The sequence below is a fragment of the Chiloscyllium punctatum genome, chromosome 19, assembly GCF_047496795.1.
Source record: "Chiloscyllium punctatum isolate Juve2018m chromosome 19, sChiPun1.3, whole genome shotgun sequence".
Taxonomy (NCBI): domain Eukaryota; kingdom Metazoa; phylum Chordata; class Chondrichthyes; order Orectolobiformes; family Hemiscylliidae; genus Chiloscyllium; species Chiloscyllium punctatum.
Genome location: NC_092757.1, coordinates 15,560,385 through 15,702,931, shown reverse-complemented (window position 1 = coordinate 15,702,931; position 142,547 = coordinate 15,560,385).

Below are 142,547 nucleotides of genomic sequence, written 5' to 3'. Positions count from 1 at the left end.
GAGAGGGGGGACAGAGAGAGAGCGGGACAGAGAGGGGGGACAGAGAGAGGGGGGAACAGATAGAGTAGGGGGACAGTGAGAGCGGAGTCTGAGAGACGGTGACAGAGAGGGGGCAGAGAGAGGGAGACAGTGGGAGGGGTGACAGGGAGATGTGGACAGAGGGAGGGGGGAACAGAGAGATGGTGACAGACGGGGGCAAAGAGAGGGCGACAGAGTAAGGGGGGACAGAGAGAGGGGGAACAGAGAGTGGGGGGAGGGAGGGGTTTGAGAGAGAGGGAGGATATAGATAGTGGGGATAGAGAGACGGGGACAGAGAGTGGGGGAGAGATGGAGGGGGGACAGAGAGACGATGACAGAGAGGGGGGAGAGAGAGGGGGACAGAGAGAAGGGGACAGAGAGAGGGGGACAGATTGAGGGGGCAGAGTGAGGGGACAGGGAGTGGGGGAGATAGAGGGGGACAGAGAGAGAGGGGGACAGAGAGAGGGGGACAGAGAGAGAGCGGGACAGGGAGGGGGTAAAGAGAGAGAGGGGGACAGAGAGAGGGAACAGATAAAGGGGCGGACAGTGAGAGGGGGGGACTGAGAGACGGTGACAGAGAGGGGGCAAAGACAGGGGCGACAGAGAGAGGGGGGACAGAAGGAGGGGGGACAGAGAGATGTGGACAGAGGGAGGGGGGAACAGAGAGATGGTGACAGACAGGGGGGCAGAGAGAGGGCGACAGAGTAAGGGGGGGCAGAGAGAGGGGGACAGAGTGAGTGGGGAGAGAGGGGGCAGAGAGAGAGGGGGGGGAGAGAGAGAGGGAGGACAGAGAGAAGGGGACAGAGAGAGGGGGGACAGAGAGAGGGGGCAGAGAGAGGGGGACAGAGATAGAGAGACAGACAGAGGGGGGTCAGACAGTGGATGTCAGAGAGAGGGGTGACAGAGAGTGGGGGAAAGAAAGAGGGATGATTGAGGGCGAAGGAGAGAGAGGGGGCAGAGAGAGAGGGGGACAGAGAGGGGGAGACAGAGAGAGTGGGGTACAGAGATGGGGAGACAGAGAGAGGGGGGGATGGAGGGTCAAGGGGGGACAGAGATAGGTGAGACAGAGAGAGGGGGGACAGAGAGAGAGGGGGACAGAGAGAGAGGGGACAGAAAGTGGGTGAGATAGAGGGGGGCAGAGAGAGAGGGACAGAGACAGGACGACAGACGGGTGGGCAGAGAACGGGGATGAGAGAGAGGCGGGTGGGAGAGAGAGAGAGGTTCGGAGAGAGAGGGTGACAGAGAGAGAGAGGGGTGACAGAGAGAGTGGGACAGAGAGTGGGTCAGATCGAGACGAGACAGAGATGGAGGGCGGCAGATAGAGGGGGACAGATAGAGGGGGACAGAGAGAGGGGGGACAGAGAGAGCGGTGTCAGCGAGAGGGGGGACAGAGAGAGAGGGGTTCAGAGAGAGAGGGCGTCAGAGATAGAGGGGGTCAGAGAGAGCGCGACAGAGAGTGGAACAGAGAGTCAGTCAGATAGAGGGGGTCAGAGATAGAGGTACAGAGAGAGGGGGAAGAGAGAGGGTGTCAGAGAGAGGGTGTCAGAGAGACGGGTGACAGAGAGTGGGGGACAGAAAGAGGGGGACAGAGAGAGAGGGGGAACAGAGAGTGAGGGGGGTCAGAGAGATGGGGACAGAGGGAGCAAAGAGAGAGGGCGGGACAGAGAGAGCGGGGGAAGGGGGGACAGAGGGGAGGACAGAGAGAAGGGGGACAGAAAGAGGGGGGACAGAGAGAGGGGGCAGAAAGAGAGGGGACAGAGAGTGGGGGAGATAGAGCGGGTCAGAGAGAGACGGACAGAGAGAGAGGGGACAAAGAGGTGGGATAGAGTGAGGCGGTTGGGAGAGAGAGGGGGCAGAGAGATGGGGACAGAGAGAGGGGGACAGAGAGAGAGGGGCAGAGAGAGATGGGGGACAGAGAGTGGGGATCCGAGAGAGGGGGACAATCAGAGGGGGTCAGACAGTGGATGTCAGAGAGAGGGGTGTCAGAGATTGGGGGTCAGAAAGAGGGATGATAGAGGGGGACAGAGAGAGAGGGGGGGCAGAGAGAGGGGGAACAGAGAGAGAGTGGGTCAGAGAGAGGGGATCAGAGAGAGGGGGGTTACGAGATGGGGGGACAGAGAGAGGTGGGATAGAGGGGGGCAGGGGGGGACAGTGAGAGTGGGGAAAGAGGGGGGGAGAGAGAGGGGGACAGAGAGAGAGAGGACAGAGACAGAGTGGACAGATAGAGGTGGTCAGAGAGAGGTGGACAGAGAGAGAGGGGCAGAGAGAGAGGGACACAGAGAGAGGGGGAACAGTCGGAGGGGGTCAGACAGTGGATGTCAGAGAGAGGGGTGTCAGAGAGTGGGGGACAGAAAGAGGGATGATAGAGGGGGACAGAGAGAGAGGGGGCAGAGAGAGGGCGGGAACAGAGAGAGAGAGGGGGTCAGAGAGACGAGGTCAGAGAGAGGGGTGTACAGAGGTGGGGGACAGAGAGCGGGAGGATAGAGGGGGAAGGGGGGGACAGAGAGAATGGGGAACGAGAGGCGGGGGGCAGAGAGAGGGGTCAGAGAGAGAGGGGAAAGAGAGTGGGGGGGAAGGAGGGGTTCTGAGAGAGGGGGGCAGAGAGAGATGGGGACAGAGAGTGGGGTACAGAGAGAGCGGGACAGAGAGGGGGGTCAGAGAGAGAGGGGGAACAGATAGAGTAGGGGGACAGAGAGAGAGAGGAGTCTGAGAGACGGTGACAGAGAGGGGGCAGAGAGAGGGTGACAGTGGGAAAGGTGACAGGGAGATGTGGACAGATGTAGGGGGAACAGAGTGATGGTGACAGACGGGGGCAGAGAGAGGGCGACAGAGTAAGGGGGCACAGAGAGAGGGGGGACAGAGAGTGGGGGGAGAGCAGGGTTTGAGAGAAAGGGAGGATAGAGATAGGGGGGGAATAGAGAGGCGGGGACAGAGATAGGGGGAGAGATGGAGGGGGGACAGAGAGACGATGACAGAGAGGGGGGGAGAGAGAGAGGGGGACAGAGAGATGGGGGACAGAAAGAGGGGGGCAGAGAGAGGGGGACAGATTGAGGGGGCAGAGAGAGGGGACAGGGAGTGGGGGAGATAGAGGGGGACAGAGAGAGGGGAGACAGAGAGAGGGGGACAGAGAGAGGGGGACAGAGAGAGAGAGCGGGGACAGAGAGGGGGGACAGAGAGAGAGGGGGACAGCTAGAGAGGGAACAGATAGGGGGGACAGTGAGGGGGGGACTGATAGTCGGTGACAGAGAGGAGGCAAAGAGAGGGCGATAGAGAGGGGGGCAGAGAGAGGGGGACAGAGGGAAGGGGGACAGAGAGATGGTGACAGACAGGGGGCAACGAGAGGGCGACAGAGTAAGGAAGGACAGAGAGGGGGGCACAGAGTGAGGGGGAAGAGAAAGGGGGGAGAGAGAGGGGGGGAGAGACCGAGGGAGGACAGAGAGAGGGGGGACAGAGAGACGGGGGACAGAGAGTGGGGGAGAGATGGAGGGGGGAACAGAGAGACGATGACAGAGCGGGGGGAGAGATAGGGGGACAGAGAGAAGGGGACAGAGAGGGGGGCAGAGAGAGGGGGCAGAGAGAGGGGGACAGAGAGAGAGACAGACAGAGAGGGTCAGACAGTGGATATCAGAGAGAGGGGTGACAGAAAGTGGGGGACAGAAAGAGGAATGATTGAGGGGGCAGAGAGAGATGGGGGGCAGAGAGAGAGGGGGAACAGAGAGAGGGGGGACAGAGAGGCGGGACAGAGAGAGGGGGTACAGAGATGGGGACAAAGAGAGGGGGGATGGGGGGGTCAAGGGGAGAACAGAGAGAGGTGGAACAGAGAGAGGGGGGACAGAGAGAGAGGGGGGACAGAGAGAGAGGGGACAGAGAGTGGGGAGATAGAGGGGTTCAGAGAGAGGGGGACAGAGAGAGAAGGGGGCAGAGAGTGAGGGGGACAGAGAGAGAGAGGGGGCCAGAGAGAGGGGGGAAGAGGGAGGGGGGGCAGATTGTCGGTGACAGAGAGGGGGCAGAGAGAGGGGGAACAGAGAGAGGGGACAGAGAGAGGGAGGACAGAGAGAGCGGGTCAGAGAGAGGGGGAACAGAGATGGGGGGTACAGAGAGGGAGGGGACAGGGAGGGGGGGGTCAGAGAAAGGGTGGTCAGAGAGTGGGTGGGCAGAGAGAAGGCGGACAGAGAGGGAGGGACAGAGATACTGTAAACAGAGAGAGGGGGACAGAGGGAGGGGGACAGAAAGATTGCGACAGAGAGGGGGCAGAGAAAGGAGGACAGAAACAGAGAGGGGGCAGAGAGAGGGCGGCAGAGAGAGGGTGACAGAGAGAGGGGGTCAGAGAGGGGGGTGTGAGAGATGGCGACAGAGAGAGTGGGACAAAAGAGAGGGGGGCAGAGAGAGGGCAACAGAGAGAATGGGGACAGAGAGTGAAGGGGGCAGAGAGTGAGGGGGACAGACAGAGAGAGAGGGGGCCAGAGAGAGAGGGGCAGAGAGAGGGGGACAGAGAGAGGGCACTGAGAGTGGGGGAGACAGAGGGGGTCAGAGAGAGGCGGAAATAGAGAGGGGGATATAGAGGGGTACAGAGAGAGAGCAGGACAGAGAGATGGAGTCAGAGAGAGGGGACAGAGAGGGGGACAGAGAGAGCTGGACAGTGAGAGGCGGACAGAGCGGGAGGGGGTCAGAGAGAGAGAGGGGAACAGAGAGATGGCGAAAGAGAAAGGGTGACTGAGAATGAGCGGGACAGATAGAGAGGCGGGCAGAGAGGGGGGGGGCAGAGAGAGAGGGGGCAGAGAGAGCGGGGGTCAGAGAGAGGGGGGGGACAGAGAGAGGGGGGACAGAGGGGGCGGGCAGTGGGCCGGCGCAGAGAGGGATGACAGAGCGAGCGGGACAGAGGGGAGGGGGCAGAAATAGACGTCAGATAGAGGAGGTAAGAGAGAGAGGAGGACAGAGAAAGAGGGGGACAGAGAGAGAGGGGGACAGAGAGAAAAGGGAAGAGAGAGATCGGGGCAGACAGAGGGGCAGAGAGTGAGGGGGGCAGAGAGAGGGCGACAGAGAAAGGGTGACAGAGAGTGAGCGGGACAGACAGAGAGGCGGGCAAAGAGAGAGGGGGGCAGAATGAGAGGGGGGCAGAGAGAGAGGGGGTCAGAGAGAGGGGGGACAGAGAGAGGGGAGACAGAGAGGGGGGCGGACAGTGGGGGGGCGCAGAGAGGGATGACAGAGAGAGCGGGACAGAGAGAGAGGGGGACAGAAAGAGACGTCAGATAGAGGGGGTCAGAGAGAGAGGAGGACAGAGAAACAGGGGAACAGAGAGAGAGGGGGACAGGGAGAGAGGAGAAGAGAGAGATCGGGGCAGACAAAATGGCAGAGTGAGGATGGCAGTGAGTGAGGGGGGCAGAGAGAGGGCGACAGAGAGAGGGGCACAGAGAGTAGGGAATACAGAGGGGGTCAGGGAGAGGGGGACAGAGAGAGGCGGTCAGAGAGAGGGGAATATAAAGGGGGACAGAGAGAGGGGTACAGAGAGAGAGGGACAGAGTGGGGGAGAGAGAGGGAGTCAGAGAGAGGGGTCAGAGAGGGGGACAGAGAGAGAAAATGGCAGATAGTGAGGGGGACAGAGAGAATGTGACAGAGAGAGGGGGACAGAGTGGGGGAGAGAGAGGGAGACCGAGAGACGGGGACAGAGAGAAAGGCACAGAGAGTGGGGGAGATTGAGGGGGTCAGAGAGAGATGGACAGAGAGAGAGGGACAGAGGGATGGCGAGTGACAGGGCGAAAGAGAGAGAGGGGAACAGAGAGAGGGTGGGACTGTGAGATAGGGGGACAGAGAAAGAGGTGGACAGAGAGATGGCGACAGAGGAAGCGTGACAGAGAGTGAGCGGGAAAGAGAGAGAGGGGGTCAGAGACAGAGGGGGCAGAGAGAGTGGGACAGACTGACAGGGGCAGAGAGAGGGGGGACAGAGTGTGGGGGAGAGAGAGGGGCACTGAGAGAGGGGCACAGAGAGAGGGGGACAGAGAGAGGGGGGGAATGAGAGAAGGCGAGAGAGAGAGAGGGGCAGAGAGAGGGTGGCACAGAGAGTGGGGGAGAGAGAGAGGCACAGAGAGAGTGGGGGACAGAGAGAGCGGGACAGAGAGAGAGCGGGAAAGAGAGAGAGGGGCAGAGAGAGATGGGGGCAGAGTGAGGTGGGCAGAGAGAGAGGGGGCAGAGAGAGAGAGAGGGGAAAGAGAGTGGGGGCAGAGAGAGGGCGACAGAGAGCAGGGCACAGAGAGGGGGAGATAGAGGGGGTCAGAGAGAGAGGGCGTCAGAGAGAGTAGGGGACAGAGAGATGGGGGGAGAGAGAGAGCGGGCAGAGAGACAGAGAGAGGGACAGAGAGGGGCGGCAGAGAGGTGGGGGACAGAAGGGGGGCAGAGAGATTGCGACAGAGAGAGAAGGACAGAGTGAGAGAGGTGCAGAGAGTGAGAGGGGGCAGAAAGAGGCGTCAGAGAAGGGGGCAGAGAGTGAGGGGGACAGTGAGAGAGAGTGGGGGCCAGAGAGAGAGGGGAAGAGAGAGATGGGGCAGACAGAGGGGGACAGAGTTAGGGGGGCAGAGAGAGAGGGGGGCAGAGAGAGAGGGCGACCGAGAGAGGGCCACTGAGAGTGGGAGGGATAGAGGGGGTCAGAGAGAGGGGGACAAAGAGGGGGACAGAGAGAGATGGACAGCGAGAGGCGGACAGAGAGAGAGGGGGTCAGAGAGAGAGAGGGGGACAGAGAGATGGCGACAGAGAAAGGGTGACAGAGAGTGAGCGGGGCAGAGAGAGAGGGGGGCAGAGAGAGAGGGGGCAGAGAGAGAGGGGGACTGAGACGGAGTGGGACAGAGAGAGAAGGGGACAGAGGGAGTGGGACAGTGAGAGGGGGTCTCAGAGAAAAGGGGGCAGAGAGTGAGGGGGACAGACAGAGGGGGACAGAGAGGGGGCAGAGAGAAGGAGGACAGAGGGAAGGGGGACAGAGAAATGGGAAAGAGGTAGGGGAGGCAGAGAGAGGAGGGACAGAGAGAGAGGTAGAGAGTGATGGGCGACAGAGAGACGGTGGCAGAGAGGGGGCGACAGAGAGGGGGCAGAAAGAGTGCGACAGAGAGAGGGGGACAGAGAAAGGGGAAACAAAGAGAGGGGGGAGAGAGAAGAGGAAGTGAGAGAGGGGAGACAGAGAGAGGAAATACAGAGAGAGTGGGAGAGGGAGAGGGGTAGAGACGGAGTGGGGACAGAGAGATGTTGACAGAGAGGGAGGAGAGAGGGGGGACAGAGAGAGGGGTACAGAGAGAGGGGGGAGAGAGAGAGGGGGCACAAAGAGCGGGGGGACAGAGAGCGGGGACAGCGAGTGGGGGAGATAGAGGGAGTCAGAGAGAGAGGGTCAGAGAGAGAGGGGACAGAGAGGGTGGACAGATAGAGGTGGGACAGAGGGGGGAAGAGAGAGGAAGGCAGAGAGACGGTGACAGAGAGAGAGGACAGAGAGTGGGGGAGACAGAGGTAGTCAGAGAGAGGGGGACAGAGAGAGAGGGACAGAGAGAGAGGAGGAGAGTGAGAGATGGGGACAGAGAGTGGGGCAGATAGATGGGGGACAGAGAGAGGGGGAACAGAGAGGTCGGGACAGAGAGAAGAGGGACAGAGAGAAGGGGGATAAAGAGAGAGGGGACAGGGAAGGGACACAAAGAGAGGGCTGCAGAGAGAGGGTACAGAGAGAGAGGGGGCAGAGAGAGAGAGGGCAGACAGATTGCGGGGGTTCAGAGGGAGGGGAGACAGAGGGAGGGGAGACAGAGAGAGGGTAGACAGAGAGAGGGGTGACAGAGGGAGGGGAGACAGAGAGAGGAGAGACAGAGAGAGGGGGGACAGAGAGAGGGGGTACAGAGAGAGTGGGGACAGAGAGCAGGGTAGAGAGAGGAGGCAGAGGGGGGGCAGAGAGAGGGGGGAACAGAGAAAGGGGTAGAGAGGGAGGGGGGACAGAGAGACGGTGACAGAGAGAGGGGGGCAGAGAGATGGGGGCAGAGAGAGGAGGGACAGAGAGAGGGGTACTGAGAGCGGGAGAGAGAGAGGGTGCAGACTGAAGGCGTCAGAGAGGGGGGGACAGAGGGGGAAAAGAGAGAGGTGGCAGAGACAGGGCGACAGAGAGGGGGCAGAGAGAGGGTTAGAGAGAGGGGGACAGAGAGAGAGGGGGTCAGAGAGAGGGGGGCAGAGAGATGGCGACAGAGATTGAGGGACAGAGAGACAGGAGGGCAGAGAGAGGGCGACAGAGAGAGGGGAACAGAGAGAGAAGGGGCAGAGAGTGAGGGGGACAGATAGAGAGGGGGACAGAGAGCGAGGGGAAGAGAGAGATCGGAGCAGACTGAAGGGGACAGAGTGAGGTCGCAGATAGTGAGGGGGGCAGAGAGAGGGCGACAGAGAGAGGGGCACAGTGGGTAGGGGAGATAGAGGTGGTCAGAGAGTGGGGAAAAGAGAGAGGGGGTCAGAGAGGGGGGAAATAGAGGGGGACAGAGAGAGGGGACAGAGAGAGGGGGACAGCGAGAGCGAGGACAGAGAGAGGTGGACAGAGTGGGAGAGAGAGAGGGAGTCAGAGAGAGAGGGACAGAGAGAGGGGTCAGAGAGAGGGGGACAGAGAGAGAGGGGGACAGAGAGAGAGGGGGACAGTGAGAGAGGGGGACAGAGAGAGGGGGACAGAGAGATGGCGACAGAGAAAGGGTGACAGAGAGTGAGCGGGACAGAGAGAGAGGGGGGAAGAGAGAGAGGGGGCAGAGAGAGAGAGGGGGACAGAGAGACAGAGGGACAGAGAAAGGGGGGCAGAGAGGGGGACAGAGAGAGAGGCACAGAGAGTGGGTCAGATAGAGTGGGTCAGAGAGAGGGGGGCAGAGAAAGGGGGGCAGAGAAAGGGGGGCAGAGAAAGGGGGGCAGAGTGGGGGAGAGACAGGGAGTCAGAGAGAGGGGGACAGAAAGGGGGGACAGAGAGAGAAGGGAGAAGAGAGTGAGGGGGACAGAGAGAGGGTGACAGAGAGAGAGGCGTCAGTGAGAGAGGGAGACAGAGAGAGATGGGGGCAGACAGAGGGGGACAAACTGAGGGGGGCAGAGAGAGGGGGGCAGAGTGAGGTGGAAAGAGAGAGGGACACAGAGAGTGGGGGAGATTGAGGGAGTCAGAGAGATGGGTACAGAGAGAGGGGGACAGAGAGATGGCGACAGAGAAAGGGTGACAGTGAGTGGGGCAGTGAGAGAGGGGGGCAGCGAAAGAGAGGGGGACAGAAAGAGAAGGGGACAGAGAGAGAGGGGACAGAGAGAGGGGGGACAGAGAGAGGCGGGGACAGAGTGTTGGGGAGAGAGAGGAGCACAGAGAGAGAGCGGGACAGAGAGAGCGCGGGACAGAGAGAGAGGAGGTCAGAGAGAGAGGGGAAAGAGAGTGGGGTCAGAGAGAGAGCGACAGAGAGCAGGGCACAGAGAGGGGGAGATTGAGGGGGTCACAGAGAGAGGGTCTCAGAGAGAGAAGGGGACAGAGAGATGGGGGACAGAGAGAGGGGGAAGAGAGAGAAGGTGGCATAGTGTAAGGGGGCCAGAGAGAGAGGGGAAGAGAGAGATTGGGGCAGACAGAGGGGTCAGAGAGAGGGGGGCAGAGAGAGGGCTACAGAGAGAGGGGCACTGAGAGTGGGGGAGATAGAGGGGGTAAGAGAGGGGGGGGAAGAGAGAGGGGGACAGAGTGAGGGGCATATAGAGGGGAACAGAGAGTGGGGGATAGGGAGAGGCGGACTGAGAGAGAGGGTGTCAGAGAGAGAGAGGGGAGGAGAGTGAGAGGGGGACAGAGAGTGAGTGGGACAGAGAGAGGGGGGCAGAGAGAGGGGTGGGCAGAGAGAGAGGGGGACATAGAGAGGGGGGCAGAGAGAGAGGGGGACAGAGAGAGAGGTGGACAGAGAGAAAGGGGGACAGAGAGAAGGGCAGAGAGAGAGGGACAGAGAGAGAGGAGGACAGAGAGAGAGGGGGACAGGGGGGCAGAGAGAGAGGGAGATAGAGAGACGGGCACAGAGACTGGGGGAGATAGAGGGGGTCAGAGAGAGGGGGACAGAGAGGGGGGGACAGAGAGAGGGGCCAAAGAGAGGGGGACAGAGTGGGTGAGAGAGAGGGACAGAGAGGGGGACAGAGAGAGAAGGGAGCAGAGAGGGAGGGGTACAGAGAGAGGGGGACAGAGAGAGAGGGGGACAGAGAGAGGGGGGTAGAGTGAGAGAGGGGCACAAAGAGAGATGGGGCAGACAGAGGGGGACAGACTGAGTGGGGCAGAGAGAGGGGGCAGAGTGAGGGCGAAAGAGAGAGGGGCACAGAGCGTGGGAGAGATTGAGGGGATCGGGGGGGGACAGAGAGAGTTTGACAGACGGATGGCGACAGAGAAAGGGTGACCGAGAGAGAGAGGGGGGGGGACAGAGAGAGAAGGGGACAGAGACAGGGGGGACAGAGAGATGGGGGGACAGAGAGAGAGGGGACAGAGTGTGGGGGAGAGAGAGGAGCACAGAGCGAGAGGGGGACAGAGAGATAGGGGGGCAGAGAGAGGGGACACAGAGTGGGGGAGAGAAAGGGGCACAGAGAGAGTAGGGGACAAAGAGAGAGTGGGACAGAGAGAGAGCGGGACTGAGAGCGAGGGGCAGAGAGAGTTGGGGCAGAGTGAGGGGGCAGAGAGAGGAGGGCAGAGAGGGGGCGACAGAGAGCAGGGCAGAGAGAGGGGGATATTGAGGGGGTCAGTGAGAGAGGGTCTCAGAGAGAGAAGGGGTCAGAGAGATGGGGGGACAGAGAGAGGGGGCAGAGAGAGAGGGACAGAGAGGGGAGGACAGAGAGAGGAGGGGAACAGAGAGAGGGGGGCAGAGAGATGGCGACAGAGAAGGACAGAGAGAGAGGGGGGCAGAGAGAGAGGGGGCAGAAAGAGGCGTCAGAGAGAGGGGGACAGAGAGAGGAGGATAGAGACAGATGGGGCAGAGAGAGGGCGACATAGAAAGGGGGACAGAGAGAGAGGGGGGCAGAGAGTGAGGGGAAGAGAGAGATGGGCGAAGGCAGAGGGCGACAGAGTGAGAAGTGCAGAGAGAGGGGATCAGAGAGAGGGCGACAGAGAAAGGGGCACTGAGAGTGGGGGAGATAGAGGGGGAAAAGAGAGGGGAATGAGAGAGGGGGACAGCGAGAGGGTGATATAGAGGGGGACAGAGAGAGCGGGACAGAGAGAGGGAGTCAGAGAGAGGAGGACAGAGAGGGGAACAGCGAGAGGTGGAAAGAGAGAGACGGGGTCAGAGACAGAGGGGGCAGAGTGAGAGGGGGACAGAGAGAGGCGGGCCAGAGTGTGGGGATGAGAGTGGGGCACAGAGAGAGGGGGCAGAGAGAGAGAGTGGGACAGAGAGAGAGGTGGACAGAGAGAGGGGGGCCAGAGTGTGGGGATGAGAGTGGGGCACAGAGAGAGGGGGCAGAGAGAGAGAGATTGGGACAGAAAGAGAGGTGGACAAAGAGAGAGGGGGACAGAGAGTGGGGTGATGGGGGGGTCAGAGAGAGGGGGGCAGAGAGAGGGGTTCAGAGAGACAGCCACAGGGAGAGGGGGATATAGAGGGGACAGAGAGAGGGGTACAGAGTGGGGGAGAGAGACGGGGTCAGAGAGAGGGGGGCAGAGAGAGACGGAGCAGAGAGAGGGGGACAGAGAGAGGGTACAGAGAGAGGGGGACTGAGTGGGGGAGAGAGAGGGAGTCAGAGACAGAGGGACAGAGAGGGGGACAGAGAGAGAAGGGGGCAGGGAGTGAGGGGTACAGAGAGAGGGGGACAGAGAGAGGGGGTCAGTGAGAGAGGGGGACAGAGAGAGATGGGGCAGACAGAGGTGGACAGACTGAGGGGGAACAGAGAGAGGGGGGCAGAGTGAAGGCGACAGAGAGAGGGGCACGGAGTGTGGGGGAGATAGAGGGGGTCAGAGAGAGGGGGACAGAGAGATGGCGACAGAAAAAGGGTGACAGAGAGTGAGGGGGGCAGAGAGAGAGGGGCAGAGAGAGAGGGCGACACAGAGAGGGGGGCAGAGAGAGGGGGACATAGAGGGGGACAGAGAGAGGGTTACCGTTTGGGGGAGAGAGAGGGTGTCAGAGAGAGAGGGACAGGGAGGGGGGCAGAGAGAGACGGAGCAGAGAGAGGGCGGCAGAGAGTGGGGGGCAGAGAGCGGGGAAGAGATAGAGGGGACAGAGAGAGCGGGACAGAGAGAGACGGGTGGGAGAGAGAGGTGGTTCGAAAGAGGCGGGTGGGAGAGAGGGGGGGACAGAGCTGGGGGGAACAGAGAGAGAGGGACAGAGAGAGAGGGGGACAGAGAGAGAGAGGGGGACAAAGAGGGGGATAGAGAGGCGGTTGGGAGAGAGAGGGGGACCGAGAGGGGGGACAGAGAGAGGGGAGATAGAGGTGGTAAAATGGAGGGGGACAGAGAGAGATGCACAGAGAGTGGGGGAGATAGAGGGGGTCAGAGAGTGGGGGTCAGAAAGAGGCGGGTGGGAGCAATAGGGGGACTGAGAGAGGGGTCAGAGAGATGGCGACAGACAGAGGGGGACAGAGAGTCGGGGTCAGAGAGAGGGGACAGAGAGAGACCGGGACAGATAGAGAGGGACAGAGAGAGAGGGGGCAGAGATAGAGAGGGCAGAGAGAGAGGGGGCAAAGATTAAGGGACAGAGAGAGCGGGAACAGAGAGAGGGAGCAATGAGAGGGGGACAGAGAGAGGGGGGACAGAGAGAGGGGGGACAGAGAGAGGGGGGACAGAGAGAGGGGGACAGAGGGAGGGGGGTCAGAGAGACGGTGACAGAGAGGAGGCAGAGAGAAGGGAACAGAGAAAGGGGGGGATAGAGAGTGGGGGAGAGAGAATGAGTGTGGGCGGGAGAAGCAGACAGAGGGGGACAGACGGAGGGGGACAGAGCGACGGTGACAGAGGGGGGCAGAGAGAGGGCGACAAAGAGAGGTGGGACAGAGATAGGGGGAGACAGAGAGGGAGGCAGAGAGAGGGGGAACAGAGACGGGGGTGCAGAGAGAGAGGGGAGAGTGAGAGGGGGGACAGAGAGAGGGAGGGGACAGAGAGAGGTGGCCAGAGGGAAGGGGGACAGAGAGAGAGGACAGAGAGTGAGGGGAGATAGAGGGGGACAGAGAGAGGGGGACAGAGAGAGAGGGACAGAGAGAGAGGAGGACAGTGAGAGAGGGGGGACAGAGAGTGGGTAGATAGATGGGGGACAGAGAGAGGGGGGACAGAGAGGTGGGGGCAGAGAGAAGGGGACAGAGAAAAGGGGGATACAGAGAGAGGGGACAGTGAGAGGGCGACAGAGAGAGGGCTGCAGAGAGTGGGTACAGAGAGAGGGGGGGCAGAGAGGGGGGCAGAGAGCAGGGGAGATAGAGGTGGCAGAGAGAGAGAGGGGTGACAGAGAGAGGGGGGACAGAGAGAGGGGGACTGAGTGAAGGAGGACAGAGAGACGGTGACAGAGAGGGGTCAGAGAGATGCCGGTCAGAGAGAGAGGGGCAGAGACAAGGGGGACATAGACAGGGGGGACAGAGAGAGGGGACAGAGAGAGAGAGGGGGACAGAGAGATGGGACAGAGAGAGAGGGGGACACAGAGAGAGGGGACAGACAGTGGTTGAGATAGATGGGGTCAGAGAGAGAGGGGATCTGAGAGAGGGGGACAGAGAGAGGGGGACAGAGAGAGGGGACAAAGAGAGCGGGACAGAGTGGGTGAGAGAGAGGGAGTTAGAGAGTGAGAGGGACAGAGAGGGGGACAGAGAGAGAGAAGGGAGCAAAGAGTGAGGGGTACAGAGAGAGGGGGAAAGAGAGAGAGGGGGACAGTGAGAGAGGGGGAAAGAGAGAGAAGGGGGCAGAGAGAGGGGGACAGACTGAGTGGGGCAGAGAGAGGGTGCAGAGTGAGGGCGAAAGAGAGAGGGGCACAGGGAGTGGGGGAGATTGAGGGGGTCAGAGAGGGGGGAAAAGAGAGAGGGGGTCAGAGAGGGGGGAAATAGAGGGGGACAGAGAGAGGGGACAGAGAGAGGGGGACAGCGAGAGCGAGGACAGAGAGAGGTGGACAGAGTGGGAGAGAGAGAGGGAGTCAGAGAGAGAGGGACAGAGAGAGGGGTCAGAGAGAGGGGGACAGAGAGAGAGGGGGACAGAGAGAGAGGGGGACAGTGAGAGAGGGGGACAGAGAGAGGGGGACAGAGAGATGGCGACAGAGAAAGGGTGACAGAGAGTGAGCGGGACAGAGAGAGAGGGGGGAAGAGAGAGAGGGGGCAGAGAGAGAGAGGGGGACAGAGAGACAGAGGGACAGAGAAAGGGGGGCAGAGAGGGGGACAGAGAGAGAGGCACAGAGAGTGGGTCAGATAGAGTGGGTCAGAGAGAGGGGGGCAGAGAAAGGGGGGCAGAGAAAGGGGGGCAGAGAAAGGGGGGCAGAGTGGGGGAGAGACAGGGAGTCAGAGAGAGGGGGACAGAAAGGGGGGACAGAGAGAGAAGGGAGAAGAGAGTGAGGGGGACAGAGAGAGGGTGACAGAGAGAGAGGCGTCAGTGAGAGAGGGAGACAGAGAGAGATGGGGGCAGACAGAGGGGGACAAACTGAGGGGGGCAGAGAGAGGGGGGCAGAGTGAGGTGGAAAGAGAGAGGGACACAGAGAGTGGGGGAGATTGAGGGAGTCAGAGAGATGGGTACAGAGAGAGGGGGACAGAGAGATGGCGACAGAGAAAGGGTGACAGTGAGTGGGGCAGTGAGAGAGGGGGGCAGCGAAAGAGAGGGGGACAGAAAGAGAAGGGGACAGAGAGAGAGGGGACAGAGAGAGGGGGGACAGAGAGAGGCGGGGACAGAGTGTTGGGGAGAGAGAGGAGCACAGAGAGAGAGCGGGACAGAGAGAGCGCGGGACAGAGAGAGAGGAGGTCAGAGAGAGAGGGGAAAGAGAGTGGGGTCAGAGAGAGAGCGACAGAGAGCAGGGCACAGAGAGGGGGAGATTGAGGGGGTCACAGAGAGAGGGTCTCAGAGAGAGAAGGGGACAGAGAGATGGGGGACAGAGAGAGGGGGAAGAGAGAGAAGGTGGCATAGTGTAAGGGGGCCAGAGAGAGAGGGGAAGAGAGAGATTGGGGCAGACAGAGGGGTCAGAGAGAGGGGGGCAGAGAGAGGGCTACAGAGAGAGGGGCACTGAGAGTGGGGGAGATAGAGGGGGTAAGAGAGGGGGGGGAAGAGAGAGGGGGACAGAGTGAGGGGCATATAGAGGGGAACAGAGAGTGGGGGATAGGGAGAGGCGGACTGAGAGAGAGGGTGTCAGAGAGAGAGAGGGGAGGAGAGTGAGAGGGGGACAGAGAGTGAGTGGGACAGAGAGAGGGGGGCAGAGAGAGGGGTGGGCAGAGAGAGAGGGGGACATAGAGAGGGGGGCAGAGAGAGAGGGGGACAGAGAGAGAGGTGGACAGAGAGAAAGGGGGACAGAGAGAAGGGCAGAGAGAGAGGGACAGAGAGAGAGGAGGACAGAGAGAGAGGGGGACAGGGGGGCAGAGAGAGAGGGAGATAGAGAGACGGGCACAGAGACTGGGGGAGATAGAGGGGGTCAGAGAGAGGGGGACAGAGAGGGGGGGACAGAGAGAGGGGCCAAAGAGAGGGGGACAGAGTGGGTGAGAGAGAGGGACAGAGAGGGGGACAGAGAGAGAAGGGAGCAGAGAGGGAGGGGTACAGAGAGAGGGGGACAGAGAGAGAGGGGGACAGAGAGAGGGGGGTAGAGTGAGAGAGGGGCACAAAGAGAGATGGGGCAGACAGAGGGGGACAGACTGAGTGGGGCAGAGAGAGGGGGCAGAGTGAGGGCGAAAGAGAGAGGGGCACAGAGCGTGGGAGAGATTGAGGGGATCGGGGGGGGGACAGAGAGAGTTTGACAGACGGATGGCGACAGAGAAAGGGTGACCGAGAGAGAGAGGGGGGGGGACAGAGAGAGAAGGGGACAGAGACAGGGGGGACAGAGAGATGGGGGGACAGAGAGAGAGGGGACAGAGTGTGGGGGAGAGAGAGGAGCACAGAGCGAGAGGGGGACAGAGAGATAGGGGGGCAGAGAGAGGGGACACAGAGTGGGGGAGAGAAAGGGGCACAGAGAGAGTAGGGGACAAAGAGAGAGTGGGACAGAGAGAGAGCGGGACTGAGAGCGAGGGGCAGAGAGAGTTGGGGCAGAGTGAGGGGGCAGAGAGAGGAGGGCAGAGAGGGGGCGACAGAGAGCAGGGCAGAGAGAGGGGGATATTGAGGGGGTCAGTGAGAGAGGGTCTCAGAGAGAGAAGGGGTCAGAGAGATGGGGGGACAGAGAGAGGGGGCAGAGAGAGAGGGACAGAGAGGGGAGGACAGAGAGAGGAGGGGAACAGAGAGAGGGGGGCAGAGAGATGGCGACAGAGAAGGACAGAGAGAGAGGGGGGCAGAGAGAGAGGGGGCAGAAAGAGGCGTCAGAGAGAGGGGGACAGAGAGAGGAGGATAGAGACAGATGGGGCAGAGAGAGGGCGACATAGAAAGGGGGACAGAGAGAGAGGGGGGCAGAGAGTGAGGGGAAGAGAGAGATGGGCGAAGGCAGAGGGCGACAGAGTGAGAAGTGCAGAGAGAGGGGATCAGAGAGAGGGCGACAGAGAAAGGGGCACTGAGAGTGGGGGAGATAGAGGGGGAAAAGAGAGGGGAATGAGAGAGGGGGACAGCGAGAGGGTGATATAGAGGGGGACAGAGAGAGCGGGACAGAGAGAGGGAGTCAGAGAGAGGAGGACAGAGAGGGGAACAGCGAGAGGTGGAAAGAGAGAGACGGGGTCAGAGACAGAGGGGGCAGAGTGAGAGGGGGACAGAGAGAGGCGGGCCAGAGTGTGGGGATGAGAGTGGGGCACAGAGAGAGGGGGCAGAGAGAGAGAGTGGGACAGAGAGAGAGGTGGACAGAGAGAGGGGGGCCAGAGTGTGGGGATGAGAGTGGGGCACAGAGAGAGGGGGCAGAGAGAGAGAGATTGGGACAGAAAGAGAGGTGGACAAAGAGAGAGGGGGACAGAGAGTGGGGTGATGGGGGGGTCAGAGAGAGGGGGGCAGAGAGAGGGGTTCAGAGAGACAGCCACAGGGAGAGGGGGATATAGAGGGGACAGAGAGAGGGGTACAGAGTGGGGGAGAGAGACGGGGTCAGAGAGAGGGGGGCAGAGAGAGACGGAGCAGAGAGAGGGGGACAGAGAGAGGGTACAGAGAGAGGGGGACTGAGTGGGGGAGAGAGAGGGAGTCAGAGACAGAGGGACAGAGAGGGGGACAGAGAGAGAAGGGGGCAGGGAGTGAGGGGTACAGAGAGAGGGGGACAGAGAGAGGGGGTCAGTGAGAGAGGGGGACAGAGAGAGATGGGGCAGACAGAGGTGGACAGACTGAGGGGGAACAGAGAGAGGGGGGCAGAGTGAAGGCGACAGAGAGAGGGGCACGGAGTGTGGGGGAGATAGAGGGGGTCAGAGAGAGGGGGACAGAGAGATGGCGACAGAAAAAGGGTGACAGAGAGTGAGGGGGGCAGAGAGAGAGGGGCAGAGAGAGAGGGCGACACAGAGAGGGGGGCAGAGAGAGGGGGACATAGAGGGGGACAGAGAGAGGGTTACCGTTTGGGGGAGAGAGAGGGTGTCAGAGAGAGAGGGACAGGGAGGGGGGCAGAGAGAGACGGAGCAGAGAGAGGGCGGCAGAGAGTGGGGGGCAGAGAGCGGGGAAGAGATAGAGGGGACAGAGAGAGCGGGACAGAGAGAGACGGGTGGGAGAGAGAGGTGGTTCGAAAGAGGCGGGTGGGAGAGAGGGGGGGACAGAGCTGGGGGGAACAGAGAGAGAGGGACAGAGAGAGAGGGGGACAGAGAGAGAGAGGGGGACAAAGAGGGGGATAGAGAGGCGGTTGGGAGAGAGAGGGGGACCGAGAGGGGGGACAGAGAGAGGGGAGATAGAGGTGGTAAAATGGAGGGGGACAGAGAGAGATGCACAGAGAGTGGGGGAGATAGAGGGGGTCAGAGAGTGGGGGTCAGAAAGAGGCGGGTGGGAGCAATAGGGGGACTGAGAGAGGGGTCAGAGAGATGGCGACAGACAGAGGGGGACAGAGAGTCGGGGTCAGAGAGAGGGGACAGAGAGAGACCGGGACAGATAGAGAGGGACAGAGAGAGAGGGGGCAGAGATAGAGAGGGCAGAGAGAGAGGGGGCAAAGATTAAGGGACAGAGAGAGCGGGAACAGAGAGAGGGAGCAATGAGAGGGGGACAGAGAGAGGGGGGACAGAGAGAGGGGGGACAGAGAGAGGGGGGACAGAGAGAGGGGGACAGAGGGAGGGGGGTCAGAGAGACGGTGACAGAGAGGAGGCAGAGAGAAGGGAACAGAGAAAGGGGGGGATAGAGAGTGGGGGAGAGAGAATGAGTGTGGGCGGGAGAAGCAGACAGAGGGGGACAGACGGAGGGGGACAGAGCGACGGTGACAGAGGGGGGCAGAGAGAGGGCGACAAAGAGAGGTGGGACAGAGATAGGGGGAGACAGAGAGGGAGGCAGAGAGAGGGGGAACAGAGACGGGGGTGCAGAGAGAGAGGGGAGAGTGAGAGGGGGGACAGAGAGAGGGAGGGGACAGAGAGAGGTGGCCAGAGGGAAGGGGGACAGAGAGAGAGGACAGAGAGTGAGGGGAGATAGAGGGGGACAGAGAGAGGGGGACAGAGAGAGAGGGACAGAGAGAGAGGAGGACAGTGAGAGAGGGGGGACAGAGAGTGGGTAGATAGATGGGGGACAGAGAGAGGGGGGACAGAGAGGTGGGGGCAGAGAGAAGGGGACAGAGAAAAGGGGGATACAGAGAGAGGGGACAGTGAGAGGGCGACAGAGAGAGGGCTGCAGAGAGTGGGTACAGAGAGAGGGGGGGCAGAGAGGGGGGCAGAGAGCAGGGGAGATAGAGGTGGCAGAGAGAGAGAGGGGTGACAGAGAGAGGGGGGACAGAGAGAGGGGGACTGAGTGAAGGAGGACAGAGAGACGGTGACAGAGAGGGGTCAGAGAGATGCCGGTCAGAGAGAGAGGGGCAGAGACAAGGGGGACATAGACAGGGGGGACAGAGAGAGGGGACAGAGAGAGAGAGGGGGACAGAGAGATGGGACAGAGAGAGAGGGGGACACAGAGAGAGGGGACAGACAGTGGTTGAGATAGATGGGGTCAGAGAGAGAGGGGATCTGAGAGAGGGGGACAGAGAGAGGGGGACAGAGAGAGGGGACAAAGAGAGCGGGACAGAGTGGGTGAGAGAGAGGGAGTTAGAGAGTGAGAGGGACAGAGAGGGGGACAGAGAGAGAGAAGGGAGCAAAGAGTGAGGGGTACAGAGAGAGGGGGAAAGAGAGAGAGGGGGACAGTGAGAGAGGGGGAAAGAGAGAGAAGGGGGCAGAGAGAGGGGGACAGACTGAGTGGGGCAGAGAGAGGGTGCAGAGTGAGGGCGAAAGAGAGAGGGGCACAGGGAGTGGGGGAGATTGAGGGGGTCAGAGAGGGGGGGACAGAGAGAGGGGGACAGAGGGATGGCGACAGAGAAAGGGTGACAGAGAGTGAGTGGGGCAGTGGGAGTGGGGGGGCAGAGAGAGAGAGGGCGACAGAGAGAGAAGGGGACAGAGAGAGAGGTGGACAGAGAGATGGGGACACAGTGTGGGGGAGATAGAGGGGCACCGAGAGAGAGGGGGACAGATAAAAGGGGGGCAGAGAGAGGTGGGCACAGAGAGTGGGGGAGAGAAAGGGGCACAGAGAGAGTTGGGGACAGAGAGAGAGCGGGACAGAGATAGAGCGGGACAGAGACCGAGGGGCAGAGAGAGTTGCGGACAGAGTGAGAGGGCAGAGAGAGGGGGCAGAGAGAGAGGGGAAAGAGAGTGGGGGGCAGAGAGAGGGCGACGGAGTGCAGGGCACAGAGAGGGGGATATAGAGGGGGTCAGAGAGAGAGAGTGTCAGAGAGAGAAGGGGACAGAGAGATGGGGGGACAGAGAGAGTGGGCAGAGAGAGGGACAGAGAGAGGGGCGGACAGAGAGAGGGGGAACAGAGAGAGGGGGCAGAGAGATGGCAACAGAGAAGGACAGAGAGAGAAGGGGGCAGAGAGAGAGGGGGGCAAAACGAGGCGTCAGAGAGAGGGGGACAGAGAGAGAGGAGGACAGAGACAGAGAGGGGGCAGAGGGAGGGCGACAGAGAGAGGGGACAGAGAGAGAGAGGGGCCAGAGAGCGAGGGGAAGAGAGAGATGGGGGAAGGCAGAGAGGGACAGAGTGAGGGGGGCATAGAGAGGACAACGGAGAGAGGGGCACTGAGAGTGGGGGAGATAGAGGGGGTCAGAGAGAGGGGGAAAGAGAGAGGGGGACAGAGAGAGGGTGATATAGAGGGACACAGAGAGACAATACAGAGAGATGGAGTCAGAAAGAGAGGGACAGAGAGGGGGACAGCGAGAGCGTAAAGAGAGAGAGGGGGTCAGAGAGGGGGGGCAGAGTAGAGGGGGACAGAGAGAGAGGGGGACAGAGAGATGGCGCCAGCGAAAGGGTGACAGAGAGTGAGCGGGACAGAGAGAGGGAGCAGTGAGAAGGGGGGAGGGCAGAGAGAGAGAGGGGCACAGAGCGTGGGGGACAGAGAGAGAGGTGGACAGAGAGAGGTGGACAGAGAGAGAGGGGCCGAGAGAGATGGAGACAGAGAGAGGGGCACAGAGAGTGGGGAGATAGAGGGGGTCAGAGAGAGGGTTTAAGAGAGAGTGGGACAGGGCGAGGGGGACAGAGTGGGGGAGAGAGAGGGAGTCAGAGAGAGAGGGACAGCGAGGGGGACATAGAGAGAAGGGGGCGGAGAGTGAGGGTACAGAGAGGGGGGACACTGAGAGAGGGGGGCAAAGAGAGATGGGGGCAGACAGAGGGGGACAGACTCAGGGGGGAGAGACAGAGGGGGCAGAGTGAGGGCGACAGAGAGAGGGGCACAGAGAGAGGGGGAGATAGAGGGGCTCAGAGAGAGGGGGACAGAAAGAGCGGGACAGAGAAAGGGGACAGAGTGGGGGGGAGAAACGTAGTCAGAGAGAGGGGGACAGAGAGTGAGCGGGGCAGAGAGAGAGGGGGGCAGAGAGAGAGGGCGACACAGAGAGAGGGGGACAGGGAGAGGGGGACAGAGAGAGAGGGGACAGACTGTTGGGGTGAGAGTGGGGCACAGAGAGGGGGGCAGAGAGAGAGAGGGACAGAGAGAGAGGTGGACAGAGAGAAGGGAATATGGAGGGGGACAGAGAGAGGGGTACAGAGTAGGGGAGAGAGACGGGGTCAGAGAGAGGGGGACAGAGAGAGACGGAGCAGAGAGAGGGCGACAGAGAGTGGGGGGCAGAGAGCGGGGGACAGGAGAGGGGACAGAGAGAGGGGGACAGAGAGAGAGGGATGGGTGGGAGAGGGAGGTGGTTCGAGTGAGGCGGGTGGGAGAGAGACGGTGACAGGGAGAGGGGGAACAGAGAGAGAGGGACTGAGAGAGAGGGGAACAGAGAGAGAGGGGAAAGAGAGCGAGGGGGGACAATGAGGGTGATAGAGAGGCGGGTGGGAGAGATAGGGGGACAGAGAGGGGGGACAGAGAGAGGGGGAGATAGAGGTGGTCAAAGGGATGAGGACAGAGAGAGGAGCACAGAGAGTGGGGGAGATAGAGGGGGTCAGATAGAGCGGGTCAGAGAGATGGCGACAGAGAAAGGGGGACAGAGAGTGAGCGGGACAGAGAGAGAGGGGGGCAGAGAGAGAGAGGGACAGAGAGAGAGTGGTGGACAGAGAGAGGGGGGACAGAGGGAAGGGGGCAGATAGAGAGAAGGACAGAGAGAGAGGTGGACAGAGAGAGAGGGGTACAGAGAGATGACGACAGAGAAAGGGTGACAGAGAGTGCGCGGGACAGAGAGAGGGGGGCAGAGAGAGAGGGTGCAGAGAGAGAGGGGGACAGAGAGGGGGGCAGAGAGAGAGAGGGACAGAGAGAGAGGTGGACAGAGAGAGGGGACAGAGAGTTGGGCTGAGAGAGACGGAGACAGAGAGAGGGGCACATAGAGTGGGGTAGATAGAGGGGATCAGAGATGAGGGAAAGAGAGGGGGGACAGAGAAAGGGTGACAGAGAGTGAGCGGGACAGAGAGACAGTGGCAGAGAGAGGAGGTGCAGAGAGAGAGGTGGACAGAGAAAGAGGGACAGAGAGAGGGGGACAGAGAGAGAGGTGGACAGAGAGAGGGGGCCAGAGAGAGGGGAACAGAGAGAGGGGGTCAGGCAGTGAAAGGGACAGACAGAGAGGGGCAGAGAGAGGGGGTGCAGAGAGAGGGGGGCACAGAGAGAGGGGGCAGAGAGAGAGGGGGACAGAAAGAGTGGTGGACAGAGAGGGGGGGCCGAGAGTGGGGGAGACAGAGAGGGAGACAGAGAGAGGGGCACAGAGAGTGGAGGTGATAGAGGGGGTCAGAGAGAGGGGGCAGAGAGAGTTGGACAGAGAGAGGGGACAGAGAGAGGGGGACAAAGTGGGGGAGAGAGAGGGAGTCAGAGAGAGAGGGACAGAGAGGGTGACAGAGAGAGAGAAGGGGGCAGAGAGTGACGGGTATAGAGAGAGGGGGACAGAGAGAAAGGGGGACAGTGAGAGAGGGGGACAGTGAGAGAGGGGGACAGTGAGAGATGGGGCAGACAGAGGGGGACAGACTGAGGGGGGACAGAGAGAGTGGGGCAGAGAGAGAGGGGGACAGAAAGAGAGGTGGACAGAGAGAGGGGACAGAGAGTGGGGGAGACAGAGAGGGAGACACAGAGAGGGGCACAGAGAGTGGAGGGGATAGAGGGGTTCAGAGAGAGGGGGCAGAGAGAGGGGGACAGAGAGAGCGGGACAGAGAAAGGGGGACAAATTGGGGGAGAGAGACGTAGTCAGAGAGAGGGGGACAGAGAGGGAGGGGGTCAGAGAGAGAGGGGGACAGAGAGATGGCGACAGAGAAAGGGTGACAGAGATTGAGCGGGGCAGGGAGAGAGGGGGGACAGAGAGAGAGGGGGACAGAGTGTGGGGGTGAGAGAGGGGCACAGAGAGAGGGGGACAGAGGGAGAGGTGGACAGAGAGAGAGGGGGACAGAGAGAGGGGGCAGAGAGAGAGGGAGACAGAGAGAGGGGCACAGAGAGTGGAGAGATAGAGGGGGATCAGAGAGAGGGGGGCAGAGAGAGAGGGTCAGATAGAGAGCCATAGAGAGAGGGGGATATAGAGGGGGACAGAGAGAGGGGTACAGAGTGGGGGAGAGAGACGGGGTCAGAGAAAGGGGGACAGAGTGAGACGGAGCAGAGAGAGGTCGACAGAAAGTGGGGGACAGAGTGCGGGGGAGGTATAGAGGGGATAGAGAGAGTTGGACAGAGAGAGTGACGGGTGGGAGAGATAGGTGGTTCGAGAGACGCGGATGGGAGAGAGAGGGGGACAGAGATAGGGGGAACAGAAAGAGAGGGACTGAGAGAGACGGGAACAGAGAGAGAGGGGGACAGAGAGAGAGGTGGACAAAGAGGGGGATAGAGAGGCGGCTGGGAGAGAGAGGCGGACAGAGAGGGGGGGACAGATGGAGGGGGAGATAGAGGTGGTGAAATAGAGGGGGACAGAGAGAGAGGGGCACAGAGAGTGGGGGAGATAGAGGGGTTCAGAGAGAGGGGGTCAGAGAGAGGCGGCTGGGAGCAATAGGGGGACTGAGAGAGGGGGTCAGAGAGAGGGAGTCAGACAGAGGGGGACAGAGAGTCGGGGTCAGAGAGAGGGGGAAAGATAGAGAGGGGGACAGATAGAGGGGGCAGAGAGAGGGGGCAGAGAGAGCGGGCATAGAAAGAGGGAGCAAAGATTAAGAGACAGAGAGAGGGGGAACAGAGAGAGGGAGCAATGAGGGGGGACAGAGAGAGATGGAACAGAGGGAGGGGGGACAGAGACAGGGGGACAGAGACAGGGGCACAGAGGGAGGGGGGACAGAGACGGTGACAGAGAGGGGCTGCAGAGAGGGGGTGACAGAGAGTGTGGGTGACAGAGAGAGGGGGCAGAGAGAGAGTCAAAGAGAGAGCGGGACAGATGGAGGGGGGTCAGAGAGACGGTGACAGAGAGGAGGCAGAGAGAGATGGGACAGAGAAAGGGGGGAATGAGAATGGGGAGAGAGAATAAGGAGCAGACAGAGGGGGACAGACGGAAGAGGGCAGAGCGACGGTGACAGAGAGGGGGCAGAGTGAGGGCGACAAAGAGAGGGGGGCAGAGAGAGGGCGGGACAGAGAGAGGGGGGACAGAGAGAGGGGGGACAGAGACGGGGGTGCAGAGAGAGAGGGGACAGTGAGAGGGGGGACAGAGAGAGGGAGGGGACAGAGAGAAGGGGGACAGAGACAGGGGGACAGAGAGAGAGGGGGACAGAGAGAGACAGGGGGACAGAGACAGAGCTATAGAGAGAGGATGACAGAGAGAGGAGGAGGGGGGTCAGAGAGAGGGGGGACAGAGAGAGGGGGGCAGAGAGAGGGGGAACAGATGGAGGGGGACAGAGAGAGAGAGGGGGACTGAGTGACGGTGACGGAGATGGGGCAGAGAGAGTGCGACAGAGAGGGGGCAGAGAGAAAGGGGACAAAGGGAAGGGGTCAGAGAGATGGGAAAGAGGTAGGGGAGACAGAGAGAGGGGGGACAGAGAGAGGCGTGACAGAGAGCGGGCGGACAGAGAGAGGGGGAGAGAGGGATGGGGGACAGACGAGACGGTGGCAGAGTGGGGGGAGAGAGAGGGCGACAGTGAGGGGGCAGAGAGAAGGCGACAGAGAGAGGGCGACAGAGAAAGGGGAAAGAGAGAGAGGGGGAGAGAGAAGGGGAAGTCAGAGAGGGGGACAGAGAGAGGAAGTACAGAGAGAGTGGGAGAGAGAGAGGGGTAGAGATGGAGTGGGGCCAGAGAGATGTTGACAGAGAGGGGGGAGAGAGGGGGGACAGAGAGAGCGTGTCCAGAGAGCGGGGGGACAGAGAGGGAGGGGACAGAGAGAGGGGGGACAGAGAGCGGGGGGACAGAGAGTGGGGGGACAGAGAGCGGGGACAGCGAGTGGGGGAGATAGAGGGGGTCAGAGCAGAGGGTGGACAGATAGAAATGGGACCGAGAGGGGGGGCAGAGAGAGATGGGCAGAGAGAGAGTGACAAAGATAGAGAGGACGGAGAGTGGGGGAGATAGAGGTGGTCAGAGAGAGGGGGACAGAGAGAGCGGGACAGAGAGAGAGGAGGACAGTGAGAGAGGGAGACAGAGAGTGGGGCAGATAGATGGGGGACAGAGAGAGGGGACAGAGAGAAGGAGGACAGAGAGAAGGGGATAAAGAGAGAGGGGACAGAGAGAGGGCGACAGAGAGAGTGCTGCAGAGAGAGGTACAAGAGAGAGAGGGGGCAGACAGAGAGGGCAGACAGAGAGAGGGCAGACAGAGAGGGCAGACAGAGAGAGGGCAGACAGAGAGAGGGAAGACAGAGGGAGTGGAGACAGAGAGAGTGGGGACAGAGAGAGGGGGACAGAGGGAGGGGGACAGAGAGACAGTGACAGAGAGGGGGACCGAGAGAGGGGGACAGACTGGGGGAGAGAGAGGGAGTCAGAGAGAGGGAGACAGAGAGAGGGGGACAGAGTGGGGGAGAGAGAGGGAGTCAGAGAGAGGAAGACAGAGAGAGAGGGACAGAGAGAGGGGAACAGAGAGAGGGGGGACAGAGAGAGTGGGACAGAGAGAGGGGGACAGACTGGGGGAGAGAGAGGGAGTCAGAGAGAGGGAGACAGAGAGAGGTGGACAGAGAGAGGGGAACAGAGAGAGATGGGAACAGTGAGAGAGGGGAACAGAGAGAGAGGGGGCCCTTGAGATGGCGACAGAGAAAGGGTAACAGAGAGTGAGCGGGACAGAGAGAGAGGAGGGAAGAGAGAGAGGGGGAAGAGAGAGAGGGGGACAGAGAGAGAGGGGGACAGAGAGAGAGGGGGACAGAGAGAGGGGTGACATGGGGGGGCAGAGAGAGGGGGTACAGAGTGTGGGGGAAAGAGAGGGGAACAGAGAGGGGGGGCAGAGAGAGGGGGGACAGAGAGAGTGGCACAGAGAGTGGGTCAGATAGAGGGTGTCAGAGAGAGGGGACAGAGAGAGTGGATCAGAGAGAGGGGGACAGAGTGATGGAGAGACAGGGAGTCAGAGAGAGGCGGACAGAGAGAGAAGGTGGCAGAGAGTGAGGGGGACAGAGAGAGGGTCACAGAGAGAGAGGGGTCAGTGAGAGAGGGAGACAGAGAGAGATGGGTCAGACAGAGGGGGAGAGACTGAGGGGGGCAGAGAGAGGGGGGCAGAGTGAGGGCGAAAGAGAGAGGGGCACAGAGTGTGGGGGAGATTGAGGGGGTCAGAGAGAGGGTTACAGACAGAGGGGGACAGAGAGAGGGGGACAGAGAGAGGTGGACAGATTGGGGGAGAGAGAGGGAGTCAGAGAGAGAGAGGGACAGCGAGGGGGACAGAGAGAGAAGGGGGCAGAGAGTGAGGGGTCAGATAGAGGAGTACAGAGAGAGCGGGACAGAGGGATGGCGACAGAGAAAGGGTGACAGACATTGAGTGGGGCAGTGAGAGAGCGGGGCAGCGAGAGAGAGGGGGACAGAAAGAGAAGGGGACAGAGAGAAAGGAGGACAGAGATAGGGGGACAGAGAGAGGGGGAAAGAGAGAGGGGGGCAGAGAGAGGGTGCACAGAGAGTGGGGGAGAGAGAGGTGCACAGAGAGAGTCGGGCAGAGAGAGCGCGGGACAGAGAGAGAGGGGCAGAGAGAGATGGAGGCAGAGTGAAGGGGCAGAGAGAGAGCGGGGCAGAGAGAGAGTGGAAATAGAGTGGGGGCAGAGAGAGAGCGACAGAGAGCAGGGCACAGAGAGGGGGAGATAGAGGGGGTCAGAGAGAGAGGGTCTCAGAGAGAGATGGGGACAGAGAGATGGGGGGACAGAGAGAGCGGGCAGAGAGACAGAGAGAGGGACAGAGGGGGGGCTGAGACAGACAGGGCAGAGGGAGAGGTGGACAGAGAGAGAGGGGGACAGAGGGGGGTGGCAGAGAGAGAGGGAGACAGAGAGAGAGGCACAGAGAGTGGGGGAGATAGAGGGTGTCAGAGAGAGAGAGAGACAGAGAGGGGGACAGAGAGACAAGGGAGCATAGAGATCGGGGGACAGAGAGAGGGGGCTGATAGAGAAGGTGGCAGAGAGTGAGGGGGACAGGGAGAGAGAGGGCGCCAGAGCAAGAGGGGAAGGGAGAGATGGGGGCAGACAGAGAGGGACAGAGTGATGGGGGGCAGAGAGAGGGTGACAGAGAGAGCGCGACAGAGAGAGCGGCACTGAGAGTGGGGGAGATAGAGGAGGTCAGAGAGAGGGGGACAGAGAGAGGGGGACAGATAGAGGGGGACAGAGAGAGGGGACAAAGGAAGGGGTAGAGTGGGTGAGACAGAGGGAGTCAGAGAGAGGGACAGAGAGGGGGACGGAGAGAGAAGGGGGCAGAGAGTGAGGGGTACAGAGAGAGATGGGGGCACAGAGCGTGGGAGAGATTGAGGGGGTCAGAGAGGGGGGGACAGAGAGAGGTGGACAGAGGGATGGCGACAAAGAAAGGGTGACCGAGAGTGAGTGGGGCAGTGAGAGAGGGGGGCAGAGAGAGACAGGGGGACAGATAGAGAAGGGGTCAGAGAGAGGGGGGGACAGAGAGATGGGGGGACAGAGAGAGGGCGGACAGAGCGTGGGGGAGAGAGAGGGGCACAGAGAGAGAGGGGGACAGAGAGAGAGGGGGACAGAGCGAGGGGGGCACAGAGAGTGGGGGAGAGAAAGGGGCACAGAGAGAGTGGGGGACAGAGAGAGTGGGGACAGAGAGAAAGCGGGAGACAGAGCGAGGGGCAGAGAGAGTTGGGGGCAGAGTGAGGGGGGCAGAGAGAGAGAGGGCAGAGAGAGAGGGGAAAGAGATTGGGGGCAGAGAGAGGGCGACAGAGAACAGGGCACAGAGAGGGGGGTATAGAGGGGATTAGAGAGAGAGGGTCTCAGAGAGAGAATTGGACAGAGAGAGGGGGGGACAGAGAGAGGGGGTACAGAGAGAGGGGAAGCAGAGAGATGGAGACAGAGAGAGAAGGACAGAGAGAGGAGGGGGCAGAGAGAAAGGGGGCAGAAAGAGTCGTCAGAGAGAGGGGGACAGAGAGAGTGGAGGACAGAGACAGAGAGGGGGCAGAGAGAGGGCGACAGAGAGAGGAGGACAGAGAGAGAGGGGGGCAGAGATTGAGCGGGACAGAGGGAGGGGGGAAAGAGAGAGGGGAGACAGAGAGGGGGGAAGGCAGAGGGGGACAGAATGAGGTGCGCAGAGTGAGGGGGTCAGAGAGAGGTCGACAGAGAGAGGGGCACTGAGAGTGGGGGAGATAGAGGGGGTCAGAGAGAGGGGGAAAGAGACAGGGGGACAGAGAGAGGGTGACATAGAGGGGGACAGAGAGAGAGGGACAGCGAGAGGCGGAAAGAGAGAGGGGGGCAAAGTGAGAGAGGGACAGAGAGAGAGGAGAACAGAGAGATGGCGACAGAGAAAGGGTGACAGAGAGTGAGCGGGACAGAGAGAGGGGGGCAGAGAGAAGGGGTGGCAGAGAGAGAAGGGGACAGAGAGAGAGGGCAGAGAGAGAGGTGGACAGAGAGAGAGGGGAACAGAGAGAGGGGCAGAGAGAGAGGGAGACAGAGAGAGGGGCACAGCGAGTGGGGAGATTGAGGGGGTCAGAGAGAGGGTTACAGCGAGAGGGGGACAGAGAGAGGGGGACAGAGAGAGGGGGACGGATTGGATGAGAGAGAGGGAGTCAGAGAGAGAGGGACAGCGAGGGTACAGAGAGAGAAGGGGGCAGAGAGAGGGGGACAGATTGGGGGTGAGAGAGGGAGTCAGAGAGAGCGGGACAGCGAGGGGGACAGAGAGAGAAGGGGGCAGACATTGAGGGGTACAGAGAGAGGGAGACAGACAGAGAGGGGGACAGTTTGGGGGAGAGAGAGGGAGTCAGAGAGAGAGGGACAGCGAGGGGGACAGAGAGAGAAGGGGACAGAGAGTGAGGGGTACAGAGAGAGGGAGACAAAGAGAGAGGGGGACAGTGAGAGAGGGGGACAGAGAGAGATGGGGGCAGACAGAGGGCGAGAAAAAACAGTTTAGCAGACCCAGAAGCAGAACCATAGAGAGACAGAGAGAGAGAGAGAGAGAGAGAGGCTGAAGCAAAACCCAGGGGCATAGGAGAGAGGGAATGTGAAAATCCATTGAGAGAGGGAGTTGGAACCAAATGGAATTACAAGTGTCACCCCTTCAGTCTGTCCATGTTTTAACTCCTCAGTCTTAGTCTGACTTCCCCTTCTCTCCCTCTCTCTGTCCCCTCTCTCTCTGTCCTTCTGTCTGTCTGTCTCTCTCTCTCTCTCACAGACACGCTTTCTCTCACTCTCTCCCTCTCCCTGTCTCTCTCTGCCCATCTTTCTCCCATCCCCCTTCTCCATCCCCAATCTCTCCATCTCTGTCTCTTTTGATCACCCTCCCTTTCTGTTTTCGCTATTTCAGACCTGAAAGATCTCACCCAATTTTGTACCCCCTCGAAAATACTATGCCCTTCATTTTCACTGTCCTCCCAAATTTATCCCCTTTCCCAAATATCTTCCCTCCCAAATAATTGCCTCACCAAATTATCCCACCTCAAATATTTTGCTGCCCCCAACATTGCTGTGAGCCCCAGTCCCCAGGGCAGAGGGAGTTGAGCGGAAAAGTGTGGAGCTGGAAAAGCCCAGCAGGTCAGGCCTGAACCATCGACTCTCCTGGCTGACCCGCTGTGCTTCCCCAGCTCCACACTTTGTAACTCTGACTTTCCAGCATCTGCAGTCCTCACTTTCTCACACAGGTAAATGAGTCTGGGTTGACTGACTGGCCTGTGGCTGTTTTAATGCACAGGAAGATCCCATTCCCAGAATTATAGAGGGCTTATACCACAGATGGAGTCCTTTCTGCCCATTCCCCCCTCCCCCATTAAATGATCCTGGTCCTGTTCAGGATCCTCAGGATTGTCCCCTGAATGGCCTCACTGACTCTCCTTTCAGTGGAAACTTCTTCTCCGTGTTATGGTTCTGTTCTCCGAGCTGGGAATTTGTGTTACAGACGTTTCGTCCCCTGTCTAGGTGACATCCTCAGTGCGTGGGACCCTCCTGTGAGGCGCTTCTGTGCTGTTACCTCCGGCATTTATAGTGGCCTGTCTCAGCCGCTTCCGGTTGTCAGTTCCAGCTGTCCGCTGCAGTGGCCAGTATATTGCGTCCAGGTCGATGTGTTTGTTAAACACACCAACCTGGACCCAATATACAGGCCACTGCAGCGGACAGCTGGAACTGACATCCGGAGGCAGTAGAGACAAATCATGATAAACGCCGGAGGAAAGATCACAGAAACGCTTCACTGGAGACTCCCAAGTACTAAGGATGTCACCTAGACAGGGGACGAAACGTCTGCAACACAAATTCCCAGCTCAGCGAACAGAACCACTACAACGAGCACCCGAGCTACAAATCTTCTCACAAACTTTGAAAACCTCTTCTCCATCCTGTCTCAGAATTTGCGTGTCATGCTGTCCCTCCCTCAATCTCTCTTTCTCTCACAGCAGCCTCTCCTTTCTCCACCAACCCCAAAACCCCATGAAACAGTCCCCCATCTCTGGCTGTCCCACTCCCCCCTTGTCTCCCAATCTCCCCCTTCCCATGTCGACACACAGCTCCTGGGCTGGAAGACATGGTGCAGAGACGAACACACCTTTTGACTGACTGCTGTCATGCACAGAAAGATCCCACTCTGCAGCCATTCCCCAGCCACACACACTGTTCTACTCCCTCTTTATGTGTCTTTCTTCCTCTCCCTGTTTCTCACTGCCCATCTCTCTCTCTCCTCAATTTCTCCATCCCCACTCTCTCCATGTCTTTCTCTTTTTGCCACCATCCCGGTCTCTTTTGCTTGATTTCAGACTCGACGAGAAAAAAACTTTTATGTCCCTTACTCTCACCCCCTCCCCACAATCGGGGTAACTTTCGGGAGAGACCAGGAAAAGGTTGATCCCCCGCATTAACTGTACAGCATCCAGCGACACAGAGACAAACTCTTCCCATGTCCCTTCCCCAGTCACTGGGACAGGGGTCTAGGGAGACAGATGGAGAGAAACTACAAGAGAGATAGAGAGATGGGTAGACAGACAGTGAGAGGGAGGGAGAGAATAAGAGAAAGACGGGCAGGCAGAGGGTGGGAGAGAAAGTGAGAAGAACTGAAAAAGAGCAGGAGAGAGGCAGAGAGAGAAAGGGAGAGAGAACGAGTAAAACCCCAGGAAGAGAAATACAATGACAGACAGATACAAGAGGGAAAAGGGGAGGCAAAGACAGGGAGTGAAGGTCAGATAGACAGCAAGAGAGAAATCCCAGCGAGAGATATAGGACAGAGAGAGAGGGAGGAGTTGCAGCAGCAGCATAGAGCTGAGAGAGTGGGGGGCGTGGGGGTGGGGCTGCTGCGATGCAACGAGGATGATATACAGACAAGAAAGGCAAGATCCCACAGAGCTGAGAGAAAGATACAGAGACAGATGAGCAAGTTGTTGGTTTTGTGGAAGATTGAATGATTAAGCATTCCTGAAAAACATGATGGGGTGTGAAAGGGGCAGAGTGTTGTAGGAAGGGAATCTGCAGGGAAATGTCAACAGGGCAGAGATATGAAGGATGTTGTGAGATAGGGATTGAAGGAAAAATGTGGGAGAGACAGCTGGGATCACAGAAATATACATAAGAGCTCTCATGGGAGTGGGGATCAGACTGTGCAGCTGCCCTCTCTCTAGCATTTTGCACCTTTGTCTCTCCTCAGTGTAGAGCTCGCATCTTGTGGTAAAATTCCAACAGACAGCCTGAATCCCACAATGTGTGTGTGTGTGTGTGTGTGTGTGTGTGTGTGTGTTCACTCCCTCTAATTCCAGCTCCTGTCTGATGATTAGTCATAGCAGAATAATTTGATTCTCTGTCTTTCTACTGTCCGGGTTTCAGCTCCCAAATCAAATGCTAAATCATCCACGATCCGATTGAATAGTAGACCAGGCTCGAGGGGCTGAATGGTCTCCTCCTGTTCCTATTTCGGATGGTCTTATGTTCTTAACACTACCTCCCAGCTCTTGGCCCCCACACTGGAGGTTATGACTCCACAAGGCCCTGAGCTGAAGAGTGCTGCACTCTTCCGTGAGTCTCGGAGGGAACCAGCCTGATTTGGATTGGAGTTGCAGCCTCTCAGTGTGAAGTGAAATCTCCTCGAGATTCCCCTCAGTCTCTCACAGTAAGGTGGAGCAGGCCAGTCCCGGGAAAGCAAACAACAGGCCAGGTCTGCCTTGTCCTCCAGCTCCATTTCAGAAGGTCACATGGGAGGGGCTTGGTTCCTTCATCAGCTTCCCGTGCTCTCCCTTCTGGGTTAGAGTGGGGGACGAATGGCCTTGCTCCTGGCTCCTATTGAGGTTCAGGCTGGCTATGATTGGGTTATACAAGGCATGCTCCTGGAGTGAAATCAGTTAGCTCAGTTGGCTGGACAGTTGATTTATAATGCAGAGTCAAAACAATAGCGTGTGTTTAATTCCCACACCAGCTGGGGTTACCCTGAAGGACTCTACTTCCCAACCTCTCCCCTCAGCTGGGCCATGATGACCCTCTGATTAATACACCACCAGACCCCACTCTCTAATGAGGAGCTGCCCCATGCTCTGGTAAGACTATGGCGACATTACATTTGTTTGTACCTGGAGCACTGTGTGCAGGACTAGTCACTGCATTGCCAGAGGGATGTTAGTGTGTGGGGAGGGTTTACTGGATGAATGCCAACTGGAATGAACAGCACTCTCTTTCCCCCAGTTAATTCACTCTTGCTACCTTTGTGTCTTTGGAGACACAGGGACCATTTCACCTGAAACAGCAGCTGGATTTTATATTCATGAGCACCCAATAAGATTGGCTATTTACATGCACACACACACGTGCACACACACAGACACACGCTCCCTCAAACACACATAGACACTCTTACACAAACATACACAAAGGACTCCCCCCACACATAGACAGACGCTCCCTCAAACACAAACATAGACACACTCTCGCACACACATACAAACACAAGCACACACTATCTCTCTCACACACATACACGCACAGACATACGCTCCCTCAAATACACACACGGAAACACTCTCTCACACATACATGCAGACACATTCTCTCACACACAGACACACTCTCTCTCTCTCACACACAGGCACTCTCTCTCAAGCACACACAGACACACACTCTCTCTCACACGGACACACTCTTTCACACACACACAGACACACTCTCTCACACACATATACACACACTCTCTCTCATTTACAAACACACTCTATCACACACCCACTCACTCTCACGCACACAGACACTCTCTCTCACACACACAGACATTCTCTCTCACACGCATAAACACAGACAGACACAGACACACGATCCCTCAAACACACACAGACATACTCTCTCACACACACACATAAACACACAGTTACTCTCTCTCTCACATACATACACACGCAGACACACGCTCCCTCAAACACACATAGACACACTCTCTCTTGCACACACACTGACACACACTCTCTCTCACACACAGACACATTCACTCTCACACACACATGCACACAGACACACTCTCTCACACATGCACAGATACTCTCTCTCACGCACACACAGACACACACTCTCTCACACGGAAACACTCTCACACAGCCACACTCTCTCAAAAACAAATACACACACTCACTCTCATTTACACACACACTCTCTCACACACACTCTCATTCTCTCACACGCCCACTCACTGTCGCGCACACAGACACTCTCTCTTTCACACACACTCTCTCTGTCTCTCACAAACACAGACAATTTCTCTCACACACATACACACAGGCAGACACACAGAATCACGATCTCACACACACACATAAACACACAGTTACACTCTCTCACACACATACACAGGCAGACACACGCCCCGTCAAACATACATAGACACTCTTACACACACATACACAAAGGACTCCCCCCACAAATAGACAGACGCTCCCTCAAACACAAACACAGACACACTCTCGCACACACATACACACACAAGCACACACTATCTCTCTCACACACATACACGCACAGACATATGCTCCCTCATATACACACACGGAAACACTCTCTCACACATACATGCAGACACATTCTCTCACACAAAGTCACACTCTCTCTCACACACACAGGCACTCTCTCTCAAGCACACACAGACACACACTCTCTCTCACACGGACACATTTTTTCTCACACACAGACACACTCTCACACACACATACACACACTCTCTCTCATTTACAAACACACTCTATCAAACACACACTCTCATTCTCTCACACACCCACTCACTCACGCACACAGACACTCTCTCTCTCTCACACACACAGACATTCTCTCTCACACACATACACACAGAAAGACACACAGACACACGATCCCTCAAACACACACAGACATACTCTCACATACACATATAAACACAGTTACTCTCTCTCTCACATACATACACACCAGGACACACGCTCCCTCAAACACACATAGACACACTCTCTCTTGCACACACACTGACACACACTCTCTCTCACACACAGACACATTCACTCTCACACACACATGCACACAGACACACTCTCTCACACATGCACAGATACTCTCTCTCACGCACACACAGACACACACTCTCTCACATGGAAACACTCTCACACAGCCACACTCTCTCAAAAACAAATACACACACTCACTCTCATTTACACACACACTCTCTCACACACACTCTCATTCTCTCACACGCCCACTCACTGTCACGCACACAGACACTCTCTCTTTCACACACACTCTCTCTGTCTCTCACAAACACAGACAATTTCTCTCACACACATACACACAGACAGACACACAGAATCACGATCTCACACACACACATAAACACACAGTTACACTCTCTCACACACATACACAGGCAGACACACGCCCCGTCAAACATACATAGACACTCTTACACACACATACACAAAGGACTCCCCCCACAAATAGACAGACGCTCCCTCAAACACAAACACAGACACACTCTCGCACACACATACACACACAAGCACACACTATCTCTCTCACACACATACACGCACAGACATATGCTCCCTCATATACACACACGGAAACACTCTCTCACACATACATGCAGACACATTCTCTCACACAAAGTCACACTCTCTCTCACACACACAGGCACTCTCTCTCAAGCACACACAGACACACACTCTCTCTCACACGGACACATTTTTTCTCACACACAGACACACTCTCACACACACATACACACACTCTCTCTCATTTACAAACACACTCTATCAAACACACACTCTCATTCTCTCACACACACAGACATTCTCTCTCACACACATACACACAGAAAGACACACAGACACACGATCCCTCAAACACACACAGACATACTCTCACATACACATATAAACACAGTTACTCTCTCTCTCACATACATACACACCAGGACACACGCTCCCTCAAACACACATAGACACACTCTCTCTTGCACACACACTGACACACACTCTCTCTCGCACACAGACACATTCACTCTCACACACACATGCACATAGACACACTCTCTCACACAAACACGCACAAACACTCTCTCACGCACACACAGACACACACTCTCTCACATGGAAACACTCTCACACAGCCACACTCTCTCACAAACAAATACACACACTCACTCACATTTACGCACACACTCTCACACACATTCTCATTCTCTCACACGCCCACTCACTGTCACGCACACAGACACTCTCTCTTTCACACACACACTCTCTGTCTCTCACACACACAGACAATTTCTCTCACACACATACACACAGACAGACACACAGATTCACGATCTCTCACACACACAAAAACACACAGTTACACTCTCTCACACACATACACAGGCAGACACACGCCCCCTCAAACACACTTAGACACACTCTCTCTCACACACACAGACACACACTCTCTCACACGCAGACAATCTCTCTCTCCCACACATAAACATACAGGTACACTCTCTCTCACCTCTCACACACACATACACACGCAGACACACGCTCCCTCAAACATACATAGACACACTCTCTCTCACACACAGACACATTCACTCTCACACACACATACACGCTCTCTCTAACACAAGACACACTGTCATACACACACATAGACACACAGACACATGCACACATAGACATACAGACACACAGAAATTCTCTCACACACAGACACACACTCTCACACACAGACACACACACACATACACACAGACACACTCTCTCACACACACATACACACTCTCTCACACACACCCTCACTCACACACATGCACACAGAGACACGAACCCCCTCCAGCATACACACAGCCACACACTCTCACATGAACATGCACTTTCTCTCTCACGCAAACACATACAGGCACACAGAGATACACATGCATCCACACTCTCGCACGCACAAACACGGGCAGTCTCTGTCACACACACACTCTCTCTCTCTCTCTCTCTGTCTCTCTCACATACACACACACACACACACACACATACACACACACAGCTGTCAAGGCATGGTTGAGGTTTAGATGGAGAAATGATTTCTCTGAGGACTGAACCCTGATCTCACATGATGACTGCTCCAGGGGGACAGACAGCAGCTACAGATGACTTGTTGGATCTTCCTGTGCACCACGTCTTGCATCGACAGCGTTAGTCTGATTGGGTGCCTGCTTTTCTAAATCGTCTCCAAGCAACAAGTGACAATAGATTGATGAAAGTTTTCCCCAAAACCATCTTTCAGACACATGCAGCTGTTATTTTTCAATGATTGTTTAAAATGATCTGAATCTTCCGAAATGGCGAGTGGCTTCCATTTCAAATTACGACACCAGAGTTCCCTGGCGGACCCTGAGGAAATGATCAGGGAATTACATCTGTTCCTTTCTATCCTCTGCACTCTGTCCCACCAGATAGTGCTCCCTCAGTACCTCAGATAGTTGTCCCTGAATACCTCAGATAGTTCTCCCTCAGTACCTCATATAGAGCTCCCTCAGTACCTCAGAAAGTGCTCTATCAATACCTCATATAGTTTTCCCTCAATACCTCAGAAAGTGCTCCCGCAATGCCTTTGAAAGTGCTCTCTCAATAGCTCAGATCGTTCTTCCTCAGTAAATGCTCCCTCAATTCCTCAGATAGTGCGCCCTCAACACCTCAGAAAGTGCTTCCTCAATATTACAGATAGTTCTCCCTCAGTACCATAGATAGTGCTCCCTCAGTACCTCTGAAAATGCTCCCTCAATACCTCATATAATTCTCCCTCAATACCTCAGAAAGTGCTCCATCAATACCTTAAATAGTTCTCCCTCAATACCTCAGAAAGTGCTCCCTCAATACGTCAGAAAGTGCTTCATCAATACCTCAGATAGTGCTCCCTCAATGTCGAAGAAAGCGTCACTTTGTTCTGTTTAACCCCCAAAGCACCTCAGACAGTACCTCCAAAAAACTTTCACACCCTCAACACTTCAGGGCTCAGCCCAGCTCCCCCCTCAGATTGCGTTCCAACCCCTTCAGACTCTCAGGACCCACATCCAACCCTGAACAAGATTGGAGCCCAGGTCCCCAGAACATTACTTGTCTCTCTGGATTAATTTTAGAATTCCTACAGTGTAGAACCAAGCCATTCCGTCCATTGGCACCACACTGACTGTCTGAATATCATCACACCCAGACTCACATTCTCTACTCTATCCCTGTAATGCTGTATTTCCCATGGCATCTTTGGGCGGGGGGAGGAAACTGGATCACCTGGAGGGAACCCGCACAGATACAGAGAGAATGTATAAACTCCACACAGACAGTCACGGGGAGTTAGAATCAAACCACTGAGGCACTGGGCTGTTTTCTCTCCCGGGAGGACATCTCATCTAACCTTTTCCTAAGCAACCTCCCATGTGAAACCTTCTCATCTTTCTCCTTGGTCATCCCTTCAAAAGCTCTATCAAGTTGGACACAGCATTTCCACAAACAAAGCCAAGCTGACTATCCCTAATCAATTGTTGCTTTTCCAAATGCATGTAACTTGTCTCTCAGAATGCCCTCGAACTGCTTACCCACCACTGACCTCAGGCTCACAGCTCCATAGTTCAATGGCTGTTCCTTGCAACATTACTTCAATAATGGTACATGATTAATCACCCTCCAGTCTTCAGGCACCTCACCCGTTGCCACTGATCGGTCCATCTGACAAGGCCATCTCCATCCTTCTCTAATCTAAGGCTATCATCCTCAGTATTTATCACCCAACCAATCTTCATATCATTCATGAACCCAATGATTAACCCTCCACCTTTCAAATCTAAATCTTTTCTATCAACCACACCAGCAAGACCCCAACAGTGAGACATGAACCGACAGAGATTTCTAATGGGGCCATCACTGTCTGCTTCCTGCCACTCAGCATTCTGTGCCAAATTCCTTGTATTTTGAGTTTTTATGTTCACTATCAGTTTCCAATATGTGTCCTGATAAAAAGCCTTACTCACCTCCAAGCAGACGACACGAAAGTATTGCCCTTATTTACATACCTGGTCACCTCCTTAAAAAGTGCAATCCCATTGGTCAGACCCGAGCTCCCCTTAACACAACCATTCTGACTGTTCTTCATGAACTCCAGTCTCTTTAAATGCTGATTAATTCTCTCTCCAAAAATTGCTTCCAACAGACGTCCCACCCATGATATTAGCCTGACTGGCCTGTAGCTGCCTGGTATATCCAATGTTCCTTCTTGAATAACAGTACCACATGATCATTCCGACGACACCTCTCCTGTGGCCAGAGGGGAGTTGAAAATGTTTGCAAGTGTACCTGCTACTTCCTCCATCACCTCATTCGGTAAACTGAGATACATTTCCACCATCTTTGGAGATTTATTGGGTTGTAAGAAGGCCAGACAACTCACAACCATCTCTCTCTCTATATATGCTAATTCATTTAATTGTATCACAGAGCATCTCCACGATTTCATATCCAACCTGTCCCAATGAGCATTGACAAAATGAATCCATTCACTATAGCCTCTGGGTCCATGCACAAATTCTCACTGTGTTTCTCTCATGATCAATTCACCCTTAATGTCACTGAAAAGTCCTTACAGATTTTTATTTCCTCTGTTAGCACTCCTCTCTCCCAGGCAATTTGCCTGTGATACGATTTGGAGGGGTCTGGGATATCATTCTGGATGTGGAGTAGCATTGGGAAGCTCAGAAATAAGGAACACACGACTGTGCTGAGTGTGGGGCAGTGGGATTCATTTGGGATGAGCACATGGAAGCTGAGGAATAAACCTCAGCCCTGCAGCACGAAAATATCCCTTTGAGCTGGCAGGTCAGTCACAGGAAACAAAAACTTGATCCCTGGGAAAAGAGGGTGGAACATCTTCAGGTTCAATATCCAATTAAAGATGGTCTGTTTGAACACAGTCTCTGGAATCTGGGCGTGGGAATCATTACTGAGCAGAGTATGTAGGATGCAGAGGCAGAAATATACAGAACAATTTCAGATATTCCTCTTAGACCACAAAACATGGGAGCAAAAATTAGGCCATTCAGACCATCTGCTAGTATGGCACTCAATCAGTACTGACTCTCTTACAACGCAGGTATCCCCCAGACTGATGCTTTGACAGTGCAGCACTCCCTCAGTACTGACCTTCTGACAATGCAGCGCTCCCTCAGTGCTGACCCTCTGACAGTGCAGCACTCCCTCAGTACTGACCATCTGACAGTGCAGCACTCCCTCAGTACTGATCCTCTGACAGTGCAGCACTCCCTCAGTACTGACCATCTGACAATGTCGCGCTCCCTCAGTGCTGACCCTCTGACAGTGCAGCACTCCCTCAGTACTGACCCTCTGACAGTGCAGCACTCCCTCAGTACTGACCCTCTGACAGTGCAGAACTCCCTTTGTATTGGCCCTCTGACAGTGCGTCTCTCCCTCAGTACTGTTCCTATAACACTGCAGCACTCCCTCTGTACTGACCCTCTGACAGTGAGGCATTGCACGTATACTGACCCTCCCACAGTGTGGCACACTTTCATACTGACTTTAAGACTGTGCAGCCCATCCTCTGATCATTCAATACTCTCTCAGAACTGACCCTCTGACACTGCAACAGCCTCAGCACTGCTTCAATCCCTCAGTACTGACCCTCTGACAGTGCGACACTCCCTCAGTACTGACCCTCTGACAGTGCAGCACTCCCTCAGTACTGACCCTCTGACAGTGCAGCACTCCCTCAGTACTGATCCTCTGACAGTGCAGCGCTCCCTCAGTACTGACGTTCTCACAGTGCAGCACTGCCCCCAGATTGACCCTCTGACATTGTGGCAATTCCCCATTAGTAACCCCCTGATAGCGCAGCACTCCCTCAGTAGTGACCCTCCGACAGTGCAGCATTTCCACAGTACTGACCCTCCGACAGTGTGGCACACCCGCATTGCTGACTCTCTGACTGTGCAGCCCTCCCTCAAACTGACCCTCTGACAGTCCGGCCCTCTCTCAGAACTGACCTTCTGACAGTGCAGCACTCCCTCAGTACTGACCCTCTGACAGTGCAGCCCTCCCTCAGAACTGACCTTCTGACAGTGCAGCACTTCCTCAGTACTGACCATCTGACAGTGCAGCCCTCCCTCAGTACTGACCATCAGACAGTGCGGCACTCTCTCAGTACTGACCGTCTGACGATGCAGCACTCCCTCCATGCTGACAATGTGGCAGTGCAGCATTTCCTTGGTGCTGCACCCCTGATAGTGCAGCAATCTCTCTGTACTGACCCCCCAACAGTGCAGCACTCCCTCAGCACTGATCCTTTCACACTGCAGCACTCCCTCAGAAGTGAGCCGCTAATGCCACAGCATTCCCTCAATACTGACCCTCTGACTCTGCAGCACTCTCTTTGTATTAACATTTCTACAGTGCAGTACTCCCTCCGTACTGACCCTCTGACAGTGCGGCACTCCCTCAGTACTGACCCTCTGACAGTGCAGCACTGCCTCAGTCCTGACCCTCTGACAGTGCAGCACTCCCTCAGTACTGTTCCTATGACACTGCAGCACTCCCTCTGTACTGACCCTCTGACAGTGAGGCATTGCACGTATCCTGACCCTCCCACAGTGTGGCGCACCTTCATACTGACTTTAAGACAGTGCAGTGCATCCTCTGATCATTCAATACTCCCTCAGAACTGACCCTCTGACACTGCAACAGCCTCAGCACTGCTGCAATCCCTCAGTACTGACCCTCTGACAGTGCTGCAATCCCTCAGCACTGCTCCTTTGACACTGCAGCACACCCTCAGAAATGATATTCTGACACAATAGTATTCCCTCAGCACTGTCATTTTAGTGTGGCATTCCCTCGGTACTGACCCTCCGTAACACGGCATTCCCTCAGTATTGACCCTACGACAGTGCAGACTCCCTCAGTCCTGACACTCTGACAGTGCGGCACTCCCTCAGTACTGACCCTCTGTCTGTGCAGCACTCCCTCAGTACTGACACTCTGACAGTGCGGCACTGCCTCATTCCTGCACTTCTGATAGTCCAGCACTCCCTCGGTACTGACCCTTTGGCAGTGCAGCACTCCCTCTGTACTGACCCTTTGGCAGTGCAGCTCTCCCTCAGTACTGACTCTCTGAAACAACACTCCCTCAGAACTGACACACTGACCGTGTAGCGCTCCCTCAGTAATGACTCTTTGAGTGTGCATCACTCGTTCCGCACTTACCCTCTGGCAATGCAGCAATCACTCAGCACCGACTGTCTGACACATAGTGTGGTGCTCCCTCTGTACTAACACCCTCAGAGTGCGGTGATCCCTCATTACTAATCCCTTCAGAGTGTGGTGATCCCTCAGTACTAATCCCATCAGAGTGTGGTGATCCCTCAGTACTAATCCACTCACAGCGTGGTGCTCCCTCAGTACTGAACCCCTCACAGCGCAGTGATCCCTCTGTACTAACACCCTCAGAGTGTGGTGATCCCTCAGTACTAACCCCCTCACAGCGCGGTGATCCCTCAGTACTAACCCCCTCAGAGTGTGGTGATCCCTCAGTACTAATCCCCTCAGAGTGTGGTGATCCCTCAGTACTAATCCCCTCAGAGTGTGGTGCCCCCTCAGTTCTAACCCTTTCACAGTGCAGCGCTCCCTCAGTAGTAACCCTCTCACAGTGCGACACTCTGACAGCATGGCCATCCATTAGTACTGACCGTCAGAGAGTGTGCACTTCATCATTACTGACCCTCTCATTGAACAGCAATCCCTCCGTCCTGACTCTCTGACAATGCAGCACTCCCTCCACACTGACCCTCGGATAATGCTGCACTCCCTCCACACTGATCCTCTGATAGTGATGCACTCCTTCAGTACTGACTCTCTGACAGTGTGGAAGTGGCCCTATACTGACCCTCCGACCGTGTGGCCCAATCTCAGGACAAAACCTCTGACAGTTTAGCACTCCCTCAGTACTGACTCATTGACAATGCAGCACTCCCTCAGTACTGACCAATTGACAGTGTAGCACTCCCTCAGGACTGACCCATTGACAGTGTAGCACACCCTCAGTACTGACCCTCTGACAATGTAGCACTCCCTCAGTACTGACCCTCTGACAGTGCAGCACTCCCTCAGTACTGACCCTTTGACAGTGCAGCACTCCCTTGGTATTGGCCCTCTGACAGTGCGTCTCTCCCTCAGTACTCTTCCTATGATACTGCAGCACTCCCTCTGCACTGAACCTCTGACAGTGAGGCATTGCACGTATACTGACTCTCCCACAGTGTGGCACACCTTCATGCTGACTTTAAGACAGTGCTGCCCATCCTCTGATCATTCAATACTCCCTCAGAACTGACACTCTGACACTGCAACAGCATCAGCACTGCTGCAATCCCTCAGTACTGACCCTCTGACAGTGCGACACTCCCTCAGTACTGACCCTCTGACAGTGCAGCACTCCCTCAGTACTGACCCTCTGACAGTGCAGCACTCCCTCAGTACTGACCCTCTGACAGTGTGACACTCCCTCAGTACTGACCCTCTGACCGTGCAGGACTCCCTCAGTACTAATCCACTGACAGTGCTTCACTCCGTCAGTACTGATCCTCTGACAGTGCAGCACTCCCTCAGTACTTACCCTCTGACAGTGCAGAATTCCCTCAGTACAGACCATCTGACAGTGCAGCTCTCCCACAGTAAAGACCCTCTGACAGTGCAGCACTCCCTCAGTACTGACCCTCTGACAGTGCAGCACTCCCTCAGTACTGACCCTCTGACAGTCCGGCCCTCCCTCAGAACTGACCTTCTGACAGTGCGACACTCCCTCAGTACTGACCCTCTAACAGTGCAGCACTCCCTTGTATTGGCCCTCTGACAGTGCGTCTCTCCCTCAGTACTGTTCCTATGACACTGCAGCACTCCCTCTGTACTGACCCTCTGACAGTGAGGCATTGCACGGATACTGACCCTCCCACAGATGGCGCACCTTCATACTGACTTTAAGACAGTGCAGCCCATCTTCTCATCATTCAATACTCCCTCAGAACTGACACTCTGACACTGCAACAGCCTCAGCACTGCTGCAATCCCTCAGTACTGACCCTCTGACAGTGCGACACTCCCTCAGTACTGACCCTCTGACGGTGCAGCATTCCATCAGTACTAACCCTCTGACAGTGCAGCACTCCATCAGTACTGACCCTCTGACAGTGCTGCAATCCCTCAGCACTGCTCCTTTGACACTGCAGCACAACCTCAGAAATGACATTCTGACACAATAGTATTCCCTCAGCACTGACATTTCTACAGTGTGGCATTCCCTCGGTACTGACCCTCCGTAACACGGCATTCCCTCAGTACTGACCGTCCGACAGAGCAGAACTCCCTCAGTACTGACACTCTGACAGTGCGGCACTCCCTCAGTACTGACACTCTGACAGTGCTGCACTCCCTCAGTACTGACACTCTGACAGTGCGGCACTCCCTCAGTACTGACCCTCTGACTGTGCAGCACTCCCTCAGTACTGACCCTCTGACAGTCCGGCACTCCCTCATTTCTGTAGTTCTGATAGTCCAGCAATGCCTCACTACTGACCCTTTTTATTGAGCCAACAATGTTGGCCTCACCAACCTCTTAGCTGTGGTAACTGACCCTTCTTTATGTCAGAGGGATTCAATCCCTTGAACAGAGCAAGCTTGAGAATTCAACACTAAAATCAATCAGTACGGACACGCTGGAGACCTGATACATCAATACAGAGATTGCTGAAGAAGCTCAGCATGTCCGACAGCATCTCTGAGGGGAGAGGGAGAAAGAGACAGAGAGAGAGTTCACCTTTCAATCCAGTGATTTCTGCGGGAAAGTTCCTTCAGAACAGACCGTTTTGAGGGTTGTCAGAGGGTCAGTGTGGAGGGAGTGCAGCATTGTCAGAGGGTCAGTGTGGAGGGAGTGCTGCATTGTCAGAGAGTCAGGATGGAGGTATTGCTGTGCAGTGAGAGAGTCAGTAATGATTAAGTGCGCACTCTCTGTGGTTCAGTACTAATGGATTGCCATGCTGTCAGAGTGTCGCACTGTGAGAGGGTTACTACTGAGGGAGTGCTGCACTGTGAAAGGGTTAGAACTGTGGGAGCACCGCACTCTGAGGGGATTAGTACTGAGTGATCACAGCACTCTGAGGGGATTAGTACTGAGGGATCACCGCGCTGTGAGGGGATTAGTACTGGGGGATCACCGCACTCTGAGGGTGTCAGTACTGAGGAAGCACCACACTATGTGTCAGACAGTCAGTACTGAGTAATTGCTGCATTGCCAGAGGGTCAGTACTGAGAGAGTGATGAACACTCAAACAGTCATTACTGAGGGAGCGCTACACGGTCAGTGTGTCAGTTCTGAGGGAGTGTTGTTTCAGAGGGTCAGTACTGAGGGAGTGCTGCACTGCCAAAGGGTCAGTACGGAGGGAGTGCTGCACTGTGAGAGGGTCATTACTGAGGGAGAGCTGCACTGTCAGAGGGTCTGTACTGTTGAGAGCTGCATTGTCGGAGGGACTGTACTGTGGGAGAGATGAACTGTTGGAGGGTCAGTGCTGAGGGAGTGCTGCACTATCAGAGGGTCTGTACTTAGGGAGAGCTGCATTGTTGGAGGGTCAGTACTGATGGAGCACCGCGCTGTAAGAGGGTCAGTACTGAGGGAGTGCTGCACTGTCAGAGGGTCAGTACTGAGGGAGGGCTGCACTGTCAGAGAATCAGTACTGAGGGAGGGCTGCATGTCAGAGGGTCAGAGGGTCAGTACTGAAGGAGCACTGCACTGTCAGAGGGTCAGTACTGAGGGAGTGTCCCACTGTCAGAGTTTCAGTTCTGAGTGAGTGCTGGGCTATCAGATGGTCTGTCTGAGGGAGGGCTGCACTGTCAGAGAGTCAGCACTGCGGGAATGCCGTACTGTCGGAGAGTCAGTCCTGTGGAAATGCTGCACTGTCACAGGGTCATTACTGAGGGAGTGCTGCGCTATCAGCGGGTCAGTAATGGGAGATTGCCGCAATGTCAGAGAGTCTATCTGGGGGCAGTGCTGCACTGTGAGAAGGTCAGTACTGAGGGAGTGCCACACTGTCAGAGGATAATGACTGAGGGAGTGCTGCACTGTCAGCGCATCAGTGTGGGGGATACCTGCATTGTAAGAGAGTCAGTACTGAGTGAGTGCCACACTATCAGATGGGCTGAATGGCCAAATGTCTGCTCCCATGTCCTGTGGTCTACGAGGAATATCTGAAATTGTTCAGTATATTTCTGCCTCTGCTTCCTTCATACCCTTGCTCAGCAATGATTCCCACGTCCAGATTCCAGAGACAGTGTTCAAACAGACCGTCTTCATTTGGTTAACACCCTATATACGCAGGGATCAAGTTTTTGTTTCGTGTGACTGACCTGCCAGCTCACAGGGATATTTTCATGCTGCAGGGCTAAGGTTTATTCCTCAGCTTCTGTGTGCTCATCCCAAATGAATCCCACTGTCCCACACTCAGCACAGTCGTGTGTTCCTTATTTCTGAGCTGCCCAATGCTAATCCACATCCAGAATGACATCCCACACTCCTCCAAATCATATCGTAGGCTAATTGCCTGGGAGAGAGGAGTGCTAAGAGAGGAAATAAAAACCTGAAAGTATTTTACAGTGACATTAAGGGTGAATTGATAATGAGAGAAAGAGTAGGTTGTGGAACACAGTGAGAATTTGTGCATGGACCCAGAGGCTACAGTAAATAAATTCATTTTGTCCATGCTCATTGGGACAGGGTTGATATGAAATCGTGGAGATGCTCTGTGATACACTTAAATGAATGAGCGTATATATATATATATATATATATATATATATAGCGAGAGATGGTTGTGAGTTGTCTGGCCTTCTTACAACACAATAAATCTCCAAGGATGGTGGAAATGTATCTCAGTTTACCGAATGAGGTGATAGAGGAAGTAGCAGGTACACTTGCAAACATTTTCAAATCCCCTCTGGCCACAGGAGAGGTGTCGTCGGAATGATCATGTGGTACTGTTATTCAAGAAGGAACATTGGATATACCAGGCAGCTACAGGCCAGTCAGGCTAATATCATGGGTGGGACGTCTGTTGGAAGCAATTTTGGGAGATAGAATTAATCAGCATTTAAAGAGACTGGAGTTCATGAAGAACAGTCAGAATGGTTGTGTTAAGGGGAGGACAGGTCTGACCAATGGGATTGCACTTTTTAAGGAGGTGACCAGGTATGTAAATAAGGGCAATACTTTCGTGTCGTCTGCTTGGAGGTGAGTCAGGCTTTTTATCAGGACCAAGTAGGAAACTAATAGTGAACATAAAAACTCAAGATCCAAGGAATTTGGCGCAGAATGCTGAGTGGCAGGAAGCAGACAGTGATGGCCCCATTAGAAATCTCTGTCTGTTCATGTCTCACTATTGGGGTATTGCTGATGTGGTTGATAGAAAAGATTTCGATTTGAATGGTGGAGGGTTAATCATTGGGTTCATGAATGGTATGAAGATTGGTTGGGTGATAAATACTGAGGATGATAGCCTTAGATTACAGAAGGATGGAGATGGCCTTGTCAGATGGACCGATCAGTGGCAACGGGTGAGGTGCCTGAAGACTGGAGGGTGATTAATGATGGGCCATTATTGAAGTAAGGCTGCAAGGAACAGCCATTGAACTATGGAGCTGTGAGCCTGAGGTCAGTGGTGGGTAAGCTTTTGGAGGGCATTCTGTGAGACAACTTACATGCATTTGGAAAAGCAAGAATTGATTAGGGATGGTCAGCTTGGCTTTGTTTGTGGAAGTGCTGTGTCCAACTTGATAGAGCTTTTGAAGGGATGACCAAGGAGAAAGATGAGAAGGTTTCACATGGGAGGATGCTTAGTAAAAGGTTAGATGAGATGTCATCCAAGGAGAGAGAACAGCACGATGCCTCAGTGGTTCGATTCTAACTCCCGGTGACTGTCTGTGTGGAGTTTACACATTCTCTCTGCATCTGTGCGGGTTCCCTCCAGGTGATCCAGTTTCCTCCCAACGCCTAAAGATGCCATGGGAAATACAGCATTACAGGGATAGAGTAGAGGATGTGAGTCTGGGTCTGATGATGTTCAGACAGTCAGTGTGGTGCCAATGGACGGAATGGCTTGCTTCTGCACTGTAGGAATTCTAAAATTAATCCAGAGAGACAAGTAATGTTCTGGGGACCTGGGCTCCAATCTTGTTCAGGGGTGGATGTGGGTCCTTACAGTCTGAAGGGGTTGGAACGCAATCTGAGGGGGGAGCTGGGCTGAGATCTGAAGTGTTGAGGATGTGAATGTTTTGTGGAGCTACTGTCTAAGGGGATTTGGGGGATAAACACAATAAAGTGATGCTTGCTTCGGTATTGAGGGAGCACTATCTGAGGTATTGAAGAAGCACTTTCTGAAGTATTGAGGAAGAACTTTCTGAGGTATTGAGGGAGAACTATCTGAGGTATTGATTGAGCACTATCTGAAGTACTGAGGGAGCACTATCTGAGGTATTGAGGGAGCACTATCTGAGGTACTGTGGGAGCACTTTCTTAGATATTGAGTGAGCACTACCTGAGGAATTGAGGGAGCATTATCTGAGGTACTGAGGGAGAACTATCTGAGGTATTGTGGAAGCACTTTTTGTGGTACTGGGGAGCACTATCTGAGGTATTGAGGGAGCACTTGCTGAGGTATTGAGGGAGCACTATGTGAGGTACTGAGAGAGCACTATCTGAGGTATTGAGGGAGAACTATCTGAGGTATTGTGGAAGCACTTTCTGTTGTACTGAGAGAGAACTATCTGAGATCGTGAGGGAGCACGATCTGATGGTACAGAGTGCAGAGGATAGAAAGGAACAGATGCAATTCCCTGATCATTTCCTCAGGGTCCCCGAGGCACTCTGGTGTCGTAATTTGAAATGGAAGCCACTCCCCATTTCAGAAGATTCAGAGCATTTTAAACAATCAGTGAAAAATAACAGCAGCATGTGTCTGAAACATGGTTTGGGGGAAAACTTCCATCAATCTATTTTCACTTGTTGCTTGGAGACGATTTAGAAAAGCAGGCACCCAAACAGACTAACGCTGTCGATGCAAGAGGTGGTGCACAGGAAGATCCAACAAGTCATCTGTTGCTGCTGTCTGTCTCCCTGGAGCAGTCATCATGTGAGTTCAGCGTTCAGTCCTCGGAGGAATCATTTCTCCAGCAATACCTCAACCACGTCTTTACAGCTGTGTGTGTGTGTGTGTGTGTGTGTGAGAGAGAGAGAGAGAGAGAGAGAGAGAGAGAGAGAGAGAGAGAGAGAGAGAGAGAGAGAGAGAGAGAGAGAGAGAGAGAGAGACTGCCCGTGTTTGTGTGTGTGAAAGAGTGGATGCATGTGTATCTCTCTGTGTCTGTATATGTGTGCGTGAGTGACAAAGTGCATGTTCATGTGAGAGTGTGTGGCTGTGTGTGTATTTGAGGGGGTGTGTTTCTCTGTGTGCATGTGTGTGAGTAAGGGTGTGTGTGAGAGAGTGTGTATGTGTGAGAGATAGTGTGTCAGTGTGTATGTGTGTGAGAGAGTGCGTCTGTGTGTATGAGAGAATGTGTCTGTGTGTGTGTGTTTGAGTATCTATGTGTGTATGTGTCTGTGTGTCTGTATGTGTGTATGGCAGTGTGTCTTATGTGAGAAATAGTGTGTATGTGTGTGTGAGAGAGTGTGTCTGTGTGCATGTGTGTGTGAGAGTGAGTGTGTCTGTGTCTGAGAGAGAGTGCGTGTGTCAGTGTGTGTGAGAGAGAGTGTGGGTATCCGTGTGTGAGAGTGTGTCTATGCATATTTGAGGGAGCGTGTGTCTGCGTGTGTATGTATGTGCGAGAGAGAGTGTAACTGTGTGTTTATGTGTGTGTTAGAGAGAGCGTCTGTGTGTGTGAGAGAGAGTGTGTCAGTGTGTGAGAGAGAATGTGTGTGTCCATGTGTGTGAGAGAGTGTGTCTATGTGTGTTTGAGGGAGCGTGTGTCTGCGTGTATATGTGTGTGTGAGAGAGTAACTGTGCGTTTATGTGTGTGTGAGCGAGTGTGTCTATGTATGTTTGAGGGAGCGTGTGTATGTGTGTGTGTGAGAGAGTAACTGTGCGTTTATGTGTGTGTGAGAGAGTGTATGTGTGTGTGAGAGAGAGTAACTGTGCGTTTATGTGTGTGTGAGAGAGGGTGTCTGTGTGTGTGAGAGAGAGTAACTGTGCGTTTATGTGTTTGTGAGAGAGGGTGTCTGTGCGTGCTTGAGGGAGCGTGTGTATGTGTGTGAGAGAGAGAGTAACTGTGTGTTTATGTGTGTGTGTGAGAGTGTGTCTGTGTGTGTTTGAGGGATCGTGTGTCTGTGTGTATGTGTGTAAGGGAGAATGTCTGTGTGTGAGAGAGACAGAGTGTGTGTGTGAGAGAGAGAGTGTCTGTGTGCGTGAGAGTATGTGTGTGTGTGTGAGATTGTGTGTGTAAATGAGAGAGAGTGTGTGTATGTGTGTGTGTGAGAGAGTGCGTCTGTGTGTGTTTGAGGGATCGTGTGTCTGTGTGTCTGTGTGTATGTGTGTGAGAGAGAATGTCTGTGTGTGAGTGAGACAGAGTGTGTGTGAGAGAGAGTGTGAGTGTGTGAGAGACAGTGAGTGTGTATGTGTGTGAGAGAGTGTGTGTGAGAGAGAGTGTCTGTGCATGAGAGTGAGTGGTTGTGTGAGAGAATTTTGAGTGTGTGTGAGAGAGAGTGTGTGCGTAAATGAGAGAGAGTGTGTGTATGTGTGTGTGAGAGAGAGTGTCTGTGTGTGTGTGAGAGAGAATGTGTCTGTGTGAGAGAGAGTGTGTCTGCGTGTATGTGTGAGAGAGTGTGTCCGTGTGTGTATTTGAGGCAGCATATGTCTGTGCGTGTATGTGTGTAAGAGATATAGTGTGTGCTTGTGTGTGTATGTGTGTTAGAGAGTTGTGCCTGTGTGTATGTGTGTGTGAGAGTGTGTCTGTGTGTTTGAGTGAGTGTGCGTGTGTGTGTGTGTGCGTGTGTGTGTGCAGGTAAACTAGCCAATCTTATTGGGTGCTCATGAATATAAAATCCAGCTGCCGTTTCAGGTGAAATGGTCCTTGTGTCTCCAAAGACACAAAGGCCGCAAGAGTGAATTAACTGGGGGAAAGAGAGTGCTGTTCATTCCAGTGGGGATTCATCCAGTAAACCTTCCCCACACACTAACATCCCTCTGGCAATGCAGTGACTAGTCGTGCACACAGTGCTCCAGGTACAAACCAATGTAATGTCACCATAGTCTTACCAGAGCATGGGACAGCTCCACAGTACAGAGCGGTCTCTGGTGGTGTTTTAATCAGAGGGTCACTGTGCCCCAGCTGAGGGGAGAGGTTGGGAAGGAGAGCCCTTCAGGGTAACCCCAGCTGGTGTGGGAATTGAGCACATGCTATTGGATTTACTCTGCATTATAAATCAACTGTCCAGCCAACTGAGCGAACTGACTTCACTCCAGGGACATGCCCTGTATAACCCAATCATAGCCAGCCTGCACCTCAATAGGAGCCAGGAGCAAGGCCATTCGGCCCCCACTCTAACCCAGAAGGAAGAGCACGGGAAGCTGATGAAGGAAACAAGCCCCTCCCATGTGGCCTTCTGAAGTGGAGTTGGAGGACATGGCCGATCTGGCCTGCTGTCTGCTTCCCGGTGACTGGCCTGCTCCACCTTACAGTGAGAGACTGAGGGGAATCTCGAGGAGATTTCACTTCTCACTGAGAGGCTGCAACTCCAATCCAAATCAGGCTGGTTCCCTCCGAGACTCACGGAAGAGTGCAGCACTCTTCACATCAGTCCCTTGTGGAGTCATAACCTCCAGTGTAGGGACCAAGAGCTGGGAGGTAGTGTTAAGAACATAACACTATCCGAAATAGGCACAGGAGGAGACCATTCAGCCCCTCGAGCCTGCTGTACTATTCAATAGGATCATGAATGATTTAGCATTTGATTTGGGAGCTGAAACCCAGACAGGACAGAGACAGAGAATCAAATTATTCTGCGATATTTAATCATCAGACAGGAGCTGAAACCAGAGAGAGTGAACGCACACACACACACACACACACACACATATTGTGGGATTCAGGCTGTCTCTGGGAGTTTTACCACAAGATGCGAGCTCTACACTGAGGAGGGACAAAGGCGCAAAATGCTAGAGAGGGGGCAGCTGCACAGTCTGATCCCATTGATCTCACTGCTTCCCACTCCCATGAGAGCTCTTACGTATATTTCTGTGTTCCCAGCTGTCTCTCCCACATTTTCCCTTCAATCCCTATCTCACAACATCCTTCATATCTCTGCCCTGTTGACATTTCCCTGCAGATTCCCTTCCTACAACACTCTGCCCCTTTGTCACCCCATCATGTTTTTCAGGAATGTGTAATCATTCAATCTTCCACAAAACCAACAACTTGCTCATCTGTCTCTGTATCTTTCTCTCAGCTCTGTGGGATCTTGCCTTTCTTGTCTGTATATCATCCTCGTTGCATCGCAGCAGCCCCCCCCACGCCCCCCACTCTCTCAGCTCTATGCTGCTGCTGCAACTCCTCTCTCTCTCTCTCTCTCTCTCTCTCTCTCTCTCTCTCTCTCTCTCTCTCTCTCTCTCTCTCTCTCTCTCTCTATCTCCTATATCTCTCCCTGGGATTTCTCTCTTGCTGTCTATCTGACCTTATCTCCCTCTTTTGCCTCCCCTTTTTCACCTTGTATCTGTCTGACATTGCATTTCTCTTCCTAGGGTTTTACTCTCTCTCCTTTTCTCTCTCTGCCTCTCTCCTGCTCTTTTTCAGTTCTTCTCACTTTCTTTCCCACCCTCTGCCTGCCGTCTTTCTCTTATTCTCTCCCTCCCTCTCACTGTCTGTCTACCCATCTCTTTTTCTCTCTTGTCGTTTCTCTCCCTCTGTCTCCCTCGACCCCTGTCCCAGTGACTGGGGAAGGGACATGGGAAGAGTTTGTCTCTGTGTCGCTGGTTGCTGTACAGTTAATGCGGGGGATCAACCTTTTCCTGGTCTCTCCCGACTGTTACCCCGACTGTGGGGAGGGGGTTAGTGTAAGGGACATAAAAGTACTTTTCTCATTGAGTCTAACATGAAGAAAAAGAAAAGGGGAGAATGACAAAAAGAGAAAGAGAGACATGGAGAGAGTGGTGATGGAGAAATTGAAGAGAGAGAGAGATGGGCAGTGAGAAACAGGGAGAGGAAGAAGGACACATATGGAGGGAGAAGTGTGTGTGGCTGGGGATTGGTCGCAGAGTGGGATCTTTCTGTGCATGACAATTGTCAGTCAAAAGGTGTGTTAGTCTCTGCACCATGTCCTCCAGCCCAGGAGCTGTGGGTCTATTTGGGAAGGGGGAGATTGGGAGACAAGGGGGGAGTGGGACTTCCGGAGATGGGGGACTGTTTGATGGGGTTTTGGGGTTGGTGGAGAAAGGAGAGGCTGCTGTGAGAGACAGAGAGATTGAGGGAGGGACAGCATGAGACACAACGTCTGAGACAGGATGGAGAAGAGGTGTTCCAAGTTTGTGAGAAGATGTGTAGCTCGGGTGCTCGTTGTTGTGGTTCTCTTCGCCGAGCTGGGAATTTGTGTTGCAGACGGTTCGTCCCCTGTCACATCGACCTGGACCCAATATACCGGCCACTGCAGCGGACAGCTGGAACTGACAACCGGAAACAGCAGAGATAAACCACTCCAAATGTTGGAAGAAACATCACAGAAACGCTTCAAAGGAGGCTCCCAAACACTGAGGATGTCACCTAGATAGGGGACGAAACGTCTGTAACACAACTTCCCAGCTCGGCGAACAGAACCAAAACATGGAGAAGAGGTCTCCACAGAAAGGATAGTCAGTGAGGCCATTCAGGGGACAATCCTGAGGATCCTGAACAGGACCAAGATCATTTAATGGGGGAGGGGGTAATGGGCAGAAAGGACTCCATCTGTGATACAAGCCTTCTATAATTCTGGGACTGGGATCTTCCTGTGCATTAAAACAGCCACAGGCCAGTCAGTCAACCCAGACTCATTTACCTGCATGAGAAAGTGAGGACTGCAGATGCTGGAAAGTCAGAGTTACAAAGTGTGGAGCTGGGGAAGCACAGCGGGTCAGCCAGGAGAGTCGATGGTTCTGGCCTGACCTGCTGGGCTTTTCCAGCTCCACACTTTTCCACTCAACTCCCTCTGCCCTGGGGACTGAGGCTTACAGCAATGTTGGGGGCAGCAAAATATTTGAGGGGGGATAATTTGGTGAGGCAATTATTTGGGAGGGAAGATATTTGGGAAAGGGTATAAATTTGGGAGGACAGTGAAAATGAAGGGCACAGTATTTTCGAGGGGGTACAAAATTGGGTGAGATCTTTCAGGTCGGAAATAGCGAAAAACAGAAAGGGAGGGTGAGAAAAAGAGAAAGAGATGGAGAGAATGGGGATGGAGAAGGAGGATGGGAGAAAGATGGGCAGAGAGAGACAGGGAGAGGGAGAGTGTGAGAGAAAAAGTGTGTATGTGAGAGAGAGACAGACAGAAGGACAGAGAGAGGGGACAGACAGAGGGAGAGAAGGGGAAGTCAGACTTAGACTGAGGAGTTAAAACATGGACAGACTCAAGGGGTGACACTTGTTATTCCAGTTGGTTCCAACTCGCTCTCTCAATGGATTTTCACATTTTTCTCTCCCATGCCCCTGGGTTTTGTTTCAGCCTCTCTCTCTCTCTCTCTCTCTGGTTCTACTTCTGGTTCTGCGAAACTGTTTTCTCTCGCCCTCTCTCTCTCTCTGGATGGTCAGATGGTCTCTGTCTCTTGCCATCCTGGTCTCCTCAGAAGGCCTCCAGAGATCCAGGCAATCAGTCTGCAGATAAACTCTGTTTTTGTTCATTTCTGGATGGTTTTCCGGAACTTTCTATCGTTGTGGCCAATTAGGAGAATCCGTTAATAGTTTGAAGCATTGCCAATCATTTGGATGGCTTGTTGCTGTTAGTTTCATTGTTATGAGGACCCGGTGCCTTACTGTCTGGGCCCTCATTTGTTTGGTAGATACGTCTGTCCAGAATAACTGTTGTCTTTTACATTATGCTGTGTTTGCGCTGTGCCTGGTGTGCGTGTTTTGTGATTTGGGAGATTTCCTTGGCCAATACACCTTGGCTGTCTGTCTGTGTTTTAGCCAGGAGTTTGTGACATCTCCCCCAACTCATCCACTTGAATGGAAAGAAAAGAAGTTTATGCAATAAATTACAAACCTAATTTTATTAGCTGGTTATGCTTGTTGTCAGAGTAGCCAGCTGTCTGTGCAAAAGCCATTGTGTACGTTTTCCAAACCGATTGTCTTATAGCTTCACTTGGAGGTCGCCACTGATGATGCTACCCAGCCAGGTAACGAAACGTCTGGATATCCAACCTACACCCTAAGTCTTATAGCTGATAAGTGACATCATAAAATCTTGACAGAACAGAATCAGACCGTTCGGCCCATTGAGTCCACAATGACCCTCTGAAGAGAATCCAAATCAGACCCATTCCCCCAATGATATCCCTGAAACTCTGCACTTCCTAGGGCTATTCCAGCTCGCCCGAATATCCCTTGACACAATGGGAAATTTAATATGGCCAATCTGTCGTCATGGCAACTATGGGCAGGAAATCAATACTGGCCCAGCCAAGAACACTCAAACACTGCAAATGAATGAAACTAAGGTGATCACCCGGGGAGTTCCATCTACCTTCCAGCCCCTGATCGTACCCATCTGCTGCAGCCTGCAAACCTAACCACCGGTATCCCGACATATATATAGGTGAGTACGGTTAGGACCACAGCCGATGTGAGAGGAGCCGAATTCTTGGATAACAGGCTATAAGAATGTCATGGTATGATTTGGTCCTTCACATTTACGTAAGTATGGTCCCTGTCAATGTTCCCTCTATCTCCACAGGAAGTGGGAGGTAATCATGGTAGCCCATCCAAATACCTTTTTAATACAACTCCGATAATTTGGACTTCACCCTAAATTTGGTCATTTGGGTTAAGTGGAATCCCTCATACCAAGCCCAGGTGTCCCACCGAGAGTGTCCTTACAGCTGTCATTAACCCAGTCCTTGGTGAGCTGCTGTCACTGACAGTGAGAGACGTTGGTGTGGGTGTTCTCCTGGAACAAATATTTGTGCTGTTTGTCATTAATCCGGGATGGGAATTTCCCTTGGCTGGCCTGCCTGAGCTCCTCCCTCAGCTGCTCCATCATCACGTTACCATAGATACTGCACAGGGTGTAGTTTTACTGCTCACCGTCATCTCTGCTTGGGCCGTGGATGATCTGTTTAATCGTGTTGGCCTGACCCTCCCGTTTGATCACTAAGTGATGGTTAGCCTGATTCTCCACGAGTTGTCCCATGGTCTCCTCTGGGTTTTCTGTATTCAGTCTTTCTCAGGATCATTAGAGAGTTGTTGGGTCGGGATCCTGAGTTTATTCTCCAAATTAGGCAAGTCAGCGAACTGACCGGTAACACTCCTGCCCTGGGGGTGGATTCATATACTGTGGTTCAAACATTAAGGAGTTCCCTTTTCTTTCATCTGCTCATTGCTGTTCTGGGTTCTGTGTTTTCCCTCAAATTTCCCTGTCCCTTGTCCCATTATCCTGTGGGTCAGTTCGGAACATGATTATTTTAATGGGGAAGCACCCAACTCTGATTACTGTATCCCTGATACATTCATTATGATTAGTGTCAGTTTGTGATAAATGTTCGTGAACAAGGAATTCCCTGCGAGTTTAATGCCTTGTCCATTGTGAGAGTCTGGTATGTGTGGGACAAGCTAGGGGAGGAGCCTTCCCTCCTGGTCACAGCACGTTTTTAATTTTGTTTCTGAGGAATTCTCCCTGGTGGGCTTCCTGGGATCTCACTGTCCAAAAATGACCTCTAGTCCAGGCAGGGTGCTTGATATCCTACTACCATGCACCCATTCTCGGGGAAACCCTACCAATAGCTTCTGATCCCTGAGCTCCTGTCACACAATGTGGAAATCCCTAAAGTCTATTTCGTATTCAGCAATTAATTAGCAGAGAGCCCAAGCCTCATTACGGGCACGATTGAGGGGTCGAATCCCAGGTGTCCCTCCTCCTTTCTGAGACATGGGAGACAAAGGGTTGGGCCCAGTTTCTCATCGCTAAGAGAGGTGCAGGTCATATCCCCAAAAATCCAGACAAATTGGACACAGAGTCTCCGGGTGAAGCTGACGGGGGGAGGGGAGGGACATTCCCCTGGTTGTTTTTCGGCAGTTATGTAGAGCTTCTGCAAGATATGTCTTATCCTGCCCTCGAGCAGTGAGGATCGCTGCCTTCAGCTCAACATGGATGCCCCTCCCTAGCTGTTGGCCTTCAGGGAGGGCTGAATGGCCTGCTCGATTAAGGCACATGGCGATTCATTTGGTTTGCTCCTCAGCGTCCACTCTGTGTTTGACAGACTGTCAGTCAATCTCATCCAAACATGTATCTGGGACAGAGACGGGATCTTTTTGGTGCTGCCCACCAGCTGGGTGCCTGGAATGGCTGTTGTGTACGGAGTGCTTTACACTGGGTAACCACATGATTCATGGATTCTGAGTTCGGCTGTGGCTCAGGGCTGGGGGCAAAAGGTGCAGTTACCTGGGAGACAGGCAGTGGTAGTCCACATCTGTGAGCGGGTGCGGATGTGTCAGTGTGGAGCCTGTCATTATCTCCCTGGGGAGGTAGAACACCAAAGGCACACATTATCCCATTCTGGGAGGAGCCCTAGATCCCTAGGGAATTTATTTGCTCCTGGCACCTCCTACTAGGGCCTGATGTGTGTTGCTCCATGTTGTAGATGTACAGGACCCATGCAGCTGCTTGGAGCTCATACACTGTCCTTCCAGATTGTCAATGGAACCTGAGGCTGCCTCCCCGTACCCAGAGATCCTCCTTTCACTGGATTGGGCTCTTCCCAATTGTAACTGGAGTAGTCCCATGTGTGTGAGATTTTCCTGCAACCTTCTGTCCTGCTCATTGTGTCAGAGACCTAGCTCTGTCACAGCCTGTAGGTTTCCCTGGGGTCACCGGATCCCAGCTGCCTCATCCCAGCCGGGGGTCCTCCAGGCTATCGGCAGTGGAGTGAGCTTTCCAGCTTCCTTCCCCAGTTCTCTATGGGCTTCGCACCACAGCTCCTGTACCAGGAATCCTTTGCTGCAAGGCCAGGCTGGCTTCCTGCCAAATTCTGCAGGACTGTTTCACATTTGTACCGGCTCGTGTTCGTGTTGCTTTGGCTGTTTCTGTATTATGGGACACCTGGATATATTCATAGAGTCATAGAGTTCTACAGCATGGAGACAGGCTCCTTGGCCCAAACTGGTCCATCCACACTAACCGCGTTTCCCTGCACTTGGCCCATATTCTTCCAATACGTTCCTCTCCATGTATTTGTCCAAGTGCATTTTAAATTTTATGAAGTGTATCCTCCTTGACCACTTGCACTGGTAGTTCATTCCGTATGTGTAACACCCTCTGGATAAAAGTGTTGTCCCTCAGGTTCCCTTTTAAACTTCCCCTTTCACCTTAAACTGATGCCCTTTCGTCCTCGATTCCCCAAGCCTTGGATAAAGACTGAGTGCATTCACCCTATCCATGCCTCCCATGAATTTATACACCTCTATAAGGACACCCTTCAGTCTCCTATACAATAAAGAAAATGTCCTTGCTTGTCCAACCTCTCTCTAGATCTGTCTCGTTGAGTTCTGGCAACATCCTTGTAAATTTCTTCTGTCCTCTTTCTAGTACAATAACATCCTTCTAATACCAAGGTGGGCAAAACTGAACACAATATTCCAAGTGCGGCCTCACCAACATCCTGCACAACTACAACAGAAATTCCCAACTTCGATATTCCATGCCCTGACTGATGAAGGGCCCAGTGTGCCAAAAGCCTTCTTCACTGCCCTGTCTCCTTGAGTTCCGAGAGCTATGCTCCTGGAATCCAATGTCCCTCTGTTCCACGACACTCCTTCAGGCCCTACCATTCACCATGAAACCCCTGTCTTGATGTGACTTTCCAAAATGCAAGATCTTGCCTTTGTCTGTATTAAACTCCATTTTCCATTTCTCAGCCCAATTCGCCAGCTGATCAAGGCCATGTTGCAATTGCTGAGAACCTTTCCTCACTTATATTAATGTAATCTAAAAACTTACTAATCATGCCTTAAACATCCTCATCTAAATCGTTGATATAGATAACAAACAGTAGTGGGCCTAGCACTGACCAGCTCAGTGGCACAATCGATCAGTTGTTAGCACTGCTGCCTTACAGCACTGTCGATCTGTGTTCAATTCCATTCTCACAAGATGCTCTGTGTGGGTTAGATCCTGTTGGGGTTAGATTTCCTACAGTATGGAAACAGCCCATTTGGCCCAACAAGCCACACCAACCTGCTGAAGAGTAACCCACCCAGAGCCATTCTCCTTACCAATGTTTACACTTGACGAAAGCACCGAGCACTATGGGCAATTTAGCCTGGCCAATTCATCTGACCTGCACATTTTTGGAATGGAGAGGAAACCAGAGCACCCAAAGGAAACCCACGCAGACACAGGGAGAATGTGCAAACTCCACACAGTCACCCGAGGCTGGGGTCGAAGCCGGGTCCCTGGCGCTGTGAGGTAGCAGTATCAACCACTGAGCCACCATGCTACACCAACTGAGTTTGTACGTTCTCCTCATGTCTGCGTGGGTTTCGTCTGGGTGCACCAGTTTCCTCCCACAATCCAAAGATCTGCAGGTCAAGTAAATTGGCAATGCTCAATTCCCGAAAATGTTCATGGATGTGTAAGTAAGTTGCATTCGTCAGGGGTAAATGTAGAGTAATAAAGTAGGGGAATGGGCTTTAGTGAAATAATCTTCAAAGGGCCAGTAGACTTGTTGGGCCGAAGGGTCTGTTTCCACAGAGGAGGGATTCTATGATTCTATGACCGCTGAGGCACACCACCAATCACAGGCCTCCAGTCTGACTGTTACCCTCTGCTTCCTAACATCAAGCCAATTGTGTACTCAGCTTGCCAACACCTCCTGGATTCCATGTGATCTAACCTTCCAGAGCAAGGTACCATGTGGAACCTTATCAAAGACCTTTCTGAAATCTGTAGAGTCTACATGTCCTGGCCTGCCCTCGTCAAACTTCCTGATCACTTCAATAAAGAACGCTGACAAATTTGTGAGGCATGGTCTCCCTTGCACAAGACTTTGCTGACTACTCCCAATCAAATGTTGTATTTCCAAATGCATGTCTATCTAATCTCTCAGCATCTTCTCAAGTAACTTACTTACCACGGATGTTAGGTTTACTGATCTATAGTTCCCAGGTTTATCTTTGCAGCCATTCTTGTATTAGGGCGGAATATATGCTGTCCTTCAGTCTTCCAGGACCTCACCCGTGGCTAATGGTGAGGCAAAAAGATCAGCAGGGACCCCCCAAGTACTTCCCTCGCCTCTTGAGGTGCTGTTGGATATGTTTGGTCAGGTACAGGAAATTTATCCACCATCATACATTCTCATGCATTCAACACATCCTCTCCTGTGATGTGGTCTGACCCCAAGAGATCATCACGAACATTCCCAAGTTCCCAAGCCTTCATGTCCTTCTCCAAGGTCAACACAGAGGAGAAATACCTCCTGCGATTCTGCACACACATGTCCACTCTGGTCCTTGAAGGGTCCTATTTTCTCTCGAGTTATTCGTTTTTCCTTGGGAGGGGGAGATTGCAGTGTTGCGTAGGGATCAGTCAGGAAGGGGGTGATTGCAGTATTGGTCGGGATCTTTTAGGGAGGGGGTGATTGCAGTGTTGGGTCTGGATCAATCAGGAAGGGGTGAGTGCAGTGTTGTGTATGGATCAGTCGGGGAGGGGGTCATTGCAGTGTTGGGTAGGGATCAGTCAGGGAGGGGGAGATTACAGTGTTGGGTAGTGATCAGTCAGGGAGGGGGAGATTGCAGTGTTGGGCAGGGATCAGTCAGGGGGAGGGGTGACTGCAGTGTTGGTGAATCTGTTTTTTTGGTGACAGTACAGATGGATGTACAGTCTATATCTGGAACTGTAACCAACGAATCCACACTGTTCCAAAGCTAATAGAGTGTATGTTGGCTGCAAGATAGAAAGTTCTTTTTGAATTTAAGCACAGCAACACCTGCTATTTGAGAGATGAGCTGTTCCAAAATGGATACCTGTTCCAATTACTTGAGGTTTGGCTGCTGTTTTGGCCAAAATTCCAATTTACCCAATTAGTTTAAGTTGTGCCCAGGATACCAGAAACCAATGGCATATGGTTTGATTATTTTGACACCTTGAAACTGATTATAAGAGTTTATTGAGTCGTGGGTGTTATATAAACCCGGTATTTTGAAAGTATGAGGGAGAGCAACTGCCTTCGAATAGCGAGCAACTGCTGCCGAGCCTGAGAGCGAAATGAACATCTCACATCTTACTCTCAAATAAATTAGAAAACAATGACTACCAAAGTACCTTTTCATGTACAACCTTCTCACAGTGAAACAAAAGAAACAAGACGGTCCAGCGAGATCAGCAGCCAGAGGATTGAATTCAGAGGGACCTGTTTGGTCTTGAGATTAAGTTAAAGCAATGCTTCATAAGTGTCAAGTTTAATAATTGGAACAGTGTACTTTTGTGGAGTTGGAGTCAGATACTAAGTAGGTAAAAGAAGGGGACTTGGATTTGTGAACAGTTGTTGTTTAGTGTTCAAGATTAGAGATAAGAAAATAATTATAATTTTTTAATGTATTGGAATTTTAGAGTTCTATGTCCCTTTTACTTTAACAGATTACAGAGTGAACCAAGACTCTCTGGGTGTTTGGTTTAATTAACAGAGAGGTTCGACCTCTGCATCGTAATCAATGGCAGGAAATTTCTGATGAGACTACAATGGATAAGCAGCCCAAAGAAACTGAAAGCTTGATGCTGAAAAATAGAGGCCAGGCATTTCTTTGGTGAGTGGGTTCTGATAATATCATGTAATCACCTGCCACGATTTCTCACTTCAAAACAGCTCATAGGTACCTATTTGGCACATTAGTATAGGGTTGGTTGGCATGGAATATTTACAGATTAACTAGTCTGTTTAACTGTATCAGTACCCGCTGAAGAATTTGATTTTTGATGGACACTTAGAGGGTTCCAAGCTGATAGGACTTACCCGGTAGGAAATTCCACTTTCCTGCACAATTCCTTTGGATTATGCTAACATGGGGAATCTGCTGGTTCCCAGCTCATACCTGCCTCTACACTGGGATAAGGACTCTCTGCAGGATGTGATGGAATATGCTCCACTTGCCTGTCTGAATGCAACTCCAATAAATAAACAACAAACCTGACACCATCCAGGACAAAGCAACCTGCTTGATTGGCACCCCAACCACAAATATCCACTCTCTCCACCAAAGATGCTCAGTAGCAGCAGTGTGTACGACCTACAAATGCAGTGCAGATATTCACCAAAGATCCTCAGACAGCACCTTCCAAACCCACAGCCACTTCCCTTTTGGACAATGGCAACAAATACATCGGAACACCACCGTATGCAAATTGCCTTCCAAGCTTCTCACCATCTTGAAGTGGAAATATATCCCTGTGTGAAATTGCTGGAATTCCTTCCCTAACAACGTTATGGGTTTACTTACATGGACAGTAACGCTTCAAGAAGGCAGTTCACCACCAACGTCTCATGGGGCAACTAGGGATGGGGAATAAATGATGGGCTTCGGCAGTGATGACAACATCCCATGAATGAATTTGAAAAATTGTTTCATGTCTAGATCAACAGGACCCTCCTGTGGCTTCGCTAAGTAGTTTTATTTGTTCATTATGCATGGAATTCGTGTAACTCGCTACTTTGCTGTGTGAGTGATCTTCACTGTGAACCGAGATAATGTTGCCCCATAAATAAACTTCTTTGCGCACCAACTTAGGGTCTGCAGTATATAACCAAGTTTTGTGAAGTTATGCAGGAAAAGCGAGTAATCTTCAGGATGGACTCCTAGAATAACATAATGTAAGAAACTTAAAACATAGATGAACAAGAGGAGGATGAAGCTCCAAGACATGGTGAGGAGCAAAATCACAGACTTCCTCCTGCTCTCCATCTCTGGGTCTCTGTGCTGTAGATACTGCACAGAATGCAGTTTTGTTGCCCACCGTCATTATTGCTGGGACACCCTGTGCAGTATCTGCAGGAACAGGATGAGGAAGGAGTTCAGACAGGCCAGCCAAGGGAAAGCCCCATAGCAAATTTGTGACAAACAGTGTAAACATTTGTTCCAGGAGAAGACCCACCCCAATATCTCTCACTGTCAGTTTAAATTACATTCCCTATAATATGGAAACAGGCTCTTCAGCCCAACAAGTCCACACCGGCCCTCTGAAAAGGAACCCACTCAGATCCATTTCCCTACCCCATATTTAGCCCTGACAAAGCACCTATCACTGTGGGCAATTTCGCATGGCCAATTCACCTAACCTGCACATCTTTGGCCTGTAGGTGGAAACCCCTGCAGACACAGGGAGAATGTGCAAACTCCACACAGACAGTCCCCCAAGGCTGGAAATGAAGCCATGTCCCTGCTGCTGTGAGGTCGCAATACTGAGCACTGAGCCACCATTCACCCCAATTACAGCAGCTCACCATCGTCTGGTTTAATGGCAAATGCAAGGGCACTCTCAGTATTGGGATTCCAATTATACCAAGTGACGAAGTTAGGATGATGTCCAAATTCACGGAATTATATTTAAAAATGTATTTAGATGGCTTATCATATCTTTCTCCCACATAATGTGGAGATAGAAGGGACATTGACAGGGACCACTCTTAAGTAAATGTGAAGGAACAGGCCATATGATCACATGCCCATAGCCTGTCATCCATGAATTCGGCTCCTCTCACATCAAGCTGTGGCCCTAACTGCACTCACCATGATATATCTTGGGATACTGTTGGTTATGATTGTAGTTTGGAAAAGGCACATATCACCACACATAGGTATGATCCTGATGAATACAGACCAGGGGCTATAAGGTTGAAATTATTTGTGATCTTGTGATGGGGCTCATAGTATTTGTGTGGGCAGCATTATTGCTGAGAGATCCCAGGTTTTTTTTTTTTGTTATTTCATTATGATTTACTAAACAGTAACACTCCTTCATCATTGGCATTAAACCTGTTATTGGTATGAGTTTGTTCATTGTCAGACTTTTGACACAATGATTTCCATTGGCTGGCAATTCTCTAACAAGGGGGCACAGTCTGAGAATGAGAGCCAGAGCGTTCAGGAGGAATGTTAGGATGCACATCTACAGACAAAGGATGGGAGAGGTTTGGAACTCTCTTCCACAAATGACTGTGGATACTGGAACTGTTAGTCAGTTTAAATGAGGAAGTTTTTTTTAACAAAGGAACTGAAGGATACACGTGTTTTGATTTGTGAAGCTACATCCATCTATCATGCCCCTCAGAAATGTTCTCGTTCTCACAGTCTCTGTTTAGAGAATTCAAGTCTTGACAGATTGCCCTCCTGGTCTCTGTACGTTGAGGTGTTTGTCATGTACAGATGTGTAGATTTAGAGTGCAAACATCACCACAGTGAAAACACTCCCTTGTTGTCACTAAGGGAGCCCTGAATGCTCTGTTATACTGCACTTAGTCATAGAGATGTACAGCATGGAAACAAGCCCTTTGGTCCACCTCATTCATGCCAACCAGATATCCTAACCGAATCTAGTCTCTTTTGCCAGCACCTGGCCTGTATCCCTCTATTCATATACCCGTCCAGATGCCTTTTAAATGCTGAAATTGTACCAATCTCCGCTACTTCCTCTGGTAGCTCATTCGATACACACACTATCCTCTATGTGATAAAGTTGTCTCCTTAGGTCCATTTTATATCTTTCCCTCTTACTCTCAGCCTATGCCCTCCAATTTGGGACTCTCTCACCCCAGAGAAAAGACTTCGTCCGATCCATGCCCCTCGTGATTTTACAAAACTTGAGAAGCCTCCGACTCTCCAGGTAAAACAGCCCCAGCCTATTTCAGCCTCTCACTATAGCTCAAATCCTCTACCCTGGCAATATCTTTGGAAATATTTTCTGAACCCTTTCAAGATTCACCACATTCTTCGTTTGAAAGGAGACCATAATTGCACGTTACCTAACCAATGTCCTGTACAGCCACAACATGACCTCCTAATTCCAATACTCAATCATCTGACCAATAAAGGAAAGCATGCCAAATGCCTTCTTCACTATCCTATCTGCCTGCAACTCCACTTACAAAGTACTATGAACTTGCACTCCAATGTCTCTTTGTTCAGCAACACACCCTTACCATTAAGTGGATATGACATGCTCTGATTTGCTTTTCCAAAACGCAGCACCTCGTATTTATCTAAATTAAACTCCATTTGATCAAGATCCCATTATACTCTGAGGAAACCTTCTTCACTGTCCACTGGACCTAAAATTCTGTTGCCATCTGCAAACTTACTAACTATACCTCCTACGTTTGCATCCAAATCATTTACATAAATGATAAAAAGCACTGGACTCAACACCGATACTTAGAGCACATCAGTGGGCATAGGCCTCCAGTCTGAAAAGAAACCTTACACCACCACCTCTTGCCTTCGAGTCAATACAAATGGCTAATTATTCCTGTATTCCATATGATCTAAGCTTGCTAACCAGTATTCCACGGGGAACCTTGTCAAACACCTTTCTGAAGTCCATACAGATCCCGTTCACCGCTCTGCCCTCATCAATCCTCTTTGTTACTTCTTGAAAAAAAAATCAGTCAAGTTCGTGTCACATGATTTCCCACACACAAAACCATTGCTGCTTTAAAATTAATCAAACTTTGGTCACTGGCCCCAAAGTGCTCCCCAACTGACACCTCAGTAACCCCTCCTCAGTCTGTTACCATTGTGATAGGCTGCTTCATTGCTGTGAATTTGAATTAAAAAGAGAAAAATCTGGACTGACTGGACGCTGCTCCTCCAGCAGGTAGCTCGTGGGGCAGGATCACAGGACACCGAATTTATAGTAAATTCTGTGTTCCGTGATCTTGTCCCACTACCTACCCAATGAAGCTCTCGAAAGCTAGTATACTTCCAAATAAACTAGTTGAACTATAACCAGGTCTTGTGCGATTTTTAACTTTGGCCAATCCAACACTGACACATCTATGTCCTCAGTGCGGAAACAGGCTGTTCGGCCCAATAAGTACACATCAAATGAATTTGATTGATTCTCTCATTGATTAGAGTGAAGGGATATTTCAGCACCTTCTTCAGTTGCTGCCTGAACTTGGTCAGGGTAAAGGCAAAAATACCATGCAGCAACTGAGAAACTGCATCATGAATCCCAATTCCTGCACAATCCATGTTGATTCGTAGACCAATAGCCTATCACAAACATTTGGCTCCATATTGAACACATTGTTAACACTAACAGTAACAAGATGGATTTACTTCAGCTCCACTGGTCTCCTGTGGGCTCTGGTGGTCATTAACATGTGTTTGATGATTAAAACATTGAGCAGCAGAATCAGGGGAAATTGGAAAGTCAGGTTAGAATGTGGTGGAAGTACTCAATTATAATCCAGACTCAGGAGTAATAAACACCGATTGTTACATCACAAAGCTAGGGGGGGTTATCCAGCCAATACCGAGCTGGGAACATAAAATACCAGAAGATTTTCTTTAAACAGCTCAGCACAGTCGCTGTTCCCAGAACAGTTTTCTAACTGCAATAATTAACTTCAGCTTCTGGCAACAAATGGCCGAAGGTGAAAGTGATGGCAAACCAGACAGGACCGTCCGCCCCGATATAAAGCATTACAGCATAGATACGACACATGGGGACGCTCTATCGGAAATGGTGGTGTTTTCAATAAACAATCAGAATGTGTCTCAATATCAGGTTGAGGATAACAACCAGTCGACCTGACACTACCATGGCCACCAAGTAATGGGTATCACATCGAGTCAATCCACATTCTTTATCAAGCAGCATGAAGATCATCACTGCATTAACTGTGAGGTAGGCAAGCAAACAAATTATACATTAATTTGGAGGTAAGGTTACAGTACCTTAATGGTTAGTACTGTTGCCTCACAGCGCCAGGAGCATTGGCTTGATTCCAGTCTGGGTCAACAGTCTGTGTGGAGTTTACACATTCTCCATGTGTCTGCATGGGATTTTACTCAGTACTCCAGTCTGAAAATGTGCAGATTAGATGATTGGCCATGGTGTATTTGTCCTAGAGTGACCAGGATTGTGCAGGTTCATTGGATTAGCTGTGGGAAATGCAGGGATAGGATGGGGTGTTGGGCTTGAGGTCAGTGCAGACTTGAGGGGCAACTTAGCATCTTGTGCACTGTAAGGATTCTATTCTGTAATTCTATGCCTCACAGCACATTGAGAAAAGGAGAAAAATCTCTTCATCTCTTTAGCCAATCAAAGTTGCCTAACTTCAGAGAAAACAAGTGCCCTCTGGCTCTTGTCACAATTTTAGTGTTTCTTGCAAGGAGTCACCCATGAAGGAAGCGTTGCTGTAGCTGTTCCCAGTTTTACTGAGATCGCACCTGGAAGACTGTATGAGACTGTTTTTATCTCCTTGCCTCAGAAAGAATTTCATTACATGAGAAAGTGTGTGGACACAGCTCACTCGGTTGATTCCTGGGACGATGTGTTCATCCCATGCGCAGTTTGGATGTATACCCTTTGAAGTTCAGCAGAAACAGACCTGATCATATTATGACATAACTGACCCTGAGTGGAAATCCCTGAAGTCTGTTTCCTATTCAGCTATAAATTAGCAGAGGGCCCAAGCCTCATTACGGGCGCGTCTGAGGGGTGGAATCCCAGGTGTCCCTCCTCTTTTCTGAGACATGGAAGACAAAGGGTCGGGCCCAGTTTCACATCGGTAAGAGAGGTGCAGGTCATATCCCCAAACATCCAGACAAATTGGGCCCAGAGTCTCCGGGTGAAGCTGACAGGGGAGAGGAGGGGCTTTCCCCTGGTTGTTGTTCTGCAGTTATGTAGCGCCTCTGCAGGATATGCCTTATCCTGCCCTCGAGCAGTGAGGATCGCTGCCTTCATCTCATCATGGATGCCCCTCCCTAGCTGTTGTCCTTCAGGGAGGGCTGAATGGCTGCTCGACTAAGGCACATGGCGATTCATTTGGTTTGATCCTCAGCGTCCACTCTGTGTATGACAGACTGTCGGTCAATCTCATCCAAACATGTATCTGGGACAGAGACGGGATCTTTTTGGTGCTGCCCACCAGCTGGGTACCTGGAATGGCGGTTGTGTACGGAATGAGACCATCAGCTGCTTTACACTGGGTAACCACATGATTCATGTAATCTGAGTTCGGCTGTGGCTCAGGGTTGGCGGCAAAAGGTGCAGTTACCTGGGAGACAGGCAGTGGTAGTCCACATCTGTGAGCGGGTGTGGATGTGTCAGCGTGGGGCCTGTCATTATCTCCCTGGGGAGACAGAAACTCAAAGGCACACATTATCCCATTCTGGGAGTAATCCTAGTTTCCTAGGGATTGTATTTGCTCCTGACACCTCCTACTAGGGCCTGATGTGTGTTGCTCCGTGTTGCAGGTGTACAGGACCCATGCAGCTGTTTGGAGCTCATACTCTGTCCTTCCAGATTGTCAATTTAACCCGAGGATGCCTCCCCATCCCCAGAGACCCTCCTTTCACTGGATTGGGCTCTTTCCACTTGTAACTGGAGTCGTCCCATGTGGGTGAGAGTTTCCTGCAACGTTCTGTCCTGCTCATTGTGTCGGAGACCTAGCTCTGTCACAGCCTGTAGGTTTCCCTGGGGTGACTGGATCCCAGCTGCCTTATCCCAGCCTGGTGTGCTCCAGGCTATCGGAGTCGAGTGAGCTTTCCAACTTCCTTCCCCAGTTCTCTATTGGCATCTCACTACAGCTCCTGTGCCAGGAATTATTCAATGCACGGCCAGGCTGGCTTCCTGCCAAATTCTGCAGTACTGTTTCACATTTGTACCGGCTCGTTTTCGTGTTGCTTTGGCTATTTATGTAATATGGGACGTCTGGGTATAGTCATAGAGTCATAGATTTCTACAGAATGGACACAGGTTCTTTGGCCCAAAGTGGTCCATCCATACTTACCCCGTTTCCCTGCACTTGGCCCATATCCTTCCAATACGTTCCTCTCCATGTATTTGTCCAAGTGCCTTTTAAATGTTATTAAATGTATCCTCCTCGAACACTTGCACTGGTAGTTCATTCCGTATGTGTACCACCCTCTGGGGAAAAGCATTGTCCCTCAGGTTCCCTTTTAATCGTTCCCCTTTCACCTTAAACTGATGCCCTTTCGTCCTTGATTCCCCAAGCCTTGGATAAAGACTGAGTGCATTCACCCTATCCATGCCTCCCATGACCTTATACACGTCTTTCAGGTCACCTTTCAGTCTCCTACACAATAAAAAAAAAACGTCCGGGCTTGTCCAACCTCTCTCTATATCTGTCTAGTTGAATTCTGGAAAAATTCTTGTAAGTTTCTTCTGTATTCTTTCCAGTTTAATAACATCCTTCCGATAGCAAGGTGGGTAAAACTGAACACAATATTCCAAGTGCGGCCTCACCAACATCCTGCACAACTACAACAGAACTTCCCAACTTCGATATTCCATGCCCTGACTGGTGAAGGGCCCAGTGTGCCAATAGCCTTCTTCACTGCCCTGTCTCCCTGAGTTCAGAGAGCCGTGCTCTTGGAATCCAAGGTCCCTCTGTTCCACTGCACTCCTTCAGGCCCTACCATTCCCCATGAAACCCCAGTCTTGATGTGACTTTCCAAAATGCAAGATCTCACCCTTGTCTGTATTAAACTCCATTTGCCATTTCTCAGCCCAGTTCCCCAGCTGAACAAGGCCCTGTTGCAATTGCTGAGGACCTTCCTCACTTATTTTAGTGTAATCCGAAAACGTTCTAATCATGCCTTAAACATTCTCATCCAAATCATTGATTTCGATAACAAACAGCAATGGGCCGAGCAATGACTCGGTCAGTGGCACAATGGATCAGTGGTTAGCACTACTGCCTTACAGCACCGTGGATCTGGGTTCAATTCCAACCTCACAGGATAGTCTGCGTGGGTTCGATCCTGTTGGGGTTAGATTTCCTACAGTATGGAAACAGCCATTTGGCCCAACAAACCACACCAACCTGCTGAAGAGTAACCCACCCAGAGCCATTCTCCCTACCCATAATTTCCCTTGACGAATGCACCGAGCATTATGGACAATTTAGCACGGCGAATTCATCTGACCTGCGCATTTTTAGAATGGGGAGGAAACCAGAGCACCCAAAGGAAACCCACGCAGACACAGGGAGAATGTGCAAACTCCACACAGTCACCTGAGGCTGGGTTCGAACCCGGGTCCCTGGCGCTGTGAGGCAGCAGTGTCAACCACTGAGCCACCATGCCATACCAACTGAGTTTGGAAGTTCTCCCCATATCTGGTGGGTTTCGACTGGGTGCACCAGTTTCCTCCCACAATCCAAAGATCTGCAGGTCAAGTAAATTGGCAATGCTCAATTGCCGAGAATGTTCATGGATGTGTAAGTAAGTTGCATTAGTCAGGGGTAAATGTAGAGTAATAAAGTAGGGGAATGGGTTTGAGTGAAATGATCCTCAGAGGGCCAGTAGAGTTTTTGGGCCGAAGGGCCTGATTCCACAGAGGAGGGATTCTTTCATTCTATGACCGCTGAGGCACACCACTATTGACAGGACTCCAGTCTGACTGTTACACTCTGCTTCCTACCATCAAGTCAATTGTGTACTCAACTTGCCAACGCCTCCTGGATTCCATGCGATCTAACCTTCCAGAGCAAGGTACCATGTGGAACCTTATCAAAGGCCTTCCTGAAATCTGTAGAGTCTACATGTACTGGCCTGCCCTCGTCAAACTTCCTGATCACTTCAATAAAGAACGCTGACAAATTTGTGAGGCATGGTCTCCCATGCACAAGGCTTTGCTGAATACTCCCAATCAAATGTTGTATTTCCAAATGCATGTCTATCTAATTTCTCAGCATCTTCTCAAGTAACTTACTCACCACGGATATTAGGTTTACTGATCTATAGTTCCCAGGTTTATCTTTGCAGCCATTCTTGAATAAGGGCGCAACATATACTGTCCTCCAGTCTCCGGGACCTCACCCGTGCATAACGGTGAGGCAAAAAGATCAGCAGGGTCTCGACAAGTACTTCCCTCACCTCTTGAGGTGCTGTTGGATATGTTTGGTTAGGTCCAGGAGATTTATTCACCTTCATACATTCTAATGCATTCAACACATCCTCTCCTGTGATATGGTCTGACCCCAAGAGATCATCACTAACTTTCCCAAGTTCCCAAGCCTTCACGTCCTTCTCCAAGGTCAACACAGAGGAGAAATAACTCCTGCGATTCTGCACACACATGTCCACTTTGGTCCTTGAAGGGTTCTATTTTCTCTCTAGTTATTCTTTTTTCCTTGGCAGGGGGAGATTGCAGTGTTGGGTAGGGATCAGTCAGGGAGGGGGTGATTGCAGTGTTGGGTAGGGATCAGTGAGGGAGGGGGAGAATGCAGTGTTGGGGAGGGATCAGTCAGGGAGGGGGAGATTGCAGTGTTGGGTAGGGATCAGTCAGGGAGGGGGAGATTGCAATGTTGGGTAGGGATCAGTCAGGGAGGGGAGATTGCAGTGTTGGGTAGGGATCAATCAGGGAGGGGGAGATTGCAGTGTTGGGTAGGGATCAGTCAGGGAGGGGTGTGTGCAGTGTTGAGTAGGAATCAGTCAGTGATGGGGAGATTGCAGTATTGGGTAGGGATCAGCCAGGGAGGGGGAGATTGCAGTGTTGGGTAGGGATCAATCAGGGAGGGGGAGATTGCAGTGTTGGGTAGGGATCAGTGAGGGAGGGGGAGAATGCAGTGTTGGGGAGGGATCAATCAGGGAGGGGGAGATTGCAGTGTTGGGTAGGGTCAGTCGGGGCGGGGGTCAGTGCAGTGTTGGGTAGGGATCAGTCAGGGAGGGGGAGATTGCAGTGTTTGGTAGGGATCAGTCAGGGAGGGGGGATATTACAGTGTTGGGTAGGGATCAGTCATGGAGGGGGAGATTGCAGTGTTGGGCAGGGATCAGTCGGGGAGGGGGTCATTGCAGTGTTGGGTAGGGATCAGTCAGGGAGGGGGAGATTGCAGTGATTGGTAGCGATCAGTCAGGGAGGGGGATATTGCAGTTTTGGGTAGGGATCAGTCGGGGAGGGGGAGATTGCAGTGTTGGGCAGGGATCACTCGGGGAGCGGGTCATTGCAGTGTTGAGTAGGGATCATTCGGGGAGGGGGTCATTGCAGTGTTGGGTAGGGATCAGTCAGGGAGGGGGAGATTGCAGTGTTGGGGAGGGATCAGTCAGGGAGGAGGATATTGCAGTGTTGGGTAGGGATCAGTCAGGGAGGGATAGATTGCAGTGTTGGGTCGGGATCAGTCAAGGAGGGGGAGATTGCAGTGTTAGTTCGGGATCAGTCAGGAGGGGTGAGTGCAGTGTTGGTGAATCTGGTTTTTTGGTGACAGTACAGATGGATGTACAGTCTGTATCAGGAACTGTAACCAACGAATCCACATTGTTCAAAAGTCAACAGAGTGTATGTTGGCTGCAAGATCGAATGTTCTTTTTGAATTTAAGCACAGCAACACCTGCAATCTGAGAGAGGAGCTGTTCCAAAATAGATACATGTTCCAATTACTTGAGGTTTGGTTGCTGTTTTGACCACAATTCCAATTTACCCAAATACTTTAAGTTGTGCCCAGGATACCAGAAACCAATGGCACTGGATTTGATTGTTTTGACACCTTGAAACTGATTATAAGAGTTTATTGAGTCGTTGGTGTTATATAAACCCGTATTTTGCAAGTATGAGGGAGAGCAACTGCCATCGAATAGCGAGCAACTGGTTCCAAGCCCGAGAGCTAAATGGCCATCTCGCATCTTCCTCTCAAAGAAATTCGAAAACGATTTTAACCAAAGTACCTTTTCATGTAAAACCTTCTTACATTAAAAAAAAGAAACAACACGGCCCAGCGAGATCAGCAGCCAGACGATTGAATTCAGAGGAACTTGTTTGGTCTTGAGATTAAGTTAAGCAATGCTTAATAAGTGTCGAGTTTAATAATCGGAACAGTGTACTTCTGTGGAGTTGGAGTCAGATACTAAGTAGGTAAAAGAAGGGGACTTGGATTTGTGAACAGTTGTTGTTTAGTGTTCACTATTAGAGTTAAGAAAAAAATTATAATTTTCTTAATGTATTGGAATTTTAGAGTTCTCTGTCCCTATTATTTTAACAGTTTACAGGGTGAACCAAGACTCTCTGGGTGTTTGGTTTAATTAACAGAGAGGTTCGATCTCTGCTTCGTAATCAATGGCAGGAAATTTCTGATGAGACTGCAATGGATAAGCAGCCCAACGAAACTGAAAGCTTGATGCTGAAAAATAGAGGCCAGACATTTCTTTGGTGAGTCGGTTCTGATAATATCATGTAATCACCTGCTACGATTTCTCACTTCAAAACAGCTCATAGATCGCTATTTGGGACATTAGTATAGGGTTGGTTGACATGGAATATTTACAGATTAACTCGTCTGTTTAACTGTATCAGAAGCAGCTGAAGAATTTGCTTTTTGATGGACACTTAGAGTGTTCCAAGCTGATAGGACTTACCCAGTAGGAAACTCCACTTTCCTGGACAATTCCTTTGGGTTATGCTAAGATGGAGAGTCTGCCGGTTCCCAGCTCAACCCTCTCTCTGCACTGGGAAAAGGACTCTCTGTAGGATGTGATGGAATATGCTCCACTTGCCTGCATGAGTGCAGCTCCAATAAACATCCAAGAAACTTGACACCATCCAGGATAAAGCAACCTGCTTGATTGGCACCCCAACCACAAATATCCATTCTCTCCACCAAAGATGCTCAGTAGCAGCAGTGTGTACCACCTACAAATGCAGTGCAGATATTCACCAAAGATCCTCAGACAGCACCTTACAAACCCACAGCCACTTCCATTTAGGACAATGGCAACAAATACATGGGAACACCATCTTATGCAAATTGCCTTCCAAGCTTCTCACCATCTTGAAGTGGAAATATATCCCTGTGTGAAATTCCTGGAATTCCTTCCCTAACAACGTTATGGGTTGACCTACATGGACAATAGCGGTTTAAGAAGGCAGTTCACCACCAACGTCTCAAGTGGCAACTAGGGATGGGTAATAAATGCTGTGTCTGGGGAGTGACGCCAACATCCCATAAATGAATTTGAAAAATTGTTTCATGTCTGGAACAACAGGACCCTCCTGTGGCTTCACTAAGGAGTTTTATTTATTCATTATGCAATGAATTCGCGTAACTCTATACTTTGCTGTGTTCGTGATCTTCCTTCTGACCCGAGATAATGTTGCCGCATAAATAAACCTGTTTGTGCACCAACTTAGGGTCTGCAGCATATAACCAAGTTTTGTGAAGGTATGCAGGAAAAGCGAGTAATCTTCAGGATGGACTCCTTGACTAACATAATGTAAGAAATTTAAAACATAGATGAACAACAGGAGGATGAAGCTCCAAGAGATGGTGAGGAGCAAAATCACAGACTTCCTCCTGCTCTCCATCTCTGGGTCTCTGTGCTGTAGATTCTGCACAGAATGCAGTTTTGTTGGCAAACGTCATTATTGCTGGGACAACCTGTGCAGTATCTGCAGGAACAGGATGAGGAAGGAGTTCAGACAGGCCGGCCAAGGGAAAGCCCGATAACAAATTTGTGACGAACAGTGTAAACATTTGTTCCAGGAGAAGACCCACCCCAATATCTCTCACTGTCAGTTTAAATTACATTCCCTATAATATGGAAACAGGCTCTTCAGCCCAACAAGTCCACACCAGCCCTCTGAAAAGGAACCCACTCAGACACATTTCCTACCCTATATTTACCCCTGACAAAGCACCTATCACTGTGTGCAATTTCGCATGGCCAATTCACCTAACCTGCACATCTTTGGCCTGTGGGTGGAAACCCATGCAGACACGGGGAGAATGTGCAAACTCCACACAGACAGTCCCCCAAGGCTGGAAATGAAGCCATGTCCCTGCTGCTGTGAGGCAGCAATACTGAGCACTGAGCCACCATTCACCCCAATTACAGCAGTTCACCAAGGTCTGGTTTAATGGCAAATGCAAGGGCATTCTCAGTACTAGGGATTCCAATTATACCAAGTGACGAAGTTAGGATGAAGTCCAAATTAACGGAATTATATTAAAAATGTATTTAGATGGCTTATCATATCTTTCTCCCACATAATGTGGAGATAGAGGGGACATTGACAGGGACCACTCTTTAGAAAATTTGAAGGAACATGCCCATAGCCTGTCATCCATGAATTCGGCTCCTCTCACATCAAGCTGTGGCTCTAACTGCACTTACCGTGATATATTTTGGGATACTGTTGGTTATGATTGTAGTTTGCAAAAGGCACCTATCACCACACATAGGTATGATCCTGATGAATACAGACCAGGGCCTATAAGGTAGATGGAACCTCCAGGGTTATCACTTTATTCTTATCCATTGATGGGGTGTGGGCATCACTGGCTGGGCCAGTGTTTATTACTCGTCCCTAGTTGCCCTTTGGGAAGATTGAAGAATGACAATAAGTGTGACATCAGTGATACCTCCATTGTTGGAAGCCCAACTTGTTCACTCAGTCCCCTACCTCCAGGAAAGCCCGTCATGTGCCTCTGGAACTTGGGCAATTAGTGATGTGGAATAAATGCTGACCTCGGCAGTAATGCATAAATTTAGTGTGTAAGAAGAATCACATTTCAATCAGTGAGTGAAATGCTCTTGTTTAAAGAGGGCAGCTCCTGCTCTAGAGAACAGAAGAACAGCTCTGAGATATATTTTCACAAATGGAATAAACTGGCTCGATGCAGCATTGGTTGAAATTATTTGTGATCTTATAATGGGGCTCATTGTATTTGTGTGGGCAGCATTATTGCTGAGAGATCCCAGTTTCTGTTTTTTTGTTATTTCATTATGATTTACTAAACAGTAACACTCCTTCATCATTGGGATTAAACTTGTTATTGTAATTAGTTTCTTCATTGTCAGTGTTTTGACACAAAGCTGAGCAATGCTGTCGTGTCAGTCTCCCAAAGGAGCTTTCAGACAGTATAAGGCAGCATCTCTGGGAATGCATCAGCCCAGAGTTTCAAACAAGGAGCTTGTCAGCTGCCTGAAGGGACAGACCACCTCACATGGAAACATGCATCCACCACCTCAGCAGGTGGAGAAGGTGTTCTACACCATCCTTGTTATTATTGGTGTTCCTGGTGTGGCATAAAGACATTTGGACTTGGTTTAATCTGATGCTAATCTGCTCTCTGGTTTTACCTTTTGAACAACAACGTTGCCATCTCATTGACTGGTCAGCCATATCCAGACCCCAGAACAGTGATAACAATCCAGTGAGCAGCATTCATGGTACAATTTTCCATTGACAGAGACTCCCAAAGTCACTGCTGCTGCAGAATGTCCTGACTTTAGTATTCTATCATCTGTTCTCATTTCATATGTTCTGAAGGTATGAAGAGTGATCATGCAACTTAGTTCTGAAGAAGGGTCTCTGGACTTGAAACATTTACTCTACTTTCTCCCTCACAGATGCTTGCCAGACCTGCTGAACAATTTCTGTTTTTTTATATACAAATGAAGCCTGTGTTCGCAAGGATCTTGAAGGTGAAGGGCTGATCTGAGTGAAGTCCTCCAAGACAATAACAGAAAAAGATAAATGATTTCCATTGGCGGGCAATTCTCTAACGAGGGGGCACAGTCTGAAAGTGAGAGCCAGAGCGTTCAGGAGGAATGTTAGGATGCACATCCACACACAAAGGATGGGAGAGGGTTGGAACTCTCTTCCACAAATGACTGTGGATACTGGAACTGTTAGTCAGTTTAAATGGGGAAGTTTTTTTTAACAAAGGAACTGAAGGATACACGTATTTTGATGTGTAAAGCTACATCCATCTATCATGCCCCCCAGAAATGTTCTCGTTCTCACAGTCTCTGGTTAGAGAATTCAAGCCTTGACAGATTGCCCTCCTGGTCTCTATACGTTGAGGTGTTTGTCATGTACAGATGTGTAGATTTAGAGTGCAAATATCACCACAGTGCAAACACTCCCTTGTTGTCACGAAGGGAGCCCTGACTGCTCTGATACACTGCACTTAGTCATAGAGATGTACAGCATGGAAACAAACCCTTCGGTCCACCTCATTCATGCCAACCAGATATCCTAAATTAATCTAGTCTCTTTTGCCAGCACCTGGCCTGTATCCCTCTAAACTTTACTATTCATATACCCATCCAGATGCCTTTTAAATGCTGTAATTGTACCAATCTCCACCACTTCCTTCTGGTAGCTCATTCCATACACACACCATCCTCTATGTGAAAAAGTTGTCTCCTTAGGTCCATTTTATATCTTTCCCTCTTACTCTAAGCCTATGCCCTCCAATTTGGGACTCTCTCACACCAAGGAATAGGCTTTGCCCGATCCATGCCTCTCGTGATTTTATGAAACTTGAGAAGCCTCCGACTCTACAGGGAAAACAGCCCCAGTCTATTTCAGCCTCTCCCGATAGCTCAAATCTTCCACCCTGGCAATATCCTTGTCAATATTTTCTGAACCCTTTCAAGATTCACAACATTCTTCATTTGGAAGGAGACCAGAATTGCACGTAGCCTAACCAATGTCCTGTACAGCCACAACATGACCTCCTAATTCCAATACTCAATCATCTGACCGTTAAAGGAAAACATGCCAAATGTCTTCTTCACTATCCTATCTGCCTGCAACTCCACTTACAAAGAACTATGAACTTGCACTCCAATGTCTCTTTGTTCAGCAACACACCCTTCCCAGTAAGTGAATGTTACATGCTCTGATTTGTTTTTTCCCCAAAATGCAGCACCTCGTATTTATCTAAATTAAACTCCAACTGCCACTGCTCGGCCCATTGGCCCGTCTGATCAAGATCCCATTGTACTCTGAGGTAACCTTCTTCACTGTCCACTGCACTTCCAATTTTGTTGCCCCCTGCAAACTTACTAACTATACCTCCTACGTTTGCATCCAAATCATTGATATAAACGATGAAAAGCAGTGGACCCAACACCGATCCTTGGAGCACATGGGTGTGCGTAGGCGTCCAGTCTGAAAAGCAAACTTACACCACCACCTCTTGCCTTCGAGCCACTTCAAATGGCTAATTATTCCTGTATTCCATATGATCTAAGCTTGCTAACCTGTATCCCATGGGAAACCTTGTCAAACACTTTACGGAAGTCCATACAGATCCCTTTCACCGCTCTGCCCTCATCAATCCTCTTTGTTACTTCCTCAAAAAAATCAGGCAAATTCGCGTGACATGATTTCCCACACACAAAACGATTGCTACTTTAAAATTAATCGAACTTTGGTCATTGGTCCCAAAGTGTTCCCCCACTGACACCTCAGTAACCAGTCCTCAGTCTGTTACCATTGTGATAGGCTGCTTCATTGCTGTGAATTTGAATTAAAAAGAGAAAAAAACTGGACTGACTGGACGCTGCTCCTCCATCAGGTAGCTAGTGGGGCAGGATCACAGGACACCGAATTTATAGTAAATTCTGTGTCCCGTGATCTTGCCCCACTAACTACCCAATGAAGCTCTCGAAAGCAAGTATACTTCCAAATAAACCAGTTTGACTATAACCAGGTGTTGTGTGATTTTTAACTTTGGCCAGTCCAACACTGACACATCTATGTCCTCAGTGCGGAAACAATCTGTTCGGCCCAATAAGTACACACGAAATGAATTTGATTGATTCTCTCAATGATTAGTTTGAAGGGATATTTCAGCACCTTCTTCAGTTGCTGCCTGAACTTTTTCAGGGTAAAGGCAAAAATACCATGCAGCAACTGAGAAACTGCATCATGAATCCCAATTCCAGCACAACTCATGTTGATACTTACACCTATCACAAACATTTGGATCCATATTGAATACATTGTTAACACTAACAGTAACAAGATGGATTTACTTCAGCTTTGCATTTCGGTGTCCCTGTGAGACTCTCCGCTGGTCTACTGTGGGCTCTGCTGGTCATTAACATGTGTCTGATGGTGAAAACATTAAGCAGCAGAATCAGGGGAAATTGGAAAGTCGGGTTAGAATGTGGTGGAGGAACTCAATTATAATCCAGACTCAGGAGTAATAAACACCGATTGTTACATCACAAAGGCAGGGGGTGTTATCCAGGCAACACCGAGCTGGGAGCATAAAATACCAGAAGATGTTCTTTAAACAGCTCAGCACAGTCGCTGTTCCCAGAACAGTTTTCTAACTGCAATTTTTAAATTCAGCTTCTGGCAACCAATGGCCATAAATCACTCGAAGGTGAAAGTGATGGCAAACCAGACAGGACCGTCCGCCCCGATATAAAGCATTACAGCATAGATATTACACATGAGGACGCCCTATAGGAAACGGTGGTGTTTTCAATAAACAATCAGAATGTGTCTCAGGATCAGGTTGAGGATAACGACCAGTAGACATGCAACTACCATGGCCACCAGGTAACGGGTATCACATTGAGACAATCCACATTCTTTATCAAGCAGCATGAACTTCATCACTACATTAACTGTGAGGAAGGCAAGCAAACAAATTATACATTAATTTGGAGGTAAGGTTACAGTACCTTAATGGTTAGTACAGCTGCCTCACAGCGCCAGGAGCATGGGCTTGATTCCAGTATGGGTCAACAGTCTGTGTGGAGTTTGCACATTCTCCCTGTGTCTGCATGGGTTTCTACTCTGTAGTCCAGCCCAAAAATGTGCAGGTTAAATGATTGTCCATGGTACATTTGCCCAAGAGTGACCAGGATTGTGCAAGTTATTTGGATTAGCTCTGGGAAATGCAGGGATCGGGTGGGGGTGTTGGGCCTGAGGTCAGTGCAGACGTGAGGGGCAACATGGCATCTTGTGCACTGCAAGGATTCTATTCTGTAATTCTATGCCTCACAGCACTCTGAGAAAAGGAGAAAAATCTCTTCATCTCTGTAACCAATCAAAGTTGCCTTATTTAAGACTTAAAAAATCAAGTGTCCTCCAGCTCTTGTCTCAATTTTAATGTTTCTTGCAAGGAGTCAACCATCAAGGAAGTTTTGCTGCAGCTGTTCTCAGTTTTACTGAGATCACAGCTGGAGGACTGTATGGGGCTTTTTAAAATCTCTTAATCTTAGAAAGAATTTAATTATACGAGAAGTTGTATGCACACAGCTCACTCAGTTGATTCCTGGGATGACAAGTTCTTCACACGTGGCAATGTTGCGCAGTTTGGATGTATACCCTTTGAAGTTCAGGAAAAATAGTCATGATCATATTGAGTCATAACTGATCCTGAGGGGAATTGACAGGGTGCATGCTGAGAGGATGGTTCCCCACGTTTGGGTGTGTCGAACGAGGGGAACTGGAGAATGTTTGAAAATGTGGCCTCTTCCATTTCAGACTGAGATAAGGATGGATTTGATAATGTGTTGCCCAAAGAGCAGTGAAGGCTGAATTTGATAGATATTTGAGCAACTAGACAGCCAGTGCTTATGTGGGTCAGGTTTGAAGGGGTTGAATGGTCTACGTCTGTTCTTATTTGTTGTGCACCATGTCACAAATAGGAGGTGATTTGGTGCAAGGACAATCACTTTAAATGTAAGGGTGGTCCCATTTCAGATTGAGATGAGGATTTTCCTTTGTCCTGAGGGATGTGCTAGCTGTGGAATTCTCATCTGCAAGGAGCAGTGAAGATATTCAAGGCTGAGCTCAGTAGCTCCTTGATAGTCAAGGGAGCCCGTGGTTATTGGGAACAGAGATGGACAGGGGGTTCAGCCACAGTGAGATCAGCTCTGATCTGTCTGAATGGTGTATCAGAGAGCGAATGGCCAACTGGTGCTCCTACCCCCCGTGTAATGTCACACAACACGTCTCTGACAGAATTTCTCAAGGCTTTTCCTGAGGAACAGGAATATACCATTCAGCCCCTCAAAAGAGTTGCATAGGAACTTGTATTCAGCACTTAGAACGTACTGCACAGTGTACCAAGGAGATGATTTAACTCTTTTAAACAACTCCTCCTCATCTGAACAGATTCTGTGTATGTGTAGGGCTTGTCCAAAGGGGCTGGCTGTTTTAATATGTTTTGTTTGGAAGCTGGAGAAGTGTAGCATTGTGAGGTTATCCGTGGGTTTGCGGTAGAGTGAGGTGCCCATCCTTGATGGAGATACATTTGTCCAAAATGAGACAGTAGAGATTAGTCCATTTTGAGTTTGATGGTGGGATAAAACTTGTTGATATCACTGTGTAGTTTTATCAGTGACTCCTCGCCATGGGTCCAGAGGAAGAAAACGTCGTTGATGTACCTGGTGTATAGTGTTGGTTGGAGGTCCTGCTTGGAGAAGAAATCTTGTTCAGACAAGTGCCTAAAGATGTTGGCATATTGGGGTGCAAATTTGGTCCCCGTGGTTGAACCGTGTGTCTGGATGAAGAACCAGTTGACAAAGGTGAAGACATTGTAATTGAGGATAAAGCGGATGAGTTCTCGGACGGTGCTTGGAAATTGGCAGTTGTTGCTCGTCTTTAAAGAACTCCCAAACCTCAAACAGGTGAAGGGGGAAATGTAGGGGAATGGGTCGGTGTGGACTTGTTGGGCTGAAGGACCTGTTTCCATACTGTAAGTAATCTAATCTAATCTAAACTATAGAGGAAACAGAGAGTAATGAATAAAGAACAGTACAGCACAGGAACAGGCCCTTCAGCCCACCAAGACTGTGATCACACTTGATGCCTTTCCAAATGAAAAACCTTTTATCTTTTCATGGTCCATATCCCTTGATTCCCTACCTATTCAAGAAATTGCTATTGTATCCACCTCCACCATTACCTTTCAGAACCACATTTCAGGTACTTATCACCATCGGTGTAAAAAGGCTGTCTCACATCTCCTTTAAAATTTCCCTTCTTACCTTAAAACTATGTCCCCTTGTAATTGAGAGAGTATCCTGGGAAAAGGGCTCTGACTATCCACAGGAATAGCCTGGGACTCTGATTGCAAGTGTAGTGATGTTATCACAATCCCACTGACTCTCCTGAAGTCAGCACCTTTCAGGGAGAACACTCAACATTGCTGGTCAAAGTTTGTGAGAAGATTTGTAGCTCAGGTGCTCATTGTTGTGGTTCTGTTCACCGAGCTGGGAATTGGTGTTGTAGACGTTTTGTCCCCTGTCTAAGTGACATCCTCAGTGCTTGGGAGCCTCCTGTGAAGCGCTTCTGTGATCTTTCCTCCGCCATTTGTAGTGGTTTGATTCTGCCTCTTCCGGTTGTCAGTATAACTACTTTTATAAGACAAGCCAAACAGAGAACAGCCAGGGAATTCCGAGAGGAATGGCACTCATCCACAGATTCAATCAATAAGCACATCGACCCGGACCCGCTGAAGCGGACAGTTGATACTGACAACCGGAAGCGGCAGATACCAATCACTATAAATGCCAGAGCAAAGATCACAGAATCTCTTCACAGGAGGCTCCCAAGCACTGAGGATGTCACCTAGACAAGGGAAGAAATGTCTGCAACACAAATTCCCAGCTCTGCGAAAAGAACCATTTCTGGTCAAATTATTTATCAGGAAGAGAATAGGAACAGTTGACTCTGGATATAACAAAGGTGCAGATGATGGTTTATTCAGCAGCTAGACTGATACAAAATGGTAGACCTGAGATATTGCGGAGTTGATAGTTAACAGGATTGGTGCTGGAGAGAATATGGAAATAGATATCAGCTTAGAGCCGCAGTACTTGTTGGAGTTATAAGCAGTTTGATTCCACTTCAGATATTGGCATTAAAATTGCTTGGTTAGGAATGGAGGTTGTGAACAGAAGTCATGGCAACAGCTTCCTTTTTTTCAGTATTTAAATTATGGGGACAGTAAGTTAGTTCAACAAAGTTTATTGAATTCATAGTCAGATAGAAAGACTTACCAGGAATAATAGTGAGGAGAGGATAGAAATCAGCTTGAATCAGCCAAAGCACTCTTAAGGTCCAAGCAATCTTGAGGAAGATTGCGAAGACCCAAATGTAAACCCCTGGTCAGTATTGGAACATTCCAGTCTATTGTTGTCATATTCTGGTCCATTGTTGGAACCCTCCAGTGCATTGTTCTCAGACTCTGATCTCTTCTCTCCCTCACTCTTGAACTGTTGTTCCTGGGTAGTGCTGCAAGTGAAGTTCCTACTGATACTATGTGATAATATTGTAAGAACCCCTTATTAATAGGAAATAAATCTTTTAGTGAAATAATTTGATGCATGGAGACTGAGATTAACTACAAACACTGAACGAGCAGGTTCACTTAACCCCATTCAAACCAATTTGTTTTATAACATGGTAAAATAATACATTTGCTCAGTCTGGATGGGACGTCTGAGTGTTTCTGAGCAATGGGCACAACAGCAAAGTGTATGATCTTAACTATTTAATGCTCCATAGATATGGAAGTGTGGTCAGAGTACTGAAGCGTTTTCAATTACCATCTCTTTTCATAAAAGAAGAGGCAAACACTGTAATAAGAACAGCCAATATAATATAATTAAAATATTGAGAATACTTCCTGAGTCTACCATTTGGGGAGAATAATTTGTTCTTCAGAAACATTGGATTTACAAGAAGCAACTAGAATAGAGGCGCAAATGGAAAACACATATATCGACAAGAAAGGTCAGTTTATTTAGCTAGTATCAGAGCAGATCAATAACGATGGTGCTGTAGATTTTCTCAACTAAAATACAATCAAGAGTCATTGTCGTGGAAATTAAATCTACTCAACTATTAGCAAGAGCAAAGAAAGTATCTTTATTCGAATCCTGCAGGATTGACTCACTACGCTACACCAGATGCCTTAATGCAAAGAGCACTGAAACATTGTACAGATGCTTGCCTTATAGTGTTCCTTATCACACTCTCAAGGCCAACTCCCTGGTCTTTCAGACATAATGGGTCTTCAACCTTCGCTGAGTTCGACTATTGCAAGGTCAAGTAGAATGTTTACAGAATTCGCACAGAGTGAAGCTGACGGCAACCCTTCATCAAAGCATCGTTTACAAAGCTCAGTACAGCATTGAATTAAAAAAAAACATTCTCTTTAAATTTCACAGTTAATGGATAATTAATTTCACAGTAAATGGATAATTTTCCATTACATTGTCCCCCTTTTTGTCATTTTATGACATCAAGCCCAACGACAGCAACAACTACAAAGAAATACAGAGCCGTAATAGCTATACATCAAAAAAAGTTTAGGAAACACCAGGCCTTTCCTCAGACGCCACCTAGCCGAAACACAGCTTTGTGGTGGTATCTTCACTTGCTCTGGTGTGCCCTGTACATAGCCCATGTGTGAGCTGTGGCAGCCCCATAATCGTATGAGGCTTCTAATCAGTATTTGCACTTAATTGGTTCAGGTGCTGTCCGATATCTCCTCGGGCCCAGCTACACACTTGTAATGGCTGGTGTGCATCCACGTGGCTCTTTCTGCGATCTTAACAGCTGTATGTGTTGTGAGGAGCACTTGAAATGGTCCAAGCTACTTCTTCGCCTTTCAGTTGTTCCTCTTGAAGTCTTTCACCACTATCCAGTCTCCAGGTTCTAGATCATGCAGCTTCCCTCCTGCTGGTTGTGGTAGTGCTGCTTTCACTTGATTCTGTATTTGAGACAAAAGTGCAGAGAGTTTTATACAGTAACACAACATCTCAACCTCACAGCGGCCTGTTATCTGTGTTACCTTAGGTCCTGTGTTGGTCGGTCTACCAAACAAAATCTCAAATGGTCTAGGATTAACTTTTCCTCTCCTCCTCGATCTCACATACACTAGCACAATCGGAAATGCCTTTGTCCATGTCACCCCTAGTTCCTCACAACATTTTGTCAATTTATTTTTCAGGGTAGCATTTTCTCTTTCCACTGCCCCACAACTCACTGGGTGGTAGGCACAAGGTTGTCTCATATATTTTACCAAATAATCACTGATCTGCTGTAAGACATTATTGACAAATGGTGTCCCATTGTCACTACTGATCCTTTCAGGGATGCCCCATCTCGGAATTATCTCAGTGAGCACAGCCTTGGCTACTGCACTGGCATCCTGTTTAGACGTGGGGAACGCTTCTACCCATTTGGAAAACATGTCAACTATTACCAGACAATACATTTTCCCTTCGCTGGGCGTTAGTTCAATGAAATCCATCTGTAAATGTACAAAAGGTTTTTGGGGTTGGGGGTGTGCTGCATGTCTGTATTCCCCTTCCCATATTATTAGTGACACCGATAAAACAATATTTCAGGAATTAATGAGTAAATCTCTTAGTGTACCAGTGTGCCAAAATACTGTCGTACATCCACCCTTTGGACACATGGTCCTTACCGTGTGTCAGTTCGGCTTATAATGGAAATAATGATGGTGGTAGACAGGGTTTCCCATTGGGACACACCATACTCCTTCCCTCACACTGCATCATGCTTTCGTCCACTCACGATTTTCTTCTGGTGTGGCCTGTGACTGTAACTCCCGTACATCTGCTGTTGGGGTACAAATTTTTATCATACACATGTCAATCTGCTCAGTTGGCAGCTGCTGGGCTGCCGTTCTCGCTGCTGAGTCTGCCCTTGCATTGCCTTGGGAAATAAGATCATTATTTTTGTGTGAGCTTCACACTTACACACATCAATTGATTTAGGCAACAGGACTGCTTCCAGGAGGTCGGAAATCAGGTCGCGGTGTGTGATGGGCATTCTGGTGGAGGTGAAGAAGCACCTGTGTTTCCACAGGGTTCCAAAATTATGTACAACCCCAAAGACATATCTGCTATGGGTATAAATATTCACTGTCCTTCCCTCAGCCAACTTACAGGCCTCAGTCAAAGCAGTCAGCTTCGCTGCTGGCGCTGACAGATGAAAAGGGAGTGATCCCACTTTGACTACCTCGTAGATAGCCACTGCATCATACTCTACACAATTCTGGCCTGTCTCCTTGCTCCTGAATGCTGACCCATCCACAAAAAACTCCATATCTGGATTCTGTCATGGTCAATCCTGCAAATCTGTTCTGGGGCTGCAAATTTCATTAGTTACAGCAACACAATCGTGTGGGTCTCTGTCTCCTCCTGTGGGGAGAAGGCTAGCAGGGTTAAGGGCGTTACATCGCTTTATTATAATGATAGGCGTCTCCAATAACACAGTATTGTATCGGAGCCAACGTGCTGCTGACATGTGTGCGGTCGTTTGCTCGGGAAGCAGTCAGGATACTGCATGTGGGACCAGAAGGGTTAATTCACTGCAGCCGACTATATCCCTGGATGCTACAACAGCCTTTTCAGCTGCAGCCACAGCTCACAGGCATTGTGGCAATCCTGCTGCTACGGGGTCAAGTTTAGCTGAAAAATATGCGACCGGCCTCAATCTTCCCCAATGATCCTGGAACAGCACAGATGTCATGCAGCCATTTACCGTTTGTACAAAAGGCTTGTTTGGGTTCAGAATCCCCAGTGTAGGTGTAGTTTGGAGCGCCCCTTTTTAATTCAGCAAAGGCACTCTCGGCCTCTGGGGTCTACTGCAATGGACTCTGGTTCTGCAACCCTTTTCCATGGGCTATGTTACTTAGGGAGCCTCAAGAGTAGTTTTATGTGTGATAAATATCCTACAGTAGGAGCACATACCCAAAAAGGAGAGCAATTGTCTCTTCGTATGAGGCTTTGGAATTTGCTGGATTGCTTGAACTCTGTCTTGACCAGTAGCCTTCCTTATTTAGATATTAGGTGACCTCAGAACCTCACCTGTTGTTGCACAAATTGTAGCTTTGCGAGACTGGCTTTGTGCCCTTCCAGCACCAGATGGCAGAGCAACGGAAGGGTCTCCTTCTACATTGTTCCTTTGTTGGTGCAGCAGTCAAGCAATCATCTACATACTGCAGCAGCACTGACCCCGGGGTTTGAACAAGAGTCTCCAGACCCCTGTGCAGAGCCACATTATATATGGTGGGGGACTCACAGTAACCTCACGTGAAGGTATATAATTTCCTTTTGAATGAAAAAGCGAACCAGAATTGGGTGTACCGGTACACTAAAGAAGGCATTTGCTAAATCCACAACAGGGAACCATTTCCTGTCCGGTGTAATTTGAGCCAATATCGTATAGGGATTGGGAACATTTGGGGCACGAGGAACAACAGCGTCATTGACAGCCTGCAGGTCTTGAACAAATCTTCATTCCTCCAGTTCACCGGGAATGTTTGTCTTTTTGAACAGGTAAATGGGGTTCTCACCGGTGAGTTTTCACAGGGGATTATCACTCCAGCCTTTAGGAGGGAATCAAAGTATGGAGTAATTCCTTAATGGCTTCGGGTTTTAACATGTATTGTGCTCTGCAAGGACGTTACTCAGACCTCGGGGTTATCCTTATGGGCTCACAGCCCCATATGAGCCCCACATCATGTTTGCCCTTTGTCCACAACTCAGTAGGGACCATTTTTAATCTTGGGTTTGAGACTTCTATCTTAGGGAAACGCCAGGCTATCCCCCTAGGCTTTTCAGGGCTAGCGGGCCTTACCTGGACTGTCCTATCTGCCTGGGTTAACCAATTTAGTTTCTTCTTATATGTCCGCATATCTGCATTTAATCAGATACCCACATCGTCCCTGAACACCAACCTTTCATTCTTTGTGCCGTTAGCACCCATGCTCTAAGTCCTACCACCTGTCACTGGACACCTACACCAGTGACACGTGAGAGCAGAACCTTCCACATCAAAATAGGGTCTACTTGCCGTCACTGATACTTCAGATAAATTCACACTGACTGCACATCTGTGATCACTCCAATAAAATTCACACAATAACAACTGATCTGGTTTCACCAATCTCCTGAACCAATCCTTCTCATATGGTTCATCAAGGACAACGTGATGTATGTGTGCTGTGCAGTGTAGCATGTCTCCAGCAAGAAAATCGGTGTTAGTAGGATTAACATAGTTACTTGCTTCCAGGGCGAGTGAATTGCTCACTGAACTTCTCGCTGTCTGGATTAATAGCCACTCATAGACTTACATCAGTGGTCATAGGTCATATTTTACAGCATGCACTGGTAAATCGTTTCTTTGAATTATCTGCAAGCTCGTCGGAGTACTGACCAAATCCAATCCCAGTCTCTGTATGAGATCCCGGCCCATCAAATTTAAAGGACAAAATTCCGATAACAAGAAGGAGAATTGGATTGTTTCCCTTATCCTAGTTTTGCTTAGTAGAGGTGCAGAAAATCTCTTCCGCACCATGACTCCTGATGCACCCATTGTGTTCAGGAACCTTTCACTCATTTTTATTTGTGTCGATTGTCTAAACTGGCTTAATGTAAGGACTGAATATGTTGCCCCTGTATCTACCAAAAAGGTAATTGATGTACTTCAACATATAACATAGAGGTGGGCATCGATTAATAAGCATCATTCTGATATAGGACATGCTGTCCACACTTTGCAATCTCAGTGCTGAACATTGAGGTGATATATGTCTCAGTGTGCGAAAGGTTAGTAGAAGAGATTAGTAGAAGCGAGTCTTCGTTGCCAAGCATAAAGGAAATAGGCTTGCCTGTACCTTTTGGGCTGCCCACCTCCACCTCAGCCTTCCCCTGTTAGTCACCCTCATGTCCCACCTGCAGGGCCGAGTGAGGCTGTCTGTGCGGGGCACCGTCCCACCCAGTGGTTTAATCCTCTGCAAACAAAGCACCCGCCAGATCTCCCTCTATCAGTGCCTCTTTTGTGACCTCTTCCTCTTCCGTGACCTCCCCCTCTGCCTCTCTCTCTTCCTGCAGCACCTCCCTCCAAAAGCTGGGTGACCGTTTGCATCAGAGTAAGCTGAGCTTTATGTGTTTGCTGTTCCATCTTTAGTTTCCACGTATCCTCTTGGGTAAGCAATATTTCAGCACGTATCGCATGTTGTTCTATCAAATTCGGCTTTCCCGTGTCCCAGGTAATACATGTGCCTTTTACATTTTTCACTATTTCTTCCTTCTTTCCATTGATGAAGCTGTTCCTCAGGTGTGCCTCATACAGTGTGATTTCTGCAGTCGTTATGTCCTCATGTCCTCTCAGTGCACTATGGGTGTTATGGACTTCAGTGAGATACACGGACACTGTCTCACATTCCCATTGTTTTGACATTGCTGTTTTGGTCATGTCCATTCGCACTGGAAATGCCTCCCTACAGGCAGTTGCCAGCGCTGCAACAAAAGCATTAAAGTCTCCCTTCTCTTCCACTTATGGGTTGGCTGCTCTGGCATGGACGTTTGCAGCTGGCCAGGTATACTTGTGTTTGGTGACATTGGCACCTAGTTATCATACCAGGAGACGTCTCATCTCTTGTGACGTGGGACGGAACTCAGTACAGAACTTTGTCACTTCTTATTAGCTCTAATCTCGTGTGGGTCAGGCAACTGCCCACAGGCACTTTCCAGATCGTTCATGGTCCATGGCTGGTGGGCCAATACTGGGCGCCCTTCTGGACCTGCAACCTCAACCATTGGGGCTTGCAGAACGACCTGGTTAGATGATCGTACGCCAATACCCTCACTGACTCATTATCCGTCGGGGTGTAATCACGGACAGGCCTTGGATGCCTTTCCATCTTGGAGTGGTCGTCCTTCTTTTGGCCTTCTTTCTTCGGTCTGTTGCGGGTATGGTGTGCTATCAGTGATCTAGCAGGCCCTGGGGCGGTGGCCGCTGACGTGGAACTTTCACCAGGCGGATGTCGTTGGGGGGGGGGGCGGTGGCGGCAGGTCTCGGAGGGCAGTCATCAAGGTCAGGGTCTGAAACAGATTTAAGACACTGTACAGCTTCGTTAGGTTGTTTCCCACATGTGCACTGCTGGTTGTACGTGTATTTGATCTATCGTTTACTTGAGATTTCCTTTCTCTAATATCAGCCTCAGACTTCCACATACAGAAGCACTCCAATTCATAGGTTCGATCTTTCCGTCCCTTTTCTCCTTCTCTCTCTCCTCCTACCCCAACCTTAATATTTCCAGGTGTCTTTTACTAAAACTTCCTCCCTCCGGAAAACCACATTCCTTAATCCACAATTCTATCTGCTTTACACATTCTGGGCCGTACTTATTTAGCATGGATTGTATTTTTGGTTGGCCATTCCAAATTTTGTGTGGACTCTCCCTTTGTTCGCTCTTGCCAGAACCCATTTTTAGTGCAACATCAAAAGTGTTCAGCTCTCTCTCTCTCTCTCTCTCTCTCTCTCTCTCTCTCTCTCGCTCTCATGGTACAGTTATCTTTTCCCTTTTGACTTGCTTTTAACTCCGGAGGTCCCCTTTCACATTGGGCGCGTCCGCCTCAAGGCCTTGGTTTACGTAAACCAAGAAATCACGTACCTGGTACGTCTTCGGCGAGTCCAACTCATCCAGTGGTGGTTCCAAGTATAAAACCAGCCTTTACCTTGCTGTTTCCTAAACACTCTTCAGACAGCAATCCCCTTCCCCTGGGGTTTTACTCTAATACCACGTGAGAGGTCACTGAACCCTTTTCCTGCTGTATTTATTCTCTCAGAATGACTCTCTATGTAGGATTATATAAACCAAACTATTTCACAACTTTAATTGATTTGAAACCCCGGCGCTAGGGCAATCTGCAGATTCCCAGTCCTCTCACGCAAAAGGTCCAATTCAGCTCTCGAGATGAAGTGAAAACCTTCAAGGCCCTGGCATCAGCGCTTCCTGGGAATCTTCAGAATCTCATCCAGTCGCGGGGTCCCGGGACGAGCCCCCAAGTTCACTGTCATGGAAATTAAAGTGACTTGACTCAATAGTTAGCAAGAGCAAAGCAAAGGTCTTTATTAAAAATTTTACAAGACTGACCCATTACACTAAGTCAGATGCCTCAATGCAATGAGTACCCAAACATTTACACAGACACCTGCCTTATAGCGTTCCTTATCACACTCTCAACGGCAGAGACTGGAGAAACTCAAGTTGTTATCCTCTCATCCCCTGGTGCTAGACAAAACAGTTATTCAGCTTTCGCTGAGTTCGACTATCACAAGGTCGAGTTGAATGCTTACAGAAATCAAACTGAGATAAGCTAATTGCAACCTTTCATCAAAGTATCGTTTACAAAGCTCAGCACAGCATTGATTTAAACAAAGCATTCTCTTTAAACTTTACAGTAAATGGATGATTAATTTTGCAGTAAATGGATAGTATTCTATTACTGTCACAGTGTGTTCAGAGAGTCAGAGGGTGTCACAATGTGTCTCAGAGAGAGACACAGTGAGTCAGAGTGTCATAGTGTGTCTCAGGGTTTGTCTTTGAGAGGGTCTCAGTGTGTCCCATTGTGTCTCAGAGAGTGTCACAGTGTATCAGAGAGAGGCAGGGAATGTCATAGTGTGTCAGAGAGTGTCGCAGTGTGTCAGGGAATATCACAGTGTGTCTCAAAGACAGTCAGAGCGTGTCAAAGTGTATCAGAGAGTGGCACAGTAAGTCCCAGACAATGCCAGAGAGTGTCACAGTGGGACTCAGAGAGTGTCAGAGAGAGTCAGAGAGTGTCACAGTGTGCTACAGAGAGTGTCAAAGAGGGTCAGACAGTGCAACAGTGTGTCTCAGAGAGTGTCACAGTGTGTCTCAGGGAGTGTCAGAGAGAGTCTGGGAGTGTCACAGTCTGTTAGAGAGTATTGCACTATGTCTCAGGGAGCGTCAGAGATTATCACAGTGTCTTAGAGAGTGTCACAGTGTGTCAGATATTGTCATAGTGTGTCAGATAGATTCGTAGAGTGTCACAGTGTCAGAGAGTTTCACAGTGTGTCTCACAGATTGTCAGAAAGTGTCACAGCGTCTCAGTAGGTGTCACAGTGGGTCAGGGATTGTTGCAGTGTGTCAGAGAGAGAGAGTCAGAGAGTGTCACATTGTGTCAGCGAGTGTCATAGTGTGTCTCGGAGAGAGTCAGAGAGTGCTTTATACAGAGTCAAACAGTATCTCAGTGTGTCACAGTCTGTCAGAGAATGTCACAGTGTTTCTCAGAGAGTGACAGAGAGAGTCGGAGAGTGGCACAGTGTGTTTCAGAGAGTGTCGGAGAGTGTCAGAGAGAATCAATACGTGTCACAGTGTGTCACAGTCTGTCAGAGAGTGTCCCAGTATGTTTCAGAGAATGTCAGAGAGAGTCAGAGAGTGTCAGAGAGTCAAAACTTGTCACAGTCTGTCAGAGTGTCACAGTGCGTTTCGGAGAGTGTCAGAGAATCAGAGAGTGCCACAGTGTGTTTAACAGAGTGTCAGAGAGTCAGCGACAGTCAAAACGTGTCAGAGATTGCCACAGTGTGTTTCAGAGAGTGTCAGAGAGAGCCGCAAAGTGTTTCAGAGAGTGTCACAGTGTGTCTCAGAGAGTGTCACAGTGAATCAGAGTTTGTCACAGTGTCTCACAGTCGGTCAGAGAGAGCCACAGTGTGTTTCAGAGAGTGTCACAGTGTGTCTCAGAGAGTGTCAGTGTATCAGAGATTGTCACAGTGTCTCACAGTCAGTCAGAGAGTGTCAGAGAGAGTCAGATAGTGTCACAGTGTGTCTCAGAGAGTGTCAGTGAGAGTCAGATAGTGTCACAGTCTGCCAGAAAGTGTCACAGTGTGTCTCGGAGAATTTCAGAGAGTGTCTCAGTGTGTCACAGTTTGTCAGAGAGAGTCAGTGCGTCTCAGAGAGTATCAGAGAGAGTCAGAGAGTGTCACAGTATGTCTCTGAGACTGTCAGAACGAGTCAGACTGTGTCACAGTGTGTAAACGTCTGTCAGAGAGTGTTACAGCGTGCCTCAGAGAGTGTCAGAAAGTGTCACAGTTTGTCACAATTTGTCAGAGACTATCACAGTGTGTTGTGTTGTGCCTCAGAGAGGGTCAGAGAGAGTCAGAGAGTGTCACAGTCCATCTCAGAGAGGGTCAGAGAGTGTCACTATGTGTCTCAGAGAGAGTCACAGATTGTCTCAGAGAGTCAGATAGAGTCAAAACGTGTCACCGTGTATCTCAGAGAGCGTCACAGTGTCTCGGTCTGTCAGAGATTGTCATACCATGTCTTAGAGAGTGTCAAAGAGTGTCACAGTCTGCCTCAGAGAGTGTCAGAGAAAGACAGAGAGTGTCACAGTTTGTCACAGTCTGTCAGAGAGTGTAACAGTGTGTTACAGAGTGCGTCAGAGAGTGTCACAGTCTATCTCAAAGCGCGTCAGATTGTGATACAGTGTGTCACAACCTGTCAAAGAGTGTCATAGTATGTATCAGAGAGAGTCAGAGATTGTTACAGTGTGTCTCAGAGAGTGTCACAGTGTCACAGTCTGTCAGAGAGTGTCACAGCGTGTTTCAGAGAGTGTCAGAGTGTTACAGTCTGCCTCAGAGAGTTTCAGAGAAAGACAGAGAGTGTCACAGTTTGTCACAGTCTGTCAGAGAGAGTCAGAGCGTGTCACAGTCTATTTCAAAGCGGGTCAGAGTGTGTCACAGTGTGTCACAACCTGTCAAAGAGTGTCATAGTATGTCTCAGACAGTGTCAGTGAGAGTCAGATGGCGTCACAATCTGCCAGAGATTGTCACAGTGTGCCTCGGAGATTTTCAGAGAGTGTCTCAGTGTGTCACAGTCTGTCAGAGAGAGTCAGTTTGTCTCAGAGAGTGTCTGATAGAGTCGGAAAATGTCACCGTGTGTCTCAGAGTGTGTCACAGTCTGTCAGAAAGTGTCACAGTGTGTTTCAGAGAGTGTCAGAGAGTGTCACAGTCGGTCTCAGAGAGGGTCAGAGTATAACACAGTGTGTCACAACCTGTCAAAGAGTGTCAAAGTATGTCTCAGAGTGTGTCAGAGAGAGTCGGAGCGTGTTACAGTGTGTCTCAGAGAGTGTCACAGTGTATTTCAGAGAATCAGAGAAAGTCAGAAAGTGTCACAGTGTGTCTCAGAGAGTTTCACAGTGCGTCACAGTCTTTCAGAGAAGGTTACAGTGTATTTCAGAGTGTGTCAGAGAGAGTCAGAGAGTGTCACAGTGTGTCATACTGTGTCTCAGAGAGTGTCAGAGAGTGTTAGTGTTTGTTTCAGAGAATGTCACAGTCTGTCAGAGAGTGTTACAGTGTGTCTCAGAGAGTGTCAGAGAGGGTCAGAGAATGGCGGAGACGGTCAGAGAGTGACACAGTGTCTCTAAGAATGTCACATATGTCAGAGTGTCGCAGCGTGTCAAAGTGTGTTTCAGAGTGTGTTAGAGAGAGTCTGAGAGTGTCACAGTGTGTCATACTATATTTCAGAGTGTCCGAGAGAGCCAGAGAGTGTCCTCGTCTGTATCAGAGTGTCAGAGAGAGTCAGAAAGTGCCACAGTGTGTCTCAGAGAGTTTCACAGTGTCTCAGAGAATGTCACAGTGTGTCAGAAAGTGTCACAGTGTGTCACAATCTGTCAGAGAGAGTCAGAGTGTGTCTCAGAGAGTGACCGATTGTCTCAGAGAGAGAGGCAGGGAGTGTCACAGTGTGTCTCAGAGAGTGTCACAGTGTGTTTCTGAGGGTCAGAGAGAGAGACAGATTGCGTCACAGTGCGTCTCAGAGAGTGTCACAGCATCTCAGAGAACGTCACCGTGTGTCAGAGAGTGTCACAGTGTGTTACAGAGAGAGCCAAAGAGGGTCAGACTGTGTAACAGTGTGTCCCAGAGAGTGTCACAGTGTGTCTTAGGGACTATCAGAGAGAGTCAGGGAGTGTCACAGTGTGTCACTGTCTGTTAGAGAGTGGCACAGTATGTCTCAGAGAGCGTCAGACATTATCACAGTGTCTTAGAGAGGGACACAGTATGTCTCTGAGAGTCTCAAAAAGTGTCACAGTGTCTTAGAGAGTGTCACAATGTGTCAGAGGTTGTCATAGTGGGTCAGATAGATTCAGAGAGTGTCACAGTGTGTCAGAGAGTGTCACAGTGTGTCTCACAGAGTGTCAGAAAGTGTCACAGTGTGTCGGGGGTGTCACAGTGTGTCAGGGATTGTCACAGTGTGTCAGAGAGAGAGAGTCAGAGAGTATCACAGTGTGTCAGTGAGTGTCATAGTGTGTCTCAGAGAGAGTCAGACAGTGCTGCGTGCAGAGTCAAATATTATTACTGTGTGTCACAGTCTGTCAGAAAATGTCATAGTGTTTCTCAGAGAGTGACAGAGAGAGAGTCGGAGAGTGGCACAGTGTGTTTCAGAGAGTGTCAGAGAGAGTCAGAGAGAGTCAAAACGTGTCACAGTGTGTCACAGCCTGTCAGACAGTGTAACAGTACGTTTGTGAGAGTGTCAGAGAGAGTCAAAACGTGTCACAAACTGTCACAGCATGTCAGAGAGTGCCAGTGTGTCTCAGATAATGTCAGAGAGAGTCAGAGACATTCAAATACGTGTCACAGTGTGTCACAGTCTGTCAGAGAGTGTCACAGTACGTTTCAGAGAGTGTCAGAGAGAGCCACAGTGTGTTTCAGAGAGTGTCACAGTGTGTCACAGTCTGTCAGAGAAAGTCAGTTTGTCTCAGAGAGTGTCAGATAGAGTCGGAAAGTGTCACCGTGTGTCTCAGAGTGTGTCACATTGTGTCACAGTCTGTCAGAAAGTGGCACAGTGTGTCTCACAGAGTGTCAGAATGTGTCACAGTCGGTCACAGAGAGGTTCAGAGTGTGACGCAGTGTGTCACAACCTGTCAAAGAGTGTCATAGTATGTCTCAGAGTGTGTCATAGAGAGTCAGAGGATGTTATCGTGTGTCTCAGAGAGTGTCACAGTGTATTTCAGAGAATCAGAGAATGTCAGAAAGTGTCACAGTGTGTCTCAGAGAGTTTCACAGTGTGTCACAGTCTTTCAGAGAAGGTTACGGTGTATTCAGAGTGTGTCAGAGAGAGTCAGAGAGTGTCACAGTGTGTCATTCTGTGTCTCAGAGAGTGTCAGTGTTTGTCACAGTGTGTCAATGTCTGTTAGAGAGTGTCACAGTGTGTCTCAGAGAGCGTCAGAAATTATCACAGTGTCTTAGAGAGGGATACGATATGTCTCTGGGAGTGTCAGAAAGTGTCACAGTGCCTTAGAGAGTGTCACAGTGTGTCAGAGATTGTGATAGTGTGTCAGATAGATTCAGAGAGTGTCACCGTGTGTCAGAGAGTGTCACAGTGTGTCTCACAGAGTATCAGAAAGTGTCACAGCGTCTCAGTGGGTGTCACAGTGTGTCAGAGATTGTTATATTGTGTCAGATAGATTCAGAGAGTGTCACAGTGTGTCAGAGAGTGTCACAGTGTGTCTCACAGAGTGTCAGAAAGTGTCAAAGTGTGTCGGGGGTGTCACAGTGTGTCAGGGATTGTCACAGTGTGTCAGAGAGAGAGAGAGTCAGAGAGTGTCACAGTGTGTTAGTGAGTGTCATAGTGTGTCTCAGAGAGTGATGCATGCAGAGTCAAACAGTATCACAGAGTGTCACAGTCTGTTAGAGAATGTCACAGTGTTTCTCAGAGAGTGACAGAGAGAGTCGGAGAGTGGCACAGTGTGTTTCAGAGAGTGTCAGAGAGTGTCAGAGAGAGTCAAAACGTGTCACAGTCTGTCAGAGAGTGCCACAGTGTGTTTCAGAGAATGTCCGAGAGAGTCAGAGACAGTCAAACACGTGTCACAGTGTGTCGCAGTCTGTCAGAGAGTGTCACAGGACGTTTCAGAGAGTGTCAGAGAGAGCTAGAGAGTGTTTCAGAGAGTGTCACAGTGTGTCTCAGAGAGTTTCACAGTGTATCAGAGATTGTCACAGTGTCTCACAGTCAGTCAGAGAGTGTCAGAGAGAGTCGGAGTGTGTCACAGTGTGTCTCAGACAGTGTCAGTGAGAGTCAGATAGTGTCACAGTACGTTTCAGAGAGTGTCACAGTGTCTCGGAGATTTTCAGAGTGTGTCTCAGTGTGTCACAGTCTGTCACAGTCTGTCTGAGAGTGCCACAGAGTGTTCCAGAGAATGTCAGAGAGTGTCAGAGACAGTCAAACACGTGTCACAGTGTGTCACAGTCTGTCAGAGAGTGTCACAGAACTTTTCAGATTGTGTCACAGAGAACCACGGTGTGTTTCAGAGAGTGTCACAGTGTGTCTCAGAGAGTGTCACAGTGTATCAGATTGTCACCGTGTCTTACAGTCAGTCAGAGAGTGTCACAGTGTGTCTCAGAAAGTTTCACAGTGTGTCACAGTCTGTCAGAGAAGGTTACAGAGTGTGTCAGAGAGAGTCAGAGATAGTCAGAGAGTGTCACAGTATGTCATACTGTGGCTCAGAGAGTGTGAGTGTTTGTCTCAGAGAATGTCACAGTCTGTCAGAGAGTGTTACAATGTGTCTCAGAGAGTGTCAGAGAGAGTCGGAGAGTGGCACAGTGTGTTTCAGAGAGTGTCAGAGAGTGTCAGAGAGAGTCAAAATGTGTCACAGTGTGTCACAGTCTGTCAGTGAGTGACACAGTACGTTTCAGAGAGTGTCAGAGATAGTCAGATAGTGTCAGAGAGAGTCAAAACGTGTCACACCTGTCACAGCCTGTCAGAGAGTGCCAGTGTGTTTCAGAGAATGTCAGAGAGAGTCATAGACAGTCAAATACGTGTCAGTGTGTCACAGTCTGTCAGAGAGTGTCACAGTACGTTTCAGAGAGTGTCACAGTGTGTCTCAGAGAGTGTCACAGTGTATCAGAGATTGTCATAGTGTCTCACAGTCAGTCAGAGAGTGTCAGAGAGAGTCAGAGAGTGTCACAGTGTGTCTCAGTGTCAGTGAGAGTCAGATAGTGTCACAGTTTGCCAGAGAGTGTCACAGTGTGTCTCGGAGATTTTCTGAGAGTGTCTCAGTGTGTCACAGTCTGTCACAGTCTGTCTGAGAGTGCCACAGAGTGTTCCAGAGAATGTCAGAGGGTGTAAGAGACAGTCAAACACGTGTAACAGTGTGTCACAGTCTGTCAGAGAGTGTCACAGTACTTTTCAGAGAGTCTCAGAGAGAACCACAGTGTGTTTCAGAGAGTGTCACAGTGTGTCTCAGAGAGTGTCACAGTGTATCAGATTGTCACCGTGTCTCACAGTCAGTCAGAGAGTGTCAGAGAGAGTCAGAGAGTGTCACAGTGTGTCTCAGAATGTTTCACAGTGTGTCACAGTCTGTCAGAGAAGGTTACAGAGTGTGTCAGAGAGAGTCAGAGATAGTCAGAGAGTGTCACAGTATGTTATACTGTGGCTCAGAGAGTGTCAGTGTTTGTCTCAGAGAATGTCACAGTCTGTCAGAGGGTGTTACAGTGTGTCTCAGAGAGTGTCAGAGAGAGTCGGAGAGTGGCACAGTGTGTTTCAGAGAGTGTCAGAGAGTGTCAGAGAGAATCAAAATGTGTCACAGTGTGTCACAGTCTGTCAGTGAGTGACACAGTACGTTTCAGAGAGTGTCAGAGATAGTCAGATAGTGTCAGAGAGAGTCAAAACGTGTCACACCTGTCACAGCCTGTCAGAGAGTGCCAGTGTGTTTCAGAGAATGTCAGAGAGAGTCATAGACAGTCAAATACGTGTCACAGTGTGTCACAGTCTGTCAGAGAGTGTCACAGTACGTTTCAGAGAGTGTCACAGTGTGTGTCAGAGAGTGTCACAGTGTATCAGAGATTGTCACAGTGTCTCACAGTCAGTCAGAGAGTGTCAGAGAGAGTCAGAGAGTGTCACAGTGTGTCTCAGACAGTGTCAGTGAGAGTCAGATAGTGTCACAGTCTGCGAGAGAGTGTCACAGTGCGTCTCGGAGATTTTCAGAGAGTGTCTCAGTGTGTCACAGTCTGTCAGAGAAAGTCAGTTTGTCTCAGAGAGTGTCAGATAGAGTTGCAAATTGTCACGGTGTGTCTCAGAGTGTGTCACATTGTGTCACAGTCTGTCAGCAAGTGTCACAGTGTGTTTCAGAGAGTGTCAGAGAGTGTCACAGTCAGTCACAGAGAGGGTCAGAGTGTGACACAGTGTGTCACAACCTGTCAACGAGTGTTACAGTCTGTCTCAGAGAGTGTCACAGTGTATTTCAGAGAATCAGAGAAAGTCAGAAAGTGTCACAGTGTGTCTCAGAGCGTTTCACAGTGTGTCACAGTCTATCAGAGAAGGTTACAGTGTATTTCAGAGTGTGTCAGAGAGAGTCAGAGAGTGTCACAGTGTGTCATACGGTGTCTCAGTCAGTGTCAGAGAGTGCCAGTATTTGTCTCAGAGAATGTCACAGTCTGTCAGACAGTTTTACAGTGTGTCTCAGAGAGTGTCAGAGAGGGTCAGCATTTGTCCAAGAGAGGGTCAGAGAGGGACAGAGAGTGACACAGTGTCTCTGAGACTGTCACCGTGTGTCAGAGTGTGTCGCAGATGGCACAAAGTGTTTCAGAGTGTGTTAGAGAGATTCTGAGAGAGTCACAGTGTGTCATAGTATATCTCAGAGATTGTCCGAGAGAGCCAGAGAGTGTCTCAGTCTGTATCAGAATGTCAGAGAGAGTCAGAAAGTGTCACAGTGTGTCTCAAAGAGTTTCACAGTGTCTCAGAGAATGTCGCAGTGTGTAAGAAAGTGTCACAGTGTGTCACAATATCTCAGAGTGAGTTACAGTGTGTCTCAGAGTGTGTGAGAGAGAGTCAGAAGATGTCACAGTGTGTCACACTCTGTCTCAGAGAGTGACCGAGTGTCTCAGAGAGAGAGGCAGGGAGTGTCACAGTGTGTCTCAGAGAGTGTCACAGTGTGTTTCTGAGGGTCAGAGAGAGAGATAGAATGTGTCACAGTGCGTGTCAGAGAGTGTCACAACATCTCAGAGAACGTCACCGTGTGTCAGAGAGTGTCACAGTGTGTTATAGAGAGTGCCAAAGAGGGTCAGACAGTGTAACGGTGTGCCCCAGAGAGTGTCAGTGTGTCTCAGGGAGTATCAGAGAGAGGCAGGGAGTGTCACCGTGTGTCACTGTCTGTTAGAGAGTGTCACAGTATATCTCAGAGAGCGTCAAAGATTATCGCAGTGTCTTAGAGAGGGATACAGTATGTCTCTGAGAGTGTCAGGAAGTGTCACAGTGTCTTAGAGAGTGTGTCAGTGTGTCAGAGGTTGTCATAGTGGGTCAGATAGATTCAGAGAGTGTCATAGTGTGTCAGAGAGTGCCACAGTTTGTCTCACAGAGTATCAGAAAGTGTCACAGCGTCTCAGTGGGTGTCACAGTGTGTCAGAGAGAGAGGGTCAGAGAGTGTCACAGTGTGTAAGTGAGTGTCATAGTGTGTCTCAGAGAGAGTCAGAGAGTGCTGCATGCAGAGTCAAACAGTATCACAGTGTGTCACAGTCTGTCAGAGAATGTCACAGTGTTTCTCAGAGAGTGACAGAGAGAGTCGGAGAGTGGCACAGTGTGTTTCAGAGAGTGTCAGAGAGAGTCAAAACGTGTCACAGTGTGTCACAGTCTGTCAGAGAGTGTTACAGTACGTTTGAGAGAGTGTCAGAGAGAGTCAGAGAATGTCCGAGAGAGTCAAAATATGTCACAGTGCATCACAGCCTCTCAGAGATTACCACAGTGTGTTTCAGAGAATGTCAGAGAGAGTCAGAGACAGTCAAATACGTGAGAGTCAGAGACAGTCAAATACGTGTCACAGTGTGTCACAGTCTGTCAGAGAGTGTCACAGTACGTATCAGAGAGTGTCAAGAGAGTCACAGTGTGTTTCAGAGAGTATCACAGTGTGTCTCAGAGAATGTCACAGTGTATCGGAGATTGTCACAGTGTCTCACAGTCAGTCAGAGAGTGTCAGAGAGTCACAGAGTGTCACAGTGTGTCTCCGAGAGTGTTAGAAAGTGTCACCGTGTGTCTCAGAGAGTGTCACACTGTGTCGCAATCTATCAGAGAATGTCACAGTGTGTTTCAAAGAGTGTCAGAGTGTGTCACAGTCTGCCTCAGATAGTGGCAGAGAAAGACAGAGTGTCACAGTTTGTCACAGTCTGTCAGAGAGTGTCACAGTGTGTTACAGAGTGCGTCAGAGAGTGGTAGAGATTGTCACTGCCTGTCTCAAAGTGGGTCAGAGAGTGTCACAGTGTTTCACAACCTGTCAAAGAGTGTCATAGATGTCTCAGAATGTGTCAGAGAGAGTCAGAGACTGCCACAATGTGTCTCAGCGAGTTTCACAGTATGTCACAGTCTGTCAGAGAAGGTTACAGAGTGTGACAGAGAGAGTCAGAGTGTCACAGCGTGTCATACTGTGTCTCAGAGAGTGTCAGAGTGTCAGTGTTTGTCTCAGAGAATGTCACAGTCTGTCAGAGAGTGTTACAGTGTGTCTCAGAGAGTGTCAGAGAGAGTCGGAGAGTGGCACAGTGTGTTTCAGAGAGTGTCAGAGAGTGTCAGAGAGAATCAAAATGTGTCACAGTGTGTCACAGTCTGTCAGAGAATGTCACAGTGTTTCTCAGAGAGTGACAGAGAGAGTCGGAGAGTGGCACAGTGTGTTTCAGAGAGTGTCAGAGAGAGTCAAAACGTGTCACAGTGTGTCACAGTCTGTCAGAGAGTGTTACAGTACGTTTGAGAGAGTGTCAGAGAGAGTCAGAGAATGTCCGAGAGAGTCAAAATATGTCACAGTGCATCACAGCCTCTCAGAGATTACCACAGTGTGTTTCAGAGAATGTCAGAGAGAGTCAGAGACAGTCAAATACGTGAGAGTCAGAGACAGTCAAATACGTGTCACAGTGTGTCACAGTCTGTCAGAGAGTGTCACAGTACGTATCAGAGAGTGTCAAGAGAGTCACAGTGTGTTTCAGAGAGTATCACAGTGTGTCTCAGAGAATGTCACAGTGTATCGGAGATTGTCACAGTGTCTCACAGTCAGTCAGAGAGTGTCAGAGAGTCACAGAGTGTCACAGTGTGTCTCCGAGAGTGTTAGAAAGTGTCACCGTGTGTCTCAGAGAGTGTCACACTGTGTCGCAATCTATCAGAGAATGTCACAGTGTGTTTCAAAGAGTGTCAGAGTGTGTCACAGTCTGCCTCAGATAGTGGCAGAGAAAGACAGAGTGTCACAGTTTGTCACAGTCTGTCAGAGAGTGTCACAGTGTGTTACAGAGTGCGTCAGAGAGTGGTAGAGATTGTCACTGCCTGTCTCAAAGTGGGTCAGAGAGTGTCACAGTGTTTCACAACCTGTCAAAGAGTGTCATAGATGTCTCAGAATGTGTCAGAGAGAGTCAGAGACTGCCACAATGTGTCTCAGCGAGTTTCACAGTATGTCACAGTCTGTCAGAGAAGGTTACAGAGTGTGACAGAGAGAGTCAGAGTGTCACAGCGTGTCATACTGTGTCTCAGAGAGTGTCAGAGTGTCAGTGTTTGTCTCAGAGAATGTCACAGTCTGTCAGAGAGTGTTACAGTGTGTCTCAGAGATTGACAGAGTGTCACAGTGTCTCAGAGAACGTCACAGTGTGTCAGAGAGTGTCACATTGTGTCTCAGAGAGTGTCACAGTGTGTCTCAGAGAGTGTCGAAGCGAGTCAAACTTTGTCATAGTGTGTCTCAGAGTGTCAGAGAGAGTCAATGAGTGTCATACTGTGTCTCAGACAGAGTCAGAGACGGCAGTGCGTTTCACAATGTGTCTCTGAGGGCGTCAGAGTGTGCCTCATAGTGGCAGAGTGAGTCAGAAAGTGTCACATTGTGTCTCAGGGAGCGTCACAGTCTGTCAGAGAAGGTTACAGTGTATTTCAAAGTGTGTCAGATAAAGTCAGTGAGTGTCAAATTGAGTCGTACTGTGTCTCAGAGACTGTCAGAGAGGGTCAGCGTTTGTCCCAGAGAGGGTCGCAGTCTGTCAGAGTGTGTTACAGTGTGTCTCAGGGAGTGACAGAAAGAGTCAGAAAGTGTCACAGTGTGTCTCATAGGGTGTCAGGGAGAGTCAGAGAGAGTCAGCGACGGTCAAACTGAGTTTCAGAGAATGTCAGAGAGAGACAGAGCGTGTCACAGTTGGTCTAAGAGAGTGTCAGAGAGAGTCAGAGAGTGTGACCGTTTGTCACAATCTGTCAGAGTGTATCACAGTGTTCCGCAGAGAGTATCACAGTGTGTCTCAGATATTGTCTGAGAGTGTCACAATGTGTCTCAGACAGTGTGAGAGAGAGTCAAAAGATGTCATAGTGTGTGAGAGAGTGACCGAGTGTTTCAGAGAGAGGCAGAGAGTGTCACAGTGTGCCTCAGAGAGTGTCACAGTGTGTGTCTCAGAGATTGTCTGAGAGTGCTACAATGTGTCTCAGACAGTGTGAGAGAGAGTCAAAAGATGTCACAGTGTGTCACAGTGTGTCTGAGAGAGTGACCGAGTGTCTCAGAGAGAGTGTCACAGTGTGTCTCAGAGAGTCAAAGAGAGACAGAAAGTGTCACAGAGATTGTCATACTCTGTCAGAGAGTGTCACAGTGTGTCTCAGTGAGTGTCAGAGAGAGTCAGTGAGTGTCACAGTGTGTCTCGGAGAGTGTCACAGTGTGTCTCAGAGGATCAGAGAGTGCTAGAAAGTGTCACAGTTTTCGCAGAGAGTGTCACATTGTGTCACAGTCTGTCAGAGAGGGTTACAGTATTTTTCAGAGTGTATCAGACAGTGTCAGCGAGGGTCAGCATTTGTCTCAGAGTGGGTCACAGTCTGTCAGAGGGTGTTACTGTGTGTCTCAGAGAGTCAAATGTGTCGCAGTGCGTTTCCGAGAGTGTTACATTGTCACAGAGAATGTCACCGTGTGTCAGAGAGTGTCACGGTGTGTCAGAGTGTCACAGTGTGTCAGAGTGTGTCAAAGTGTGTCAGAGAGTTTCATAGTGTGTCACAGTGTGTTTCAGAGAGTGTCACAGTGTGTTTCAGAGAGTGTCAGAGAGAGTCAGAGAGTGTCACAGTCTGTCTTAGAGAGTGTCAGAGAGTCCACAGTATGTCTCGGAGAGTGTCACAGTCTGTCAGAGAGTGTCACAGTGTGCCTCAGAGAGAGCCAGATAGAGTCAGAGTGTCTCACAGTGTGCCACAGTCTGTCAGATAGTGTCACAGGGTGTCTCAGTGTGTCAGAGGGAGTCACAGAGTGTCACAGGATGTCTAAGCGAGTATCACTGGGCATCAGAGAATGTCACAATCTGACTCAGAGTGGGTCAGAGTGTGTCACATTCTGTCAGAGAGTGTCACAGTGTTCCTCAGAGAGTGTCAGAGAAAGTCAGAGAATGTCACAATGTGTCACAGTCTGTCAGAGAGTGTCACAGTGCTTTTCAGAGAGTTTCAGTGTCACAGTGTGTCTCAGAGAGTGTCATAGATAATCAGAGAGTGTCGCAGTGCGTCACAATTTGTCAGAGAGAGTCCCAGTGCGTCTCAGAGAATGTCAGAGAGTGTCAGATAGTGTAACAGTGTGTCTCAGAGGGTGTCACAGTGTCTCAGAGTATGTCACAATGTGTCATAGCGTGTCACAGTGTGCCTCAGTGAGTGTCACAGTAATGCAGAAAATGTCACCGTTTGTCAGAAAGTGTCGCTATATGTCAGAGAGTGTCATCGTGTGTCACAGAAATTGTCACAGTCTGTCAGGGTGCGTCACAGCATGTCTAAGAGAGTGTCATAGTGTGTCACAGTGTGTCTAAGAACCAGTCAGAGAGTATCACCGTGTGTCTCAGAGAGAGTCAGAGAGTGTCATAGTGTGTCACAGTGTGTCAGAGAAGGTTATAGTGTATTTCCAAGTGTGTCAGAGAGAGTCTGAGAGTGTCACAGTGAGTCATATTGTGTCTCAGAGAGTGTCAGACAGGGTCAGCATTTGTCTCAGAGAATGTCACAGTCTGTGAGAGAGTGCTACAGTCTGTCGCAGAGAGGGTCAAAGTAGGTCACAGAGAGTGACAGAATGAGTCAGAAAGTCTCACAGTGTGTTTCAGAAAGTGTCTCCGTGTGTCACAATCTGTAAGAGAAGGCTACAGTGTATTTCCGAGTGGGCCAGAGAGAGTCATACATTGTCACAGTGTGTCATACTGTGGCTCAGATATTTTCAGAGACAGTCAGCATTTGTCTCCAAGAGGGTCACCGTCTGTGAGAGAGTGTTATAGTGTGTCTCAGAGAGTGAGAGAAAGGGTCACAGAGTGTCACAGTGTGTCTAAGAGAGTGTCAGAGAAAGTCAGAGAATGTCACAGTTTGTCACAGTCTGTCAAAGAGTGTCACAGTGTGCTTCAGAGACTGTCAGAGAAAGTCAGAAAGTCACAGTGTGTCGCTGTCTGTCAGAGAGTATCATAGTGTGCCTCAGAGAGAGACAGAGATTGACACAGTGTGTCACAGTCTGTCAGAAATTGTTACAGTGCGTTTCAGATAGTGTCAGAGAGAGTCAGAGAGCATCACAGTGCATCGTACTATGCATCAGAGGGAGTCGGAAAGTGTCACAGTCTGTCTCAAAGTATGTCACAGAGTGTCGGAGTGAGTCACCGTGTGTCTCAGAATCAGTCAGAGAGTGCCACAGTGCGTCTCAGAGCGAGTCAGAGAGAATCAGAGAGAGTCACAGTGTGTCTAAGAGAGGGTCAGAGATTGTCTCAGAGAGAGGCACAGTCTGTCAGGGAGTTTTACACTGTGTCTCAGAGAGTGACAAAAAAGAGTGAGTGAGTGTCACAGATTGTCTCAGAGAGTGTCAGAGAGTGTCACACTGTCTCAGAGTATGTCACAGAGTGTCGGAGTGAGTCACAGTGTGTCTCAGAGTCAGTCAGAGAGTGCCACAGTGCATCACAGAGCGAGTCAGAGAGAATCAGGGAGAGTCACAGTCTGTCAGAGAGTTTTACACTGTGTCTCAGAGAGTCACAAAAAGAGTGAGGGAGTGTCACAGACTGCCTCAGAGAGAGTGTCAGAGAGAGTCAGAGAGTGTCACAGTCTGTTTCACAGAGTGTCAGAGAGGGTCATACTGTCTCAGAGTATGTCACAGAGTGTCGGACTGAGTCACAGTGTGTCTCAGAGTCATTCAGAGAGTGCCACAGAGCATCTCAGAGGGAGTCAGAGAGAATCAGAGAGTGTTACAGTGTGTCACAGTCTGTCAGAGAGTGTCACAGTGTATCTCAGAGAGTGTCATTGAGAATCAGAGAGTGTCACAGTGTATCACAGTCTGTCATAGAGTGTCACAGTGCATCTCAGAGGGTGTAATTGAGAATTAGAGAGTGTGACAGTGTGTAACAGTCTGTCAGAGAGTGTCACAGTGTATCTCAGAGAGTGTTATTGAGAATTAGAGAAAGTCACAGTGTATCACAGTCTGTCAGTGTGTGTCTCAGAGAATGGCAGAGAGTGTCAGATAGAGTCACAATTTTTGACTCAGAGCGTGTCACAGTGTGTCATACTGTGTCTCAGAGAGAGTCAGAGTGTGTCACAGTGTGTCATACTGTGTCTCAGAGCGTGTCAGAGTGTGTCACAGTCTGTGTCAGAGAGTTTCAGAGAGGGTCCGAGTGTGTGACAGTGTGTCACAAAGTGTCCGAGAGTCAGAGAGTGTTACAATGTGTCTCAGAGAGCGTCAGAGAGTTTCACAGTGTGTGTCAGAGAGTGTCAGAAAGTATCACAGTTTCTCAGAGAGTGGCAGAGAGAGTCAGAGAATCTCATTGTGTTTCTCAGAGAGTGTCAGAGAGTGTTACAGTGTGTCTCAGAGCGTGTCATAGTGTTTCTCTAAGAGTTTTACACTGTTTCTCAGAGAGGGTCAGAGTGAGTCAGAGAGTGTCATATTGTGCCCCAGAGTGTGTCAGATAGAGTGTGAAAGTGTCACAGTGTGTCTCAGAGAGTGTCAGAGAGTGTCATAGTGTGTCTGAGTGAGTGTCAGAGCGAATCAGACAGTGTTACAGAGTGTCTCACAGAGTGTCAGAGTATGTCTCAGAGTGTCAGAGATAGTCAGAGTGTCACAGTGTGCCTAGGAGAGTGTCATAGTCTGTCAGAGAGTGTCACAGTGTGCCTCAGAGAGAGTCAGAGAATGTCACAGAGTTTCATAGTCTGTCAGAGAATGTCATGCTGTGTCTTAATGTGTCTCAGAGAGTGTCACAGAGTCTTACAGTTCCTCTCATTGAGTATCAGAGATTATCAGAAAGTTTCACAGTCTGTCAGAGAGTCAGAGAGTGTTACAATGTGTCTCAGAGAGCGTCAGAGAGTGTCACAGAAAGTCTCACAGTCTATCACAGTCGGTCAGAGAGTGTCAAAGTGTGTCAGAGAGTGTCACAGTGTGTCTCAGAGAGTGTCACAGTGTCTCAGAGAATGTCACCAAGTGTGAGAGAGTGTCACAGTCGGTCAGAGAGTGTCACAGTGTGTTGCAGAGAGTATCAGAGAATGTCACTGTGCGTCATAGTCTGTCGGAGAGTGCCATAGTGTGTCTCAGAAAGTGTCAGAGAGGGTCAGAGAGGGTCACAGTGTGTCTCAGATAGACAGAGATAGTCAGAAAGTGTAACAGTGTGTCTCAGAGAATGTCACAGTGTGTCACAGTCTGTAAGAGAAGGTTACAGTATATTACAGAGTGTATCAGAAAGAGTCGGAGAGTGTGACAGTGTGTCATACTGTGTCTCAGAGAGTGTCAGGCAGGGTCAGCATTTGTCTCAGAGAATGTCACAGTCTGTGAGAGAGTGTCACAGTGCATCTCAGAGAGTCAGAGAGAGTCAGAGAGTGTCACAGTGCATCTCAGATTGTCAGAGAGTGCCGTAGTGTGTCTCAGAGAGTGTGAGAGAGATTAAAACAATGTCACAGTGTTTCTCAGAGAGTGATCGAGTATCTCAGCGAAAGAGACAGAGAGTGTCACAGTGTGTCTCAAAGAGTGTCACAGTATGTATCAGAGTGTCAGAGAGAAAAAGTAAGTGTCACAGTGAGTCTCAGAGAGTGTCACAGTGTCTCAGAAAATGTAACCGTGTGTCAGAGAGTGTGATAGTGTGTCTCAGAGAGTGTCGGAAAGTGTCATAGTGTGTCTTAGTGTGTCTTAGTGAGTGTCAGAGCGATTAGAGTGTGTTACAGCGTGTCTCAGAGAGGTTCAGAGAGTGTCACAGCGTGTCTCAGAGTGTCAGAGAGAGACAGAGAGTGTCACAGTGTCTCAGAGAATGTCACCATGTGTGAGAGACTTTCGCAGTCAGTCAGAGTGTCACAGTGTGTCTCAGAGAATCAGAGAATGTCACAGAGTGTCACAGTCTGTCAGAGAGTGTCACAGTGTTTCTCAGAGTATATCAGAGAATGTCACAGTGTGTCAAAGCCTGTCAGAGAGTGTCATAGCGTGTTTCAGAGAGTGTCAGAGAGGGTCAGAGAATGTCACAATGTGTCTTAGATAGACAGAGATAGTCAGAAAGTGTCACAATGTGTCTCAGTAAGTGTCACAGTGGGTCTTGGAGAGTGTCACAGTTTGTCACAGTCTGTACAAAAAGGTTACAGTGTATTTCAGAGTGCATGAGAGAGAGTCAGAGAGTGTCACATTGTGTCATACTGTGACTCTGAGAGTGTCAGACAGGGTCAGCATTTGTCTCAGAGAATGTCACAGTCTGTGAGAGAGTGTCACAGTGCGTCTAAGAGTGTCAGAGAGAGTCACAGTGTGTCTCAGAGAGAGTAAAAAATGTCACAGTGTGTCTCAGAGATTGTGAGAGAGATTTTAAAAATGTCACATTGTATCTCAGACAGTCAGACATAGTCAGAGAATGTCACAGTGTGTCTAGGAGAGTGTCACAGTGTGTCACAGTCTGTCATATTGTGTCACAGTGTGCCTCAGAGAGAGTGAGATAAAGTCAGAGAATGTCATAGTGTGTCTCAGAGAGTGTCAGAGAGTGTCATAGAGTGTTACAGTATGTCTCAGAGAGGGTCAGAGAGTGTCACAGTGTGTCACAGAAAATGTCACAGTCTATCACAGTCGGTCATAGAGTGTTACGGTATGTCTCAGAGAGGGTCAGAGAGTGTCACAGTGTGTCACAGAAAATGTCACAGTCTATCACAGTCGGTCAGAGAGTGTCACAGTGTCTCAGAGAGGGTCAGAGAGTGTCACAGTGTGTCACAGAAAATGTCACAGTCTATCACAGTCGGTCAGAGAGTGTCACAGTGTCTCAGAGAATGTCACCATGAGTGAGAGAGTGTCACAGTTGGTCAGGGAGTGTCACAGCGTGTCAGAGAGTGCCACAGTGTGTCACAGAGAGTGTCACAGTCCGTCACAGTCTGTCAAAGAGTGTCACAGTGTGTCTCAGAGCGTCAGAGAGAGTTAAAGAATGGCACAGTGTGTCACAGTCTGTCAGAGAGTGTCACACGATGTTTCAGAGAGTGTCTGAGAGTGCCACAGTGTGTCTCAGACAGTGTCAGAAAGGATCGGAGATTGTCACAGTGCATCTCAAAGTGTCAGAGAGGGTCAGAGAGTGTCACAGTGTGTCTAAGATAGATTCAGAGAGAGTCAGGGAGTATCACAGGGTGCAACAGTCTGTCAGACAGTGTCACAGTGTGCCTCAAAGAGAGTCGGAGAGTGTCACAACGTGTCCGAGAGTGTCAGAGAGAGTCAGAGAGTGTCACAGTCTTTCAGAGTCTCACAGTGTGTCTAAGAGTGTCTCAGAGACAGCCAGAGAGTGTCACAGTCTGTCAGAGAGTTTCACAGTGTGTCTCAGAGTCCGAGAGAGTCGGAAAGTGTCACAGTCAGTCTTTGAGAGTGTCTCAATGTGTCACAGTCTGTCAGAGTGTCACAGTGTGTCTAAGAGAGTGTCCGAGGGAGTCAAGTGTGTCTCAGAGAGTGTCACAGTGTGTCTGAGAGAGTCAGAAAGTGTCACAGTTTGTCTCAGAGAATGTCACAGTGTGAAACAGTCTGTCAGACAATGATACAGTGTATTTCAGAGAGTGTCAGAGAGAGTCAGAAAGTGTCACAATGTGTCATACAGTGTCTCAGAGAGTGTCAGTGAGGGTAAGCATTTGACCCAGGGGTCACAGTCTGTGAGAGAGTGTCACAGTGTGTCTCAGTGAGTATCAGAGTGAGTCCAAGAGGGTCAAAGTATGTCATACTGTGCCTCAGAAGTGTCAGAGAGTCAGACTGCATCACAGTGTGTCTCAGAGAATGTCAGAGAGTGTCACAGTCTGTCTCAGAGAGAGTCCGAGCGGGTCATAGAGTGTCGCAGTGTTTCTCCGGGAGTGTCACAGTGTCTCAGAAAATGTCACCGTGTATCAAAGAGTGTCACAGTTTGTCAGGGAGTATCACAGTGTGTCTCAGAATGTGTCAGAGAGGGACAGAAAGTTTCACAGTGTGTTCTAGAGTGTCAGAGAGAGAGTCAGAGAGTATCACAGTGTGTCTCAGAGTGTGTGAGAGAGTGTCATAGTGTGTGTCAGTGAGTGTCTGAGCGATTCAGAGAGTGTTACAATGTGCCTCAGAGAGGGACAGAGAGTGTCAATGTGTTCCAGAATGTCAGAGAGAGTCACAGAGAGTCACAGTGTGTCTCAGCATGCCAGAGAGAGTCAGAGAGTATCACAGTGTGTCTCAGAGTGTCAGAGATAGTCAGGGAGTGTCACAGTCTGTCACAGTCTGTCAGAGAGTGTCACAATGTGCCTCAGAGAGAGTCAGAGAAAGTCAGACAATGTCACAGTGTTTCATAATCTGTCAGAGAATGTCATAGTGTGTCTCAGAGAGTGTCATAGAGTGTTACAGTGTGTCTCAGAGAGTGTCATACAGTGTCACCGTCTCTCAGAGATTGTCACAGTGTGTCAGAGTCTCAAGTGTGTCTCAGAGAGTGTCACAGTGTATCAGAGAGTCTCAAGTGTGTCTCAGAGAGTGTCACAGTCGGTCAAAGAGAATAGCAGTGTGTTTTAGAGAGGGTCTATGAGTGTCACAGTGTGTATCAGAGAGTCAGAGAGAGTCTAAGAGTGTTACACAGTGTCTAAGAGAGTGTCATAGAGCGTCCGAAAGTGTCACAGTCTGTCTCAGAGAGGGTCAGAAAATGTCAGAGAATGACACAGTGTGACATAGTCTGTCAGAGAGTGTCATAGTGTGTCACAGAGAGTGTCAGACATAGTCAGATTGTGTGACAGTCTGACTCAGAGATTGTCAGAGCTGGTCAGAGAGTGTCACAGTGTGTCTCAGGGATGGTCACAGTGTGTCAAAAAATGTCATCGAGTATCAGATAGTGTTACAGTCTGTCAGAGACTGTCATAGTGTGTCACAGAAAGTTTCAGTCTGTCAGAGTCTGTCAGAGAGTGTCACAGAATTCTCAGAGAGCGAGAGTCTCACAGTGTGTCACAGAGTGTCAGAGAGAGTCACAGTGTGTCTCAGGGAGAGTTAGAGAGTGTCAAAAAAGTCCCAATGTTTCTCAGAGAGTGACCGAGTGTCTCAGAGAGAGACAGATAGTCAGAGAATGTCACAGTTGGACATAATCTGTCAGAGAGTGTCATACGGTGTCCCACAGTGTGTCAGAGATAGTCTGAGAGTGTCACAGTGTGTTTCAGAGAGTGTCACAGTGTGTCACAGTATGTCAGAGAGTATCACAGTGTATCACAGTCTGTCAGAGAGTGTCAAAGTGTGTTTCTGAGAGAGTCAGAGAGTGACACAATATGTCTCAGAGAGGGTCAGAGAGTGTCACAGTCTGTCTCAGAGAGGGTCAGAGAGTGTCACAGTGTGTTTCTGAGAGAGTCAGAGAGTGACACAATATGTCTCAGAGAGTGTCGATAGGATCAGAGTGTCATAGTGTATCACAATGTGTTTCAGAGAGAGTCAGAGAGTGTCACAGTCTGTCTCAGAGAGGGTCAGAGAGTGTCACAGTGTGTCTGAGAGAGTCAGAGAGAGACAGAAAGTGTCACAGTGTGTCTCAGTCAGTGTCAAAAGGTCTCAGAAAATGTCACAGTGTGTCAGAGAGTGTAACAGTGCGTCAGAGATTATCACAGTGTGTCTCAGAGAGTGTCAGAGAGTGTCATAATGTGTCTCAGTGAGTGCCAGAGCGATTCAGAGAGTGTTACAGTGTGTCTCAGCGAAGGTCAGAGAGTGTCACAGAGTGTCACAGTGTGTCTCAGAGTGTCAGAGATAGTCAGAGAGTGTCACAGTGTGTCTCAGAGAGTGTCACAGGTGTCACAGTCTGTCACTGTGTGTCACAGAGTGTGTCAGAGACAGTCCGAGCAAGTCAGAGAATGTCACAGTGTTTCATAGTCTGTCAGAGAGTGTCATAGTGTGTCTCAGTGAGAGTCATAGTGTGGTAAAGTGTGTCTCAGAGAGTGTCAGACAGTGTCACAGTCGGTCAGGTAGTGTCACAGTGTGTCTCAGAGAGGGTCACAATGTGTCTCAGAGAGTGTCACAGTGTGTCACAGAGAGGGTCACAGTCTGTCATGGTCTGTCAACGAGTATCACAGTGTGTTTCAGAGAGTGCCAGAGAGGGTCTGAAAGTGTCACAGCGTGTCTCAGACAGTCAGAGAGAATCAAATAATGTTACCGCGTGCCTAAGAGAGTCTCAGAGAGCACCAGAAAGTGTCACAGTCTGTCTCAGAGAGGGTCAGAGTGTGTCACAGTCTGTCAGAGATTGGCACCGTGTGCCTCAGAGAGAGTCAGAGAAAGTCATAAATGTCACATTGTGTCATAGTCTGTCAGAGAGTGTCATAGTGTGTCTCAGTGAGTGTCAGAGATAGTCAGAGAGTGTAACAGTGTGTTTCAGAGAGTGTCACAGTGTGTCACAGTCTGTCAGAGAAGGTTGCAGTGCTTTTTAGAGTGTGTCAGAGAGAGTCAGAGAGTGTCAGAGAGGGTCAGCGTTTGTCTCAGAGAGGGTCACAATCTGTCAGAGAGTGTCATAATGTGTCTCAGAGTGGGTCAGAATGAGTCAGAGAGTGTCACAGTGTGTCTAAGAGAGTTCCAGAGAAGGTCAAAAAGTGTCACAGTTTATCACAATCTGACAGAGAGTGTCACAGTGTATCGTGCTGTGCCTCAGAGAGTGTCAGAGAGAGTGAGAGTTTCACAGTCTGTCTCAGACGGGGTCAGAGGTTGTCACTGTGTGTCTCAGAGAATGTCAGAGTCGGTCAGAGAGTGTCACAGCGTGTCTTAGAGAGTGTCAGAGAGGGTCAGGAAGTGTCACACTCTAAGAGAGCGTCACAGAGCGTCACAATGTGTCACAGTGTTTCCCCGAGAATGTCACCATGTGTCAGAGAGTGACACAGTCAGTCAGAGTGTGTCACAGTGTGTCTCAAAGAGTGTCACAGTGTTTCTCAAAGAATGTCACCGTGTGTCAGAGAGTGTCAAAGTCAGTCAGAGACCGTCGCAGTCTGTCTGCGAGTGTCACAGTGAGTGTCAGGGAGTCAGACAGATACTGAAAGTGTCACAGTGTGTATCAGAGAGTGTCACAGTGTCTCAGAATATGTCACCCTGTGTCAGAGAGTGTCACAGTCTGACAGAGAGTGTCATAATGTGTCACAGAAAATGTCACAGTCTGTTAGAGTCATTCAGAGAGTGTCACAGTGTGTCAGAGAGTGGCAAAGAGATTCAGAGAGTGTCACAGTCTTTCTCAGAGAGTGTCAGACAGGCTCAGCGTGTCACATTCTGTCAGAGGGTCACAGTGTGTTTCAGAGAGTTTCAGATAGGATCAGAGAGTGTGTCAGTGTGTGTAGATGAGTGTCAGAGAGAGTCGGTGAGTGTCACACTGTATCTAGGTGAGTGTCAGAGAGAGTCAGCGAGTGTCAGTGTCTAGGTGAGTGACAGAGAGATGCAGAGAGTCAGCGAGTGAAACAGTGTGTCTAGGTAAGTGTCAGAGAGAGTCAGCGAGTGTCTCAGTGTGTCTAGGTGAGTGCCAGAGAGAGTCAGCGAGTGTAATGGTGTGTCTAGAGGAGTGTTAGAGAGAGTCAGTGCGTGTAACAGTGTGTCTAGGTGAGTGTCAGAGAGAGTCAGCGGGTGTAACAGAGTGTCTAGGTGAGTGTCAGAGAGAGTCAGCACGTGTAACAGCGTGTCTAGGTGAGTGTCAGAGAGAGTCAGCGAGTGTCACAGTGTGTCTAGTTGAGTGTCAGAGAGAGTCGGCGAGTGTCACTGTGTGTCTAGGTGAGTGTCAGAGAGAGTCAGAGAGTGTGACAGTGTGTCGAGATGAGTGTCAAAGAGAGTCAGCGAGTGTAACAGTGTGTCTAGGTGAGTGCCAGAGAGAGTCAGCGAGTGTAACAGTGTGTCTAGTTGAGTGTCAGAGACAGCCAGCGAGTGTAACAGTGTGTCTAGGTGAGTGCCAGAGAGAGACAGCGAGTGTAACAGTGTGTCTAGGTGAGTGTCAGAGAGAGTCAGAGAGTGTCACAGTGTGTCTAGGTGAGTGCCAGAGAGAGACAGCGAGTGTATCAGTGTGTCTAGGTGAGTGTCAGAGAGAGTCAGAGAGTGTCACTGTGTGTCTAGGTGAGTGCCAGAGAGAGACAGTGAGTGTACCAGTGTGTCTAGGTGAGTGTCAGAGAGAGTCAGAGAGTGTTACAGTGTGTCTAAGAGAGTCTCAGTGAACGTCATAGTGTCGCAGTCTGTCAGAGAGTGTCACAGTGAGTCTCAGTGAGTCTCAGTGAGTGTCACAGTGTGTCTCAGAGAGTCAGAGAGAGTCACAGTGTGTCTACCTAAGTGTCAGAGACAGTCATAGAGTTTCACAGTCAGTGAGAGTGTGTCACAGTGTGTCTCAGAGAGTGTCAGAGATGGTTAGAGTTTGTTACAGAGTTGTTCACAGTCTGTGACAGTGTCACAGTGTGTCTCAGAAGTGTCAGAGTGAGTCAGAGAGTGTCGCAGTGTGTCATACTGTGCCTCATACAGGGTCACCGTGAGTCAGACTGTATCACAGTGTATCTCAGAGAGTCAGAGTGTGTCGCAGTTTGTCTCAGAGAGTGACACCGTAGGTCACGCTCTGTCAGAGAAGGCTACAGTATATTTTAGAGTGAGTCAGAGGGAGTCAGAAAGTGTCACAGTCTGTCTTTGAGAGTGTCTCAGTGTGACACAGTCTGTCAGAGAGTGTCACAGTGTGTCTCAGAGAGTGTCAGAGATGGTCAGAGTTTGTTTCAGAGTCATTCACAATCTGTGAGAGGGTGTCACAGTGTGTCTCAGAGAGTGTCAGAGTGAGTCAGAGTGTGTCGTATGTGTCATACTCTGCCTCATAGAGTGTCACAGAGAGTCAGACTGTATCACAGTGTATCTCAGGGAGTCAGAGAGTGTCACAGTCTGTCTCAGAGAGTGACACCGGGGATCACGCTCTGTCAGAGAAGGCTACAGTATATTTTAGAGTGAGTCAGAGGGAGTCAGAAAGTGTCACAGTCTGTCTTTGAGAGTGTCACAGTGTGTCGTGCTGTGCCACAGAGAGTGTCAGAGAGAGTGAGAGAGAGACACACACAGTCGGTCTCAGAGAGGGTCAGAGAGTGTCACTGTGTGTCTCAGAGAGTGTCACAGTGTGTCTCAGAGTGTCAGACAGAGTCAGAAAGTGCAACAGTGTGTCTCAGAAAGTCTCAGAGTGACACAGTGTGTCACAGTCTCTCAGAGGAAGTCACATTGTGCCTCAGAGTATGTCAGAGAGTGTGACAGTCTGTTAGAGAGTGTAACAGTGTGTTACAGAGAGAGTGGGAGAGTGTCAGATAGGATCAGTGAGTGTCCCAGTGCGTCTCAATGTGTTAGAGACAGTCAGAGACTGTCACAATGCGTCTCCATGATTGTCAGATACGATCAGAGAGTGTCACAGTGTGTCTAGGTGGCTGTCAGAGAGAGTTGGCGAGTGTCACAGTGTGTCTAGGTGAGTGTCAGAGAGAGTCAGCGAGTGTAACAGTGAGTCAAGGGAAGTGTCAGAGAGAGTCAGCGAGTGTAACAGTGTGTCTAGGTGAGTGTCAGAGAGAGTCAGCGAGTGTAACAGAGTGTCTAGGTGAGTGTCAGAGAGATTCAGAGAGTGTGACAGTGTGTCACAGTCTGTCAGAGAGTGTCACAGTGTGTATCAGAGAGTGTCAGATACAATCAGAGAGTGTCACAGTGTGTCTATGAGAGCGTCAGCGAGAGTCAGAGAGTGTCACAGTTTGTCACAATCTGTCAGAGAGGGTCACAGATGTCATGCTGTGCCTGAGAGACTGTCAGGGAGAGTCAGAGAGTGTCATGGTTAGTCTCAGAGAGGGTCAGAGAGTGTCACAGTGTGTCACAGTCTGTCAGAGCGTGTCACAGTGTGCCGCAGAGTGTGTCATAGAGTTTCACAGTCTGTTAGAGAGTGTCACTGTGTGCCTAAGAGAGTGTCAGAGATAGTCAGAGAGTGTCACAGTTTGTCACAATCTGTCAGAGAGGGTTACAGATGTCGTGCTGTGCCTCAGAGAGTGTCAGGGAGAGTAGAGAGTGTCACAGTGTGCATAAGAGAGTGTCAGAGAAAGTCACAGTGTGTTTACGAGAGACTCACAGCGTGTCTCAGAGAGTCAGAGAGAGTCGGAACGTGTCACAGTCTGTTTCTGAGTGTGTCACAGTCTGTCACAGTCTGTCAGAGAAGGTTACAGTACATTTCGGAGTGAGTCTGAGAGGTTCAGAAGTGTCACAGTCTGTCAGAGAGTGTTACAGTGTGCCTCAGAGAGTGCCAGAGAGAGACAGAGAGTGTCACAGTATGTCATACTGTGCCTCACAGCGTGTCAGAGTGAGTCGACGAGTGTCACAGTGCGTCTCAGAAAGAGGCAGAGAGTAGGAGCAGATCAGAGAGTGTGACAGTGTGTCTCAAAGAGTGTTACAGTGTGTCTAAGAGAGTGTCCGAGAGAGTCAGAGAGTGTCATAGTGTGTCACAGTCTGTCAGAGAGTGTCACAGTGTGTCTCAGGGTGTCAGAGAGAGACAGAAAGTGTCACAGCGTGTCTCAGAGAGTGTCACAGTGTCTCAGAAAATGTCACCCCAGTGCCAGAGAATGTCACCGTCCGTGAAAGAGTGTCATCGTGTGTCACAGAAAGTGTCACAGTCCGTCACAGTCTGTCAGAGTGGGTTACCGTGTTTCTCAGAGAGTCTGAGAGCGCGTCACAGGGTATCTCAGAGAGAGTCAGAGAGTGTCACAGTGTGTCTCAAAGAGTGTGGGAGAGAGTCAAAAAATGTCACAGTATGTCTCAGAGAGTGTGAGAGAGGGACAGAGAGTGTCACAGTGTTTTCCAGAGTATCAGAGAGAGTCACAGAGTGTCACAGTGCATCTCAGTGAGTCGGAGAATGTCACAGTCTGTCTATGTAAGTGTCAGAGATAGTCATAGAGTGTCACAGTCTGTGAGAGTGTGTTACATTGTGTCTCAGAGAGTGTCAGAGATGGTTAGAGCTTGTTTCAGAGTGGTTCACAGTCTGTGAGAGAGTGTGAAAATATATCTCAGAGAGTGTCAGAGTGAGTCAGAGAGTGTCGCAGTGTGTCATACTGTGCCTCATAGAGTGTCATAGAGAGTCAGACTGTATCACAGTGTATCTCAGAGAGTCAGAGTGTGTCACAGTCTGTCTCACAGAGTGACACCATGGGTCACGCTCTGTCAGAGATGGCTACAGTATATTTTAGAGTGAGTAAGAGGGAGTCAGAAAGTGTCACAGTCTGTCTTTGAGAGTGTCTCAGTGTGACACAGTCTGTCAGAGAGTGTCACCGTGTGTCTCAGAGAGTGTCAGAGATGGTTAGAGTTTGTCTCAGAGAGGTTCACAGTCTGTGAGACAGTGTCACAGTCCGTCTCAGAGAGTGTCAGAGTGAGACAGAGAGTGTCGTAATGTGTCATACTATGCCTCATAGAGTGTCACAGAGAGACAGACTGTAACACAGTGTATCTCAGGGAGTCAGAGTGTGTCACAGTCTGTCTCAAGAGTGACACCGGAGGTCACGCACTTTCAGAGAAGGCTACAGTATATTTTAGAGTGAGTCAGAGGGAGACAGAAAGTGTCACAGTCTGTCTTGGAGAGTGACACAGTGTGTCACAGTCTGTCAGAGAGTGTCACAGTGTGTCGTACTGTGCCACAGAGAGTGTCAGAGAGAGTGAGAGAGAGACACACACAGTCGGTCTGAGAGAGGATCAGTGAGTGTCACTGTGTGTCTCCGAGAGTGTCACAGTGTGTCTGAGAGAGTCAGACAGAGTCCGAAAGTGTAACAGTGTGTCTCAGAATGTGTCAGAGCGACATAGTGTGTCACAGTCTCTCAGAGGAAGTCACAGTGTGCCTCAGAGTGTGTCAGAGAGTGTAACAGTCTGTTAGAGAGTGTCACAGTGTGTTTCAGAGAGAGTCAGAGAGTTTCACAATGTGTTTCAGAGAGTGTCAGATAGGATCAGAGAGTGTTACAGTGTGTCTAGGTGAGTGTCAGAGAGAGTCGGCGAGAGTCACCATGTGTCTTGGTGAATGTCAGAGAGAGTCAGCGAGTGTCACCGTGTGTCTAGGTGAGTGTCAGAGAGAGTCAGCGAGTGTCACAGTGTGTCTAGTTGAGTGTCAGAGAGAGTCGGCGAGTGTCACTGTGTGTCTAGTTGAGTGTCAGAGAGAGTCGGCGAGTGTCACTGTGTGTCTAGGTGAGTGTCAGAGAGAGTCAGCGAGTGTAACAGTGTGTCTAGGTGAGTGTCAGAGAGAGTCACCGAGTGTCACTGTGTGTCTAGGTGAGTGTCAGCGAGAGTCAGCGAGTGTAACAGTGTGTCTAGGTAAGTGTCAGAGAGAGTCAGAGAGTGTTACAGTGTGTCTAGGTGAGTGTCAGAGAGAGTCAGCGAGTGTAACAGTGTGTCTAGTTGAGTGTCAGAGAGAGCCAGCGAGTGTAACAGTGTGTCTAGGTGAGTGTCAGAGAGAGTCAGCGAGTGTAACAGTGTGTCTAGATGAGTGTCAGAGAGAGTCAGAGAGTGTTACAGTGTGTCTAGGTGAGTGTTAGAGGGAGTCAGAGAGTGTTACAGTGTGTCTAGGTGAGTGTCAGAGAGAGTCAGAGAGTGTTACAGTGTGTCGAGGTGAGTGTCAGAGAGAGTCAGAGAGTGTCACAGTGTGTAGAGGTGAGTGTCAGAGAGAGTCAGAGAGTGTTACAGTGTGTCGAGGTGAGTGTCAGAGAGAGTCAGACAGTGTTACAGTGCGTCTAAGAGAGTCTCAGAGAGAGTCATAGTGTCACAGTCTGTCAGAGAGTGTCACAGTGAGTCTCAGTGAGTCTCAGTGAGTGTCACAGTGTGTCTCTGAGAGTCAGAGAGAATCACAGTCTGTCTTTCAGAGTGTCACAGTGTGCCACAGAGAGTGTCAGAGTGTCACAGTGTGTTTTCGAGTGTGTCAGAGAGAGTCACAGTGCGTCTAAGAGAGAGTCTCAGCGTGTCTCAGAGAGAGTCACAGTGTGTCTTCAACAGTCAGAGAGTCGGAACCTGTCAACGTCTGTCTCATAGAGTGTCACAGTGCGTCACAGTCTCTCAGTAAAGGTTACATGTATTTAAGAGTGTGTCAGAGTGAGTCAGGGAGTGTCACAGTGAGTCCTACAGTGTCTCAGAGAGTGTCAGAGAGTGTCAGCATTTTGGTCAGAGAGGGTCACAGTCTGAGAGAGAGTGTGTCTCAGAGAGTAACAGAATGACTCAGAAAGTGTCACAGAGTGTCTCAGAGAGGGTCAGAGAGTGTCACAGTGTGTCTCAGAGAGAGTCAGAGAGTGTCACACATTGTCACAATCTGTCAGAGAGGGTCACAGATGTCGTGCTGTGCCTCAGAGAGTGTCAGGGAGAGTCAGAGAGTGTCACAGTCGGTCTCAGAGAGGGTCAGAGAGTGTCACAGTGTTTCCCAGAGTATCAGAGAGAATCACAGAATGTCACAGTGTGTCTCAGAGAGTCAGAGACTGTCAGAGAGTGTCGCAGTGTGTCATACCGTGCATCATAGAGTGTCACAGAGAGTCAGACTGTATCACAGTGTTTCTCAGAGAGTCAGAGTGTGTCGCAGTCTGTCTCAGAGAGTGACACCGTGGGGTACGCTCTGTCAGAGAAGCCTACAGTATACTTCAGAATGAGTCAGAGGGAGTAAGAAAGTGTCACTGTCTGTCTTTGAGAGTGACACAGTGTCAGTCTATCAGAGAGTGTCACAGTGTGTCTCAGATAGGATCAGAGAGTGAAAAGTGCATCTCAAATTGTCAGAGAGAGTTAGAGAGTGAAACAGTGTGTCACAGTCTGTCACAGAGTGTCACAGTGCTTTTCCGATAGTGTCAGAGAGTGTCACAGTGTGTTTGAGAGAGAGTAATACAGTGTCACAGTGTGTTTCAGAGAGTGTCACAGTGCCTTTCGGAGACAGTTAGAGAGTGTCACAGTGTGTCTCTGAGAGTGTCACAGTGAGTTTCAGAGAATGTCAGATAGGATAAGAGAGTGTCACAGTGCGTCTGAAAGTGTCAGAGAGTGTCACAGTGTGTCACAGCCTGTCAGAGAGTGTCACAGTGTGTCGTGCTGTGCCTCAGAGAGTGTCAGGGAGATTCACAGAGTGTCACAGTCGGTCTCAGAGATTGTCAGAGAGTGTCACAGTGTGTCACAGTCTGTCAGAGCGTGTCACAGTGTGCCACAGGGTGTGTCAGAGAGTTTCAAAGTCTGTTAGAGAGTGTCACAGTATGTTTCAGAGAGTGTCACTGTGTGCTTCAGAGAGTGTCAGAGAGTGTCACAGTGTGTTTAAGAGAGTGTGAGAGAGAGTCACAGTGTGTCTAAAGATATTCTCAGCGTGTCTGAGAGAGGCAGACAGAGTCGGAATGTGTCGCAGTCTGTCTCTGAGTGTCACCATGTGTCACAGTCTGTCAGAGAAGGTTACAGTATATTTCGGAGAGAGTCAGAGAGAGTCAGAGAGTGTCACAGTTTGTCACAACCTGTCAGAGAGGGTCACAGATGTCATGCTGCGCCTCAGAGAGTGTCAGGAAGAGTCAGAGAGTGTCACAGTCAGTCTCAGAGAGGGTCAGAGAGTGTCACAGTGTTTCCCAGAGCATCAGAGAGAGTCACAGTGTGTCACAGTGTGTCTCAGAGAGTCAGAGACAGTCAGAGAGTGTCGCAGTGTGTCATACTGTGCATCATAGAGTGTCACAGAGTCAGACTGTATGACAGTGTATCTCAGAGAGTCAGAGTGTGTCACAGTCTGTCAGAGCGTGACACAGTGTGTCGCAGAGAGTGAAAGAGAAAGTCAGAGAATGTCACAGTTTGTCACAACCTGTCAGAGAGTGTCACAGTGTGTCATGCCGTGCCTCAGAGAGTGTCACATTCTGTCTCAGAAAGTGTCAGAGAGAATCAGCATGTGTCTCAAAGAGTCAGTGTCACAGTGTGTCACAGTCTGTCACAGTATCACAGTGTGTCTCAGAGAGTGTCAGAGAGTGTCACATTCTGTCTCAGAGGGTGTCAGAGAGAATCAGCATGTGTCTCAGAGAGTCAGAATGTCACAGTGTGTCACAGTATGTCACAGAGTGCCACAGTGTATCTCAGAGAGTGTCACAGTGTTTCTCAGAGAGTCAGAGAGTTTTCACAGTGTGCCTCAGAGAGTGTCAGGTAGGATCAGAGAATGTCACAATGCGTCTCAGAGAGTTTCAGATAGGATCAGACAGTGTCACAGTGTGTCTATGAGAGTCTCTGAGAGTGTCATAGTGTCACAGTCTGTCAGAGAGTGTCACAATGAGTCTCAGTGAGTATCACAGGGTGTCTCAGAGAGACAGAGAGAGTCACAGTCTGTCTTTGAGAGTGTCACAATGTGCAACAGAGAGTGTCAGAGAGAGTCAGAGAGTGTCACCGTGTGTTTAAGAGAGTTTCAGAGAGAGTCACAATGTGTCTAAGAGAGAGTCGCAGTGTGTCTCAGAGAGTCAGAGGGAGTCAGAACGTGTCACAGTCTGTCTCATAGAGTGTCACAGTCTGTCAGTAAAGATTACATGTATTTCAGAGTGTGTCAGAGAGAGTCAGAGAGTGTCACAGTGAGTCCTACTGTGTCTCAGATAGTGTCTGATTGGGTCAGTGTTTGTCTCTGAGAGGGTCACAGTCTGTGAGGGAGTTGTATAGTGTGTCTCAGAGAGTGACAGAATGACTCAGGAAGTGTCACAGTGTGTCTCAGACAGAGTCAGAGAGTGTCACAGTGTGTCACAGTCTGTAAGGGCGTGTCACAGTATGCCGCAGAGGGTGTCAGAGAGTTTCTCAGCCTGTCAGAGAGTGTCACAGTGTGCCTAAGAGAGTGACAGATAAAGTCAGAGAGTGTCACAGTTTGTCACAATCTGTCAGAGAGGTTCACAGAAGTCGTGCTGTGCCTCAGAGAGTGTCAGGGAGAGTCAGAGAGTGTCACAGTCTGTTAGAGAGTGTCACAGTGTGCCTAAGAGAGTGTCAGAGAGAGTCACGGTGTGTTTAAGAGAGACTCACAGCGTGTCTCAGAGAGTCAGAGAGAGTCGGAACGTCTCACAGTCTGTCTCTGAGTGTGTCACAGTGTGTCACAGTCTGTCAGAGATGTTTACAGTATATTTCGGAGTGAGTCAGAGAGATTCAGAAGTGTCACAGTCTGTCAGAGTGTGTCACAGTGTGTCTCAGGGAGTCAGAGAGAGACAGAAAGTGTCACAGTGTGTCTCAGAGAGTGTCACAGTGTCTCAGAAAATGTCACCCCAGTGTCAGAGAGTGTCACCGTCCGTGGGAGAGTGTCATCGTGTGTCACAGTCTGTCACAGTCTGTCAGAGTGCGGTACCGTGTTTCTCAGAGAGTGTGACAGCGCGTCACAGGGTATCTCAGAGAGAGTCAGAGAGAGTCACAGTGTGTCTACGTAAGTGTCAGAGACAGTCATAGAGTGTCACAGTCTGTGAGAGAGTGTCACAGTGTGTCTCGGAGAGTGTCAGAGATGGTTAGAGTTTGTTTCAGAGTGATTCACAGTTTGTGAGAGAGTGTCACAGTGTGTCTCAGAGAGTGTCAGAGTGAGTCAGAGAGTGTTGTAGTGTGTCGCACTGTGCCTCACAGAGTGTCACAGAGAATCAGACTGTATCACAGTGTATCTCAGAGAGTCAGAGTGTGTCATAGTCGGTCTCAGAGAGTGACACCGTGGATCACGCTCTGTCACAGAAGGCTACAGTATATTTAAGAGTGAATCAGAGGGCGTAAGAAAGTGTCACAGTCTGTCTTTTAGAGTGTCTCAGTGTGACACAGTCTGTCAGAGAGTGTCACAGTGTGTCTCAGAGAGTGTCAGAGTGAGTCAGAGAGTGTCGTAGTGTCTCATACTGTGCCTCATAGAGTGTCACAGAGAGTCAGACTGTATCACAGTGTATCTTAGAGAGTCAGAGTGTGTCACAGTCTGTCTCAGAGAGGGACACCGTGGATCACGCTCATTCAGAGAAGGCTACAGTATATTTTAGAGTGAGTCAGAGGGAGTCAGAAAGTGTCACAGTCTGTCTTTGGGAGTGACACAGTGTTTCACAGTATGTCAGAGAGTGTCACAGTGTGTCTCAAATAGGATAAGAGAGTGTCACAGTGCATCTCAAAATTTCAGAGAGAGTCAGAGAGTGTGCCAGTGTGTCTCAGCGAGTGTCAGAGTGTGTCGCAGTGTGTCACAGTCTGTCAAAGCGTCTCACAGTGTATTTGAGAGAGTGTCAGAGAGTGTCACAGTGTGTCTCAGAGAGTTTCACAGTGCCTTTCGGAGAGAGTTAGAGAGTGTCACAATCGGTCTCAGAAAGTGTCACAGTGCCTTTCAGTGAGAGTCAGAGAGTGTCACAGTGTGTCTCAAAGTGTCAGAGAGTGTCACAGTGTGTAACAGCCTGTCAGAGAGTGTCACGGTGTGTCTCAGAGAGTGTCAGAGAGAGTCGAAGTGTGTCACAGTGTGTCTCTGACAATGTCAAATTGGATCAGAGAGTGTCACAGTGTGTCTATGATGGTGTCACAGTGTGTCACAGAGAGTCAGAGAGAGTCAGAAAGTGTCACAGTATTTCTCACAGAGTGTCACTGTGAGACACAATCTGTCAGAGAATCTTACAGTGTATTGCAGAGTGTCTCAGAGAGATTCATAAAGTGTCACAGTGTGTCATACTGTGTCTCAGTGAGTGTCAGTGAGTGTCAGCATTTGGCTCAAAGTGTGTCACCGTCTGTGAGAGAATGTCACAGTGTGTCTCAGAGAGTGTCAGATAGGATCAGAGAGTGTTGCAGTGCGTCTCAGAAAGTGTTAGATAAGAACAGTGCATGTCAGTGTGTCTAAGAGAGTGTCAGAGAGGGTCACAGTGTGTCACAGTCCGTCAGAGAGTGGCACAGTGTGCCTCAGAGAGTGTCCGATAGGATCAGAGATTTTCACAATGTGTGTAAGAGACACAGGGAGAGTCAGAAAGTGTCACAGTCTATCTCTGAGAGTGTCACAGTGTGTAACAGCCTGTCAGAGAGTGTCACGGTGTGTCTCAGAGAGTGTCAGAGAGAGTCGAAGTGTGTCACAGTGTGTCTCTGACAATGTCAAATTGGATCAGAGAGTGTCACAGTGTGTCTATGATGGTGTCACAGTGTGTCACAGAGAGTCAGAGAGAGTCAGAAAGTGTCACAGTCTGCCTCAGAATGTTTCAGAGTGTGTCAGAGAGTATCACAGTGTGTAACAGCCTGTCAGAGAGTGTCACGGTGTGTCTCAGAGAGTGTCAGAGAGAGTCGAAGTGTGTCACAGTGTGTCTCTGAGAATGTCAAATAGGATCAGAGAATGTCACGGTCTGTCTATGATGGTGTCACAGTATGTCACAGAGAGTCAGAAAGTGTCACAGACTGTCTCAGAGAGTGTCACAGTCTGTCTCAGAGAGTGTCACAGTGTGTCCGAGAGTGTCACAGTGTGTCTCAGAGAGTGTCACAGTGTGTCTCAGAGAGTCAGAGGAAGTCAGAAAGTGTCACAGTTTGCCTCAGAGAGTCAGAGAGTGTCACAGTGTGTCACAGTCTGTCCGAGAGTGTCACAGTGTATGTCAGAGAGTGTCATTGAGAATCAGAGAGTTTCACAGTCTGTCTTAGAGAGTGTTACAATGTGTCAGAGAGTGTCACAGTGTGCCTCAGAGAGTCTCACAGTGTGTCTCAGAGAGAGTCAGAGAGTATCCCAGTGTGTCTCAGAGAGTCAGAGAGAGTCAGAAAGTGTCACAGTCTGTCTTTGAGAGTGCCTCAGTTTGTCACAGTCTGTCAGCGAGTGTCACAGTGTGCCTCACAGAGTGTCAGAGAGAGTCAGAAAATGTCACAGTCTGTCTTTGAGAGTGTCTCAGTTTGTCACAGCCTGTCAGAGAGTATCACAGTGTGCCTTAGAGAGGGTCAGAGAGAGTCAGAGAATGTCGCAGTGTGTTTAAGAGAGTGTCAGAGAGGGTCACAGTGTGTCTAAGAGAGTGTCACAGTGTGTCTCAGAGACTCAGAAAGTGTCCGGAAGTGTCACAGTATTTCTCACAGAGTGTCACTGTGAGACACAATCTGTCAGAGAATCTTACAGTGTATTGCAGAGTGTCTCAGAGAGATTCATAAAGTGTCACAGTGTGTCATACTGTGTCTCAGTGAGTGTCAGTGAGTGTCAGCATTTGGCTCAAAGTGTGTCACCGTCTGTGAGAGAATGTCACAGTGTGTCTCAGAGAGTGTCAGATAGGATCAGAGAGTGTTGCAGTGCGTCTCAGAAAGTGTTAGATAAGAACAGTGCATGTCAGTGTGTCTAAGAGAGTGTCAGAGAGGGTCACAGTGTGTCACAGTCCGTCAGAGAGTGGCACAGTGTGCCTCAGAGAGTGTCCGATAGGATCAGAGATTTTCACAATGTGTGTAAGAGACACAGGGAGAGTCAGAAAGTGTCACAGTCTATCTCTGAGAGTGTCACAGTGTGTCACAGTCTGTTAGAGAGTGTAACAGTTAGTTTCAGAGAGAGTCAGAGAGTGTCACAGCATGTCTCAGTCTGTCAGAGAATGTCACAGTGTGTCTCAGAGAGTGTCAGGGCAGTGCCACAGTGTGTCTCAGAGATTCAGAGAGTCAGAAATTGTCACAGTCTTTCTCAGAGAGTGTCATACTCTGTCACAGTGTGTCAGAGAGTGTCATAGTGTGTCTCAGAGAGTGTCAGAAAGTGTCACAGTGTGTCACCGTCTGTAAGAGCATGGCGAAGTGTGCCTCAGAGTGTCACAGTGTGTCTAAGATAGTATCAGAGAGAGTAAGAGAGTGTCACAGTGTGTCTCAGAGAGTGTCACGGTGTCTCAGAAAATGTAACCCAGAGTTAGAGTGTCACCATCCATCAGAGTGTCATCGTGAGACACAGAAAGTGTCACAATCTGTCACAGTCTGTCAGAGAGAGTTACAGGTTTTCTCAGAGAGTGTGAGAGAGCATCCCAGTGTATCTTAGAGTGACAGTTTGTCTCAGAGAGAGTCAGAGAGTGTCACATGGTGTCTCAGAGAGCGTGAGAGAGAGAGTCATAAATATCACAGTGTGTCTCAGAGCATGTCAGAGAGGGACGGAGAGTGTCACAGTGTTTTCCAGAGTATCAGAGAGAGTCACAGAGTGTCACAGTGTGTCTCCGACAGTGTCAAAGCGTGTCACAGTATGTCTCAGAGAGTCAGAAAGTGTCACAGTCTGTCTCAGAGAGTGTTAGAGCGTGTCACAGTGAGTCACAGTCTGTCAGAGTGTATCACAGTGTGTTTCAGAGAGAGTCAGAGCGTGTCACAGTTTATCTAAGTAAATGTCAGAGAGTGTCGGAGTGTGTCACAGTCTCTCAGAGAGTGTCACAGTGTGTCTTAGAGAGTGTCAGAGTGAGTCAGAGAGTGTCTAAGTGTGTCATACTGTGCCTCAGAGAGTGTCAGAGAGAGTCAGACTGTATCACAGTGTGTCTCAGAGTGTGTCACAGTCTGTCTCAGGGAGTGTCATAGTGGGTCACAGTCTGTCAGGGAAGGTTATAGTATATTTCAGAGTGAGTCAGAGGGAGTCAGAAAGTGTCACATGCTGTTTTTGAGAGTGACACAGTGTGTCAGTCTGTCAGAGCGTGTTACAGTATGTCTCAGAGAGTGTCAGGTAGGATCAGAGAGTGTCACAGTGTGTCTCAAATTGTCAGAGGGAGTCAGTGAGGGTCCCAGTGTGTCTCAGCGAGTGTCAGAGTGTGTCACAGTGTGTCACAGTCTGTCGGAGCGTGTCACAGTGTGTTTCAGAGAGAGTCAGAGAGTGTCACAGTGTGTCTCAGAGAGTGTCAGATAGAATCAGAGACTGTCACAGTGTGTCTCAGTGAGTGTCACAGTGTGTCTCAGAGAATCAGAGGGATTCAGAAAGTGTCACAGACTGTCTCAGAGAGTGTCACAGTGTGTCTCCTAGAGTGTCACAGCGCGTCTCAGAGAGTCAGAGGGAGTCAGAAAGTGTCACAGTGTGTCTCAGAGTCAGAGGGAGTCAGAAGGTGTCACAGTGTGTCTCAGAGAGAGTCAGAGAGTGTCATAGCTTGTTTCAGAGAGTGTCACAGTGCGTCTTAGAGAGTCTCAGATAGGATCGTGACTGTCACAGTGTGTCTCAGTGCGTGTCACAGTGTGTCTCAGAGAGTCAGAGAGATTCAGAAAGTGTCACAGTGTGTCTCAGAGAGTCAGAGGGAGTCAGAGAGTGTCACAGTGTGTCTAGACAGAGTCAGAGAGCGTCACAGTGTGTCTCAGAGAGTCAGAGAGAGTTAGAAAGTGTCCCAGTGTGTCTCAGAGAGTGTCACAGTGTTTAGATTACATTACAGATTAGATTACATTACAATGTAGAAACAGGCCCTTCGGCCCAACAAGTCCACATCGACCCGCCAAAGCGCAACCCACCCATTTCCCTACATTTACCCTTTACCTAACACTATGGGCAATTTAGCATGACCAATTCACCTGACCTACCACACCTTTGGAGTGTGGGAGGAAAGCAGAGCAAGCCCACGCAGACACGGGGAGAATGTGAAAACTCCACGCAGTCAGTCGCCTGAGGCAGGAATTGAACCCGGGTCTCAGGCGCTGTGAGGCAGCAGTGCTAACCACTGGGTCCCATGCCGCCCACAGTGTGTCACAGTCTGTCAGAGAAGGCTACAGTATATTTCAGTGAGTCAGAGAGAGTCAGAAAGTGTCGGTCTGCCTTTGAGAGTGTCTCAGTGTGTCACCGTCATTCAGAGAGTGTCACAGTGTGTCACATAAATTCTCACAGTCTGTCAGAGCGGGACACACTGTGTCTCAGAGAGTGACAGAGAGAGTCACAGAGTGTCACCGTGTGTCTAAGAGAGTGTCAGAGAAAGTCAGAGAATGTCATTTTGTCACAAGCTGTCAGAGAGTGTCACAATGTGTCGTGCTCTGCCTGAGAGAGTATCAGAGAGTGTCAGATTCTGTCTCAGAGAGTGTCAGAGAGAAACAGCATGAGTCTCAGAGAGTCAGAGTGTCTCAGTGTGTCACAGTCATTCAGAGAGTGTCACAGTGTGTCACAGAAATTCTCACAGTCTGTCAGAGCGGGACACACTGTGTCTCAGAGAGTGACAGAGAGAGTCACAGAGAGTCACCGTGTGAAAAGAGAGTGTCAGAGAAAGTCAGAGAATGTCATTTTGTCACAAGCTGTCAGAGAGTGTCACAATGTGTCGTGCTATGCCTGAGAGAGTATCAGAGAGTGTCAGATTCTGTCTCAGAGAGTGTCAGAGAGAAACAGCATGAGTCTCAGAGAGTCAGAGTGTCACAGTGTGTCTCAGCGAGTGTCAGATAGGATCAGAGACTGTGAGAGTGTGTCTATGAGAGTGTCAGAGAGAGCCAGTGCGTGTCACAGTATGTCACAGCTAGTCAGAGAGTGTCACAGTGTGTCTCAGAGAGCGTCAGAGAGTCAGAGAGTGTCACAGTATGTCAGAGAGTGTCCCAGTGTGTCTCAGAGAGTCAGACAGAATCAAAAAGTGTCACAGTCTGTCTCAGAGAGTGTCACAGTGTGTCTCAGAGAGTCAGACAGAATCAGAAAGTGTCACAGTCTGTCTCAGAGAGCGTCACAGTGTGCCAGAGAGTGTGACAGAGTGTCAGGCAGTGCCACAGTGTGCCTCAGAGAGTCAAAGCGGAGTCAGAAAGTGTCACCGTGTGCCTCAGAGAGTCCAAGAGTGTCACAGTGTGTCTTAGAGAGTGTCAGCGAGAGTCAGAGAGAGTTAGAAAATGTCACAGTCTGTCTTTGAGAGTGCCTCAGTTTGTTACTGTCTGTCAGCGGGTGTCACAGTGTGCCTCAAAGAGTGTCAGAGAGAGTCAGAAAATGTCACAGTCTGTCTTTGAGAGTGTCACAGTGTGTCACAGTCTGTCAGAGAGCGTCATAGTGTGTCGCAGAGAGTGTCAGATAGGATCAGAGAGTGTCACAGTGCATCTCAAATTGTCAGAGGAAGTTAGAGAGTGCCCCAGTGTGCCTCAGTGAGTGTCAGAGTTTGTCACAGTGTGTCACAGTCTGTCAGAGCATGTTACATTGTGTTTCAGAGAGAGTCAGAGAGTGTCACAGTGTGTCTCACAGAGTCAGACAGAATCAAAAGGTGTCACAGTGTGTCTCAGAGAATGCCACAGCGTGTCTCAGAGAGTCAGACAGAATCAAAAAGTGTCACAGTCTGTCTTTGAGAGTGTCACAGTGTGTCTCAGAGAGTCAGACAGAATCAGAAAGTGTCACAGTCTGTCTCAGAGAGTGTCACAGAGTGCCAGAGAGTGTGACAGAACGTCGGGCCGTGACACAGTGTGTCTCAGAGAGTCAAAGCGGAGTCAGAAAGTGTCACTGTGTGCCTCAGAGAGTCCGAGAGTGTCACAGTGTGTCTTAGAGAGTGTCAGATAGAATCAGAGAGTATCACAGTGTGTCTATGAGTGTGTCAGAGATTGTCACAGTCTGTCAGAGAGTGTCACAGTGTGTCTCAGTGAGTGTCACAGCGTGTCTCAGAGAGTCAGAGAGAGTCAGAAAGTGTCAAAGTCTGTCTCAGAGAGTGTCACAGTGTGTCAGAGTGTTACGGTGTGTCTCAGAGAGTGTCACAGTCTGTCTCAGAGAGTGTCACAGTGTGTCTCAGAGAGTCAGAGAGAGTCATAAAGTGTCACAGTCTGTCTTTGAGAGTGCCTCAGTTTGTCACTGTCTGTCAGCAGGTGTCACAGTGTGCCACAAAGAGTGTCAGAGAGAGTCAGAATATGTCACAGTCTGTCTTTGAGAGTGTCACAGTGTGTCTCAGAGACTCATACAGAATCAGAAAGTGTCACAGTCTGTCTCAGAGAGTGTTACAGTGTGCCAGAGTGTGTGACAGTGTACCAGGCAGTACCACAGTGTGTCTCAGAGAGTCAAAGCGGAGTCAGTAAGTGTCACTGTGTGCCTCAGAGAGTCTGAGAGTGTCACACCGTGTCTTAGAGAGTGTCAGATAGAATCTGAGAGTGTCACAGTGTGTCTATGAGGGTATCAGAGATTGTCACAGTCGGTCAGAGAGTGTCACAGTGTGTCTCAGTAAGTGTCACAGCGTGTCTCAGAGAGTCAGAGAGAGTCAGAAAGTGTCGCAGTCTGTCTCAGAGAGTGTCACAGTGAGTCAGAGAGTTACAGTGTGTCTCAGAGAGAGTCACAGCCGGTGTCAGAGAGTGCCACAGTGTGTCTCAGAGAGTCAGAGAAGGTTACAGTACATTTCAGCGAGAGTCTGAGAGAGTTAGAAAATGTCACAGTCTGTCTTTGAGAGTGTCACACTGTGTCACAGTCTGTCAGAAAGCGTCACAGTGTGTCTCAGAGAGTGTCAGATAGGATCAGAGAGTGTCACAGTGTATCTCAAATTGTCAGAGGGAGTTAGAGAGTGCCCCAGTGTGCCTCAGTGAGTGTCAGAGTTTGTCACAGTGTGTCACAGTCTGTCAGAGCGCATTACAGTGTGTTTCAGAGAGTGTCACAGTGTGTCACAGAGAGTGTCAGATAGGCTCAGAAAGTGTCACAGTGCGTCTCAAAGTACCAAAGAGTGTCACAGTGTGTCACAGTCCGTCGGAGTGTGTTACATTGTGTTTCAGAGAGAGTCAGAGAGTGCCACAGTGTGTCTCAGAGAATGTCACAGTGTGTCTCAGAGAGAGTCAGAGAGTGTCACAGTGTGTCTCTGAGAGTGTCAGATAGGATCAGAGAGTGTCACAGTGTGTCTCAAATTGTCTGAGGGAGTCAGAGAGTGCCCCAGTGTGCCTCGGTGAGTGTCAGAGTTTGTCACATTGTGTCACAGTCTGTCAGAACGTATTACAGTGTGTTTCAGAGAGTGTCATAGTGTGTCACGGAGAGTGTCAGATTGGCTCAGAGAGTGTCACAGTGCGTCTCAAAGTGCTAGAGAGTGTAACAGTGTGTCACAATCTGTCAGAGCGTGTCACAGTGTGTCTCAGAGAGGGTCAGATAAGATCAGAGAGTGTCACAGTCTGTCTCAGAGAGTGCCACAGTGTGTCACAGTCTGTCAGAGAGTGTCACAGTGCTTTTTTGTTGAGTGTCAGAGAGCGTCACAGTGTGTCTCAAATTGTCAGAGAGGGTCCCAGTGTGTCGCAGACAGTGTCAGAGTGTGTCACAGTCTGTCAGAGAGGTTTAAAGTGTGTTTCAAAGAATGTCAGAGAGTGTCACAGTTTGTCTTAGAGAGTCAGAGAGAGTCAGATAGAGTCAGCATTTGTCTCAGAGAGGGTCATAGTCTGTATGAGAATGTTACAGTGTGTCTCAGAGAGTGTCAGAGAGTGTCAGCATTTGGCTCAGAGAGTGTCACAGTCTGTGAGAGAGTGTCACAGTGTGTCAGAGAGTGTCACAGTGTGTCTCAGTGAGTGTCACAGCGTGTCTCAGAGAGTCAGAGAGAGTAAGAAAGTGTCACAATCTGTCTCAGAGAGTGTCACAGTGAGTCAGAGAGTTACAGTGTGTCTCAGAGAGAGTCACAGCCGGTGTCAGAGAGTGCCACAGTGTGTCTCAGAGAGTCAGAGAAGGTTACAGTACATTTCAGCGAGAGTCTGAGAGAGTTAGAAAATGTCACAGTCTGTCTTTGAGAGTGTCACACTGTGTCACAGTCTGTCAGAAAGCGTCACAGTGTGTCTCAGAGAGTGTCAGATAGGATCAGAGAGTGTCACAGTGTATCTCAAATTGTCAGAGGGAGTTAGAGAGTGCCCCAGTGTGCCTCAGTGAGTGTCAGAGTTTGTCACAGTGTGTCATAGTCTGTCAGACCGCATTACAGTGTGTTTCAGAGAGTGTCACAGTGTGTCACGGAGAGTGTCAGATAGGCTCAGAGAGTGTCACAGTGCGTCTCAAAGTACCAAAGAGTGTGTCACAGTGTGTCACAGTCCGTCAGAGCGTGTTACATTGTGTCTCAGAGAGAGTCAGAGAGTGTCACAGTGTGTCTCTGAGAGTTTCAGATAGGATCAGAGAGTGTCACAGTTTGTCTCAAATTGTCTGAGGGAGTCAGAGAGTGCCCCAGTGTGCCTCGGTGAGTGTCAGAGTTTGTCCCATTGTGTCACAGTCTGTCAGAACGTAATACAGTGTGTTTCAGAGAGTGTCACAGTGTGTCACGGAGAGTGTCAGATAGGCTCAGAGAGTGTCACAGTGCGTCTCAAAGTGCTGGAGAGTGTAACAGTGTGTCACAGTTTGTCAGAGCGTGTCACAGTGTGTCTCAGAGAGTGTCAGATAAGATCAGAGAGTGTCACAGTGTGTCACAGTCTGTCAGAGTGTGTCACAGTCTGTCAGAGAGGGTTAAAGTTTGTTTCAAAGAATGTCAGAGAGAGTCACAGTTTGTCATAGAGAGTCAGAGAGAGTCAGATAGAGTCAGCATTTGTCTCAGAGAGCGTCATAGTCTGTAAGAGAGTGTTACAATGTGTCTCAGAGAGTGTCAGAGAGTGTCAGCATTTGGCTCAGAGAGTGTCACAGTCTGTGAGAGAGTGTCACAGTGTGTCTCAGAGATGTCAGAGTGAGTCGTGAGTGTCAGGTTATGTCATAGTGTGCCTCAGAGAGTGGATGATAGAGCAGACTGTATCACAGTGTGTCACAGAGAAAGTCAGAAAGTGTCACGGTGTGTGTCAGAGAGTGTCAGAGCAGATCAGAGTGTGTCACAGTGCATCTCGCAGAATCAGAGAGAGACAGAAAATGACACAGAATGTCTCAGAGAGAGTCACACTTTCTCAGAAAATGTCACCGTATGTCAGCGAGTGACACAGTGTCTCAGAGAGTGACACAGTGTGTCAGAGAGTGTCACAGTGTGTCTCAGACAGTGTCACAGTGTGTCTCAGAGAGTCAGAGTGAGTCAGAAAGTGTCACAGTGTGCCTCATAGAGCGTCAGAGAGTGTCACAGTGTGTCTCAGAGAGTCAGAGAAGGTTACAGTAAATTTCAGCGAGAGTCCGAGAGAGTTAGAAAATGTCAAGTCTGTCTTTGAGAGTGCCTCAGTTTGTCACTGTCTGTTAGCGGGTGTGACAGTGTGCCTCAAAGAGTGTCAGAGAGAGTCAGAAAATGTCACAGTCTGTCCATTAGAGTGTCAAAGTGTGTCACAGTCTGTCAGAGAGTGTCACAGTGTGTCTCAGAGAGTGTCAGATAGGATCAGAGAGTGTCACAGTGTATCTCAAATTGTCAGAGGGAGTTAGAGAGTGTCCCGGTGTGCCTCAGTGAGTGTCAGAGTTTGTCACAGTGTGTCAAAGTCTGTCAGAGCTATTTCAGTGTGTTTCAGAGAGTGTCACAGTGTGTCACAGTGTGTCACGGAGATTGTCAGATAGGCTCAGAGAGTGTCACAGTGCGTCTCAAATGGCCAGAGAGTGTCACAGTGTGTAACAGTCCGTCAGAGCGTGTTACATTGTGTTTCAGAGAGAGTCAGAGAGTGTTCACAGTGTGTCTCAGAGAATGTCACATTGTGTCTCAGATAGAGTCAGAGAGTGTCACAGTGTGTCTCAGAGAGTGTCAGATAGGATCAGAGAGTGTCACAGTGTGTCTCAAATTGTCTGAGGGAGTCAGACAGTGCCCCAGTGTGCCTTGGTGAGTGTCAGAGTTTGTCACAGTGTGTCACAGTTTGTCAGAGCGTATTAAAGTGTGTTTCAGAGAGTGTCACAGTGTGACACGGAGAGTGTCAGATAGGCTCAGAGAGTGTCACAGTGCGTCTCAAAGTGCCAGAGAGTGTCACAGTGTGTCACAGTCTGTCAGAGAGTGTCACAGTGCTTTTCAGAGAATGTCAGAGAGTGTCACAGTGTGTCTCAAATTGTCAGAGAGTGTCCCAGTGTGTCGCAGACAGTGTCAGAGTGTGTCACAGTCTGTCAGAGAGGGTTACAGTGTGTTTCAAAGAATGTAAGAGAGTGTCACAGTTTGTCTTAGAGAGTCAGAGAGTGTCAGAGCGTGTCAGCATTTGGCTCAGAGAGTGTCACAGTCTGTGAGAGAGTGTCACAGTGTGTGAGAGAGTGTCGCAGTGTGTCTCAGAGATGTCAAAGTCAGTCAGTGAGTGTCACTGTATGTCATACTGTGCCTCAGAGAGTGGATGATAGAGCAGACTGTATCACAGTGTGTCACAGAGAAAGTCAGAAAGTGTCACAGTGTGTGTCAGAGAGTGTCAGAGCAGGTCAGAGAGTGTCACAGTGTTTCACAGAGATTCAGAGGGAGTCAGAAAGTGTCACTGTCTGTCTTTGAGAGTGAAACATTGTGTCACAGTCTGTCAGAGAGTCTCACAGTGTGTCTCAAAGTGTCAGAGAGATTCAGAGACTGTCACAGTGCATCTCCGTGATTGTCAGACAGGATCAGAGAGTGTCACAGTGCGTCTCAAAGTGCCAGAGAGTGTCACAGTGTGTCACCGTCTGTCAGAGAGTGTCACAGTGTGTCTCAGAGAGTGCCAGATAAGATCAGAGAGTGTCACAGTCCGTCTCAGAGATTGTCAGTGTGTCACAGTATGTCAGAGAGTGTCACAGTGCTTTTCAGAGAGTGTCAGAGAGAGTCACAGTGTGTCTCAAATTGTCAGAGGATCCCAGTGTGTCGCGGACAGTGTCAGAGTGTGCCACAGTCTGTCAGAGAGGGTCACAGTGTGTTTCAAAGAATGTCAGAGAGTGTCACAGTATGTCTTAGAGTGTCAGAGAGAGTCAGAAAATGTCACAGTCTGTTTTTAAGAGTGCCTCAGTTTGTCACAGTCATTCAGAGAGTGTCATAGTGTGCCTTAGAGAGTGTCAGAGAGAGTCAGAGAATGTCAATATGTGTTTAAGAGAGTATCAGAGAGCGTCACAGTGTATCTGATAGAGTGTCACAGTTTGTCTCAGAGAGTCAGAGATAGTCAGAAAGTGTCACAGTATTTCTCACAGAGTGTCACTGAGAGCTACAATCTGTCAGAGAATCTTACAGTGTATTGCAGAGTGTCTCAGAGAGAGTCAGAAAGTGTCTCAGTGTGTCTCCGACATTCAGAGAGAGTCAGAGCGTGTCACAGTCTGTCTCAGAGAGTGTCACAGTGTGTCAGAGAGTGTCATAGTGTGTCTCAGAGAGAATCAGAAAGTGTCACAGTGTGTCACCGACTGTAAGAGCGTGTCACAGTGTTTCTCAAAGATTCAGAGGGAGTCAGAAAGTGTCACGGTGTTTCTCAGAGATTCAGCGGGAGATAGAAAGTGTCACTGTCTGTCTTTGAGAGTGTCACAGTCTGTCAAAGTGTCTCACAGTGTGCCTCAGAGTGTCAGAGAGAGTCAGAAAATGTCTCAGTCTGTTTTTGAGAGTGCCTCAGTGTGTCACAGTTATTCAGAGAGTGTCATAGTGTGCCTTAGAGAGTGTCAGAGAGAGTCAGAGAATGTCAATATGTGTTTAACAGAGTATCAGAGAGGGTCACAGTGTATCTAATAGAGTGTCACAGTGCATCTCAGAGAGTCAGAGAGAGTCAGAAAGTGTCACAGTATTTCTCACAGAGTGTCACTGTGAGATACAATCTGTCACAGAATTTTACAGTGTATTGCAGAGTGTCTCAGAGAGAGTCAGAAAGTGTCACAGTGTGTCTCAGAGATTCAGAGAGAGTCAGAAAGTGTCACAGTCTGTCTCAGAGAGTGTCACAGTGTGTCAGAGAGTGTCATAGTGTGTCTCAGACAGAATCAGAAAGTGTCACAATGTGTCACCGACTGTAAGGGCGTGTCACAGTGTGTCTCAGAGATTCCGAGGGTGTCAGAAAGTGTCACTGTCTGTCTTTGAGAGTGTCACAGTGTGTCACAGTCTGTCAGAGAGTCTCACAGTGGTTCTCAAAGTGTCAGAGAGAGACAGAGACTGTCACAGTGCATCTCTGTGATTGTCAGATAGGATCAGTGAGTGTCACAGTGCGTCTCAAAGTGCCAGAGAGTGTCACAGTGCTTTTCAGAGAGTGTCAGAGAGTGTTACAGTGTGTCTCAAATTGTCAGAGAGGGTCCCAGTGTGTCGCAGACAGTGTCAGAGTGTGTCACAGTCTGTCAGAGAGGGTCACAGTTTGTTTCAAAGAATGTCAGAAAATGTCACAGTTTGTCTTAGAGTGTCAGAGAGAGTCAGAAAATGTCACAGTCAGTTTTTCAGAGTGCCTCAGTTTGTCACAGTCATTCAGAGAGTGTCATATTGTGCCTTAGAGAGTGTCAGAGAGAGTCAGAGAATGTCAATATGTGTTTAAGAGAGTATGAGAGAGGGTCACAGTGTATTTGATAGAGTGTCACAGTGTGTCTCAGAGAGTCAGAGAGAGTTAGAAAGTGTCACAGTATTTCTCACAGAGTGTCATTGTGAGATACAATCTGTCACAGAATCTTACAGTGTATTGCAGAGTGTCTCAGAGAGAGTCAGAAAGTGTCTCAGTGTGTCTCCGAGATTCAGAGAGAGTCAGAAAGTGTTACAGTCTGTCTCAGAGAATGTCACAGTGTGTCAGAGAGTGTCATAGTGTGTCTCAGAGAGAATCAGAACGTGTCACAGTGTGTCACCGACTGTAAGAGCGTGTCACAGATTGTCTCAGAGATTCAGAGGGAGTCAGAAAGTGTCACGGTGTTCTCAGAGATTCAGCGGGATTCAGAAAGTGTCACTGTCTGTCTTTGAGAGTGTCACAGTCTGTCAAAGTGTCTCACAGTGTGCCTCAGAGTGTCAGAGAGAGTCAGAAAATGTCTCAGTCTGTTTTTGAGAGTGCCTCAGTGTGTCACAGTCATTCAGAGAGTGTCATAGTGTGCCATAGAGAGTGTCAGAGAGAGTCAGAGAATGTCAATATGTGTTTGACATAGTATCAGAGAGGGTCACAGTGTATCTAATAGAGTGTCACAGTGCGTCTCAGAGAGTCAGAGAGAGTCAGAAAGTGTCACAGTATTTCTCACAGAATGTCACTGTGAGATACAATCTGTCAGAGAATCTTACAGTGTATTGCAGAGTGTCTCAGAGAGATTCAGAAAGTGTCACAGTGTGTCTCAGAGATTCAGAGAGAGTCAGAAAGTGTCACATTCTGTCTCAGAGAGTGTCACAGTGTGTCAGAGAGTGTCATAGTGTGTCTCAGAGAGAATCAGAAAGTGTCACAGTGTGTCACCGACTGTAAGAGCGTGTCACAGTGTGTCTCAGAGATTCAGAGGGAGTCAGAAAGTGTCACTGTCTGTCTTTGAGAGTATCACAGTGTGTCACAGTCTGTCAGAGAGTCTCACAGTGTGTCTCAAAGTGTCAGAGAGAGTCAGAGACTGTCACAGCGCATCTCTGTGATTGTCAGATAGGATCAGTGAGTGTCACAGTGCGTCTCAAAGTGCCAGAGAGTGTCACAGTGTGTCCCAGTCTGTCAGAGAGTGTCACAGTGCTTTTCAGAGAGTGTCAGAGAGTGTCACAGTGTGTCTCAAATTGTCAGAGAGGGTCCCAGTGTGTCGGAGACAGTGTCAGAGTGTTTCACAGTCTGTCAGAGAGGGTTACAGTGTGTTTCAAAGAATGTCAGAAAATGCCACAGTTTGTCTTAGAGTGCCAGAGAGAGTCAGAAAATGTCACAGTCTGTTTTTGAGAGTGCCTCAGTGTGTCACAGTCATTCAGAGAGTGTCATAGTGTGCCTTAGAGAGTGTCAGAGAGAGTCAGAGAATGTCAATATTTGTTTAAGAGAGTATCAGAGAGGGTCACAGTGTATATGATACAGTGCTACAGTGTGTCTCAGAGAGTCAGAGAGAGTTAGAAAGTGCCACAGTATTTCTCAGAGTGTCACTGTGAGATACAATCCGTCAGAGAATCTTACAGTGTATTGCAGAGTGTCTCAAAGAGAGTCAGAAGGTATCACAGTCTATCTCAGAGAGTGTGACAGTTTGTTAGAGAGTGTCATAGTGTGTCTCAGAGAGAGTCAGAAAGTGTCACAATGTGTCTCAGAGATTCAGAGAGAGTCAGAAAGTGGCACACTTTCTCTCAGAGAGTGTCACAGTGTGTCACAATCTGTCAGAGAAGTTCACAGTATATGTAAGGGTGAGTCAGAGAGAGTCAGAAAGCGTCACAGTCTGTCTCAGAGAGTATCTCAGTGTGTCACAGTCTGTCAGAGAGTGTCACAATATGCGTCAGAGAGTGTCACAGAGAGTCAGAAAGTGTCACAGCCTGTCTTTGAGATTGTCTCAGTGTGTCACAGTCTGTCAGAGAGTGTCACAGTCTGCGTCAGAGAGTTTCAGAGAGAGTGGGAAAGTGTCACAAACTCTCTAAGAGATGTCACAGAGTGTCTCCGAGAGTCAGAAAGTGTTACAGTGTGTCTATGAAAGTGTCAGAGAGTGTCACAGTGTGTCACAGTCTGTCAGAGAGTGTCACAGTGTGTCTCAGAGAGAGTCCGATAGGATCAGAGAGCTTCACTGTGTATGTCAGAGAGACAGGGAGAGTCAAAACGTGTCATAGTCTGTCTCTGAGAGTGTCACAGTGTGTCACGGTCTGTCAGAGAGAGTAACAGTGTCTTTCAGAGAGTGGCACAGTGCCATTCAGAGAGAGTCAGAGAGTGTCACAGTGTGTCTCAGAGTGTGTCAGATAGGATCAGAGAGTGTCACGGTGCGTCTCAAAGTGCCACAGTGTGTCACAGTCTGTTAGAGAGTGTGATAGTGTGTCTCAGAGAGTGTCAGATAAGATCAGACAGTGTCACAGTGCGTCTCAGAGAGGGTCTCAGTGTGTCTAAGAGAGTCTCAGAGACTCTCACACTCTCACAGTCTATCAGAGAGTCTCACTTTGTGTCTCAGAGATTGTCACAGTGTGTCACAGTCTGTCAGAGAGTGTCACAGTGTCTTTCAGAGAGTGTCTCAGTTTGTCACAGTCTGTCAAAAAGTGTCACAGTGCTTTTCAGAGAGTGTCACAGTGTGTCTCAGAGTGTGTTGGATAGGATCACAGTGTGTCCCAGTGCATGTCAAATTGTCAGAGAGGGTCCCGCTGCGTTGCAGAGTGTGTCAGAGTGTGACACAGTCTGTCAGAGAGTGTCACAGTGTGTTTCAAAGAATGTCAGAGAGTGTCATATTGAGTCTTATAGTGAGTCAGAGTGTGTAACAGTTTGTCACTTTCTGTCAGAGAGTGTCACAGTGCATCTCAAAATCTCAGAGAGTGTCCCAGCATGTCTCAAAGGGTCTCAGAGTGTGTCACAGACTTTCAGAGAGTGTAACAGTATGTTTCAGAGAGTCAGAGAGTGTCACAGTGTGTCTCAGAGAGTGTCAGAGAGTGTCACAGTGTGTCTCAGAGAGTGTCAGATAGGATCAGAGCGTGTCATAGTGCGTCTCAAAGTGTCAGCGAGAGTCAGAGAGTGGCACAGTGTGTCTAAGAGAGTGTTAGAGAGAGTTAAAGTGTGTTTCTGTGTGTCACAGTCTGTCAGAGAGTGTCACAGTGAGCCTCAGATAGAGTCAGAGAGTGTCACAGTCTCTCTCAGAGAGTGTCACAGTGTTTTACAGTCTTTCAGAGAAGTTTACAGTATATTTTAGATTGAGTCAGAGAGAGTGTGTCACAGTCTGTCTTTGAGACTGTCTCAGTGTGTCACAGTCGGTCATAGAGTGACACAGCGTGCCTCAGAGAGTGTCAGAGAGAGTCAAAAATGTCACAAACTATCTAAGAAAGAATCACAGTGTGTCTCAGAGAGTCAGAGAGAGAGTCCAAAAGTGTCACAGTGTGTCTACAAAAGTGTCAGAGAGTGTCACAGTATGTCACAGTCTGTCAGAGAGTGTCACAGTGTGTCTCAGAGAGAGTGCGATAGGGTCAGAGAGTGTCACAGTGTGTGTCAGAGAGACAGGGAGTCTCAGAAAGTGCCACAGTCTGTGTCTGAGACTGCCACAGTGTGTCACAGTCTGTCAGAGAATGTAACATTGTGTTTTAGAGAAAGTCAGCGAGTGTCACAGTGTGTCTCAGAGAATGTCACAGTGTGTTTCAGAGAGAGTCAGCGAGTATCACAGTGAGTCTCAGAGAGTGTCAGATAAGATCAGACAGTGTCACAGTGCGTTTCAGAGAGTGTCTCAGTGTGTCTAAGAGAGTCTTAGAGAGAGTCAGAGTGTCACAGTCTGTCACAGAGTGTCACATTGTGTTTCAAAGAATGTCAGAAAGTGTCACAGTGTGTCCAATAGAGTGTCACAGTGTGTCACAGTGTGTCACTTTCTGTCAGAGAGTGTCACAGTGCATCTCAAAATCTCAAAGAGGGTCCCAGTGTGTCTCAGAGAGTCTCAGAGAGTGTCACAGTGTGTCTCAGCGTGTGTTGGATAGGATCAGAGAGTGTCACAGTGCGTGTCAAATTGTGAGAGAGCATCCCGCTGTGTCACACAGTGTGTCAGAGTGTGTGACAGTTTGTCAGAGATTGTCAGAGTGTGTTTCCAAGATTGTCAGCGAGTGTGACAGTGTGTCTCAGAGTGTGTCACAGTGTGTCACAGTCTGTCAGAGAGTGTCACAGATCGTCTCAAATTGTCAGATAGGGTCCCAGTGTGTCTCAGAGAGTGTCACAGTGTAACACAGTCCCTCAGAGATTGTCGCAGTGTGTTTCAGAGACAATCAAAGAGTGTCACAGTGTGTCGCAGAGTGTGTCGGAGTGTGTCACAGTCAGTCAGAGAGTATCACAGTGTGTTTCAAAGAATGTCAGAGAGTGTCACAGTGTGTCTCAGAGATGTCAGAGAGAGTCAGAGAGTGTCACGGTGTGTCTGAGAGAGTGTCAGATAGGATCAGAGAGTGTCACAGTGTGTCTCAAAGTGTCAGAGAATGTCACAGTGTGTCACAGTCTGTCAGATATTGTCCCAGTGCTTTTCAGAGAGTTTTCTGAGAGTGTCACAGTGTGTCTCAGAGAGTGTCAGATAGGATCAGAGAGTGTTATAGTGCATCTCAAATTGTCAGAGAGGGTCCCAGTGTGTCGCAGATAGTATCAGAGTGTGTCACAGTCTGTCAGAGATTGACACAGTGTGTTTCAAAGAATGTCAGAGAGTGTCACAGTGTGTGTCAGAGTCTGTCAGAGAGTGTCAGAGTGCGTGTCAAATTGTCAGAAAGGGTCCCAGTGTGTCACAGAGTGTGTCGGAGTGTGTCACAGTCAGTCAGAGAGTATCACAGTATGTTTCAAAGAAAGTCAGAGAGTGTCACAGTGTGTGTCAGAGAGTATCACAGTGCGTCTTATAGAGTGTCAGAGTGTGTCCCACTGTGTCACCTTCTGGAAGAGAGTGTCACAGTGCATCTCAAAATCTCAGAGAAGTTCCCAGTGTGTCTCAGAGAGTGTCACAGTTTGTCATAGTTTCTCAGATAGTGTCACAGTGTGTTTTAGAGAGTCAGAGAGTGTCACAGTCTGTCTCTGAGAGTGTCAGATAGGATCACAGAGTGTCACATTGCATCTCAAAATGTCAGAGAGAGTCAGAGAGCGTCATATGGTGTCACAGTCTGTCTGAGAGTGTCACAGTGTGTGTCAGAGTGTGTCACAGTGTGTCACTTTCTGCCAGAGTGTCATAGTGCATCTCCCAATCTCAAAGAGGGTCCCAGTGTGTCTCAGAGAGTCTCAGAGAGTTTGACAGTGTGTATCAGCGTGCGTTGGATAGGATCAGAGAGTGTCACAGTGCGTGTCAAATTGTGAGAGAGCATCCCACTGTGTCACACAGTGTGTCAGAGTGTGTCACAGTTTGTCAGAGATTGTCACAGTGTGTTTAAAAGATTGTCAGCGAGTGTCACAGTGTGTGTCAGAGTGTGTCACAGTGTGTCACAGTCTGTCAGAGAGTGTCACAGATCATTTTAAATTGTCAGATAGGGTCCCAGTGTGTCTCAGAGAGTGTCACAGTGTATCACAGTCCCTCAGAGAGTGTCGCAGTGTGTTTCTTAATCAGGCAAAGAGTGTCACAGTGTGTCGCAGAGTGTGTCGGAGTGTGTCACAGTCAGTCAGAGAGTATCACAGTGTGTTTCAAAGAATGTCAGAGAGTGTCATAGTGTGTGTCAGAGTGTGTCACAGTCTGTCAGAGAGAGTCACAGTGTGATTCAGAGAATGTCAGAGAGTGTCACAGTGTGTCTCAGAGTGTCACAGTCTGTCACAGTCTCTCAGAGAGTGTTTCAGTGTGTCGCAGTCTGTCAGAGAGTGTCACAGTTGTTTCAGTGTATCGCAGTCTGTGAGCGAGTGTTACAGTCCGACTCAGAGAGAGTCAGAGAGTGTCACAGTGTGTCTCAGAGAGTGTTACAGTGTGTCTAAGAGAGTGTCAGAGAGAGTCAGAGAGTGTCATAGTGTGTCACAGTCTGTCAGAGAGTGTCACAGTGTGTCTCAGGGTGTCAGAGAGAGACAGAAAGTGTCACAGCGTGTCTCAGAGAGTGTCACAGTGTCTCAGAAAATGTCACCCCAGTGCCAGAGAATGTCACCGTCCGTGAAAGAGTGTCATCGTGTGTCACAGAAAGTGTGTCACAGACTCTGACCCTCATTGCTCTTCACACACCGCACCCAGAATGACCATCACTGCCCTCCAGACAGCGCACAGAGTCTGACCTTCACTGCCATCCACACACCACACACAGTCTGAACCTCACTGCTGTGCCCACACCGCTCCCAGTCAGACCCTCACTTCTGTGCACACACCGCACTTAGACTGACCCTCACTGCCATCCGCACACAGTACCCAGACTAACCCTCACGGCCATTCGCACACCGTACCCAGACTGACCCTCACTGCCATCCGCATACCGTACCCAAACTGACCCT